At 43.2% G+C, this 144,179-nt stretch overlaps 3 protein-coding genes across 4 annotated transcripts in view; all 3 read left to right on the top strand.

Annotated features, from left to right (window-relative positions):
- The window catches only part of LOC137639919 (uncharacterized), a 2,594-nt gene extending 1,751 nt beyond the window's left edge, over positions 1-843 (top strand). Inside the window, exon 2 of the mRNA XM_068372210.1 lies at positions 1-843. This exon is cut by the window's left edge and continues 1,446 nt beyond it. Coding sequence (XP_068228311.1) covers positions 1-639 — 639 coding nt within the window. The 3' untranslated portion in view covers positions 640-843.
- LOC137639918 (U3 small nucleolar RNA-associated protein 25 homolog) overlaps positions 1-34,803 on the top strand; it is a 71,766-nt gene extending 36,963 nt beyond the window's left edge. Inside the window, exons 3-9 of the mRNA XM_068372208.1 lie at positions 22,171-22,862; positions 23,677-23,881; positions 24,073-24,207; positions 24,808-25,038; positions 30,017-30,277; positions 31,386-31,565; positions 34,592-34,803. Of these exons, the coding sequence (XP_068228309.1) occupies positions 22,171-22,862; positions 23,677-23,881; positions 24,073-24,207; positions 24,808-25,038; positions 30,017-30,277; positions 31,386-31,565; positions 34,592-34,762 (1,875 nt within the window). The 3' untranslated portion in view covers positions 34,763-34,803. The remainder of the gene's footprint in view (positions 1-22,170; positions 22,863-23,676; positions 23,882-24,072; positions 24,208-24,807; positions 25,039-30,016; positions 30,278-31,385; positions 31,566-34,591) is intronic.
- Positions 34,804-49,330: 14,527 nt separating this feature from the next.
- On the top strand, positions 49,331-123,159 carry LOC137639917 (mediator of RNA polymerase II transcription subunit 8-like). Of its 2 annotated transcripts, XM_068372206.1 has the most exons (7): positions 49,331-49,445; positions 87,156-87,248; positions 94,642-94,800; positions 95,214-95,459; positions 102,814-103,048; positions 115,562-115,631; positions 123,007-123,159. In XM_068372206.1, the coding sequence occupies exons 2-7, from the start codon at positions 87,243-87,245 to the stop codon at positions 123,017-123,019; spliced, it is 729 nt and encodes a 242-aa protein (XP_068228307.1). In that variant the 5' UTR covers positions 49,331-49,445; positions 87,156-87,242; the 3' UTR covers positions 123,020-123,159. The 2 variants fall into 2 exon arrangements, with proteins under 2 accessions (XP_068228307.1, XP_068228308.1); XM_068372207.1 differs by lacking the exon at positions 123,007-123,159 and having other exon boundaries at positions 115,562-115,635.
- Positions 123,160-144,179: the final 21,020 nt, after the last annotated feature.

Below are 144,179 nucleotides of genomic sequence, written 5' to 3'. Positions count from 1 at the left end.
TTTAAGTCTCTCAATAAGGCTACTTTGCAGTCTTTGTACTTTGACCTATATGACTTTGCTCTTGCTAAACGTAGGTGCCGCAAACACGTCCTGGCTGAGGCGACTATTAGGCACGAACCGAATAAACTTATCCGGTCCTCTTGTTGGTGTCCAAATCTTTTCCCTGAGGATCTTGTGAAGGAAGTCTTGACAGAAGCTACAAGAGTTAATCAGAGCCTTAAAGCCCGTTGGGGTTTGACTCCTAAGCGGAAATATGATCCCGCAAGTTACCAAGCCCGTGGTAGGAAGAAGCTCCGCCCGTATACCTCCACTCAGTTCCGGCAACAGCAAAGTAGCTCGTCCGTTTTCCGGCAGCCTCTCCCACCATCTCCTGCTGTTCCTGCACAGCCTTCCACCTCTCAGGCTCCTTCCTCGGACGACTACGTCACCGTTCTGTTCCCTAAGAGCCAGCTTCCCGGTGCCTCCACCACCTCTCCAGCCCTTAACCAATCTTATGAAGCTCAAGGCTCTTCCCAGGGTTATAACAGAGGTAGAGGCTACCACCGTGGTTCATACCAGAACAGAGGTAGGGGTAGATTCTTTCGCAAAGGAAAGAACTTCCGAGGCGGACGTGGAGGCAACTCCTCAAGCCAATACTGAGGTGCAGCGGGTAGGGGGGAGGCTTTATGCCTTCCGCAACAAATGGAGGTTCAGTCCCTGGGCTTTCAGTATCATCTCCAAGGGACTGGGGTGGAGTTGGATTCAAGGACCTCCTCCACCGAACAGATTTCATCAGCATTCCACTCCGGACCTAGTCGAGTTTGTCCAGGACCTGTTACAAAAGAACGCCACACAAGAAACGAAACACCCTGTTCCTAGAATCAGATAAACGGGATTCCACCATCCGCCAATATGATTCTGCAGTTAAAAAGTTGGCTAAATTTCTGATAGACTCAGACGTACACTGTATGAACTTGAACCTTACAGTCACTTTCTTTAGAACTTTATTAGAATCAGGTCTGGCAGCCAATACTATCACCACTATTAAATCTGCTTTGAAAAAGATCTTCCTAGTGGGTTTTAACATAGACTTAACCGACTCTTTGTTAGCTTCAATTCCGAAAGCCTGTGCCAGACTGAAACCGGTTACTCGTCCTACCCCGGTTACCTGGTTCCTTAATGATGTGCTCAAATTGGCTTCTGATACCATTAACAGTTCTTGTGATTATATTCCCCTTCTCAGGAAAACACTTTTCCTTGTGAGTTTGGCTTCCGGGGCAAGAATTTCTGAACTGGCAGCTTTGTCAAGAGACCCGGGTCATATTGAGTTCCTTCCTTCGGGAGAGGTCCTTCTTTCACCTAACAAATTCTTTTTAGCTAAGAACGAAGACCCTCAGAACAGATGGTCCTCCTGGAAAATTGTTCCCCTCACGCAAGATCCGTCTCTGTGCCCTGTTTCTGCTCTTAAGTCATATTTATCCCGGACCTCCTCTAACTCCTCCGGGCCTCTATTCGTTAGAGAACAAGGCGGTACCATTACCATTAAAGGGATCAGGCAAAAAATTTTGTATTTTATTAAACAAGCTAACCCTGACTCTTTTCCTCTTGCACATGATATTAGAGCAGTTGCTACTTCGGTGAACTTTTTTCACCACATGAATTTTACGGATCTTTCTAAGTACACAGGGTGGAAGTCACCGTCAGTGTTCAAGAAACACTATCTTAAACATTTGGAAGCCCTTAAATTTCCTACGGTAGCTGCAGGGAGCGTAGTTACCCCCAGGTAACTCACATGTTAATTCCTTGTCATTTTATCTCTCCCCCTTACCTGCCTCATTTATACCCTATTTGTATTCGTTGGTTTCGCACCTGGTTACTATTCCTATATTTGTTAATTTTATGACTCCTGAGTATCTGTATATATCATCACTCACGGCATTATTATACCTTACCTTTTTTGTCAATTGTTCTTCCAAGTGGATTTATGTTCTTTTTAAGGTACCTTTATAGTTGTTTTTGGCACTCAACTCTGATTAAAGTAACTTGTGTTTCCCTTGTGTTTATGTTTTTTCCTTTATTTTTCAAGTTTGGTGACATTTCTCTTGTATGTATTCACTGGCCGGCACAGGTTCAAGCCCAGAAAAGGGATTTTGACGTAGGAAAAATCTATTTCTGGGCGAGGGACCTGTGCCGCCCAGTGAACCCTCCCAGCTCCTCTCCCTTGGAGTCCCCAAACTTTGGGTGCTAAGGAGTTGGGTTCTGAGCGGATGCAGAGTTGGTGGTGCCGAGTGAGGTTGAACGGCTCTCCTCTATTGGGGGTCTTTGTCGTGGATGAATCTAAATGGTGCGGGACCTCTGGATTATACGCCCAATTCCATACCGACACCAATAGGTGAGCGAGCTAGTCAACCTAGCACTCCTTTACATTTTTTCTCTGGTATATTTAGCAGTAAATTACCTAAGAATAAGTGCTAATAGGAGCTTATTCACTGGGCGGCACAGGTCCCTCGCCCAGAAATAGATTTTTCCTACGTCAAAATCCCTTTTTTGAATATACTTACCCGGTGATTATAAATTAAAGGACCCTCCCTTCCTCCCCAATAGAGACGCAGTGGGACGAGGAGAAAATTGAGTCTTTGTTTACATTGAGTACTGGGTATCTGGACGACAGATGGCGCTGTTGGGCACACCCGCAACCTGTGTAGCGATCGCTGGCGAGTTTTTACCGTAGAGTTGTCTGTCGGGCAACAGAGTTGCAGCTATATAATCACCGGGTAAGTATATTCAAAAATTTATTTTATTATCAAAATAAAATTTTTTTGGGAAACATCATTTTATTCTTGAAAACTGCTACTCTTTAAATAGTTATTTTCAATATTAAACTTAGCCGGTGATTATATAAGCTGCAACTCTGTTGCTCGACAGAAAACTCTACGTAAAAAATCCGCCAGTGATCGCTATGCAGGTAGGGGGTGTACTTCAACAGCGCCATCTGTCGTGCAGGTACTCAGTACTCAATGTAAACACAGAACTCAATTTTCTCTCTGTCGGGCTACCGGCAAGACCTACTAATTCGCTGTTACTAACTGGATTTGTTTTCACAACTATTTGGTGAAGTACACTATTCTAGTTTTGAGCTTTCGCTATGCAGGTGTTTTATCTTCATCTCAAAACTTGAACTCGTTTTGGATAGATTTAATTATGGTGACAAAGAGAGTATGGACTTTCTTTCACTTTTAAATGGCCGACCCTTCCCTTAGACGGAAGTGTGTTTAGGTTTTTAGTAATTTTCTTATCACGTTATAGATCTATATATTTTATATCTCTCCGCCTTTATTAGGCCTCTTCGATTAACTTTCCATTTATTATAAACATATAAAAATAAATTTTAATGTTTTGTTTATATGCGACCTTTCCTGATAGTAGGCAGTCCTAACTTGGAACCGAAGTTAATCAACGTTGAGCCCGTTATATCGTATTTAGCTTTTAAAGAATTTAAAACTTTTTAAATGTAATGTTTTATGAAAGAATTTCTTTGATAGTCTTCGTACTGTTTTCAAAGATGAACTAACGTTTAGTTTTTTAGGCTACGCAGTTGTTGACGTTCAGGACGTTCAACATGCGCTCTATCGTTACGATAGAGAGAGAGTGTATCACGGTTTCACTTTGCAGTAAGAGTAAATCGATTCTGACGTTTTGTTCATTCTTTCTTAGCTTAAATGTTTTAAATTCTAATTTTCAATATTAAACTTACCCGATAATCATGTAGCTGTCAACTCCGTTGCCCGACAGAATTCTATGGAGGGATACGCCAGCTATCACAATACTAGAAGGGGGTGTATTTACCAGCGCCACCTGTGGCCAGGTACTCAAGTACTTCTTGTTGACACCTCCTCAATTATTCCTCTGTCGTGCTTCCGGCAAGACGTTCTGGGATACGCTTATGTTCTTGGAGTATTTTCACGACTTTGGTGAAGTATTTCTCTTTGATTTCGGCTGTCGCTTTACTGGAAACTTCTATATTAGCTTAGTTAGCTTTTGGAATTAATTTGATTAATTATGGTGACGAGAGAGTATGAACTCTCGTTCACCTTTCAATGGCCGACCCTTCCCTTAGACGGAAGTGTTGGTGTCTAAGAGAGTATAGACTCTCTTTCTTAATTTTGCTTAACAAAAGTTATAGATTTATTTTATATCTCTCCGCCTCTTATAGGCCTCTTCGATTAACTTCCTTTTATTATAAACTCATTAAAATTAATTTTTATATTTGTTTATATTCGACCTTCCTAATAGTAGGCGGTCTTTTACCGAAGTTAATAAACTTTGAGCCCGTCATTTCGGTTTTACCTGTTAACATATTATGCTATTTCCGCCACAGAGTTTGAAAGATTTTCTTTGACAGTCTCGTACTGTTTTCAAAGTTGAACTAACGTTTTGTTTTGTCTCTGCAGTTGTTGACGTTCAGAACGTTCAACTTGCACTCTATCGTTACGATAGAGAAAGAATGTTCACGGTTTCACGTTGCAGTAAGAGTAACCGTGTCTAGCGTTTTGTTCATTCTTTCTTAACTTAATGGTTTTGATCCTAATAAAGGAACTTTTCAGTTTTTTCCTTTAACAATAATATGTTTTAACGATATATATGATTGGGCTCTTCTCTCAGGTTCTAAGTCAAGAGAGAGAGAGAGAGAGAGAGATAGAGACGGAGGGAGAAAGAGGATAAACGTTTCATTCAAGCCTGCCAGGCGTACGAGTAACGTCGTTATCGTTTTTGCTCTTCTCCCTAGTCTCTTTAGGGGAAGAAACTAAACGTTTCTAGAGTGATCTAGTGTTTAGTCTCTTTCCAACCACTGAATTATCTTTCATTAGATTTTTCTGTTACATTGTAATTCTGTTTTCGCAATTACTAACTTTGAGAAAGGATAGAATTGCGTATTTCAGGTACAAACCACTTAAAGTTTCGAGTTCAGTGAAATAAGTGCAAACAGAAATCAAAGTGATAAGTGATTAGTGCGTGAGGGTACTTTTATGCGCGCCAGTCGTCCTCCCAGTCCGGGACCTCTTGCAAGCTCCCAAGCCCAGGGGAGAAGCAATGTCGAAGGGCATAAGGGTTCAGCAGGCCTTGATCGGCGCACAGAAGTATTCTCGGTGGTTGTGGGCGTGTCTTACCGAGACCGTCACTCCCACCCGCAGACGATTGAGCCCTTATTTTGCTCGTCTGCAGAAAAGATTAGGGGAGAAATAAAGGCAGAGTAACGCTGGTCTCAGGTCTTAAGACCTCTTAAACGTTAAGTCCAGACCTATGCCAGACGTACGAAGTTAAAGTTCACAACCCGAATGCAGTCATTGGGTTAGCTCTGACTCTCCTCAGTCATCAGTTGATTACACTCCGCCTAAGAGGAGTAAGGTTCTGCCACAACAGATCTCTGCTGTTAAGGCTTTACCTCAGCAGAACTTAGTGTCTGCCGACCCCAAGTTAACTCTACTGCAGTCCATACAGTCACAACTTTCGGTCTTGATGCGTGAGTGTCGGGCTGAGAGTGTTGCGCCTCCGCCTCCGCCTACACTCCCCCCCCCGCCTATGATCGCTCCGCCTGATCACAGTACCACCTGCCAGGCGTACGATGTTGTGAACTCTACTACAGTCCATTCAAGCACAGCTTTCGGACTTGATGCGTGAGTGTCGGGCTGAGAGTGTTGCTCCTCCGCCTCCGCCTACACTCCCTCCACCTACACTCGCTCCGCCTGATCGCAGTACCTTCTGCCAGGCGTACGATGTTGTGGACTCTACTACAGTCCATGCAAGCACAGCTTTCGGACTTGATGCGTGAGTGTCGGGCTGAGAGTGTTGCTCCTCCGCCTCCGCCTACACTCCCTCCACCTACACTCGCTCCGCCTGATCGCAGTACCACCTGCCAGCAGTTCCACCTGCCAGGCGTACGATGTTGAGCCACGTGCTGAGTTTGCTGTTCCCTGTGGTGTTCAGCCTCCGCCTTCCTTAAGGCTCCTTTACATTGGGATCAGGAGGATTATACCTCTCTTCCTCCGCCTCCACTTGCTGCTCCACCAGTGATGCAACACTCGGTTGAGGTACAACAACCTCTCCCGTCCATGAGTCAGTCTCCTCAGCTCTCGCTGCAGCGAGCTCAACCCTCCACAAGGCAAGCACCACAACACCTTAGCCTTGCGCCTCAGGAGCCTCAGCTTGCGAGACATTTACCTTGTTCTGCGCAGCCTCTTCCTCATCGCGCTCCGCTCACACCACAGGAACTGGAACTTGCTACTCCGCTTCCGCCAACCGCTCAGCAAGCGCAACCCTTGGGTTCAACCACTCATGCTAGGAGTCAGCCTCCTCCACCCATGCGCCTTCCTTCTGCTTGTCTTTTATTCAGCCTTTGCAGACTGAGCCTCAGGTGTTCCCTCATCGGAGTCTTGAAGAGGAAACCACAACTATTGTTGTTCCAGCTCGTTCTGACTCTGCTGTTCAGCATACCTTACCTCCATTTTCATACCATGGTTTAAACCCCATGCAAGCATGCATAAAGCACTCTAGCACTGGTCATGGAATTTCTGAGAAATGTTAAACGCCATGCACACGCTCTGCTTACAGCAGGCTCTGCTTACAGCAGGCTCTGCTTACAGCAGGCTCTGCTTACTACATGCTCAGCATACAGCATGCTCTGCATTCAGCATGCTCTGCATACAACATGCTCTGCATACAGCATGCTCTGCATTCAGCATGCTCTGCATACAACATGCTCTACATACAGCATGCTCTGCATACAGCATACTCTGCATACATCATGCTCTGCATACCTTACCGCATGCTTCTCAACACATCTTGGGTTGTTGCCAACTCACTAGACTGTCAAGCAGTTTCATAACGTTGCCTTCTAGTCTGCTGCTTTTGCACCAGTGAACCCTCACTCAGAGAACTTAGCTTTTCTAGGATAAGGTCCCTGTAGATGAGAAAGTTCTTTTCTCCCTCCTTCTGATATTCCCTTGAGGACTCTGTCATTTGGAGGGAGCCTTTAGCTGCATAACCTCTTATGGACTTTTATTTAAGCATAACATGCTTACAGGGAAGGTAATGGTTCCACTTCAGCCGCTAATCCCGTCTGTTACCACACCTGCTCCCATAGACCTTGAGCTGTGTTGCATGACATGCAGTCCAAGCTTAGTCCTTGTTAGAGGATTTTTTGTTTACGGAGTCAATGTGTCACGGGGAAGACGTTCAACAACCAACAGAAGGGACTTGTTGTGACGCAGTGCGGCAACCTCAGCAACCCGTTAAGGAGTTGTCTGTACGACCCAGACAGTCTAGACAGATTCGGGTTGTCACTGTACTTCCTCGCTTGCCCATGATTGACAGTTTACAGACTGTGCAGCAGTATCATGATCTTGTGTCCGGCTCCGTCAGACGACTGGCTTTTAAGAGCTCCCACAAGTCGTCGCTGTCTGGAGATTTTCAAATGGACTATGGATCTGACCAAGGAACTGGGCCTCCTGGTCAATTTTGAGGAGTCTCAGCTCGTTCCATCCCAGACCATTGTCTCCTTGGGTATGGATCTTCAGAGTCGAGCTTTTCGGACTTGTCCGTCGGCCCCAAGGATCTTCCAAGCCCTAGAATGCATCCAGAGCATGCTGAGAAGGAACCGATGCTTAGTCAGGCAGTGGATGAGTCTAACAGGGACACTTTCATCGCTGGCCCTGTTCATCGAGTTAGGGAGACTCCACCTCCGCCCCCTTCAGTATCATCTAGCTGCTCACTGGATAAAGGACATGACGCTAGAGACGGGCTCAGTTCCTGTTTCCGAAGAGATGAGGTCTACTCTAACGTGGTGGAAGAACAGCATTCTTCTCAAGGAAGGTCTACCATTGGCTGTTCAGACCCCCGACCACCGTCTCTTCTCGGACGCATCGGACACGGGCTGGGGTGCGACACTGGACGGACAGGAATGCTCGGGAACATGGAATCAGGAGCAAAGGACACTTCACATCTATTGCAAGGAGTTGTTGGCAGTTCATCTGGCCTTGATAAACTTCAAGTCCCTCCAGCTTAACAAGGTGGTGGAGGTGAACTCCGACTACACCACAGCCTTGGCTTACATCTCCAAGCAGGGAGGGACTCATTCGAGGAAGTTGTTCGAGATCGCAAGGGACCTCCTCATTTGGTCAAAAGATCGAAAGCTCACGCTGGTAACGAGGCTCATTCAGGGCGATATGAATGTCATGGCAGATCGCCTCAGCCGGAAGGGTCAGGTCTTCCCCACAGAGTGGACCCTTCACAAGAATGTTTGCAGCAGACTTTGGGCCCTGTGGGGTCAGCCAACCATAGATCTATTCGCTACCTCGATGACCAAGAGGCTCCTCTTGTATTGTTCTCCGATTCCAGACCCAGCAGCAGTTCGCGTGGATGCCTTTCTGCTGGATTGGTCCCATCTCGACCTGTATGCATTCCCGCCGTTCAAGATTGTCAACAGGGTACTTCAGAAGTTCGCCTCTCACAAAGGGACACGGCTGACGTTGGTTGCTCCCCTCTGGCCCGCGAGAGAATGGTTCACCGAGGTACTGCAATGGCTGGTCGACGTTCCCAGGACTCTTCCTCCTAGAGTGGACCTTCTGCGTCAACCTCACGTAAAGAAGGTACACCCAAACCTCCACGCTCTTCGTCTGACTGCCTTCAGACTATCGAAAGACTCTCAAGAGCTAGAGGCTTTTCGAAGGAGGCAGCCAGAGCGATTGCCAGAGCAAGGACGACATCCACTCTCAGAGTCTATCAGTCTTAATGGGAAGTCTTCCGAAGCTGGTGCAAGGCCAATGCAGTTTCCTCAACCAGTACCACTGTAACCCAGATTGCTGACTTCCTGTTACATCTATGGAACGTAAGATCCCTATCAGCTCCTACGATCAAGGGTTACAGAAGTATGTTGGCAGCGGTTTTCCGCCACAGAGGCTTGGATCTTTCCTCCAACAAAGATCTACAGGACCTCCTTAGGTCTTTTGAGACCTCAAAGGAACGTCGGTTGTCCACTCCAGGCTGGAATCTAGACGTGGTCCTAAGGTTCCTAATGTCATCAGGATTTGAACCGCTCCAATCAGCCTCTTTTAAGGACCTCACATTAAAAACTCTTTTCCTCGTGTGCTTAGCAACAGGTAAAAGAGTAAGTGAGATCCACGCCTTCAGCAGGAACATAGGTTTCACATCTGAAACGGCTACATGTTCCTTGCAGCTCGGTTTTTTGGCTAAAAACGAGCTTCCTCGTTCGAGATCCCAAGCCTGTCCAACATGGTGGGGAACGAACTGGAGAGAGTACTTTGCCCAGTTAGAGCTCTTAAGTACTATCTAAGAAGGTCAAAACCATTACGAGGACAATCTGAAGCCTTATGGTGTGCTATCAAGAAGCCTTCTCTACCAATGTCTAAGAACTCAGTTTCTTACTACATCAGGCTTCTGATTAGAGAAGCAAATTCTCATCTGAAGGAAGAAGACCTTGCTTTGCTGAAGGTAAGGACACATGAAGTGAGAGCTGTGGCTACTTCAGTGGCCTTCAAACAGAACCGTTCTCTGCAGAGTGTTATGGATGCAACCTATTGGAGAAGCAAGTCAGTGTTCGCATCATTCTATCTCAAAGATGTCCAGTCTCTTTACGAGTACTGCTACACCCTGGGTCCATTCGTAGCAACGAATGCAGTAGTAGGCGAGGGCTCAGCCACTACATTCCCATAATCCCATAACTTTTTAACCTTTCTCTTGAATACTTTTTATGGGTTGTACGGTCGGCTAAGAAGCCTTCCACATCCTTGTTGATTTGGCGGGTGGTCAATTCTTTCTTGAGAAGCGCCAAGGTTAAAGGTTGTGATGAGGTCCTTTAGTATGGGTTGCAGCCCTGTATACTTTAGCACCTTTGAGTTGATTCAGCCTCCCAAGAGGAACGCTGCGCTCAGTAAGGAAGACGATCTTATTAAAGGCAGAGTAACGGTTCAAGTCGACTTCCTTACCAGGTACTTATTATTTCATTGTTATTGTGGATAACTGATTATATGAAATACGGGATACTTAGCTATCCTTTAGTCTTGTACACTGGTTTTTCACCCACCCCCCTGGGTGTGAATCAGCTACATGATTATCGGGTAAGTTTAATATTGAAAAATGTTATTTTTATTAATAAAATAAATTTTTGAATATACTTACCCGATAATCATGATTTAATCGACCCTCCCTTCCTCCCCATAGAGAACCAGTGGACCGAGGAATAATTGAGGAGGTGTCAACAAGAAGTACTTGAGTACCTGGCCACAGGTGGCGCTGGTAAATACACCCCCTTCTAGTATTGTGATAGCTGGCGTATCCCTCCATAGAATTCTGTCGGGCAACGGAGTTGACAGCTACATGATTATCGGGTAAGTATATTCAAAAATTTATTTTATTAATAAAAATAACATTTTAAAGGAACTTTTTATTTGGAAAACCTTTCAGTTTTTTCCTTTAGTCAAATAACATGTTTTTTTGACGATATATATTGGGCTCTTCTCTTAGGTGCGAAATCAAGAGAGAAAGAGAGAGAGAGATAGAGACGGAGGGAGAGAGAGGAGAGAAAACGTTCCGTTCAAGCGGGTAACGTTGTTCTCGTGTTACTCTCGTCCCTAGTCTCTGTACGGGGAGGAAGGTAAAACGTTTTTAGGTTTTTATTCTCGTCCCCAGGCTATGTGCGGTGAGAGATTGAAAACGTAGTTTATATGAACTAGTGTTTAGTCTCTTTCCCAGCCACTGAATTTTTTATCTTAATATATGTTTTCTGTTTTTTGCTGGTATTAATGAGCTGCATTATACGACTGATTTCGCAATTACTACCTTTTAATGAAGGGTAGAATTGCGTGTTTCAGGTAGAAATCAGTAAAAGTTTCGATTTCAGTGAAATAAGTGCAAAACAGAAAATCGAAGTGATAAAGTGATATGCGCAAAGTGTTACAGTGTTGCGTCCGAGGGTTCGTCTGTTCGTGCCTGTCGTTCACCTAGTCCGGGACCTCTTGCAAGCTCCCAAGCCCAGGGGAGAAGTAATGTCGAACGACTTATGGGTTCGAGAGGCCTTGATCAACGAACAGACGTTTCCCTCCGTGGTTTCGGGCGTATCTACCCAAGATCGCCCCACCCACACAAAGACGAGAGAGCCCATTTATTCCTCGTCTGCGGAAGAGGTTTCTCGTAAGAAACCATGGACCAAGGTCTCGCGGCCTATTAAGCGCAAGTCGGTCCCTTCCGCGCAAGTCGGTCCCTTCCGCGCAAGTCCAACGGCCCAGTTGTAGCCACTGGGTCAGTTCGGACTCGCTGCAGTCTTCCGACGACTGCTCACCTCCTAAGAGAGGCAAAGCGGTACCGCATCAGGCAGTCACACCGTCTGTTGCCGCACCTGCTCCTGTAGACCCTTAGTGGTCTTTGCTGCAGACCATGCAGTCTCAGTTAACGTCATTGATGCAGGACTTTCGTGCGGAGAAGGTTGACACTGCACCAACCTCTAGCCTACAACCAACCACGGTTGTGCGTCCTGTGGACGCTGAGGCGACCTTCTGCCGCACTCCAGCTGAAAGAGTCCCGCCACCTATGCGTTCCAGTGTACCCTGCCAGCCGCATGTTGACGTTCAGCGACGCACGGAACCTTCCGTTGACGTTCGCGAGGTACAACAACAGTCTAAGTTGTTTTGTTTTGACGCGGTGCGTCAACCTCCGCATTCTAGAGTTGTTTTGACTGCTCAGTCTAGACAGTCAAAGCAGTCTAGAGTGGACGCTGTACGTCCTCACGCACCTGTTGTGGTTGACAGTTCAGTTGTTGACAGTTCACAGACTGTCAAGCAGTTACATGACGTTGCGTTCTGGTCCGCTACTAATGCACCAGTGAGAGACTCAGCTTTTATCGGACAAGGTTCCTGTAGATGAGGAAGTTGCTGTTCTCCCTCCTACTGATATTCCCTTGAGGACTCTGTCAGATGGAGAGGAGCCTTAAGCTGCTTAGCCTCCTATGGACTTTAATTAAATCATGATGATTTTTTTTTTAAGATCTTCGTCCGGATTTTGTAACTGCTGCTCCTCGTTCGCCTAAACGTCAGCACTTACACTAGGCCTAGCTACTTCGAAGCCGTTGTTTTTAAGCTAGTGCTCTCTCGCTCTCCTAGAGAGCGTTACGTTGGCTAGGCGACTGGTTTTTTCACCAGGAGGAGTTTGGGGGATACAGCCTTTGATTTCCCTTCTTTTAAACTGGTTTTTAGAGCGAGAGTCTGATATGACACGAGAGAAGTTCTCGGCTTGGGAGTTCATGCCTCTGCCCAGATAGACTTCTCAATTCTGGTAGACTCTCCCTGGCGCCTAGCCAGGAGATGCTCCAAGTTGTTTGCAGGTCTACTTCTCAGCTTTTGTCGAGCCTTTGTAGTTTTGCTGTACTATTATGTCACGCATAACAAGGCTTTCAGGGATGGTAAACGGTTCCGCCTCAGTCGCTAACCCCGTCTGTTGCCACACCTGCTCCCGTAGACCCTAAATGGGCTTTGCTGCAAGACATGCAGTCCAAGCTTGCGTCCTTGATAGAGGACTTAAATGCGGAAAAGAACCTTCTGGCCAACAACCTTCCAACTGGTCGGTTCATCAGGCAGTCACACCGTCTGTTGCCGCACCTGCTCCTGTAGATCCTAAGTGGTCTTTGCTGCAAGACATGCAGTCCAAGCTTGCGTCCTTGATAGAGGACTTAAATGCGGAGAAGAACCTTCTGGCCAACAACCTTCCAACCGGTCGGTTGTGCGCCCTGTTGACGCTGAGGTAACCTACTCGCGTCTGCCAGTTGAGGTGGTTCCTCCACCGATGCGACCCAGTGTGGGTTGCCAGCCGCACGTTGACGTTAAGCGACGCTCGGAGGTGGTTGTTGACGTTCAGGACGTTCAACAACCAGCAGAGGTGACTTGTTGTGACGCAGTGCGTCAACCTCAGCAACCCGGTAGGGTGTTGACTGCACAACCCAGACGGTCTAGACAGTTTCGGGTTGACGCTGTACTTCCTCGCGCACCCATGGTTGTTGACAGTTCACAGACTGTGCAGCAGTTCCATGATATTGCGTCCGGCTCCGTCACGCATCCACCAGTGCGACGGGATTCAGCGAGTTAGACGTTGCCCACTCCGTTGCCGTTTCCTCATCAGTTTCGGATGAGGAACCCTCTGATGAGGACGTTGCTGAACAAGACGATCAACCCCCAGCCCTGCTATCCATCCAGAAGATGCTGAAGAAGGAACGCTGCTCAGTCAGGCTGTGGATGAGTGGTAGGGACGCTGTCATCCGTGGATCAATTTGTGTCACTAGGAAGACTACACCTCCGTCCTCTTCTATACCATCTAGCTTTTCACTGGAAAAGGACAAGACGCTAGAAGCGGTCTCGATCCCGGTTTCCGAAAAGATAAAGTCTTGTCTGACTTGGTGAAAGGACTATATCAACCTAAGAGAGGGTCTTCCCCTGACTGTTCAGACTCCCAACCACGTTCTCTTCTCGGACGCATCGGACGTAGGCTGGGGTGCGACATTGGACGGTCGGGAATGCTCGGGATTATGGAACTCGAGTCAAAGGACAATGCATTTCAACTGCAAGGAGCTACTGGCAGTACGTCTGGCCTGGAAAAGCTTCAGGTCTCTCCTTCAAGGCAAAGTGGTGGAGGTGAACTCGGACAACACCACGGCTTTGGCGTACATCTCCAAGCAAGGAGGGACCTACTCTCTGACGTTGTACGAGATCGCAAGGGACCTCCTCACCTGGTCAAAAGGTCTAGACATATCACTAGTAACGAGGTTCATCCAAGGCAACTTGAATGTCATGGCAGATTGTCTCAGTCGGAAGGGACAAATAATTCCAACAGAATGGACCCTCCACAAGGATGTATGCAAGAGACTTTGGGCCACCTGAGGCCAGCCAACCATAGATCTCTTTGCAACCTCGATGACCAAGAGGCTCCCAATATTTTGCTCACCAATCCCAGACCCAGCAGCAGTTCATATAGAGGCCTTTCTCCTAGATTGGTCACATCTAGATCTATATGCATTCCCTCCGTTCAAGATTGTCAACAAGGTACTGCAGAAGTTCGCCTCTCACGAAGGGACAAGGTTGACGCTAGTTGCTTCCCTCTGGCCCGCGAGAGAATGGTTCACCGAGGTACTTCGAGGGCTAGTAGACGTTCCCAGAACACTTCCCCTAAGGGTGGACCTTCTACGTCAGCCACACGTAAAGACGGTACACCAAGGCCTCCACGCTCTTCGTCTGACTGCCTTCAGACTATCGAAAGACTCTCGAGAGCTAGAGGCTTTTCGAAGGAGGCAGCCAGAGCGATTGCTAGAGCAAGGAGAACATCCACCCTTAGAGTCTACCAATCGAAGTGGGAAATCTTCCGAAACTGGTGCAAGTCAGTATCCGTTTCCTCGACCAGTACCTCTGTAACTCAAATAGCTGACTTCCTCTTATATCTGAGGAAAGAACGATCTCTTTCAGCTCCCACTATCAAGGGTTACAGAAGCATGTTGGCATCAGTCTTCCGTCACAGAGGCTTAGATCTTTCCAACAATAAAGATCTACAGGACCTCCTTAAGTCTTTTGAGACCACGAAGGAGCGTCGTTTGGTTACACCTGGTTGGAATTTAGACGTGGTACTAAGATTCCTTATGTCAGACAGGTTCGAACCGCTACAATCAGCCTCCCTGAAAGATCTCACCTTAAAGACTCTTTTTCTGGTTTGCTTAGCCACAGCTAAAAGAGTCAGTGAGATTCATGCCTTCAGCAAGAACATCGGATTCTCATCCGAAACGGCTACATGTTCTACAACTTGGTTTTCTAGCCAAAAACGAGCTGCCTTCTCGGCCTTGGCCAATATCGTTCGATATTCCAAACTTATCGTATGGTTGGAAATGAACTAGAAAGAGTCTTATGCCCTGTAAGAGCTCTTAAGTTCTATTTAAAACGAACTAAACCTTTACGAGGCCCGTCTAAAGCTTTATGGTGTTCAGTTAAGAAACCATCTTTGCCTATGTCAAAGAATGCTTTATCCTATTTTATCAGACTGTTAATACGAGAAGCTCATTCCCATCTGAATGAGGAAGACCAAGCTTTGCTGAAGGTAAGGACACACGAAGTTAGAGCTGTCGCAACTTCCGTGGCCTTTAAACAAAATAGATCTCTGCAAAGTGTAATCGACGCAACCTATTGGAAAAGCAAGTCAGTGTTCGCGTCTTTTTATCTTAAGAATGTCCAGTCTCTTTACGAGAACTGCTACACTCTGGGACCATTCGTAGCAACGAGTGCAGTAGTGGGTGAGGGCTCAACCACTACAATTCCCTAATTCCATAACCTTTTTAATCTTTCTCTTGAAATGTTTTATTATTGTTTTTGGGTTGTCCGGAAGGCTAAGAAGCCTTTCGCATCCTGGTTGATTTGGCGGGTGGTCAAAGTCATTTCTTGAGAAGCGCCTAGATTAGAGGTTTTGATGAGGTCCTGTTGTATGGGTTGCAACCCTTGATACTTCAGCTCCTAGGGGTCGCTCAGCATCCTAAGAGGATCGCGAGGCTCCGTAAGGAAGACGTACTTAAAAAGGCAGAGTAATTGTTTAAGTCGACTTCCTTACCAGGTACTTATTTATTTTATGTTTGTTATTTTGAATAACTGCTAAAATGAAATAAAAAATCCTTAGCTCATAATAATGTAAACAATTATTGCTGGTCTCTACCCACCCCCCTGGGTGTGATTCAGCTTATATAATCACCGGCTAAGTTTAATATTGAAAAATGTTATTTTTATAATAAAATAAATTTTTGAATATACTTACCCGGTGATTATATATTAAAGGACCCTCCCTTCCTCCCCAATAGAGACCCAGTGGACCGAGGAGAAAATTGAGTTCTGTGTTTACATTGAGTACTGAGTACCTGCACGACAGATGGCGCTGTTGAAGTACACCCCCTACCTGCATAGCGATCGCTGGCGGATTTTTTACGTAGAGTTTTCTGTCGAGCAACAGAGTTGCAGCTTATATAATCACCGGGTAAGTATATTCAAAAATTTATTTTATTATAAAAATAACATATTGCACATTAAGAAAGCGTGTACTTTTGTTTTTAAATTTCGGGTGTGTTTTAAAAATCGAGTGTTGTTGACCTTTTTGTTTTACTTTTGGCTGTGATTAGATCAGCTGACGTCTAGCTGCCGCTCTTGAGAGCGTACGAATACACTAACAAAGTATCGTTTATACCATTTCTTAACTTATTCAAACCGTCTATACAGTTGATATTACATAAGCACCAATGTGTTATAACCTATCAAATTTTTTTGTTTATTACATTTAAAACAACACACACACACAATCTCTCTCTCTCTCTCTCTCTCTCTCTCTCTCTCTCTCTCTCTCTCTCTCTCTCTCTCTCTCTCTCTCTCTCTCTCTCTCATGTTATACAATACTTACATATAGATGAAGAAACTAAAATTAGTTTTCTTAGTGTCAATTAAATACGAAACGAAAAAATTATGCCGAGACTACATCCATTTCAATCGTAGCTAAAAATACGGCATCCGATTTCATCAGCAAACCACTATTTTTTGGGAAACATCATTTTATTCTAGAAAATTGCTACTCTTTAAATAGTTAATTTCACATTAAGAAAGCGTGTACTTTTGTTTTTAAGTTTCGGGTGTGTTTTAAAAATCGAGTATTGTTGACTTCTTTTTGTATTACTTTTGGCTGTGATCAGATCAGCTGACGTCTAGCTGCCGCTCTTGAGAGCGTACGAATACACTAACAAAGTATCGTTTATACCATTTCTTAACTTATTCAAACCGTCTATACAGTTGATATTACATAAGCACCAATGTGTTATAACCTATCAAATTTTTTTGTTTATTACATTTAAAACAACACACACACACACAATCTCTCTCTCTCTCTCTCTCTCTCTCTCTCTCTCTCTCTCTCTCTCTCTCTCTCTCTCATGTTATACAATACTTACATATAGATGAAGAAACTAAAATTAGTTTTCTTAGTGTCAATTAAATACGAAACGAAAAAATTATGCCGAGACTACATCCATTTCAATCGTAGCTAAAAATACGGCATCCGATTTCATCAGCAAACCACTATTTTTTGGGAAACATCATTTTATTCTAGAAAATTGCTACTCTTTAAATAGTTAATTTCACATTAAGAAAGCGTGTACTTTTGTTTTTAAGTTTCGGGTGTGTTTTAAAAATCGAGTATTGTTGACTTCTTTTTGTATTACTTTTAGCTATGATCAGATCAGCTGACGTCTAGCTGCCGCTCTTGAGAGCGTACGAATACACTAACAAAGTATCGTTTATACCATTTCTTAACTTATTCAAACCGTCTATACAGTTGATATTACATAAGCACCAGTGTGTTATAACCTATCAAATTTTTTTGTTTATTACATTTAAAACAACACACACACACACAATCTCTCTCTCTTTCTCTTTCTCTCTCTCTCTCTCTCTCTCTCTCTCTCTCTCTCTCTCTCTCTCTCTCATGTTATACAATACTTACATATAGATGAAGAAACTAAAATTAGTTTTCTTAGTGTCAATTAAATACGAAACGAAAAAATTATGCCGAGACTACATCCATTTCAATCGTAGCTAAAAATACGGCATCCGATTTCATCAGCAAACCACTATTTTTTGGGAAACATCATTTTATTCTTGAAAATTGCTACTCTTTAAATAGTTAATTTCACATTAAGAAAGCGTGTACTTTTGTTTTTAAGTTTCGGGTGTGTTTTAAAAATCGAGTATTGTTGACTTCTTTTTGTATTACTTTTGGCTGTGATCAGATCAGCTGACGTCTAGCTGCCGCTCTTGAGAGCGTACGAATACACTAACAAAGTATCGTTTATACCATTTCTTAACTTATTCAAACCGTCTATACAGTTGATATTACATAAGCACCAATGTGTTACTGTATAACCTATCAAATTTTTTTGTTTATTACATTTAAAACAACACACACACACACTCTCTCGCACCATCGGTCACATCGAGGTATTTTCGAAATTTCCGGAAAATCCGCGATATATGTATATTCATGTGTTATGAAAAAAACCGTGAAGTGGTGAATCCGCGATGGTCGAACCGCGAAGTAGCGAGGGATCACTGTAACCACCTACCTCCCAACCACCACATGGCGGTTGCCTCGTTTTGAAAAATTCTGCCGATTTAGAGATATCAGCTATATATATATATAACTGCCAGGTAAGTATTCATAAAACTTTGTTTTATCATAAAAACTCCATTTTGTTCTACCACTTAGTCACTGACATCACTAAAACCAAAATGGATACTGTATATTTCCGTGTATAAAACGACCTTCAGATCAGAGGAGGTAAGAATTGGGGCAAACTTCAATGAATTTAGGTCATATCTGTATATGCTAGATTTTGCTGTATAACAGGACAACCATTTTGTTTGTGTTTAGTCAACAAAAACAAATAACCGCTAATGACAGTTTGATAATGTTATGGTCTTATGATTATTCTAAAGTGTTACAAACAATAACTGTACATTCCATTTCCAAAATATTTTCCCTAATTTCAGTTTTAAGTCAGTTTAATATCTTAACAACTTATATCCACGTCAGTTATGGAATCACCAGAAAAAGAAGAAAGTTTGAGGTTAGTTTTAAATTAAAAGTTATACAGGCAGCCAAGAAATTGAGCAATAATTATTGTGCTGGCACTACAACGTTTGATGTGACAGAAAGATGATGCAAGATTGGCGAAAGAGTGAGGATAGTTTTAATAAGGATGGATTTTTAATGAAAAATAAATGTTATGCTTATCTAAATTTTATCACTGTACTGCCATCAATAATAGTACCAATAAAATTATCTAAAGGTTAGAGCTCCCTGTTTACATTTTGTCAGGTGGACTCACATAGATAAAAGTTGATTTCATTACTCATATGGAATATTTCCTCAAATAGGCTATTTATCATGAGCTTATGCCAATACTAAATATGGTATGATTACTTTTATTATTGGTTATTGTACGGAGGCCTAGGTTTGTCTACCAGTAAACATCACTTGGTATTGAATTCAAGGTATGATTTTCATATCGGTTGGATAAGACGACCCCTTATTGAGAGACCTTGTGTGCGATAGCTATACTGTACAGTACTATATGTACTTTGTGCGTATGCTATCTGGCAGAGGTTGCTCACATGCCTCAGCGTTTGCACTAGTAGGCTTACTCGCTTTCACAGGTAGGTTTGCTCCTCCGTGGTCTTGCGAGACTGTGCAAGTTACAGGTGTCTGTGTTAGAGCTCCAGGTGTGATTGATATTTCGCTTGCTTAGCTCGGTTAAGAATGCAGCGCAGCATTAACTTGCGCATGCAACTCGTCCACCTTTGCCTCGTGCTCGCTCTCACACACAACCTAAGATAATGTTAATTAATATGGAATTTTCATAAGGAAATTAAGGTTAGTAATACTTACATGGATAATTTAGCTAGTTCTACCTATCCTTCCCACCATCTGGTATTATACAACTGACTAGAGGCTCGTGAAAACTCAATTCAGCAGACAGTATTGCCAATGGCAGAACAAATTAGGAGGTAGCAGGGTTGCCAATGTGGCCAGAATTGGGTGAGTTTTTGGTATTCAGGGCTAGCTAAATTATCCAGGTTAGCATTATTAATATTAATTTTATCAGGAAAAAATCCTCTTTTCTGACAACTGTACATGAATGTATACTTTTGATAAATTAATGATTACCTTGTAATTTTATTTATATTTGTTTGTATCTTTACATGCTTATAAACCAGCTTTTTTCTCTTTTCACACGGTCATTTTACTCTTTGAAACATTGCTTAGCAGTTCAAAGCCTCGGTGTCTGTTTGTTCGGACACTAAATACAAATCCTCTTACTCTTAAGTAGACAATATAGTTTTGGTGAAGGCGGAAGACTAGCCATAAGACTTAAGGAGTTGTAACTACCCCACCGCTTGTTTAGGGGGGTTAGGGAGTTAGTACCGGCCACCCTACTCACACACGCACCTGTGTTCTATCATCACTTTTTCTTTTGGCTTGGTGGAGAGTGGACGTTTGTCTCTCTCTTCCGCCCAACCTTTTTTGACTAATTTGTTCTTTTAGTCTTTGTTTATTTTTCGCAGGCGAGTGTTGGTGTTTCAGAGACAGCATAGTACAGGGTTTTTCTCCAGGGCGGAGAAACCTTTTCTTACGTTCTCTTTCGTTTTGACACTGGACAACCCTTAGGCTAGAGGAATTCCTCACTTCCCTTAGTGCAGCAGCTCGGTCCTCCCCTGCAGGGGAGTCGTTCTCCATGTGGATGCTCTTTCACCCTATGAAGTAAATGTTGCTTGCACCCTGCGAGTTTGATGTAAGGAAGGCCAAAGCAGCTGACCCAGAGCTCGACTTCTATCTCTCTCCTTTACGCTGACGACGATGCACTCCCTCGTTCTGTGATGGTAGGCATCGGAGGGAGTGCAAAGTCGGAAGCTTGTACCCGCACCTCTCGGGGGACACCTTTCCTGTTCGCGCGTTAGGTTTTCTCCCTAGTGGCTTTCTTCAGAGCTGACGATGACGTACTCCCTTGTTCTGCGATGGCAGGTGGCTTAAGAAGGGCAAAGTCTGAAGCATGTTCTTGCGCATCCTGGGGAATACCTTTCCTATGCGTGGGTCAGGTTTTCTTCAGCGCTCAAGACGTCGCACTCCATCGATCTGCTAATGCAGCCGGCATAAGGAGTGCAAAGTCAGAAGCGTGTTCTTGTGCCTCTCGGGGGTCACCTTTCTTGTTCGCTGGTTAGGTTTTCTCCTGAGTGGTTTTCTTTAGCGCTGACGATGACACACTCCCTTTTGCGATGGCAACCAGTGGACAGAGTGCAAAGTCTGATGTTTGTTCCTATTCCTGTGGAAGTTGCTTCTCCTGCCACGTCAATGCTTTTATCGCCTACGCCTGCGGCAGTTCCATATCATCGTGCTGACGTCGGCTCTCCCTCGTTCTGAGCTTGCTCAGCGGGCGGAGGAAGGGCAAAGTCCGAAGCTTGTTTCTGCTGTACTCATGGTGGACACCTTTCTCGTACGCAGGTTTGGTCCTCCCTGAGTAGTTTTCGCCATGTGGGATTAAGAGAGGGTTATGGACTTGTCCATGCCTTTCTCTCATCCCTCGAAGTGCGGCTCATCAGAGCATGAAGATAATGTTGCTCACCCCCTGTGAGTTTGACATTTCCAGGATCTGTCCACCTTTACTCCAAGCTGTCCTGTCGTGCCCAGCAGACTCGTCTCTCCCCACTGACTTGTCTTGCCTTGCTGACTTGTCTCCCCTAGTAGACTCGCCTCACCCAGTCCTGCTGCAGCTCGTGATTGCCCGTCAACTTACGATCGTCCTTCATCTTGCAGTTTCCCGTCAGCTCACGACTGAGTTTCCGACATTTAACTGCAGGCATGATTGTGATTGCTCCTAAAATAGCGACCACTATTCAGTGTCACAGCGCTGCCCAGTGACTTTCCTTCCGAGGTAAAGTTCCCCTTTCTTACAACATTGACATTTCCCATTCCAGGGTTGGGGACAGGGAATAGCCGACTTCGTTCTTGAGTGTGTCTCCAGACCTTAAAATCTGGCAGCAACAGGTCCCAGGTTTGAGCCCTTCTGGGTTAGGAGCCTTCGTAGTGTAACCAATGATCCAAATTAGCTGCTACTTGGTCGAGTGAGGAGCTTGAGGTGCTACCTCAAGATAACTGCAGGAGCTTAATGTGCAAATCACCATCATCAGCTGTTATTTTCTTCAAGTCTAAAGCTTGAAACTAAAAGCAGCTAATATGGAAAAGAATATATTGAATGTAATTATGTTTGTAAAAGAAAGTAAATTCATATTTAAACAATGATTTATGACAATGAATTTTTTTTTCTAGATCATGATTATATCAAATAAATAATGTAAGCCCTCCTTTATCCATACATATAACTGTGTGAAATTGTGACTTAGAACGAAACATGAATTGGCGTGAGTGTCTAATATAAAGCTAAGTTGGCCCAGGTTTAGTTACCACAAATTGTGGTTAAACTTCATAATCATTGTATGGTGCATAAACTTACTGTAATTATATGGTCACTTTTGAAATAGATTGTAACTTTTAAAATTTTTTCTTTTTCAGAAAACATCTAAAAATGGTGTGAAAGAAGTAATTAAAGAAGTTGAGGAGGATATTGATGATGAAGATGATGCTTTGAAGGATGGAAATGATCCATTTAAGAAGCACTTTGAATTGAACATTGACAGTGACACTGCCGAGGAAGTTCAGAAGTCAGAAAATTGGACTTCCAGCTTTGAAGAGTGGCCTACATTGAAAAGAGTAAAGATAGATGTTCCAAAAGTAGAAGTAAAGAAGCCAAAGCTACTGTTACTGGCCAATGAAGATTCTGAGACTGAGTTACCTAATATCGCTGCTGTTCCCAAACCTCCCCGTAGAAAGAATTACAGCCTGGATGATTATCATATCTTAAAGCCTCTGAAAGATAACTGTGTTTTAGTTGGAAATGCATCAGCCAACTGTCCTTCTGGTCTTACTAACTTGCAAAAAGAATTATTAGCAATCATGTCCAATTATTCAGACCTTTATTACCCACAAGCAAATTATGAGAAGTATGAGGAAATTAGGACTGTATATGCTATTCATGCTTTGAATCATGTCCTAAAAACTAGGAAAAGAGTGCTGAGGCACAATTCTAAATTAAACAAAAGCATGACTAAAAAGAAAAAAAAGGACCCTCAGCAGTGCTTTCGTGACCAGGGCTATACAAGACCTAAGGTGTTGATTATTCTTCCTTTCAAACATTCTGCATACAGGTAGGTGATGGCCATCTATTTACTCTGGTCAGTACTGCATAAATGTCACTTCAGGCCGCAACTTTGACTATTCAATATGAGGCATAAAATTGTTATATAGAAGTCAAAAAATGTGGCTAGGAGAATCTAATCCCAAACTATAAAAGAATCTTTAAGAATTGATTGAAATGATTATTTTTATTTTGTTTTCCTCCTATGGTAGCATTCAAGTTTTTAATCTGGTTAAACATCTGACAACTAACTAAATTAGCTAAGTCTCTATTCAGCTAGTACTTTAGAGGAAACATATTAAAAGCCTAAAATGCTGCTATAATGAATATCACCTTCATAGCAATTTAATACCATGTAGAAGGCATATACTATATATAATAGTGTGGTGGAAATATTTTGAGATATTAATGTTCTATTAAAATAACACTATAGGGTTTATTGTCTGAATGATGTTTGGGATGTATAGTATAACAGGGAATCTGTCAATTTAGAGAAGTTAAGATTTTTTTTTTTTTTTTTTTTGTGAATGGATCAGTAAAATTATTACTTTTCTTTAATGTATGATTGATTTGTCATATTGTGTGAATTCACTTTTCAAATAGTGTTTAAAAAATAAAAAAAAATTCAACAATTTTGCCATTTATGAAGCTGTTGAATTACCTCACCAGTCCCAGTGCCTGGAATCCAATTCAATCACTAATATGAGGTGCTTCATTAATGTTAAAACAATAGTGTACATTGTATTACATTTATACAATGCTTTCTGCAAAATTTCATGTAAGTAAAGATTGTAAATTTGACCCTTATCACTTATCTATTGCAGATTGATTGAAGTAATAAGTTTGTTACTGCAAGATAAAAACTTTGATATTCTTAAGCAAAGTCGTTTTCGGGAGGATTTTGGTCCTGGCGAAAATCAGGATCCCCCAAAGAATCTTAATAGGGCAGAAGACTTCCATGAAATTTTCAAAGGAAATTCTAAAGAAGATTTTAAGATTGGATTAAAGCTTACTAAACGTACAATAAAGGTAAGCAATATTGATTTTTTATTTATTTATATGATAATTAGTTTTTACTTTTTACCAGCTGTACACAAATATAGTACAGGTGTATATATATTGTATTATTTCTTTTTTCATAACTATTAAAATATTCCATATAATGAGTCCTATTTGTGCTAAGGTTGCTGAATATCTTTATATTTATTCTATATTTTCAGTTGTACTCAGATTTCTATCAGTCTGATATCATAATTTCATCTCCACTTGGACTGCGATGTCTGATGGGCAACTTCCATCTCAGTACGGCTGAAACAGATTTTTTAACCTCCATAGAAATGTTGATAATAGATCAGGTAAAGATATGAGTATGAGTATATGGTTTTTATTGAAGGTCAATATTAATTTTAAGTGTAGGGATTATGTTATTTGATGCCAGCAACTACCTGGCTTTCATTGTGATACACTTCTTTAGGGACACTATTGGTATCATAACAGGGGTATTCTTTTTTGGAAAGTTAAAGTGATAGTTGAAGTTTGTTAACAAGGCAATTGTAGGGAGGAATAATCTTAAAACCAACCTGCCTGAAACCTCACGTCTTCTTTGGCTGTCAAGTTCATGTTGCTGCTCGACATTGCTCTACAGGACTTTATCACTTATGCTTTTCTTTACCTTTGGTGATATTTTTTTCTGTTTGTGTGATTATTTAAATGGATATCATATTGAGAGGATTTGGGGAGTGAGAGAAATGACCTAGTTTGAATGCTTTCCAAGAGCAGTTGTGTTGGCAATGGCCTGTGTTTAAAAAATAAAGTTTGAATACTATTATTAGTGTTGTGATAAAACAAACATATGACGGACAGAATAAAAAGCTTTTGTAATGAACATTGAACTTTTGTTTCCAATATGAATAAAACATTAAATGGGTGATTTTTATGTGAACCTTTTTTTTCAGGCAGATGTTTTGATGATGCAGAACTGGGAGCACTTGCTGGTATTGATGGAGGTTTTGAACAAACCTCCACATGATATACATAAACTTAACACAGATATCACAAGAATACGAATGTGGACACTAGATGGTCATTCTTCTTTATATAGACAGACACTTTTCTTCTCTGCAACAAACATTGATCATGGCAGAGCCTTAGTTAACAAGTGCAAAAATTTTACTGGAAGGGTGCAGGTATGTTGAGTTGCCTTTTTATCTTTCACATGATTTTACTAGAATTCAGATTGACTCTTTATCAGATTCACTGGCTGTCTTTAGAGTCACCAAAACCCCTTACTTATAATTTGTCCATTATGTTCTTATGCCCTAAACACAAGCTTGTTCCTACATAACATATAAACCCTCGTCCTTTAATTAGGGATATTGTGTCAGAGTGAGCTGGAATCGGTCGTTAAAAGTTGAATAACGAGCAGTTATCCAACTGGGTAGGGAGAGGGACAAGAAGTCCTGACCCCTTCCGTTATAACCATTGTCGTGGATGGATTTTCAGACAGCTGACTAGAATTTAAAGTGTCTAATGTCTGTCTCTTCTTTCCGGAAGTGAATGGAGTGAAAGCAAAAAGTTTGTGTTTGCTGGGAGAAGAGAGGACACTGCAATAATTTTATGGCGAAACCATCAGTTGATCCTCACTTTCTCTGTCTCTTGTAGTGGGTATGATTGTTTGCCATCATCACCATGTCCCGAGTGTAGGTCATGGCCTCCGGTGCCGTGGCAGGCTTATCCCCTGAAGGGAAGGAAACGTTTGAAGCATTTATTGGAGTTTGACAGGGTAACCCCCAAGACAACTCTGAGCAAGTCTTTTGCTGCATCTGTCTCCTCTGTGGTTGCTGCCGCTGCTGTCGTGCCTATGTATACGCCCCTGGATCAGTCCCCAGGAAATACGCTGCAGATGTCAGCTGAGTTTTTAGGTTGCGCTGGAGTGCAGGGATCCCTGGTGTTTGTCCCTCCCCTACTGGAGCTGGATACTCCTCAGTTCAACTGTGCAGGCTGCTGACGATGAGTTTGACCTTAGGTAGGAAGGCTTGGTCTTCCTTTGGTCTTTCAGGGAAGCCCTCCATGACTTTTTTGAGGGGGTTGGTAGCCAAGACTACCTCTCCCCTGGTACCCCCATGTGCATTTTGTTTCACGTGTCCTCAGTGATGCCAGTGGTGAAGGACATAGTGGTTCCCCTTGTGTCAGGGTGTCCAGTGGTTCCCCTAAAGGTGGAACGTAAGTCTGGCAAGAGAGTACCCAGAACTGGTAGAGAAGGTGCAGGGCCTGGGAGCTGTAAATCCCATGGCCTTCAAAGATATGGATAAAGGGAAAGGTAAGAGAGGTAAAGATATAAAGTGTACTGTTACCCCTATCCCTGGTGTTACCAAAATCCCTGAGCCAGTTCCTGTGTTCACCACCCCTCTCCCTAGTGCACGTTGGCCCAACCCTTGTGGCAAGGGGGTCTGGAGCCTGTTCTTTCTCCCTCAGTGTTTTTGGTTGTACCTCTTGCCCTGCTTGTTGCAGGATTGCGGGGCATTGTGAGTGTGCCTTCCCTTACCCCTGTGATAGTGTGCCTTAGTGTTGTGGCTCCTGTTGGAGCAACCCATGTGGTTTCTCCGTTTGAAGGAGAGTCGTCTTCGACATTCGCCCAGACATTGACCGCTCTGCTTGCAGAGCCAGGAGTGAGACCTAGAAGAGGAAGGAGCATGCGCGTTATTCTTCCTCCTCCTCCTTGTCTTTTTTTCGTTCTCTGTACATTATTCTTCCTCCTCCTCCTCCTCTGTGTTGTCCTTTTTCCAGTCTGACTGTTTCTCAGATGAAGAAGAGGAGGAGTAGGGCTAAGAAGTCGAGGAAGGACAGTCTTAGTTGCAGAGAAAGAGCTCCCTGTGGCACCACGACGTGGCGGACCGACCCCATGCCACAGCTACCCCAGCAGCCTGGCTTCATTGGTAGCTGACCAGAACAGAGGTGTACAGCCCTGTAAACTTTCTTTTCCAAGGTTGATGGAGGAGCTTTGGCAACAACCTCCATCTCCCTTTCTTCTACGACACTGGACAGTTGCTCTTCCCTCTATCCGTATGTGATCTCTCGATTGGATAGAGAGGATGGTACCATTCGAGACCGTTCTCTAACTCATATGTGATTTGGTTGGTCGAGAGAGTTCTGCAGAACATGGGGCCTATGGTATCCCCTCTGTCTCAAACCGCAGTGAGAGAAGTACCTGGTATTCCTCTTATTCCTGTCGGGTCTCATACTGGGAGATCTCCCCCTGTTGCCGTTGGCCTTGCCAGGCCTTCATCAGCCTCCGATTACATGCCTGTCCCTGTCCTTGGTATGGAACGGTTGCCTTCGTGAGGAGGGCTGAGTCTCTGGAGCATGCTGCCTCACCCTCAGCCTTGGTGAAGGGCATGGGAGATTGGAGGCTGGGTGTCTCGAGGACCCCAGACCGCAGTCTTGAGCCCTCTGAGGCAGACTACTCCGATTCCAAGAGTTTGTTTGTGGAGGTCCTTGCACTCATTTGTGAGTAAAATGGCCTGGAGGAGGCTACCTTGGCACCATTGGGGGAATGACTTTGGTCATAGATCGGCACTTTGAGGTCCCTCAAGGTATGAAGCCCTCATTGGAGTTGTCCTTGTTGGAGCTTGTGAACTTAGCCCTGGCCTGGTGGATGATCAGATCCATGGATCTAAAGATTTACTCATGCCAGCAGGTCAAGCAAGATCCTGCCACTCCAACTCCAGACACCGAAGGTTCCACACACTGGAGAACACAATGTCTGCACCTATGCAGGTTGACCCGTCAGTATGCTCTCTGACGGGGGAGGCTGCTCTTATTGGAGAGACTCAAGTTTGAAGGCACTTCCTTATCGGCCTCAGAGTCTGCGGGCAAGGAAGCTTTGGCCTAGGCTGCTCTCCACGCTGTTTCCTGCCTTGATCAGAGGTCAGGGGCACTTATGTACTTTGTAAAGTCAATGAAGTTATCAACTATGCAGCCTTTGGATAAGTACTGTACAAGAGTCTTGTGTCATTGGGTGGAAAGGCAGTCACCTTCCTTACCCACTTGTCAGCAAACCTGTGCGCTAACTGGGTCTTGAAGAGGCGACACGCTTTGGTTTCTCTCTTCTCAAGAGGTGGTGTTGACGTTGAGAAACTTGTTTGTGCGAGTAGTTACTTTTCTCCTTCCAGAGGGTTGTGTTGAGGTGGGGGTAGATTCATTGAGAACTGCTTTGCAGGACTCTGCGATCCACTGAGCGTCTCTTTCAAGGCCTCTGGTCCAAAAATGGGGCAGCAGTCAAACCTTTGGGTTCAACCTAACCTACAGGGATCAAGGAAGGGCCTTGCACATGTTCCAAGACTTAAGTCCGCAGCTCCAGTGACCTCTTCCTCGAAAGAGCCTGTGAGTGCACGACCTTTTCAAGCACCACAGCCTACTCCGTTTAGGAGGGGTGGCAGTGGGAAGAGAAGATGCAGAGGGAAACTCGGATGCCGGTGTTCCCACTCTTTTATTGACCGAGAGTAGAGGGTTGCTTGTCTTACCATTAGGCAACTTGGCAGAGTCTTTATGGGATCAGTGTCTTTGGGATGGTTATTTACTACCTTTTATGGACCACCGACCTCCCCTATCTATAGTTCCGATGGAGTTCCTAATGAAGCATCCAATATCCACAAAACCCCTGGCCCTGGCGCCAGAGGTTGAAGGGATGTATGAGAAAAAGCGCTGAAGGTTGTTTGAGACGAGTCTCCAGGCTTCTACAGTTGACTTTTCCTTGGGGAGCCCATAGGTCTACCTGATGTGTCATCATAAAACATTGCCTGGCCCTCTGGGGTCAAGCTTGATGGAGAGGGGCCTTGGGCACTGATCATTTGTATGAATGGTCAGCCTTTAGGGCATTTTCCTATCCCTTGCTTCTGCTATTCATTAGTAACCTTTAAACTTTAAATGGACCTATGTCATTTTTATGATGTTCAAATATCTGTGCAATTTGCCTCACTCAATTAACTTTACAAGCTTATGAGAACCTACCTGAGGAGAAGGCAGTCAGGTTTAGGTTTAGATTCTAGAGAGAGTTTACTGTTTTTCCTTCTTTTTAAAAGAAATCCTAACACTAACTGATCTCATCAGGTGTCAAGACTACCTTTTCAAATTTTTATTGGTGAGATATAGTACATAAATATTTATAATTTTTATGCTTAGATCTTATGACTGTATGATGCAAGTTTACTTTTTGTCTGTTGGAAGTTTTATTTAGGAATTTGCCATCCTCATTTTAATAATGCACTAACAACCCTTCACCCCAAAAGTTTCTTTTCTGTAGTTTTATGCATATAGAATTTTTGCAAAATATATAAGATTATATCAATGCATAGGAAATTTACTCAGCTATAAGTTATGTTTGAAAAGATTGTAAAGTCATATCTCTGATAGTCTTTGTGTTGGACTTGGCTTTGAGTGGCAAAATTTTTAGTGAGTAGTTGGATCTCAAGGGGTTAGAAAGTCTTGTTTCATTGTTTAAAAATTTACATTTGCCTGGGAAAAAAATATTAATTATGATAGGATAAATCACAATGTATGAGGGAGACTTCAATTCAATAAAAGCTCCAGGGTGACTGATAAAAAATAAGCTCTATACTCCTTTGCTCTAAGAACAAACATAGAGTTGTGTTTGCTAACAGAAATACAGACTAGTAAGAGGGACTGAAAGTTTTATAATTGCATGCACTAATTACAATGTCCTCCATCTACTTATGTCACAGGATGAGCTCCATATTGCCTTAGGGTACTCCTTGGATCAACAAAAGTAGCAAGAGATAACTCCCATCTATTTTTTATGATGGAGAGGGTAATAAGCCTCAAAAGTATACACATACGTGATTCTATTATGAGTGAATGAGATTTGAGATGATAATGAAAATAGAATGGCTTTTTTACCTGCATGCCATTAAAACTAAATTACTTTGAAAGTAATAAAATAGACTTAGGCTCTGTTCTTGTGAGCAATGACATTAACATTTACCATCTAACTCATTACTGTATGCCAGCATAATTGTGAATAGTAAATCTAGGAAAGGAAAGTCCTGTTATGGTTTATACTTTGTATGTAAGGGTAAAAATTACTGTTAGATATTTAGATAATTTATTTTTATTGCTAATACATTGGATATTTATTTTTGTACTCAGGTTCTAAATTATGTAAAGGATGGATCTGTCCAAGAAGTTGTTGTCCCAGCAGAACTGGTTATGATTCGAGTGACAGGAATGAGAGATCCAGACAGTCGATTTAACTATTTCGTGAAGGAAGTACTACCACAGTACCAGGCAAATCGTCGTATGGGGATACTAGTTTATATTCCTGATTACTGTGATTATGTGCGACTTGTAAAGTATTTAAAAGAAGATGGCGGTACCAGTTTTTCAAGCATAAATGAATATATGGCAGGGGTAAGTTAAATGGTGTTGAATACTTAACTGTTATAGATTAAGTGTTATTTAAGTTATACATTTACTGATAATAGAAGTCTTTTATTAATTAGCAACATTCCTGTGTCTGCATTTGTCATGGCAGGGTTATGAAAATACAGTATAATTTACATAGTATTTTTGATAAGGCAATTGATAAGTTAGTAATTTTTTACACTACATAGATCACTCATTTAATTTTTTTCTATTGTATTTCATCATCATCTTTACTGTATTTATCAACTATTATTTTGACATGAAACATCATGGCATCATAAAAGTTTTTGTGAATGATAATGTCATATATTGCCAATGAATGTGTTTTACTTTTGATACATTGCTTTGTTTAAGGAATTAAGAGGGATCCTATATACTGCATTGGATTCCTTGCTGGTTATAGCTAATTTTTCCTTTGCCTACCCATTCACCGAATAATCTGTTCAATTCTTTACACATTCTCCTCTCTTTACACATTCTCCTCTTTCTTTGTGTACCTGACAACACTAAGGTAACCAAACAATTACTCTTCACGCGAGGGTTTAACAACTTCACTGTAATTGTTTAGTAGCTACATTCCACTTGGTAAGGCTAGAAGAGACTTTAGTTGTAGAAAGCATCTCTGCTAGGAGAAGGACACTCCAAAATCAAACCATTGTTTTATAGTCTTGGGTAGCACCATAGCCTCTGTACCATGGTCTTCCACTGTCTTGGGTTAGAGTTATATTGCTTGAGGGTACACTCAGGCACAATTTTCTGTATTTTTCCTTATTTACTTTCCTCACTGGGCTATTTCCCTATTGGATCCCTTTCTTAAGTATCTAATGACATACCTGTATGTAAAAGATTTTTTAAATATGAATTTTATTTTCAAACAGTTATATGTTATGATTTTATTTATTTCAAGGAGACCCTAAGAAAAGAGCTTAGAGAAATTAACACTGGAAAACTTATTGGCCACCCCATTTCTTACCAAGATTCATTCCTTGGCCATTCAAATTTTTTTATTTCAGTAGAAGTGGATTACTTTAGAGCTTATATAAATTTGATAGATTGATGAAATATTATTTTTTAAATTCCTTTTTGCTTTTAGGAAATGCACAAACTTGCCAAGATACGCAGCTTATTCTTTGATGGAAAGCGACAATTTCTTTTGTATACCGAAAGATTCCACTTTTATAGACGATATCGCATCAAAGGAGTGAGGCATGTGATATTTTATGATCTACCAACCTACCCACACTTCTTTTCTGAAATCTGCAATTTGATGGTGGTAAGTATCAGAGACTGCTACATATTTCTTTAATTGAAGTAATTATGTCTATTATATATATTTATTATGTTACTGTCCTCTCCCATGGTGTTCTTAACACTTTTTGGGATTTTCATGTTTTCTTGGTAACTTATTATTCCCCTGGTATCTCATATTCATTACAACCATATTTATGAAATAAAAGTCTTTTCCTTTTTTTTTCATCTTGAGTCATCATCATTTTTAGGTGATAATTAACATTGTCTCTTTTGATACAGTTTATATTCTTTTGCAATTGTTGGAGTTTGTTTCCTTGTTTGATTTTTATGACGTGTACTGTCATAAGGAATAGAGAGTTAAGAACTTGGGAATGAATGTAAAGAGTTCCGTATGAGAAAGTGATTGTACCAACTGTGATGTATGGATCAGAGTACAGTAGTGGGGAATGAAAGTGACGGAGAGACATAAATTGAATGTTTGAGATGAAGTGTCTGAGAAGTATGGCTGGCGTATCTCGATTAGATGAGGTTAGGAACGAAGTAGTGAAGGTGAGAATGGGTGTAAGAAATGATTTAACAGCTGGAGTAGATATGAATGTGTTGAGGTGGTTTGTATAGAGAGAATGGAAAATGGCCGTCCACTAAAGAAGGTGATGAATGCAAGAGTTGATGGGAGAAGTATAAGAGAAAGGCCAAAGTTTGGGTGGATGGATGGAATGAAGAAAGTGGTATGTGATAGGAGGACAGATGTGAGAGAGGCAAAAGAGTGTGCTAGAAATAGGAATGAATGGCAAGCGATTGTGACGTAGTTCCAATAAGCCCTGTGGTTTCCTCCTTGGTGACCGCTGAGGTAGTAGCAGTAGGGGATTCAGCATATGAAGCTTTATTTATGGTGGGTAACGGGGGAGGGTGGGCTGTGGCACCCTAGCGGAATCAATCAAACTTGGCTAAATCCCTTGTCAGGCTGAGAGGAACGAAGAGAAGAAAAGTCCCCCACTTTTTTTTTATGTTGTCTACCCCAAAATATTGGGAGAAGAGCCTTGGTGGCTAGATAGACTGTCATGAATATGTCCATGAAACCCATTTTGTTCCCGGATAGACATTCTGTATTATTCTTATTCTGATGAGTATGCTACTTGTAACAAAAGCTTGGATCGCTGTTGAAGCTTGTGATAAAGGTGCTTAACTAGTGGGCTGGTGATATTTAGAAGATAACCCCTTTACTGGAAGGCCTGCTTAGCTCTACTATTTCAGCTACTTGTGTTTGAGGGCATTGTTCTGCACTGCTATTTTGACCTATATGAAAACTTTTCATAGTCCATGGCTAAGCATGCAGACTTCCTCCTAGTTGATGACTTTGGCATTATTGTTGGCTCTTTGATTTTGAGTCTTCTTCAATTGGTAAGTCTGGTCAAAGAAGATATACTGGGGTAAATCAGGAAGTGTGGTAAGTGTATCTATACTGATGATATTAAAACATGTAGATTGTGTGTTCTCTTGCAGAAAGCAAAAGTGATCATCTGATTTTGTATTGTGAGTATTGTCTACAGAGGTGTGGTAAAATTTGGTTTAAGCATAGGAAGGCCAGAAAGAAGTCAGTGCTTTCAGAGGGGCAACTCCTAATCTTGCTTCTTCCATTGTCTTTCCTGTATGCTACCATAATTCTTACACTTTCCCAATCTTCATCTTGATAGTTTGATGAGCAATCCATAAGCCCCTTGGGTGATCATGTGCCTGCCTCTCTGTCCAGGACTGTTGGTAGAGAGATGTATTTTTTTCTGTAATTTTTGTCTCTTCATCATCCCTCTATGCCTGTCCTACATCTGGACTTGCAAGGACTCTTACAGCATCTCCAGGAGGCAAAGAAAGGACTGAAGGCTTTGTAGCCTTATCTTGGCTTATCGGGAGAGGCTTCCCTATGCGCCTTCCTGGAGTCCTGACCTTTGGTTAAGTCTTCTCATTTGGTGTTAACAGAACCCACTACAGTACTGCCCATTCTGTCTGATCATCCTGTTCCTACTATTTTAGTTGCTCATGCTGCTGTTGTTGTTGCCTCTATGAAGTTTACAAAGCATTTAATCACTAGCCTAGACACAATGGAAGCTGTTAGATAGCCAAAGTGACCTACTTTAAGGCTACTGCCTCAGAGGATGAGAAGGGAAGGGCCTCCTTACAAAACCCCTCTTAAGGTGATGAATGCAAGAGTTGATGGGAGAAGTACAAGAGGAAGGCCAAGGTTTGGGTGGATGGATGGAGTGAAGGAAGCTCTGGGTGATAGGAGGATAGATGTGAGAGAGGCAAGAGAGCGTGCTAGAAATACGAATGAATGGCGAGTGATTGTGACGCAGTTCCGGTAGGCCCTGCTGCTTCCTCCGATGCCTTAGATAACCGCGGAGGTAGCAGCAGTAGGGGATTCAGCATTATGAAGCTTCATCTGTGGTGGATAATGGGGGAGGGTGGGCTGTGGCACCCTAGCAGTACCAGCTGAACTCAGTTGAGTCCCTTGTTAGGCTGGGAGGAATGTAGAGAGTAGAGGTCCCCTTTTTTGTTTTTGTTTCATTTGTTGATGTCGGCTACCCCCCAAAATTGGGGGAAGTGCCTTGGTATATGTATGTATGTATGATCTATACCTGAGCTGTGTAGCATTGGCATTAAGAGGACAAAAATAAATAATGCAAACTATTTTATAGTATTTAAATATTACACACTTCCTCTGAGTGATTATGCCTCCAGTCTGATTCTTAGTTATGGTTTGTATCTAATGAAATATTGGGATTGTTGAATATTTTTGTAGCATTGTTTCATTCTTGTATATAAGTTGAAAACAGAAGTGCTTTAACTGTTATAAATGGTATGCTTGGAGAATTTATTTGTTTGTGTACTGAAAAAATGCATCCCTGTAAAGGTATACTGCACTGTTGTCTAAATTTCATGGAATTGTTATTTTGGCACTTAGTGCATGTAATGAGGCTTATAATTTCTTTTATTCTAGTTATTGTAATTATTGAACAGCCCTTATTTTCACATTCCATTGTTTGTTGTCCTCAGGATGGTAATCAAAATCGTCGTACACAGAAGAAACATATTGGAAGTAACACAGTTTCGGTGCTTTATCAACAGTCTGATCTCACCAAAGTTGTTGGAGTTTTAGGTTCACAGAGAGCGGGAGAAATTGTCAAGGCTCAAAAATCCCTTCACATTTGTGTAATTGGAAGTTGACATTTTACATGATAGAATATGTAATAAATTTGATTTGTTTACCACAAGACTATTACTTGAAAACATCTTACTGTGTATCTCAGCCATGAGTCCCAGGCATGTCATTTCCCAGGCATGTCACTTCACTGAAGAAAAAAATTAGATGGTTCAGGTAAGTTGGTGTATGCATGTACAAGCCTTTAATTTTTGTTAGCTAAGTTAATCCTTCTTTTCATATCTTCAGAATGGTTTACAGCTTCCAGAGATTCACAGACATTAGAATTTATTTTGGGGTTACTTTATATTATTCCATTTTATTTTATCCTTTTTATTCTTTGCTTATTCTCTAAATCATCTTTTGACTGGCTGATATTGTTGAATTGTAGATGGGGCTAAGGACACAGGATTCCCTGTACAGTATACATGTGGATGTAATTATAAATGGGACACAAATGTCCTTGTCAGTAAAATATTGGGAAAAATAAACAACTTCAACATTTTATAGTCTACATTATTGTTTTATTAAATGTACTCATATGATTTTCTGTCAATCACAGATCTACAGGTATTTTGGTAGGAGTGACGAGAGAGGAAAATCTTCCTCATATTTTATTTTACAATTCCAAGGGTACTACGGGACCTCTGTTCTCATTAGTTTAATTTTTGTTGCAGTTTTTGTAAACCTATCCTTAGTTTCATGGCTTGATATGATTACTTTGCATTTATGAAAATTCTATTGAAGATTGTTGAAAAACATTTAAGAAACTTGCAGTATGTTATTCCTCATCATACACAAGCTGTTTGGTTGTGGTCTAAATCAGAGTTTCAAGAACATTACAGTACTGATACTTGAAAATGGTGATTGTTCCTCACTTTTATATGAAGCAATCTATTAAGTCTTATATTTTAAGAAAATGGCAAGAGATGGTTGTCTTCCTTTCTTTCCAGTTAGAAACATAAGGGCTAATATTAACCAATGTTATGAATATGTTTTTAGCAACTGAAAGGTTGAAGTTACTTTAACCAGACTGGGGTCATTTATACCCACCTCACACATACTGTAAATATATTGTAGACAGTAGCATTGCATCAGTTTGTGCTTATTGTGATGAATTAGTCAATTGAGCTCATTGTGGTGTGCTGCTCAATATTTCATTAGAGAGTTTGATTTCATGAGTCTTGGAAACCTAAAAGATGTCTTTTTTGATATCCATACAATAGGACTCCCAGGAATTAATTTTACTCATCTTAAAAGACTCTGTCTATCAGTTCAAATTGTTTTTGGGGTGTCTACATAAAGTTGGTCTTTTTTATTAGATTCAATATCTTAATTTTTTACTGAGATTATTACTGTATTTTTGAATGTGTGAATGGCAGGGAGGTATGAGGAAAAGGGGTTTTAAATTTTTTCTTTTTATCTTTACCAATTTAGATATTTATTATGGTGCTGAATGACCTCATTAGTCGCATTGCGTGACATGTGCCCTGAAAATTCTATTCCAATTCAATCCTAAATTTTTTTAATGCTTTTTGGTCACATTTCAGTATTTACTTGACAAAAAATAGCTGTTCCTACATATCATAAGAACCCTTGTCTTTGAATTGGGGAGATTGTTTTAGCACGAGCTGGACTCGTTCATTAAAGTTTAATTTCAAATCTCCAATCTTTAAGTTTGAAGAATTATCTCTCCCTATTCTTTTTCAACAAGCTGGGAATAGTGGATTGTATACCAACCCATTAATAATTTTCTTGGTATTTGTCTCCAACTGAGGTCCCCTCGAGGGAAAAGGAATCTCCAGTTTTGAACAGGTACTGTACATGTCTGCATGTACAGCCTGGGTCCTAATTCTTTCATTCATATGAAAGTCAGATAGGGGGTTGTGGGTGTCATCGCTTTGCTTCTCCATAGATCAAGTGTTGATCACTTCCGAGGAAGGAAATGAACCTTCCAGTTTGGGTTCCAAGGGACTTCCAGCCCACAAAGCAATGATTCTTCCTAATTAAAGGATGAGGGTTGGTATAACGTATAGGAATAAATCACAATTTTCTTAAAAAGTAATTTCTATTTTTCCTAGCCATACAAACTTGAGTCCTTTAATCCAACTTCCATCTTCAACCCCCCTTAGTCCTGGGCCGAAAGGTCAAAAGTGAAGGCTCTCCGTCTGGAAAGGGGCAGGACTCCTTGCCCCGCACCCTCTCCAGCTGGATAACCTAACGACTGATTCCAGCTCACGCTGAAACAATATCCCTAATTAAAGGACTCATATTTGTGTTGGTAGGAAAAATAAAGATTACTTTAAAAATTTGTGATTTTTACAATAGAAGAATTGAATTATTTTCATTGTCTAAGGGTAAATACAATAACTACAGTAGGAATCCTCATTGGCTTCTATGAAGATACAAGTTGTGTCGTCCTCCAGACCTGGTAATGTCTTAGCAATCCAATTCTCGGTTCAAAGGTAGTTACTCATTGATATTTTTGGAACAGGCCTCCATTCAGGCTCTTTCTTAGTCAATTTATCTCTCATTAAGACATGATGTAGATACCATCTCAGACTCAGCATTATATCCTTACAAGATTGAGATTCTTTGGGATTCTTTTGTTACATTTTTTTAATGTTAGCTCCGTCAGGTTATCATTGTTTCATACAGTTTCGTCTGTTGTGATAAGCTTACCGAGTTGGGTTTCATGGTCTGCAACTAAATTAATTTCACTATTTGTGAGACCTATGTTGTTACGGGTAGGAGGCTGCAGCTGGGTATTGCACGCAAACTTACGATCAGGTAACGACCCCTATCCCATCGAACCCACAGCTAACAAATTGGTCTAGAGGCAATAAAGGTAACTGAGCTCCACCCCTTGTTTTGGATCTGGGCAAGGGGACCCAATAAGCAAATGAACCTCAGGTCAATATTTTTCATCTAGTTTCAATGCTTTGAATTACAAAATGATTGAGATTTTGATGAGGAAAATAGTGTGATTATGAAAATATAATACAAATTTATTTGGTAAAGAAAAAAATCTTATACTATAATAGTAAGTGGATTATTAACAAAAAATTAGTAAGGTTGATAATAACTAATGAATATACACAACAGTTATTACTGTATAGCAAATTTCATTGAAAGAGACCAATACATTTTTCAATAAATACATCAATATATAATTGTGTTTTTAGTCTCACCTCTTCCAACTCCCTTCTGATAGAGTAGACACAAACTTATTTCAATGACAAGTCCTCATGACCTAATACTGCATCCTAAAAATCCTCTAAAGTAAAAATAAATTAAAATCATTAGGTCAGTCTTGAAATATTTACACCAACACATTAATCAACTGTGCATCCTTCACCTGACAACCACAGGCAAATTACTTCACAGCTTTCATAAGATCTCTACTGGAAGCTTTCCTTGCACTATCACAAATGTCTTATCAAACCAGGTAATATCAAATGTTGTCTTCAATTCTTTAGGTTGACAAGAATTAATGGTTTTTTTGTAATGCGGGTGTTTTCTTAATACACTTAATGGTAAAATTTTCATCTAAGTCTACTTGTAATTCAGTGGTATATTAATAAAGCTATTCTGGCCCTACTGGGCCTGGGTGTAGGGCATTGCACAAACCTGAAATACAAGATATGAGAAAATTATATTGCTTAGTGAGCAATTTACCTTAATTACAATTATAAAATATATCTAAAAAACATCAAATTTTTAAAAAAGTAATTTGTATTTTTCAATATTAATCTTACCCGATAATCATGTAGCTGTCAACTCTGTTGCCGACAGAAATCTACGGTCGGGATACGCCAGCGATCGCTATACAGGTGGGGGTGAACACCACAGCGCCATCTGTGGTCAGGTACTCCAGTACTTCTTGTCAACACCACCTCAATTTTTCCTCTGTCGTGCCTCCGGCTAGACCTACATGGATACGCTGTTGATTCTGGAGTTATTGCTCACGATTTGGTGATGTATTTGCTCTAGAGTTTAGCCTTCGCTATTCAGGAAGCTTTATCATTAGCTTAGCAAGTTTTTGGAATTATTTTGATTTAATTTTGGTGACGAAGAGAGTATGAACTCTCTTTCACTTTTAATGGCCGACCCTTCCCTTAGACGGAAGTGTTGGTGTCGAAGAGAGTATAGACTCTCTTTCTTAATTTTGCTTAACAAAAGTTATAGATTTATTTTATATCTCTCCGCCTTTTATAGGCCTCTTCGATTAACTTCCTTTTATTATAAACTTATTAAAATTAATTTTTATATTTGTTTATATTCGACCTTTCCTAATAGTAGGCGGTCTTTTCTTGGAACCGAAGTTAATTAACATTGAGCCCGTCATTTCGTTGTTACCTGTTAACATATTATGCTATTTTAATGTTTTTGAAAGAATTTCTTTGATAGTCTCGTACTGTTTTCAAAGTTGAACTAACGTTTTGTTTTGTCTCTGCAGTTGTTGACGTTCAGAACGTTCAACTTGCGCTCTATCGTTACGATAGAGAGAGAGTATTCACGGTGTCACGTTGCAGTAAGAGTAGAACGATTCTAGCGTTTTGTTCATTCTTTCTTAGCTTAAATGGTTTTAATTCTAATAAAGGAACTTTTTATTTGGGAAATCTTTCAGTTTTTTTCCTTTAACAATAATATGTTTTAACGATATATATAATTGGGCTCATCTCTCAGGTTCTAAGTCAAGAGAGAGAGAGAGAGATAGAGACGGAGGGAGAGAGAGGAGGATAAACGTTTCGTTCAAGCGGGTAACGTTGTTATCGTTTTTGCTCTTCTCCCTAGTCTCTTTAGGGGAAGAAGGTAAACGTTTCTAGAGTTTTATTCTTGTTCTCAGGCTTTATGCGGTGAGAGATTTTAAACGTAGTTTATTTGATCTAGTGTTTAGTCTCTTTTCCAGCCACTGAATTATTTATCTTTCATTATGTTTTTCTGTTACATTGTAATACTGTTTTCGCAATTACTAACTTTTAATGAAGGATAGAATTGCGTGTTTCAGGTACAAACCACTTAAAGTTTCGAGTTCAGTGAAATAAGTGCAAACAGAAAATCAAAAGTGATAAAGTGATAAGCGCAAAGTGTTACAGTGTTGCGTTCGAGGGTTCGTCTGTTCGTGCCAGTTGTTCGCCTAGTCTGGGACCTCTTACAAGCTCCCAAGCCCAGGGGAGAAGTAACGTCGAAGGACTTATGGGTTCATCAGGCCTTGATCGACGAACAGACGTTTCCCTCCGTGGTTTCGGGTGTAACCAACTCACGTAGCCGACGTGATCACCCCACCCACACAAAGACGAGAGAGCCCTTTTATTCCTCGTCTGCGGAAGAGGTTTCTCGCAGAAACCATGGACCAAATCTTGCAGCTTTTAAGTGCAAGTCGGTCCCTTCCGCGCAAGTCCAACTCCTAGGTGGTGCCATTAGCACTGGGTCAGTTCGGACTTGCTGCAGTACGACAACTGCACACCTCCCAGAGAGGCAAGGTGGTATCGCAACAGGCAGTAACTCCGTCTGTTGCCGCACCAGCTGTTTTAGACCCTCAGTCTCAACGGACAGTAGCTCCGTTTGTTGTTGTCTTTCTTAAACTCTAGTGGTCTATGCTGCAGACAATGCAGTCTCAGCTTGCGGTGTTGATGCAGGAGTTTCAGGCAGAGAAGGTTAGCACACCTCCTCCTGCGAGCGCTCCTCCACCTCTGCGCAGTCCACCCTGCCAGACGTATGATGTTGAGGCTCCTCCTGCCTCCATGCGTGAGCTGCCGCATTGGGAGTTGCCAGGTACCAGCGCTATGCAGCAACCTCCACTTTCCTTGAGGCAGGAGCCTCATGCTATGCGGCAACCGCCTCAACTCTTGAGGCAAGAGCCTCAACTCTTGAGGCAAGAACCTCAACTCTTGAGGCAAGAGCCTCAACTCTTGAGGCAAGAACCTCAACTCTTGAGGCAAGAACCTCAACTCTTGAGGCAAGAGCCTCAACTCTTGAGGCAAGAACCTCAACTCTTGAGGCAAGAACCTCAACTCTTGAGGCAAGAACCTCAACTCTTGAGGCAAGAGCCTCAACTCTTGAGGCAAGAACCTCAACTCTTGAGGCAAGAGCCTCAACTCTTGAGGCAAGAACCTCAACTCTTGAGGCAAGAACCTCAACTCTTGAGGCAAGAGCCTCAACTCTTGAGGCAAGAACCTCAACTCTTGAGGCAAGAACCTCAACTCTTGAGGCAAGAGCCTCAACTCTTGAGGCAAGAGCCTCTCTCTGCGCAGCCACCTCCTCAACCCTTGAGGCAGACGCAACTCTTGAGGCAGGAACCTCATGCTATGAGGCAGCCGCCTCAACGCATGCAGCAACCGCATTCTTCACAGCATGAGCCTCTCTCTGCGCAGCTACCTCCTCAACCCTTGAGGCAGACGCAACTCTTGAGGCAGGAACCTCACAGGAGCCTCATGCTATGCGGCATCCTCCTCAAACCATGAGGCAGGAGCCTCATGCTATGCGGTATCCTCCTCAACCCATGAGGCAGGAGCCTCATGCTATGCGGCAACCTCCTCTACCCATGAGGCAGCCTCATGCTATGCGGCATCCTCCTCAACCCATGAGGCAGGAGCCTCATGCTATGCGGCATCCTCCTCAACCCATGAGGCAGGAGTCTCATGCTATGAGGAGCCTCATGCTATGCGGCATCCTCCTCAAACCATGAGGCAGGAGCCTCATGCTATGCGGCAACCGCCTCAACCCATGAGGCAGGAGCCTCATACTATGCGGCATCCTCCTCAACGCATGCGGCATGAGCCTCATCCCTTGCAGCATGAGCCTCATCCCATGCAGCATGAGCCTCATACCATGCAGCATGAGCCTCATCCCATGCAGCATGAGCCTCATCCCATGCAGCATAAGCCGCACGCCATGCAACATGCTCTGCTTACCTTACAGCATGCTCTACATACAGCATGCTCTGCATACAGCATGCTCTGCATACCTTACCGCATGCTCCTCAGTCACACATCTTTGGTTGTTGCCAACTCACTAGACTGTCAAGCAGTTTCATAACGTTGCCTTCTAGTCTGCTGCTTTTGCACCAGTGAAACCCTCACTGAGAGAACTTAGCTTTTCTCGGATATGGTTCCTGTAGATGAGAAAGTGCTATTCTCCCTCCTTCTGATATTCCCTTGAGGACTCTGTCATTTGGAGAGGAGCCTTTAGCTGCTTAGCCTCCTATGGACTTTTATTTAAGCATAACATGCTTCCAGGGAGGGTAATGGTTCCACTTCAGTCGCTAACCCCGTCTGTTACCACACCTGCTCCCATAGACCTTGAGCTTTGTTGCAAGACATGCAGTCCAAGCTTAGTCCTTGTTAGAGGATTTTTTGTTTACGGAGTCAGTGTGTCACTGGGAAGACGTTCAACAACCAGCAGAAGTGACTTGTTGTGACGCAGTGCGGCAACCTCAGCAACCCGATAAGGAGTTGTCTGTACGACCCAGACAGTCTAGACAGCTTCGGGTTGTCGCTGTACTTCCTCGCTTCCCCATGGTTGACAGTTCACAGACTGTGCAGCAGTACCATGATCTTGTGTCCGGCTCCGTCAGACGACTAGCTTTTAAGAGCTCCCACAAGTCGTCGCTGTCTGGAGATTCTCAGATGGACTATGGATCTGACCAAGGAACTGGGCCTCCTGGTCAATTTTGAGGAGTCCCAGCTCGTCCCATCCCAGACCATTGTCTACCTGGGTATGGATCTTCAGAGTCGAGCTTTTCGGGCTTTTCCGTCGGCCCCAAGGATCTACTAAGCCCTAGATTGCATCCAGAGCATGCTGAGAAGGAACCGATGCTCAGTCAGGTAGTGGATGAGTCTAACAGGGACACTTTCATCGCTGGCCCTGTTCATCGAGTTAGGGAGACGCCACCTCCGCCCCCTTCAGTACCATCTAGCGGCTCACTGGATAAAGGACATGACGCTAGAGACGATCTCAGTTCCTGTTTCCGAAGAGAGGAGGTCTACTCTCACGTGGTGAAAGAACAGCTTTCTTCTCAAGGAAGTCTACCTTTGGCTGTTCAGAAACCCGACTGCCGTCTCTTCTCTGACGCATCAGACACGGGCTGGGGTGCGACTTTGGACGGACAGGAATGCTCGGGAACATGGAATCAGGAGCTAAGGACACTTCACATCTATTGCAAGGAGCTGTTGGCGGTTCATCTGGCCTTGATAAACTTCAAGTCCCTCCAGCTTAACAAGGTGGTGGAGTTGGACTCTGACAACACCACAGCCTTGGCTTACATCTCCAAGCAGGGAGGGACTCATTCGTGGAAGTTGTTCTAGATCGCAAGGGACCTCCTCATCTGGTTAAAAGATCGAAAGCTCACGCTGGTAACGAGGTTCATTCAGGGCGATATGAATGTCATGGCAGATCGCCTTAGCCGGAAGGGTCAGGTCATCCCCACAGAGTGGACCCTTCACAAGAATGTTTGCAGCAGACTATGGGCCCTGTGGGGTCAGCCAACCATAGATCTGTTCGCTACCTCGATAACCTAGAGGCTCCCGTTGTATTGTTCTCCGATTCCAGACCCAGCAGCAGTTCACATGGATGCTTTTCTGCTGGATTGGTCCCATCTCGACCTGTATGCATTCCCGCCGTTCAAGATTGTCAACAGGGTACTTCAGAAGTTCGCCTCTCGCAAAGGGACACGGCTGACGTTGGTTGGCTCCGCTCTGGTCCGCGAGAGAATGGTTCATAGAGGTACTGCAATGGCTGGTCGACATTCCCAGGACTCTTCCTCTAGGAGTGGACCTTCTACGTCTACCTCACGTAAAGAAGGTACATCCAAACCTCCACGCTCTTCGTCTGACTGCCTTCAGACTTTCGAAAGACTCTCAAGAGCTAGGGGCTTTTCGAAGGAGGCAGCCAGAGCGATTGCCAGAGCAAGGAGGACATCCACTCTCAGAGTCTATCAGTCTAAAGGGGAAGTCTTCCGAAGCTGGTACAAGGCCAATGCAGTTTCCTCATCCAGTACCACTGTAACCCAGATTGCTGACTTCCTGTTACATCTAAGGAACGTAAGATCCCTTTCAGCTCCTACGATTAAGGGTTACAGAAGTATGTTGGCAGCGGTTTTCCGCCACAGAGGCTTGGATCTTTCCACCAACAAAGATCTACAGGACCTCCTTAGGTCTTTTGAGACCTCAAAGGAACGTCGGTTGTCCACTCCAGGCTGGAATCTAGACGTGGTCCTAAGGTTCCTTATGTCATCAAGATTTGAACCTCTCCAATCAGCCTCTTTTAAGGACCTCACATTAAAAACTCTTTTCCTCGTGTGCTTGACAACAGCTAAAAGAGTAAGTGAGATCCACGCCTTCAGCAGGAACATAGTTTTCACATCTGAAACGGCTACATGTTCCTTGCAGCTCGGTTTTTTGCTAAAACGAGCTTCCTTCACGTCCTTGGCCTAAGTCGTTCGAGATCCCAAGCCTGTCCAACTTGGTGGGGGACGAACTGGAGAGAGTACTTTGCCCAGTTAGAGCTCTTAGGTACTATCTAAAAAGGTCATAACCTTTACGAGGACAATCAGAAGCCTTATGGTGTGCTATCAAGAAGCCTTCTCTTCCAAGGTCTAAGAACTCAGTTTCTTACCTATTCAGGCTCCTGATTAGGGAAGCACATTCTCATCTGAAGGAAGAAGACCTTGCTTTGCTGAAGGTAAGGACACATGAAGTGAGAGCTGTGGCTACTTCAGTGGCCCTCAAACAGAACCGTTCTCTGCAGTGTGTTATGGATGCAACCTATTGGAGAAGCAAGTCAGTGTTCGCATCATTCTATCTCAAAGATGTCCAGTCTCTTTACGAGAACTGCTACACCCTGGGACCATTCGTAGCAACGAATGCAGTAGTAGGCGGGGGCTCAGCCACTACATTCCCATAATCCCATAACCTTTTTAACCTTTCTCTTGAATACTTTTTATGGGTTGTACGGTCGGCTAAGAAGCCTTCCACATCCTTGTTGATTTGGCGGGTGGTCAATTCTTTCTTGAGAAGCGCCGAGGTTAAAGGTTGTGATGAGGTCCTTTAGTATGGGTTGCAGCCCTTTATACTTCAGCACCTAAGAGTCGTTCAGCATCCTAAGAGGACCGCTACGCTCAGTAAGGAAGACGTACTTAATAAAGGCAGAGTAATGGTTTAAGTCGTCTTCCTTACCAGGTACTTATTTATTTTATGTTATTTTTGAATAACTAATAAAATAAAATACGGGATACTTAGCTTCTTTGTTAACATGTATGCTGGTCTCCACCCACCACCCTGGGTGTGAATCAGCTACATGATTATCGGGTAAGATTAATATTGAAAAATGTTATTTTCATTAGTAAAATAAATTTTTGAATATACTTACCCGATAATCATGATTTAATTGACCCACCCTTCCTCCCCATAGAGAACCAGTGGACCGAGGAAAAATTTGAGGTGGTGTTGACAAGAAGTACTGGAGTACCTGACCACAGATGGCGCTGTGGTGTTCACCCCCACCTGTATAGCGATCGCTGGCGTATCCCGACCGTAGATTTCTGTCGGCAACAGAGTTGACAGCTACATAATTATCGGGTAAGTATATTCAAAAATTTATTTTACTAATGAAAATAACATTTTTCTTAGCTATACCTCTCATCAATGGTTTATAACGTCGGCAGACTTTCAGCTTCTGGTGGCGTGTGGGGTTCCTTCTGTATTCTCCGCACCCCATTTGAAGTTGGAGGCTCTTCTCCATTTGTGCTGCTGCTAATGACAAGTATGACCTAAGGAAGATTTTAGCCATTTTAGGTCTTTCAAGTAAGCACGCCAATGTCTTCTTAGTGATGCCAGTGTTGAAAGGTGTGGTCAGTGTTCCTTGTGATGTATACAGTGGTTTCACCTCCTTAACGCCCCCGGGCAGAAAGGACATGTGTCCCCGTGGCAGGCGGTTGGGGCTTGTTGGTCAGTGCATACATCTCCCTGTCCCGGTCACCCCTGTGATTCACCCTGACTCTTGGTTGAGACGTCGTCGAGTGAAGATGCATTATCGCGGCGCTCTGTCCAATTCTCCCCCTGAGATGTGTTTCAGCTTATATTTTTGTTTGTGAAAGCTTTGAAAATATTAGGTAGTCTTATGGAGAGACTAAAGGGAAAATTAAAAGTACACCATGGCTGGTTACCCCCTCTGTGGATTTTCGAGGGGAGATAGAGAAAAAAAAAGTGGATAAGATGTGGCGGCAAGAGGCACTATTACAAGAATTGTGTTTATAGAGGATTTGTCTACTCTGTATAGATGAAGCCATTATGGCCAAGACAGCTATAGTAAATATGGAGGAGGAATTGAAAATGAAAGACCTTTATATAAACGGACATAAAATGTAAATCGCTGAATTGCCGAACTCATTGCTGGCACAGCAAATTCCACCCAGACCACTGATCTTGCTGAGAAAGTTGATACTTTATCGATGAATATGGAATCAATTAAGTTAACACTTCAAACATTGTTGGACCCAAAACAAGAGAAAATGGCATATGCTGACAAAGTTAAGGAAAAAAATCTACAGTATTAGTAATTAAATCGACTAAAGCATCAACTAAAATTACTGACAGAAAAAATAAGGTTAAACATGCACTTCAAGACATGACCATTCTTAATAGGAGATTAACTTCAAATGGAAATGTTGTCGTAAACTTTGCTGATGAAAAGATCAAAGAGGAAGCAGCAAACAAGATTCAAACCATGGTTGCTGACACTGAGACGAGGAAAATTGGAAAACTAAAACCTAAAATAATGATTTGCAATGCATACAATAATGAAGATGAAGTAGTAAAGGCTTTGATTCAAAGAAACCGTTGCCTAGACTGTATCCAAAACATAGAAGATAAGATAAGTCGGGTATTTAAGAAAAATGCTGCTGGTGGGACGACCCGCTACTTGTTAAAATGTGATCCTGAAGTTTGGAAGGCTATGCATGATAATGGTGACAAACTTGTTGCGATGGGATACTTATAATATATGTGATAGGTACTATGTAATCACCTGCTACCACTGTCAGAGGTATGGACATTTTGGAAAAGATTCAAGTTTAAGGCTGATGTTAAAGTCTGCAGGAAATGTTCAGAAAAACATTCCACCAAAGAATCTAATTCACAATGGGAAATTGCACTAAATTAAACAAACCAAAGGACCGCACAGGGAATTCAAGAAATTGCAAAGCTTATAATTTGGAATTGAAAAGACTATCAAAAAATACGGACCATGGATATTAAGGATGTCATAAACTGTGGCTATGTAAATATACAATCTGTTGGTAATAAAACTATTCAATTTTGAGAATTGATAAATGAGAAATATTTGGACATACTAGCATTATCTGATACATGGTTAAATAACTTTGACAAGGCTAAGATCGCTGAAATGACCCCTTACACACGCTTTCTTTCGTATTCTGAGGGAGGGCAGGTCTGGTGGGGGGTCGGGTACTTTGTAAATAAGGGTTACTCAAGTCTCAAGATGTTAAAAAGAACCAGTGTACCAAGCTTTGAATATATAGAAATAAACTTTATGCACAAACACATAAAAATATCCATTGTAACAGTTTACAAACCTCCAAGAACAAATACTAGTATGTTGAAGAATTCAGTGTACTCATTGAGATGATTATCATTGAGAAAAAATAAATCAGTTATTTGTGGAGATTTCAATCTTTGGATGGATGATGCATCAAATCTTGATATTTCAGCATTTAGTAAGTTATTGAAATCATATCAATTGGTGAATAATGTTGACTGTGCAACTACTTTGACTGGGCATATGTTGGACCTAGTTTTAAGTGATGGAGTGAATAACATTGTATCTGATATAAATGTTGGCAGAATCAGAAGCTTTCTCATAGTCTATACATGCCATTCATAGTGGTTTGTTATACTCTGTTTATTTTTCCATTAGCTAGTTAATTACATGTATGTGGTGAGTTGTTGAATACCCTTTTCTAAAGCCTGCTTCCTCTCTTGGTTGATTAAAGTCTAGCCGCCATTCTAATCCTCTCCTCATCTCCTCCTGCGCCTTTGACACAAAGGGCCTCTGTTAGATTTTGCTAGCCGTCTCTATCTTGAGCTTTTAAATCAATGCTTCTCCATTCATCACCTACTTCACGCTACATAGTAATCAGCCATGTAGGCCTGGGTCTTCCAACTTTTCTAGTGCCTTATGAAGCCCATTTGAAAGTTTGGTGAACTAATCTCTTGGGGAGTGTAAAGAGTATACCTAAACCATCTCCATCCACCCCTCACCATGATCTCATCCACATATGGCTCTTAAGTAATATCTCTTATAGTTTCATTTCTAACCCTTTGATGCCATTTAACTCCCAATATTCTTCCGAGGGCTTTGTTCTCAAATCTTTCTATTAGATACCACTAAAAGTACAGCTCATCATCATTATCTCTTAACGCACCAACATTGTATCCACTTGCATAGCAGCATGTAAAGATAATACTATATTAAAGGGATAGATAGAGGCATCTTCTATGAAAACAAGAGTATGTGTATGGGAACTTGCAGTACATAAGCCTTCACGGGAGGGAAAAAAGGCTCTATATATATATATATATATATATATATATATATATATATATATATATATATATATACATATATATATATATATATATATATATATATATATATATATATATATATATATATATATATATATGTATGTATGTATGTATGTATGTATGTATATATATATATATATATATATATATATATATATATATATATATATATATATATATATATATATATATATATATATATATATATAAAATAAAATCCTGGACATGCAAAAAAAAGGAGTAAGATGGTAGAAGCAATCAGCAAAGAATTAGAAAGTAGTGACCATAGAAGTATACAAAAAGTGGAAGAAATTAAAGAAGAAATAAATAACAAAACATTTGCATCAGTAATATGCTTTAGTGCAAAAACAAATACGTTAAAGGTAAACATTGTAAATAGACGCACGGGGTGCAAATGAGGGAGAATATTTTACCAATTTTTAGCATTTTGCCAGGAATACAGAAATGAAATAAAGTAGTTCATTTAACTTGAACAACCTTATAAGAAAGACTTAAACAATATTAGACTAGTGAAAAAAAAATTAGAAAAGAAGAAAAGTTATATACTTAATATAGAGAAACAGACGAAATAATTTTAAAGATATGCGAGGAGCCGTTACAAGGCCTCGGCCTAAATTGCCTAGGAAAAATAGTATTGAAGAAGTTTGGCAATATTTTTTAGAGCTAGAACTAATACGATAAAATTAAATATTGTAAATAGACACAAGGGGGGAATGTAAACTGTAATTTTTGTGAAAATGAGGAGGAAGATTTGATACATATTTTGTTTTGCCAGGAATATAGAAAAGAAAGGAATGAAGTAATTGAGCTACAATAACCATACGAGGAAAACCTAAAGAAAATAGTAGGATTATTTTTATTTAGTAAAACAAATATAGAAAAGAAAAAAAAAGTATTAAACCTGATGTGGAGGAAAAGACAAAACCGTATAAGAAGATGAACTTTGGAGGCGCCGTTGCAAAGGCTATGCCTCAGTCACCCCTGACCCAGAACCAGAATAGGTATCAATGTATTAATTGATAGAGTGGCCGCTAACTTAGTTTGCGACTTTGCGGCGTTAGCAGTTAGTAACCAGATATTTGTAAGTACACATTTGACTTAAAGTTTTATATCTTACTATTTTACATGGAACTCTGAAGGTTTTCGATGTAAATTTGAACTTGAATGTAGTTTGTTGGGACAGGTGTAAACATTCTTATTACATGTCAAATCGGTTTACTTTATAGCGAAATTTGTTGTTTATTTTGGTCTGAAGTACAATATTATGAAGCTAGTTTTACGATTTACAAAATATTGTTTAGTGTTACCGTGCCAAGAGTGAAGCCGGTTGACAAGCTAATACAGGGTTAAGGATTGACCTAGTCTTAGGGTTAGCTAAGAAAATAGCTGTCAAAGGGGGTTTGGCATCGCAGGGGTTCGTAGGTTAGGTTAGGTGGGAACCTCTTATCGGTAACCTTAGTTTATGAGGTATTTTCAGTGTATCACTGTACTTATCATTTGAGTAACCTTTCTTAGTGAAAACCAACTTTTCTTTATAGAAAAATGTCCGTTTCCTCCGAAAATGAGAATTTGGTAAATATATGATTTAATTTCTAGCCAAATACATGGACAATATATTTTTCCTACTCACTGTCTTGTGTTTTTATGCATTTCTGACCATGATTATGGGGGCAAAGCAAACCACCTGTTCATGAGTTTTTGGACTCCGTTATATAAAGACTATTATGCGGGACCACAGTGGGAAACCGGAGTTCTTTGGATGGTGAAATGCAAATTAAGCACAAGATAACCCGTCAGAAAAATATATGGTTCATGTAAGTGGCTGAAAACAGGCCAAAACGTCGTTATTTATAACTTTTGAGATTCATAAAAAGGTACAGAACCTATATTATTACATCTCAATGTATCCTAGTATTCCAACTACTTTTTCTTATAGGAAAAATTACGCTCCCTTCGAAAATAACACTCGTTCCCGTCGCAAATGAATAGTTACAGAAATATATATACATCTATATCCGACGATAATGGGGGACCCCCTTTGGGAACCCGGGGTTTTGGGTGGGGTAAACATACTGGGGAACCGATATATAACCGTAATTCAGTCCTTTTCTTCTCTATACATTTCTTTCTGGTATTTATTATAACCGTAGGAAAAGACAAATCAGTATACCTGTATATATTTGGGAGGAGCCGTTTCAAAGGTTATTTCTTGTAGTAATACAGTAACCAGTGCTGCCAACGCCTGATGTAGATTAAATGTTAGCATTCCATACCTGATGTAGATCAAATGTTAGCGTTTCATGCTAACATTAGCACCCATTTGTTCGTTTGTTCGTTCGCCCTATCTTCTGTCCTTCGCTTATATAACCCCCCTTCTTTGGAGTTTCTCTCCATTATTACTCTTTTTATTACCGTATTATTTTCTCATTTTATATTCCCATTCAATATAATTTATCATACATTCCATTTTACCTTCCTATATTGGGTTTATTTGTTTTGTTATTTCCTTTCCCATTTGTACGTACGTTCGTTTCATCAGTTTCCGATCTGCGCATATATCCCCCCCACCCTGTGCAGGAGTTTCCACTCCCCCATTACTCTTTTTATTAGTGTTATTTTCTCATTTTTTATTCCCATCCAATATTATTTATCATTCATTCCATTTTACCTTCCTATATTGGTTTTATTTGTTGGGTTATTTCTTTATCCCTTCCCGGTTTCACATAAATACTTACCCTGGACTAGTTTTTTTATCCAGTTAATTCTCGGTATGATCTCCTCATTTTATATTCCCATTCACTATTATTTACCGTTCATTCCATTTTATCTTCCTATATTGTTTGTATTTATTTTTGTTGGTTAGTTCCTTTTCTCTCCTCTGTGTCATAAAACTTTTCTTTGGTCTAGTTTCCGTATTTAGTTCATTCATGTTTTCCCTCTTTTGTTCGTTGTTTTTCCCTTAACCAATCACCACTCTAGGCCTATTCAGATATCTCCCTACCCCCCCTTCTTTTATCTCTTTATGCGCTCTTTTCCGACCCATTGTTCCAATGCCTTTCCCGTTTTAACCTTTGACCTAGTTACTCGTTCTCCGTTACTAGTGCGTTTTTTTTTTTCCCGTATTTTGAGATGGATCATATTATAGAAACTTGTACCGGTTGCAGCATTCCGTATCTAAAAGCAGTGGCTCAATTCCATGGTGATTTTGTTGATAATTCAGGTTATGTTGATCATTTTCTTAAATCTCACAATGTTATTCCTCAACGTTTAAACTGCCCCAAGTGTCGTGCGCTTTTATCTTATAGGGCAGATATTCACGGGTTTTATTGCTCTACTGTAACCACCATCTGTAAAACTAAGAAGAACCGTCGTTGTGGGTATACTGTTACGGCCTATAAAGGTACTTTTTTGGACCAAAGTCGCCTACCACCATGGAAGATAATATTATGTGCGAACCACTTTTTGCATAAACATTCGGACCATGAGACCATCATGGATGGTATAGACATATCTTCAAAGACTAGTGTGGATTGGAGAAGTTTCTGTTCGGAGGTTACTGAATTCTTCTTCGATAATCAAGAGGCGATTGGTGGTGATGGAGTTACTGTTGAAATAGACGAAACTCATTTTGGTAAAGCTAAATACAACCGTGGTAGACCGTTAAGTGCCATATGGGTCTTTGGGGGTATTGAACGTGTGACCAAGAAATTTTTCATTATCCCTTTAGTTCCCCCCCTTTCTACTAAACGAGATTCTGCTACTCTAATTCCCCTCATCCAGAAGTATATTAAACGTGGTAGTATTATTATGAGTGATAAGTGGGCTGCATACAACTCTCTATCGGAAATTGGTTGCGTTCATAAGTCGATTAATCATTCGGAGCATTTCGTTGACCCCCTAGACCCAACCATCCATACTCAAAATATAGAACGCCTCTGGAGAGAAGTGAAGGAGTGGGTTCAGAGGCCTGGAATCAAGACTGAACATTTCAAGCAATATTTTTCCAGGTTCTTTTTCACCCACTACTACCCTCGTCATACGTTGCTGCCCCACTTTTTCATTACTGCCAGTCGCCTCTACCCTCCTTTACAACAACAGACAATCGACCCCCCCTACCCACAAGACCCCGATGACCCCCAACCATCCACATCCCAGTCATAGAAGTTAATCCGTCAGTCTCTTCCTTCCGAGTCCAGCAAGTTTCGACGTTTCCTTCATAAAAGTAAGTCATTCCTCAATAGTCATTATTCGTGTTTTGTGACCGGGGTACTTCTAGGCAAGGTTAGGTGGGTTTGTTAGGTTCTGTGGCCTTTCTGTACTTTTTATATATTTCGTACCAGTTATATGGAGAAATTATTGAATATATCTGAGGAGATATTTAGCAGTTCTAGCACTAGTAATGTCATCGTGTCGTTGGTAGTTCTGTGTACCATTCGTCTCCGTTGGTAGTACTGTGTATCAAGGTAAGTCATTCCCCCATTCTTATTATATGTGTTTTGTGACCGGGGTACTTCTAGGCAAGGTTAGGTGGGTTTGTTAGGTTCTGTGGCCTTTTGGTACTCTTTATTTATTGTGTAATAGTTTTATGGAAGTATTATTTAGTTTACGTATGGAAAAATTTATTTCTATCTCTAGTAATGACATCGTGCCGTTGGTAACACTGTACCATCCGTCATCGTTGGTAGTTCTGTCAACCATTGGTAACGTTGCTAATGTTATCGTCCCCTACATCTGTTGTTTATATATTTTAACTCAGTATATATGTCCACAGTGTTAATATTTATATAGTTCATTTGTATTGTATTTCATTGTGTGATTTCGTACAGGAAATATATGATTTCCTATAGTAGATATCGTGATTTAACTGGTTTTCTCATTCATTTCATCCGTAATAACATCAACCAATTCGTCAACTTATAACTAACCGAATTGGTTGATCTGTTTGTTTGCGATTGAAATGGTCATCAAAATCGGTTAAATCTCGTTATTTGCTATAGGAAATCATATATTTCTTGTGCGAAGTCACACGATGGAATAATATACAAAATTACCGTCTTTTCAGGGTATCACTGTACTTGTCGTCAGAGTAACCTTGCCTAGTGAAAACCAACTATTCTTTATAGAAAAACATCCGTTTCCTCCGAAAATGACAATTTGGTAAATATATGATACTTTAATTTCTAGCCAAATACATGGACAATATATTTTTTCTACTCACTGTCTTGTTTTTATGCATTTCTGACCATGATTATGGGGGCAAAGCAAACCACCTGTTCATGAGTTTTTGGACTCCGTTATATAAAGACTATTATGCGGGACCACAGTGGGAAACTGGAGTTCTTTGGATGGTGAAATGCAAATTAAGCACAAGATAACCCGTCAGAAAAATATATGGTTCATGTAAGTGGCTGAAAACAGGCCAAAACGTCGTTTTTTCAATATTAAACTTACCCGATAATCATGTAGCTGTCAACTCCGTTGCCCGACAGAATTCTATGGAGGGATACGCCAGCTATCACAATACTAGAAGGGGGTGTACTTACCAGCGCCACCTGTGGCCAGGTACTCAATCATTTGTTGTTGACACCTCCTCAATTATTCCTCTGTCGTGCTTCCGGCTAGACGTTCTGGGATACGCTTATGGTCTTCGAGTTTATTCACGGATATTTGGTGAAGTATTCTCTCAGATTAACGGCTGTCGCTTTACTGGAATCCTTCTTATATTAGCTAGATAGCTTTTATATAATACTGATATAACGGTTAACGAATTTTGCTTGTTTTTGGATCACCCTTTGGCTAACTCTTTGAAACAAGATGTCTGACGTTTCGCAAGCCCCCTCCCATAGACGATGTAGGTCTTGCAATAGGCGTATTCCGAAGGCCTCGGTAGATCCTCACACCGCTTGTTCTGACTGTAGGGACAGGCCCTGTCTATTAGAAAATCGATGTGAGGAATGCGCCGGACTTTCGGAATTGGAATTTGTCCGTCTTTTAAAATATTCATCTAAGTTAGAGAGAGGTAGAGTTAGGAGAAGTTCTTCTCACTCTTCTATGTTTTCCTCACCTCATGATCCCCTACCTTTTCCTACCCCTGTAGTGGCTACCCCCGAACCTACTGTGTGCCCTCCGCCTGATATGTCAGTTGTTTTGCGTGCTATTCAGGCTTTAGGCGATAAAGTAGAATCAGTGGTAAGTGACCATAAGTCTCTGATGGCCGAAGTTAAAGAACTGAAGGTCAAGAGTGCAGTGGGTGGAATTAGTGCCAGTGCTGTGACGAGTGCTAGTGTCGGTGCAGTGCCAAGTGCTAGTGGTGCCAGTGTGGTGCGTGAGGATTTTTCTGTGCGAGCCAGTCGTCCTCCCAGTCCGGGACCTCTTGCAAGCTCCCATGCCCAGGGGAGAAGCAATGTCGAAGGGCTTAAGGGTTCGACAGGCCTTGTTAGGCGCACAGAACTATCCTCGGTGGTTGCGGGCGTGTCTTCCTTAGACCGTCACTCCCACCTGCAGACGATTGAGCCCGTCTTATTCTCGTCCGCTGATCAACTAGCAGGGAAGAAACGTTGGTCTCAGGTCTCGAGACCGCTTAAACGTAGAGTCCAGTCCGCGAGTGCTCAGCCAGGTTGCAGTCATTGGCTCAGCTCTGACTCGCCTCAGTCATCTGTCGACTGTACTCCGCCCAAGAGGAGTAAGGTTCTGCCAAAACAGAGCCCGACTGTTAAGACTTTACCTCAGTCTGTTATCGTTTCTGCCGATCCCAAGTGGACCCTGCTTCAGTCCATGCAAGCTCAGCTTTCGGACTTGATGCGTGAGTGTCGGGCTGAGAGTGTTGCACCTCCTCCTCCGCCTACACTCCCTCCGCCTGTTCTCGCTCCGCCTGTGCTCGCCCCGCCTGCACTTGCTCCGCCTGGTCGCAGCACCATCTGCCAGGCGTACGATGTTGAGCCACTTTCGGAGTTCGCTGTTCCCAGTGGTGTTCAGCCTCAGCCTTCTTTAAGGCAACCCTTGCTTTGGGATCAGGAGAGTTATTCCACTCTTCCTCCGCCTCCCCTTGCTGCTCCACCAGTGGTGCAACTCTCGGTTGGGGTACAACAACCTCTCCCCTCCGTGAGTCTGTCTGCTCAGCCATCGCTGCAGCGAGCTCAACCCTCCTCAAGGCAAGCTCCTCTACACCCTGGACTTGCGCCTCAGGAGCCTCAGCTTGCGAGAACTTTACCTTGTTCTGCGCAGCCTCAACCTCATCATGCTCCGCTCATCTCACAGGAACAGGAACGGACTACTCCGCCTCCGTCCTCCGCTCAGCTTGTGCAATCCTTGGGTTCAACCTCTCTTGCTAGGAGTCAACCTCCTTCACCCATGCGCCTGCCTTCTGTTTCGTCTGTTGTTCAGCCTTTGCAGTCTGAGCCTCAGGTTTTCCCTCAACAGTTACTGGAAGAGGAAACCACTGTTATTGTTCCTACCCGTTCTGACTCTGCGGTTCAGCATTCTGGTCCGATCGCTTCGCTACCCTCTGCTGATGAGGTGTCGGATGATGAGGAGGCACACCTTGATCCCTCATCAGACGTGGACGAATCTAAGCTTTCTCCACTGTCGATTGATTTTCGTAAGGTCTTGGCTCTACTCAGGGAGATTTACCCAGACCACTTCGTCTCTGCTATTCCCCGCTCTCCACCATCTGAGTTTTCGCTGGGCGTACAACAAGCTAAGTCCAACTATACTAAGCTTGTCCTAGCTAGATCCTCCAAGAGGGCTTTAAGGATCTTAGGGGAGTGGCTGCAGTCTAAACAACACCTTGGCAAGACTTCCTTCATGTTCCCTCCAACGAAGCTCGCTTCGAAAGGTAGCGTTTGGTATGCCACAGGGGAAGCACCAGGCTTAGGAGTACCTGCCTCTGCCCAGGCTGACTTCTCAAGTCTGGTGGACTCGCCTCGGAGAACTGCTATGAGACGCTCGAAGGTTTGTTGGACCTTCTCAGACCTGGATCATTTACTGAAAGGGTTGTTCAGAGCATTTGAAATGTTCAACTTTCTCGACTGGTGCCTGGGGGCCCTCAGCAAGAAAACCTCTCCTGCGGACAAAGATTCTGCCATGCTAATAATGTCCTGCATGGATAAGGCCATCAGAGATGGATCGGGTGAGCTAGCGTCGTTATTTGTATCAGGGGTGTTGAAGAAAAGGGAACAACTGTGTACCTTCCTTTCCGCCAGCATTACACCTTGCCAACGGTCACAACTCCTTTTTGCTCCTCTCTCAAAGTTCCTCTTTCCCGAGGAGCTAGTTAAGGACTTGTCTGCTGCCCTGATACAAAAGGACACGCACGATCTTGTAGCCTCATCGGCTCGTAAGTCTAAGGTTGCCACCTCAGTCCCCAAGACTTATCGCTCCCCAGTGGCTGATACCCCGGCTACGAGGTTCATACCGCCCTTTCGTGGTAGAGCCCCCAGCCGAGGAAGCTCCCGCCCAGACTCTCACAGGAGCAAGTCTAGGAAAGGATCCAGGACATCTAAGGGAAAGAACTGACTCTCAGTTTCTCCAGACAACAGTAGGAGCCAGACTCAAGATCTTCTGGCGAGCCTGGGAGAAGAGAGGTGCAGACGCACAGTCTGTCAGTTGGCTGAGGTACGGTTACAGGATTCCATTCTGCCTCAAACCACCTCTGACCACATCGCCCATCAACCTCTCTCCCAACTACAAAGAAGAGGACAAGAGGCTAGCATTGCAACAGGAGGTGTCGCTACTTGTGCAGAAGAAGGCAGTGGTTATAGTCCGGGACCATCAATCCCCGGGCTTCTACAACCGTCTCTTTCTTGTGGCCAAGAAGACAGGAGGTTGGAGACCGGTGCTGGACGTCAGCTCTCTCAACGAGTATGTCACCAAGCAGACGTTCACGATGGAGACGACCAAGTCGGTCTTAGCAGCGGTCAGACAGGAGGACTGGATGGTCTCGTTGGACTTGAAAGATGCATACTTTCACGTTCCCATTCATCCAGACTCCCAACCTTTCCTGAGATTCGTTTTCGGAAAGGTTGTCTATCAGTTCCAAGCCCTGTGTTTTGGCCTAAGCACAGCTCCTATGGTCTTTACTCATCTGATGAGGAATGTAGCGAAATTCCTACACTTATCGAACATCAGAGCCTCCCTCTACCTAGACGACTGGCTGTTGAGAGCCTCCACGAGTCGTCGTTGTCTGGAGAACCTCAATTGGACTTTAGACTTAATCAGAGACCTAGGTCTATTAGTCAATATAGAGAAATCTCAACTCATTCCCTCCCAATCCATTGTGTACCTGGGAATGGAGATTCAGAGTCAGGATTTTCGGGCTTTTCCATCGGCCCCCAGGATAAACCAAGCCCTAGAGTGCATCATGAGCATGCTGAAGAGGAGCAATTGCTCAGTGAGACAGTGGATGAGTCTCACAGGGACCCTCTCATCACTGGCCCTGTTTGTCGAGCTAGGAAGACTCCACCTCCGCCCTCTTCAATTCCATCTTGCTGCTCATTGGGACAAGGGGTCGACTCTAGAAGCAGTCTCTATCCCTATCAACCAAGAGATGAAGACCACTCTCCTGTGGTGGAAGCACAATCTCCTTCTCAAGGAGGGTCTATCATTGGCCATCCAGACCCCCAATCTTCATCTCTTCTCAGATGCATCGGACTCGGGCTGGGGTGCGACCTTGGACGGACGGGAATGCTCAGGAGTATGGAACAAGGAACAAGGATTACTCCACATCAACTGCAAGGAACTGTTAGCAGTTCATTTAGCCCTGTTGAACTTCAAGTCCCTCCTGCTAGGCAAAGTGGTGGAGGTGAATTCAGACAACACCACAGCCTTGGCTTACATCTCCAAGCAAGGAGGGACCCATTCGAGGAGCCTTTACGAGATCGCAAGGGACCTCCTCATTTGGTCAAGAGGTCTAAACCTCACTCTGGTCACGAGGTTCATCCAGGGCGATATGAATGTTTCAGCGGATCGCCTCAGCAGAAGGAATCAGGTCATTCCCACGGAATGGACCCTCCACAAGAGTGTGTGCAACAGACTTTGGATCTTGTGGGGTCAACCTACCATAGATCTGTTTGCCACCTCCATAACCAAGAGACTTCCGCTTTATTGTTCCCCTGTTCCAGACCCTGCAGCGGTTCATGTGGATGCTTTTCTTCTGAACTGGTCCCATCTCGACCTGTACGCATTCCCTCCGTTCAAGATAATAAACAAAGTTCTGCAGAAATTCGTCTCGCACGAAGGGACACGGCTGACGCTGGTTGCTCCCCTTTGGCCTGCAAGAGAATGGTACACAGAGGTACTGCAATGGCTAGTCGACTTCCCCAGGACTCTACCTCTAAGAGTGGACCTTCTACGTCAACCACACGTAGACAGGTTGCACCCAAACCTCCACGCTCTTCGGCTGACTGCCTTCAGACTGTCGAAAGATTCGCTAGAGCTAGAGGCTTTTCGAAGGAGGCAGCCAGTGCGATTGCCAGAGCTAGAAGAGTTTCCACTCGTAGAGTCTACCAGTCTAAATGGGAGGTCTTCCGAAGCTGGTGTAGAGCCAATTCAATATCCTCTACCAATACCTCTGTGATCCAAATAGCTGACTTCCTTCTACATCTTAGGAATGAGAGATCCCTTTCTACACCTACGATTAAAGGATATAGGAGCATGTTGGCCTCAGTTCTCCGTCACAGAGGTTTGGACCTGTCTTCCAACAAGGACCTTCAAGACATTCTCAAGTCTTTTGAGACGTCTAAAGAACGTCGTCTTTCCACTCCAGGCTGGAATCTAGACGTAGTCTTAAGGTTCCTTATGACATCTAGGTTCGAACCTCTCCAGTCAGCTTCCTTCAAGGATCTTACCCTCAAGACTGCTTTTCTCGTTTGCCTTGCAACAGCTAAGAGAGTCAGTGAGGTTCATGCCTTCAGCAAGAACATTGGTTTTACAACCGAATCTGCAACATGTTCTTTTCAGCTTGGATTTCTAGCAAAGAACGAACTTCCTTCACGTCCTTGGCCTAGATCGTTCGAAATACCTAGCCTCTCCAACATGGTAGGTAACGAACTAGAGAGAGTTCTTTGCCCTGTCAGAGCTCTCAAATATTATCTGAAGAGGTCTAAACCTATTCGAGGACAGTCAGAAGCTTTATGGTGTGCCATCAAGAAACCCTCGAGACCCATGTCCAAGAATGGGCTTTCGTACTATATAAGGCTTCTGATCAGAGAAGCACATTCTCACCTAAAGGAGGAAGACCTTGCATTGCTGAAGGTAAGGACCCACGAAGTAAGAGCTGTAGCTACTTCGTTGGCCTTTAATAAAAACCGTTCTCTGCAGAGCATAATGGATGCAACCTATTGGAGGAGCAAGTCAGTGTTTGCATCATTTTATCTGAAAGATGTCCAGTCTCTTTACGAGAACTGCTACACCCTGGGACCATTCGTAGCAGCGAGTGCAGTAGTAGGTGAGGGCTCAGCCACTACATTCCCTTAATCCCATAACCTTTTTTAACCTTTCTCTTGAATACTTTTATTGTTGTTTTTTTTTTGGTTGTTACGGTAGGCTAAGAAGCCTTCCGCATCCTTGGATTTGGCGGGTGGTCTATTCATTCTTGAGAAGCGCCTGGGTTAAAGGTTTGGTAGAGGTCCTTTAGTAGGGGTTGCAACCCCGTGTACTTTGGCACCTTTGGGTTGATTCAGCCTCCAAGAGGAACGCTGCGCTCAGTAAGGAAGACGAACTTTAAATAAAGAGGCAGAGTAACGGTTCTATTCGACTTCCTTACCAGGTACTTATTATTTCATTGTTATTTGAGATAACTGTTATATGAAATATGGGATACTTAGCTATCCTTTAATCTTGTACACTGGTTTTCACCCACCTCCCTGGGTGTGAATCAGCTACATGATTATCGGGTAAGTTTAATATTGAAAAATGTTATTTTTATTAATAAAATAAATTTTTGAATATACTTACCCGATAATCATGATTTAATCGACCCTCCCTTTCCTCCCCAGAGAGAACCAGTGGACCGAGGAATAATTGAGGAGGTGTCAACAACAAATGATTGAGTACCTGGCCACAGGTGGCGCTGGTAAGTACACCCCCTTCTAGTATTGTGATAGCTGGCGTATCCCTCCATAGAATTCTGTCGGGCAACGGAGTTGACAGCTACATGATTATCGGGTAAGTATATTCAAAAATTTATTTTATTAATAAAAATAACATATTTATAACTTTTGAGATTCATAAAAAGGTACAGAACCTAACAAACCAACCTAACCTAATCTAGTAGTTCCCAGGTCACAACCCCTAGCCGGAGGCAAGCCCCCCGAACCCTCTTCCCAGGTCACAACCCCTTGCTCAGAGGGGCAAGCACCCCCCAGACCCCCCTTCCCAGGTCACAAACTAAAAGTAAATCACAAATAAATCCTTACACTATGGAAAAGTAAATCGCAAATAATTCCTTACCTTATGATTGACAGATAAGTTTTTTTCTTTTTTTTTATTGTCTTGGCAATGTTTACAGAAGCTTTGCAGTAAAAATGTGCTGGTCTTCTCAAAAAATTAAGTCAGAATTGGACCTTTGAGGCATTATTTCACGGTTATTTTTTAATTACACATGAGTAACAATAGCTTTACTCTGAACAGAGAGCATTTCCATCATAATCAATGCCGACATAAATGAAATTACACTATATTTCGAATTAGATTGAAGTACTTCCCTTAAGTTTCCTCTTGGAGATGTCTTTATGTGATGGTGGTTAAGTTAAAACTGAAGGGGAAGGTGGAAAGAAAATTGCTGTTGTAGAACATCTGGGAAGTTATGAAGCACTTGTAAGATGTTAATTGGTTAAAAAAAAACACCTGACTAATACGTTATTGTAAACCTTGGGATAAAACGCATGCGCAATAAGTCCCCTTCTGACCCTTCAGTCTCTCAGATGTAAACAATGGACTTAGAGTGAAAAACATTTCTCAAATTTTAATCAACCGATACGTAAGTTGTTATGCCCAAGCCCCCATTGAATATATAGAGAAAAATAACAAACTAGCTAGCACTCGTCCATTTCTTATAGCGAATCCCAGTTTCGTTAGATGCATTCAACAATGGCGGGTTAACATCAGCGTTTTAGCTTATTTTCCCCGCACTGCTTGATGGCAAGGGTGCTTAACAAGGCATGATCATCAGCGATGACCCTCTTTAGCTCTGGTAATTGCTTGGACCTCGTATACACTGACTCCCCTGGCGTTATAACTGGTAAGGTTGGTTCTCCAGTCGGGACATCTGATCATGCCTTGATTTCATTATTAGTGAAGACTGAGCAGCCTGTCCCTGATATATCATATTCTTGTAAAATTTACATGAAATCCCAAGCAGACTGGAATGGGATTTTACATGATCTTTTGTGCTTGAATTGGTCACAATTATATAATAGTGTAGATCCTGTTGTCCCTTTGAATGAGAACCTAGTCAACATAATTGATAGGCGTATCCCTTCTCGTGTGCTAAGGTACCGAGTGAAGGACAAACCGTGGTTCAATGATGATTGTAGACGTGCTTTTTTGGAGAAGCAGGAGGCCTATCAACTTTGGAAGGGTAACAGATCAGATTTGACCTGGAACAACTATACTCAGCTTCGAGCTTTTGCTCAGAGAGTTTATGCCTCAACTGAAAAGGAGTACAATTTAACCATAAAAGAAACACTTTCTGGTACAACTCAGGAACATAAATGGTGGTCTACCCTTAAATCTGCACTCTTTGGTGTAGATGCAACAGTTCCTCCTTTACTTAAACCAGATGGCTCAGTCACTCACTGTCCAAAGGAAAAAGCAACCCTTTTGGCTGATGTTTTTGACAGTAAACAGAGTAATGAAAAACTTGAACTTCCTCATTCCTGTTTTCCTGAGGCTAAACTAACTAGTTTAGCTTTTCGATCTCGTGAGATTAAAGCTCTGTTGATGGACCTTGATGCTTATGGAGGTGTAGACCCAAATGGTATTTTTCCTTTGTTTTTTATAAAGACAGCAGATTTCTTAGCTCCAAAGTTATCTGTTATTTTGCGCAAGTTAGCAAGAAGAGGAGCTTTTAGCACTAGTTGGAGAATTGGTAATGTTACTCCTCTATGTAAATGTGTTTGTGGTAGCTCAAGTCCCACTGATTACCGCCCAATTTCCATAACTCCCATATTATCTAAAGTTTTTGAACGTCTTCTGGCAAAACGTCTTAATAGGTTTGCTGAAGGTAATCATCTACTCCCTAGTTTGCAATTTGGTTTTCGTAAAGGCCTTGGAGCATGTGATGCCCTTCTTACAATCTCCAATGCTGTACAGAAATCCCTTGATTGTGGTCGGGAAGTTCGTATGATTGGCCTTGATTTTAGTGCTGCCTTTGACCGTGTTAATCATGAGGCCCTTGTTTTCAAACTGAAACAGTTGGGAGTGGGTGGGTCGTTTCTTAGCATTATTATTGATTTTTTAAGTAATAGATCTCAAAGAGTTGTTGTTGATGGGCACCATAGTGATTATAGGAATGTGATATCCGGTGTTCCACAGGGTAGTGTTCTTGGCCCATTACTTTTTATACTATATACACATGACATGTGGTTTGGCCTAGAAAACAAGCTTGTTGCATATGCAGATGATGCTACTCTGTTTGCATCAATTCCATCCCCTGAATGTAGATCTAGGGTTGGTGAATCCCTTAATAGAGATTTAGCTAGAATTAGTGCATGGTGCAAATTATGGGGTATGAAGTTGAATCCTAACAAAACTCAAAGTATGATTGTAAGTAGGTCAAGGACGGTGGTTCCTCAACATCCGGATCTCAGTATTGATAATGTTTCTTTAAATATGTATGACTCTTTCAAAATTTTAGGTGTGATTCTCGACAGTAAATTTACTTTTGAGAAACATATAAGGTCTGTGTCTTCTTCATTTTAAATATTAAACTTAGCCGGTGAATATATAATAGCTGACGTCTCCGACGGCTCGACAGAATTCAAAAACTCGCGAGCGATCGCCATGAAGGTAGCGGGTGTGCCCACCAGCGCCGACTATCGGCCAGATACCGCATATACATGTAAACAGCTCCAGTTCTTCTCTGTCGGTTTCATCGACAAGTCGATTCCACTCGCTATTATGACCTCGAGTTTTCTACCGAATTGGTGAAGTACTTGGTTTTGGTTTTATTGCTTTCGCCGTGTTGGATTATTCAATACTATCCTCAAAAGAAATGCTTTTGAAAGGAAAAGTGTTTTGCCCTTGCTCTTTTATCTCTGGTTTTTTCCATAGAGTAAAGATGGCCGACCCTTCCCTTAGTGTACGGAAGTGTGTTTTAGGCTTTTAGCAATTATCTTATCACGTTATAAATTGTTGTTGTTAATTATAGATTTTCCTCTATATATTTTATATCTCACCCGCCTTTATTAGGCCTCTTCGATTAGCTTTCCATTTATACTAAACATCAAGATAAATTTTATGTTTTGTTTATATGCGGCCTTACCTATTCCTCCCCTAGTCCGAGAGTAGGCGGTCCTAACTTGGAAACCGAAGTTAAACAACGTTGAGCCCATTCAACTTTTATTTTCGTTAAGTTTAAATCATTTGCTCTGTAAGAGTTATGAAATGAATATTTTTTAGTAGATATTTTATGAAAGATTTTCTTTGAATAGTCTTCGTGCTGTTTCAAAGATGAACTAACGTTTGGTTTATTTATGCTACGCAGTTTGCGCTCTATCGTTACGATAGAGAAAGAGAGAATCACGGTTTCACTTTGCAGAAAGAGTAAATCGATTTTGATGTTTTGTTCATTCTTCTTTCAAACTGAAGTGTTTTAAATACTAATTTAAAGGAACTTGTTAATTTTCAATTTCTTAGTCCTTTCAGTTTTTTCCTTTGGTCAAATAACCTGTTTATTGACGAAGGGTGAGTGGGCATTTCTCTTCTGTGTGAAATCAAGAGAGAGAGACGGAGAGAGAGAGAGGAAGAGAGAACGTTCCGATCTTTATTCTCGTCCCAAGCGAGTAACGTTGTTCTCGATTCAGTTTTTTTACTCTCGTCCCAAGTCTCTGTACGGGGAGAAAGGATAAAACGTTTTTAGTTTTTATTCTCGTCCCAAGGCACTGTACGGTGAGAGATTGAAAACGTAGTCTTTAATGAACTAGTGTTTAGTCTCATCCCCAGTCACTGATCCTTTTAACTTTATATATTTCCGTTTTATTCGATATATATGTTTACTGATTTTTGCTTGTACTAATGTGCTTACATTATACGACTCATTTCGCAATTATACCTTTTGATGTAAGGGAGAATTGCGTGCTTCAGGTAGAAATTAGTTTTCAATATTAAACTTACCCGATAATCATGTAGCTGTCAACTCCGTTGCCCGACAGAATTCTACGGGAGGGATACGCCAGCTATCACTATACTAGAAGGGGGTGTACTCACCAGCGCCACCTGTGGCCAGGTACTACAGTACTTCTTGTTGACACCTCCTCAATTTTTCCTCTGTCGTGCTTCCGGCAAGACATTCTGGGATACGCTTATAATCTTGGAGTATTGTTCACGGCTTTTGGTGAAGTATTTCTCTCAGATTTCGGCTGTCGCTATACTGGAAAACTTCTCTATTAGCTTAGATAGCTTTTATTTAGTTCTGTTTAATGGTTAACGATCTTTTTGCTTGATTTGGAATCCCCCTTGACTAACTCTTTGATTCAAGATGTCTGACCTTTCACAAGCCCCACCCCATAGACGATGTAGGTCTTGTAATAGGCGTATTCCGAAGGCCTCGGTAGATCCTCACACCGCTTGTTCTGACTGTAGGGAAAGACCCTGTCAGTTGGAAGATCGATGTGAGGAATGCGCCGGTCTTTCGGAACTTGAATTTGTTCGATTCCTGAAATATTCAACCAAGTTAGAGAGAGAGAGAGTTAGGAGGAGTTCTTCTCGCTCTTCACTTTTTTCCTCACCTCATGATCCTCAACCTTTTCCTCCCCCTGTAGTGGCTACCCCCGAACCTACTATTAGTACTCAACCTGATATGTCCGTTGTTTTGCGTGCCATTCAGGCTTTAGGTGACAAAGTGGAATCGGTGGTTAGTGATCATAAGTCTCTTATGGCAGAAGTCAAAGAACTTAAGGTCAAAAGTGCAGTGGGAGGTGATAGTGCCAGTGCTGTGACGAGTGCTAGTGTCAGTGCGGTGCCAAGTGCTAGTGTCAGTGTCAGTGTGGTGCGTGAGGGTACTTCTGTGCGTGCCAGTCGTCCTCCCAGTCCGGGACCTCTTGCAAGCTCCCAAGCCCAGGGGAGAAGCAATGTCGAAGGGCAAAAGGGTTCGGCAGGCCTTGATCGGCGCACAGAAGTATCCTCGGTGGTTGCGGGCGTGTCTTACAGAGACCGTCACTCCCACCCGCAGACGATTGAGCCCGTCTTTTACTCGTCTGCTGAAGCTATGTCAGGGAGAAAACGCTGGACTCAGGTCTCAAGACCTCTCAAACGCAAAGTCCAGACCTCAAGAGCTCAACCTGGTTGCAGTCATTGGATTAGCTCTGACTCTCCGCAGTCATCAGGTGACTGCACTCCTCCTAAGAGGGGTAAGGTGATGCCGCAACAGACCTCATCTTCTGTTAAGGCTTTGCCTCAGCAGACCTTAGCGTCTGTCGACCCCAAGTTGACTTTGCTGCAGTCCATGCAGTCACAGCTTGCGGTCTTAATGCGTGAGTGTCAGGCTGAGAAGGTTACGCCTCCTCCTGCGATCGCTCCGCCTAACCGCAGTCCAGTCTGCCAGGCGTACGAAGTTGAGGCTCCTCAGGATACCTTACCGCGTACTGAGTTGCCAGTTTCCAGCGGTGTGCAGCTACCTCCGCCTTCCTTAAGGCAACCTCAGCAATGGGAGCAGGAAGCTTATGCCTTACTTCCTCCGCTTCCGCTTGCGGTTCCACCAGCGAGGCAACAATCTCTTGAGGTACGACAACCTCTTCCATCCATGAGGCAGCCACCTCAGCACTCGCTGCAGCGACCTCAACCCTCCTCAAGGCGAGAGCCTCAACACCTTAGCCTAGCACCTCAGGAACCTCAACTCGCGAGACAAGAACTGCGTTCTGCGCAGCCGCTACCTCAACTCTCGCAGCTCACACCTCAGGAACCTCAACTCGTTCCTCAGGAACCTGCTACTGCGCATCCGCAACCTTTACAGCAAGCGCAACTCTTGAGACAAGACACTCATGCCAGGAGTCAGCCACCTCAACCCATGCGCCTACCTTCCTCTACTCTTCCTGACCAGTCTTTGCAGCCTGAACCTCAGGTTTTAACTCAGCAACAGAGACTTGAGGATGAAACCACAAGCGTTTATGCACCCGCTTGTTCTGATTCTGCTGTTCAGCATACCACTGTTACCTTACCTCTCACTTCGCTACACTCTGGTGATGAGGTTTCTGAGGAGGAAGCTGCGCACTTGGATCCCTCATCAGACGTGGAAGAATCCAAGTCTTCTCCTCTACCCATTGACTTTCGTAAGGTCCTGGCTCTTTTCAGAGAGGTATACCCGGACCATTTTGTTTCTGCTACCCCACGCTCTCCTCCATCTGAGTTTTCGCTGGGCATGCAGCCTATTAAGTCAACGTATACTAAGCTCGTCTTTGCTAGGTCCTCTAAGAGAGCTTTAAGAATTTTAGGAGAGTGGTTGCAGTCTAAACAGCAACTAGGGAAGACTTCCTTTATGTTCCCACCTACTAAGCTCACTTCTAAAGCGGGCGTATGGTATGCCACAGGAGAGGAACCAGGCTTGGGAGTACCTGCCTCTGCCCAGGCTGACTTCTCAAGTTTGGTCGACTCTCCTCGTAGAACAGCAATGAGGCGCTCTAAGGTTTGCTGGACCTTCTCCGATCTAGACCACTTCCTAAAGGGTGTATTTCGTGCCTTTGAGATGTTCAATTTTCTAGACTGGTGCCTGGGGGCCCTTAGCAAGAAGACCTCCCCTGCGGACAAGGACTCGGCCATGCTTTTAATGTCCTGCATGGATAAAGCAATTAGGGATGGATCTGGCGAGCTTGCTTCAATGTTTGTGTCAGGAGTTCTTAAGAAAAGGGAGCAACTTTGCACCTTTCTTTCTTCCAGCATCACACCTTGTCAAAGGTCTCAACTCCTTTTCGCTCCGCTCTCTAAGTTCTTGTTTCCCGAAGAGCTTGTCAAGGACTTGTCTGCGGCCCTGATTCAAAAGGACACTCATGATCTTGTGGCCTCTTCAGCTCGTAAGACTAAGGTTGCTCCCTCAGTCCCCAGGACTTATCGCACCCCAATGGCTGATACTCCTGCTACAAGGTTTATTCCGCCCTTTCGTGGTAGAGCCCCCAGCCGAGGAAGCTCCCGTCCAGACTCTTCCAGGAGCAAGTCTAGGAAAGGTTCCAAGACTTCAAAAGGCAAACACTGACTCTCCTCCTCTCCAGACAGCAGTAGGAGCCAGACTCAAGATCTTCTGGCAGGCCTGGGAAAAGAGAGGTGCAGACGCCCAGTCTGTCAGGTGGCTGAGGGAGGGTTACAGGATACCATTCTGCCGCAAACCCCCTCTGACCACTTCTCCCATCAACCTCTCTCCCAACTACAAGGAAAAGGACAAGAGGCTAGCGTTGCACCAGGAGGTGTCGCTCCTGTTACAGAAGAAGGCAGTGGTTATAGTCCGGGACCATCAATCCCCGGGCTTCTACAACCGTCTCTTTCTGGTGGCCAAGAAGACAGGAGGTTGGAGACCGGTGCTGGACGTCAGCGCGCTCAATGCTTATGTCACCAAGCAGACGTTCACTATGGAGACGACGAAGTCGGTCCTAGCAGCGGTCAGGCAGGAGGACTGGATGGTCTCGTTGGATCTGAAAGATGCTTACTTTCACGTTCCTATTCATCCAGACTCCCAACCTTTCCTGAGATTCGTTTTTGGAAAGGTTGTGTACCAATTCCAAGCCCTGTGTTTTGGCCTAAGCACAGCTCCTATGGTGTTTACGCATCTGATGAGGAATATTGCAAAATTCCTCCACTTATCGGACATCAGAGCCTCCCTTTATTTAGACGACTGGCTGTTGAGAGCCTCCACGAGTCGTCGCTGTCTGGAGAGTCTCAACTGGACTTTGGACTTGATCAAGGAACTGGGTCTGTTAGTCAACTTAGAAAAGTCCCAGCTCATTCCCTCCCAATCCATTGTTTACCTGGGAATGGAGATTCGGAGTCAGGATTTTCGGGCTTTTCCATCGGCCCCAAGGATAAGCCAAGCCCTAGATTGCATCCGGAGCATGCTGAAGAGGAGCAGTTGCTCGGTGAGACAGTGGATGAGTCTCACAGGGACCCTTTCATCGTTAGCCCTGTTCGTCGAGCTAGGGAGACTCCACCTTCGCCCTCTCCAATTCCATCTAGCAGCTCATTGGGACAAGGATTTAACGCTCGAAGCAGTCTCTATCCCGGTCACCAAAGAGATGAAGACCACTCTCTTGTGGTGGCAGACCAACCTCCTTCTCAGGGAGGGCCTATCGTTAGCGATTCAGACCCCCAATCTTCATCTCTTCTCGGATGCATCAGACTCGGGCTGGGGCGCGACCTTGAACGGACAGGAATGCTCGGGAACGTGGAACAAGGAACAGGAAACGCTCCACATCAACTGCAAGGAGCTACTGGCAGTTCATTTGGCCCTATTGAACTTCAAGTCCCTCCTGCTAGGCAAGGTGGTGGAGGTGAACTCCGACAATACCACAGCCTTGGCTTACATCTCCAAGCAGGGAGGGACCCATTCGAGGAGCCTGTACGAGATAGCAAGGGACCTCCTCATTTGGTCAAGAAGTCTAAACCTCACCCTAGTTACGAGGTTCATTCAGGGCAACATGAACGTCTCAGCAGATCGCCTAAGCAGAAAAGATCAGGTCATCCCCACGGAATGGACCCTTCACAAGAGCGTGTGCAACAGACTTTGGACCTTGTGGGGTCAGCCGACAATAGATCTGTTTGCCACCTCCATGACCAAGAGGCTTCCTTTGTACTGTTCCCCAGTTCCAGACCCAGCAGCAGTTCATGTGGATGCTTTTCTGCTGAATTGGTCCCATCTCGACCTTTACGCATTCCCACCGTTCAAGATCATAAACAAAGTCATTCAGAAGTTCATCTCGCACGAAGGGACACGGCTGACGCTGGTTGCTCCCCTTTGGCCTGCAAGAGAATGGTTCACAGAGGTACTACAATGGCTGGTCGACGTCCCCAGGACTCTCCCTCTAAGAGTGGACCTTCTACGTCAACCTCACGTAGACAAGTTGCACCCAAACCTCCACGCTCTTCGGCTGACTGCCTTCAGACTGTCGAAAGATTCGCTAGAGCTAGAGGCTTTTCGAAGGAGGCAGCCAGTGCGATTGCCAGAGCAAGGAGGGTATCCACTCGTAGAGTCTACCAATCCAAGTGGGAAGTCTTCCGGAGCTGGTGTAGAGCCAATGCAGTTTCCTCTACCAATACCTCTGTAACCCAAATAGCTGACTTCCTATTACATCTAAGGAATGAGAGATCCCTTTCAGCTCCTACGATTAAAGGGTACAGGAGTATGTTGGCTTCAGTTCTCCGCCACAGAGGTTTGGACCTTTCTTCCAACAAGGACCTTCAAGACATCCTTAAGTCTTTTGAGACTTCTAAAGAACGTCGTTTACCCACTCCAGGCTGGAATCTAGACGTAGTCTTAAGGTTCCTTATGTCGCCTAGGTTCGAACCTCTCCAGTCAGCTTCCTTCAAGGATCTTACCCTCAAGACTCTTTTCCTCGTCTGCCTTGCAACAGCTAAAAGAGTCAGTGAGGTTCATGCCTTCAGCAAGAACATTGGGTTCACATCCGAATCTGCGACATGTTCTTTACAGCTCGGATTTTTAGCTAAGAATGAACTTCCTTCACGTCCTTGGCCTAGATCGTTTGAAATTCCTAGCCTTTCCAACATGGTAGGTAACGAGCTAGAAAGAGTTCTTTGCCCTGTCAGAGCTCTGAAATATTATCTTAATAGGTCAAAACCTATTCGAGGACAGTCAGAAGCCTTATGGTGTGCAATCAAGAAACCTTCGATGCCCATGTCCAAAAACGGGGTTTCGTATTATATAAGGCTTCTGATTAGAGAAGCCCATTCTCACTTGAAGGAGGAAGACCTTGCTTTGCTGAAGGTAAGGACCCACGAAGTGAGAGCCGTAGCCACTTCGATGGCCTTTAATAAGAACCGTTCTCTGCAGAGCATAATGGATGCAACTTATTGGAGGAGCAAGTCAGTGTTTGCATCATTTTATCTTAAAGATGTCCAGTCTCTTTACGAGAACTGCTACACCCTGGGACCATTCGTAGCAGCGAGTGCAGTAGTAGGTGAGGGCTCAGCCACTACATTCCCTTAATCCCATAACCTTTTTTAACCTTTCTCTTGAATGCTTTTATTGTTGTTTTTATGGTTGTTACGGTAGGCTAAGAAGCCTTCCGCATCCTTTTGATTTGGCGGGTGGTCAATTCATTCTTGAGAAGCGCCTGGGTTAGAGGTTGTGTAGAGGTCCTTTAGTAGGGGTTGCAGCCCTATATACTTTAGCACCTTAGAGTTGATTCAGCCTCCTAAGAGGAACGCTGCGCTCAGTAAGGAAGACGAACTTAATAAAGGCAGAGTAACGGTTCAAGTCGACTTCCTTACCAGGTACTTATTATTTCATTGTTATTTTGAGATAACTGATTATATGAAATACGGGATACTTAGCTATCCTTTAGTCATGTACACTGGTTTTCACCCACCCCCCTGGGTGTGAATCAGCTACATGATTATCGGGTAAGTTTAATATTGAAAAATGTTATTTTTATTAGTAAAATAAATTTTTGAATATACTTACCCGATAATCATGATTTAATTGACCCTCCCTTCCTCCCCATAGAGAACCAGTGGACCGAGGAAAAATTGAGGAGGTGTCAACAAGAAGTACTGTAGTACCTGGCCACAGGTGGCGCTGGTGAGTACACCCCCTTCTAGTATAGTGATAGCTGGCGTATCCCTCCCGTAGAATTCTGTCGGGCAACGGAGTTGACAGCTACATGATTATCGGGTAAGTATATTCAAAAATTTATTTTACTAATAAAAATAACATTTTTATTCATGCCTAATGTGAAATTATTGAAAAATACGATATCAGTGAAGTAAGTGCAAAAACAGAAAATCGTAGTGATAAAGTGATAATTGCGCAAAGTGTTTTTTAGTGTTGCGACCGAGGGTTCGTCTGTTCGTGCTTGTCGTTCACCTAGTCCGAGACCTCTTTCAGGCTCCCATGCTACCAGGGAGAAGTAATGTCGTAGGACTTATGGGGACGAGAGGCTTTAACCAACGAACAAACGTTCCCTCTATGGTATCGGGCGTGTCTCGCAAGATCGCCCCTACCATAAGACGAGCGAGGCTGTTTTTCTCCTCGTCATCCGAAGGCTTCTCGCAAAAGAAACCTTGGAGCAAAGTTTCTAGACCCTTAAAGCGGAAGTCAGTCCCTTCAGGACAGGTCCAGCGTCCTGGCTGTAGCCATGGGGACAGCTCTGAGCCTTTGCAGTCGTCGGAAGACGGTTTGCCTATTAAACGCAAGCGTAACACGGGTCCGAGGGTCGCGGTAAAGGCAATGTTTTGCCAACACAGACGTTACCGTCGTCTCGGCCCGTTCCGACTCCCGTTGATCCTAAATGGGTTGTCCTGCAGGACATGCAGACTAAGCTTGCCTCCCTTATGGAGAAGTATGACGTTGAGCAGGTTCACGATGAACCTTCGCTTTCGAGTCGCCGTTACGCTAAACGAGACTCTGGCCGTCAGCCGCCCAAATGAGCATTTACTCGTCCTTTTGACGTTATGAAACGTGATGTCGGTAGTTTGTCACGTCAGTCACGTGACTTGGATCCTCACTCGCTGCAGTCCCGTGTTGACTTTCAGCCGCTGCCGCAGCCTCGTGTTGACGTTCAGCCGCTGCCGCAGTCTCGTGTTGACGTTCAGGACGTTCGCCAACCAGCTCAGTTGCCTTGTTTTGACGTTGAACGTCAAGCACCGCAGTCAAGAGTTGTTTTAACTGCTCAATCTAGGCAGTCAAGGCAGTCTCGACTTGACGTCGAGCGTCCTCCCGCACCTGTTGTTGTTGCTGGTCAGTCCTTTAAGCAGTTACATGACGTAGCGTCCTTGACTGCTACTGATGCTCCTTTGCGTGTGGGCTCTGCTTGTCAAGCATTGCCTCCACGGCAGGTCTCTCCCTTGCTTGAGACTCGGCAATTGTCGGACGAGGTTCCTTCAGATGAGGAAGTTGCTGATCCCCCTCCTACTGATATTCCCTTGGGGACTTTGTCAGACGGAGAGGAGCCTAAAGCTGCTCAGCCCTCTATGGACTTTAAATAAATCATGCTGATTTTTAAGGATCTTTGTCCGGACCATTTTGTAACTGCTGCTCCTCGTTCGCCTAAACGTCAGAGTTTACACTAGGCCTAGCTACTTCGAAGCCGTTGTTTTCTAAGCTAGTGCTCTCTCGCTCTTCTAAGAGAGCTTTACGTTTGCTAGGCAACTGGTTGATCACCAGGAGGAGTTTGGGGGAGACAGCCTTTGCTTTCCCTCCTTTTAAACTGGCTTATAGAGCGAGCGTCTGGTATGACACGGGAGAAGTTCTCGGCTTGGGAGTTCCTGCCTCGGCCCAGAGAGACTTCTCAAGCCTCATAGACTCTCCCCGGCGCCTGGCCATGAGACGCTCCAAGATTTTATGGTCGGCTTCAGAGCTAGACCATCTCCTGTTAGGAGTTTTTCGAGCGTTTGAAGTTTTGCTGTACAATTATGTCATGCATGAACGAGGCTATCAGGGATGGCTCCAATGATCTGACAGCCACGTTCTCTGCAGGAACAAGACTATCAGGGATGGCTCCAATGATCTGGCAGCCACGTTCAATGCAGGAGTACTTAAGATGTAAGTGCGCTCAATGTGTTCATTGTCAAGACAAACTTCACGATGAAGACTACCAAGCTGTCTTGACAGCATTAATGGAAGGCAACTGGATGGTCTCTCTCGACCTTCAGGATGCATACTTCCACATCCCGATTCATCCAAACTTTCAACTACATCTGAGGTTTGTGGACGGGAAAGTAATGTACCACTGTCGAGCACTGTACTCCGACCTCATTCCTGCTCCTCTTGTTTTTACAAGGCCCTTGCAAAATGTAGCAAGCTTTCTACATTTTTTGAGGATTCAGAGCCTCCCTTTATTTTGACGACTGGCTAATCAGGGCGTCGTCATTATATCGCTGTCTGGAGAGCCTCTAATGGACATTAGACCTAACCAAGGAGCTAGGTCTCATAGTGAACGTAGAGAAGTCGTGACTTACAGTACCCCATCCCAGACTATTCTTTTTTTGGGAATGGAGATACTGTGTCTGATTTTTCAGCCCTTTTCGTCTCCCGCAAGAATGTAACAAGCTCTGTTAAAAGTCCTTCACTTGCAAGAGAAAAACAGTTGCTCTGTAAGAGTTTGAACTAGCCTCGTGGGAACTCTTTCATCGCTGGAGTAGTTTATCTCTCTGGGGAGACTCAACCTATGCCCTTTCCGATTTCACCTAAAACATTGGAACAAGGAGAAGGGCTTAGTGAGTATCTCTTTCCCAATCTCCAACTCAGTCTAGACATGCCTGACTTGGTGGGACAGCAACATCAGACTTCGAGAACGTCTTTCTCTTGCGATCAAGAACCCAAACCATGTGTTGTTTTCAGATGCAGCGGATTTGGGTTAGGGAGCTCCACTGGACAGTCTGGAAGGCTCGGGTCTTTGATCCACGGATCAGAAGGAACTCCATTTAAGGCAGTAACATCTCTCCTTTGGCGAGATTTGTGCTGAAATGAATGTCTTGGCGGACGGCCTCAGCAGAAGAGGACAAGTCATCTCCATGGAGTGGACGTTGCATAAGACTGTGTGCGAGAAGCTATGGATGACATGGGGTCAACCCACCATAGATCTTTTTGCTACTCTCTCTGACAAAGAGGCTCTCGACTTACTGCTTTCCAGTTCCAGATCCAGAGGCAGCCCACATAGACGCTTTCCTGCTGGACTGGTCTCACCTGGACGTTTATGCCTTTCCACCTTTCAAGATCCTAGACAAGGTGCTGCAGAAGTTCACCTCTCACGAAGGGACCAGGTTGACATTGGTTGCTCCACTCTGGCCCGCGAGAGAGTGGTTCACAGAGGTACTTCAATGGCTGATAGACGTTCCAAGGAGTCTACCTTTAAGGATGGATCTCTTACGGCAGCCCCACGTAAGGAGTCTTCATCAAAGCCTCCCCGCGCTTCGTCTGACTGCCTTCAGACTATCGAAAGACTCTCAAGAGCTCGAGGATTTTCGAAGGAGGCAGCCAGAGCGATTGCGAGAGCTAGGAAAGCATCTACCATCAAGGTCTATCAGTCGAAGTGGGAAGTCTTTAGAGACTGGTGCAAGTCATCATCCATTTCCTCTTCCAGTACCTCTGTAGCCCAAATTGCAGACTTTCTCCTACATCTGAGAAATGTTCGCTCCCTCTCAGCGCCCACTATTAAGGGCTACAGGAGCATGTTGGCGTCTGTGTTCAGACATAGAGGCTTAGATCTGTCCAATAATAAAGATCTCCAAGATCTCCTTAAGTCCTTCGAGACCTCTAAGGAGCGTCGTATGGCAACTCCTGGATGGAACTTAGACGTGGTCCTAAGGTTCCTAATGTCCGACAGGTTTGAGCCATTACATTCAGCCTCCCTGAAGGATCTCACCCTCAAGACGCTTTTCTTAGTGTGTTTGGCTTCGGCTAAAAGGGTCAGTGAGATCCATGCCTTCAGTAGGAACATCGGCTTTTCTACAGATAAAGCCACATGTTCACTTCAGCTTGGTTTTCTTGGCCAAAAATGAACTGCCTTCTCGTCCTTGGCCTAAGTCATTTGATATACCTTGCCTGTCAGAGATCGTAGGCAACGAGCTTGAAAGAGTGCTGTGTCCAGTTAGAGCTCTGAAGTTTTATTTAGCTCAGACTAAATCCTTACGAGGTGGATCTGAGGCTTTGTGGTGCTCAGTTAAGAAGCCTTCATTGCCTATGTCAAAGAATGCTTTGTCATATTTTATTAGATTTTTAATCCGAGAGGCTCATTCTCACTTGAGTGAAAAACATCGTTGCTTGCTTAAGGTTAAGACGCACGAAGTAAGAGCTATAGCAACTTCCGTGGCCTTTAAGCAAAACAGATCTCTGCGAAGTATTATGGACGCGACCGTTTGGAGAAGCAAGTCGGTATTCGCGTCATTTTACTTAAAAGATGTCCAGACTCTTTATGAGGACTGCTACACACTGGGTCCATTCGTTGCAGCGAGTGCAGTAGTGGGTAAGGGTTCTACCACTACATTCCCTTAATTCCAATATCCTTTTAATCTTCTCTTGAAATGTTTTTAATTGGGTTGTACGGAAGGATAAGAAGCCTTTCGCATCCTGGTTGATTTGGCGGGTGGTCAAATGTCATTTCTTGAGAGCGCCCAGATTAAGGGTTTTGATGAGGTCCTGTTGTATGGGTTGTCGCCCTGGATACTTCAGCTCCTGGGAGTCTTTCAGCATCCTAAGAGGATGGCTGGGCTTCGTGAGGAAAGCGGACTAACAAGGCAGAGTAATCGTTAGAGTCAGCTTCCTTACCAGGTACCTATATTTATTTGGGTTTTGTTATGATATAACTGTCAAAAACTCTAAGCATATACGCCGTAAACTGTATTAATACTGGTCTCTACCCACCACCATGGGTGTGAATCAGCTATTATATATTCACCGGCTAAGTTTAATATTTAAAAATGATATTTTGATTATAAAATAAATTTTTGAATATACTTACCCGGTGAATATATAAATTAAAGGCCCCCCCTTTCCTCCCCGATAGAGACCCAGCGGGATGAGAAGAACTGGAGCTGTTTACATGTATATGCGGTATCTGGCCGATAGTCGGCGCTGGTGGGCACACCCACTACCTTCATGGCGATCGCTCGCGAGTTTTTGAATTCTGTCGAGCCGTCGGAGACGTCAGCTATTATATATTCACCGGGTAAGTATATTAAAAAATTTATTTTATAATCAAAATATCATATTTCACAAAAAATAGGCTTATTGAGAAAGTCTTTCAAGATTTTCGGTGATCAATCTATTCTGAAGAAGTGTTTTAATTCTTTCATTCTACCTTGTTTTGAGTATTGTTCTCCTGTCTGGTCTTCAGCTGCTGATTCTCATCTTAATTTGTTGGACAGAAACTTACGGTCTATTAAATTTCTTATTCCTGATCTAGATATTAATCTCTGGCACCGTCGTTCAATTAGTTCATTATGGATGTTGCATAAGATTTTTCACAACTCTGACCATCCTTTACATTCAGATCTCCCTAGACAATTCTATCCTTTTCGTAATACTAGGCAGGCAGTTAATTCTAATAGCCAGGCCTTCTCCATCACGAGGCTCAATACTACGCAGTACTCTAGAAGTTTTATTCCAGCTGTGACCAAGTTGTGGAATGATCTTCCTAATCGGGTGGTTGAATCAGTAGAACTTGAAAAGTTCAAAGTTGGAGCAAATGCTTTTTTGTTGACCAGGCGGACATAGTCTTTTTGTAGTTTATTTATGACATATTTGTTTTTGATGATGTTGATAGTTTATTATATGACATGTCTGTTTTGACGTTGTTTCTTATTTTAGAATGATTTATTGTTAATTTGTTCTCTTCATTTATTTATTTCCTTATTTCCTTTCCTCACTGGGCTATTTTTCCCTGTGGGCTTATAGCATCTTGCTTTTCCAACTAGGGTTGTAGCTTGGATAGTAATAATAATAATAATAATCTGTGGGATGATTCCCATATACCTTCTAAAGCTGCTTACGGAAGTCCCGAGAAAACTCCCTCGATGGCACTATCTACTCAAACAGGCACGTGTGATCATCTTCTACAGAGCTGTAGGTCCCCCACATTTTTCACGCCTGGACACTTCCAACTGCTCCTTACTCGTAGAAGCTTTCACAGCAAGTTGCAAAAGGATGTTCTGGAATTCTCCAGTTAAAAGGTTTTAAGGCTGCTCATGAATTATATAGGCAAGGGACAGTGACATTGCCCCAGCAAGTATTATAATGCTCTAGAGACTAACCAAATATTATATGATCAGCACCCAATCCCCTCTCCACCCAGGCTAGGACAAGGGAAAGGCTGCTGACTTAGCACATAGACCTATACACTAGGCTCCCCCGTAAACCCCCCAACCTTAGCTCACAAGAATGGTAAGGTTGCAGACACTAAAGGAAATAGTGAGTCTGAGCGGGACTCGAAGCCCCGTCTGGCAAACACCAGGCAGAGACGTTAACATTCAGGCTAGGGGACTACCTCGGTGGTTGATATTGTGGACGGGGTATCTCCAGCACCTGACAAAGATTCAATACCGTCTCCATTGCCTGAAGACACTCCTCCAGAGATGACACCTGGACCAGCCAGTTTCCAGAGTGGCAGAGTTTACTTGGATACCTTTAAAGGAAAACTCCTCTCGGTCTCCGCGATAAAAGGCTACAGCTCGTCCGTGAGACTCAACTTTAGGCCGAAAGTAATTAATCTTTTCTCTGCTTTGGTATTGTCTCTCCTCATCGGAGTTTCTAACCAACCAGCCCTCATTTGGAAGTTAGACCTCTTCCATGGAGCATGGTTCGCGTCCTTTGGTCCCTAAAGGTTGCCCCCTTCGACCCAGGACGCGAAATAGCAGATCTTCACCTGACCTTGAAGACAGGTCTACCGCTCGTGATGGCTTCGGCCAAGAGAGTCGGTGAAACCCATGGCCCACATTTGACGTGTCTCATTAACAGAGATGGGCAAGATATCACAGTACTAGACTTTGTTTCCGGCAACTTGGATCCCAGGCTTGAACCTTTAGGATTGGGAGTTCTTTGTAGTGCAACCAATGATCCAGATCAACAGCTACTATGCCAGGAAAGAACTTGAGGTGCTACCTCAAGAGAACTACAGGAGTTTGCCCCCGAGTGTCAGCACTCTTCGTCAGTTTGGGGAAGGTAAAGAGAAGGATCACCAAGAACACGTTCTCGGATTGGATTCACATGGTCATAGATTGGGTTTTGAATCCTGATCCTTCTCCTCAATAGAGGAGACCTAGAGATCATAATGTTAGGGACAGGAGTATGTCCCTAGTGTTTAAAAAGAACTACCCTGACGTAGGCCTCGCGAGAGGGCATGTACAGAAAGTATCAAAGGACCTTCACTGCCCACTTCCTGTAATACATGACCCACAGGAACATGGAGACGTTCTCCATTGGCCCTGTGGTTACTTCACAATAAATGCATTAAACACCTCAGACTCTTTGATGGACAAGCTGCAGACGTTGGTGGGCAGAGTTTAACCATGGTTAAGTCTGAAATTAATGACAAAGAATGACTGGCTCTTTCTTTCATCTTCCTCCCTGTGGAAGACCAGCACCTATGCTACTCAGCAAAGCTGGCCTCCACTGTCTGCAGGTAAAACCATTTCCCTTGTGTAACCTGGGTTGTAGTGGCTGATGCGGTAACGTCCCTGACTGTTGAATGCCAGACTGGGGTTATTCCACACAAACTCGTTAGTTCCTTTGGTGCTGCAACCTTACCATCCTTATGAGCTAAGGATGGGGGTTTGGGGGAGCCTATAGGTCCTTCTGCTGAGTCATCAGCAGATAGAAGTCTAGTGGCTGCTCCAGTTGCGCTGAAGTCACTCTCCTATTAAAGGTCTAGGGTTTATATAGCAGGAAGTCTTCGGGTTATGATGGTATTAAGTTACAAATAGGCTCCCAAACAGTACTTAAAAGATCACCATAACCCAGTTTTGAGTATTGATGTTGGGTTCGTCAATGCAGTAAAGTACTTGCTGATGCGAAGAGCATTTCACGGTGTCCTCTGGCCATATAGTAGTGCGTTATGTGTCACTAGGATTTGTTTGATATTTTAGCTTATGATATGCATTCAGAATTTCAGCGTTGCTCTATTTGGGATATTTTAGTGTCCCCCTTATTTTTGCTTCACATCATGTTTGGAAAGTGTAAGGGAGACACCAGGGTATGTCACTAGCCAGTTAGTTTTTGGTCTTCCACCCACCATAGAGTGAGTTTCTACTGTACAGAGTAATGCTTTGTATATAGTGTTGGAACAAATTTGAAATAATTTATATTTTTCTTAAATGTCTAAAGCTGGAGAACTTTATATTTACTGGTCCCTCTATCGCCTTCCCCCGTGAGTCCTGCCGCAATTGTAAAGTGATGGTTTGTTACTAGTGCAGGTGTGAGCGGGTTGGCTGGTCTACCCCCCCTTCCTTTTCTGCTAACTAGCGGGGGGTAATTACACCTTGTTAAAAACTTAACGGCTAGTTTTATAAATATATATCCATTGTAAAGAGCTCCTGGTTTGTACTGTTAGGAAAATACAAATTATTTCCGAATTCGTCACTTTTCCTAACTATATAAACCTAAGTCCTGTAAGTTACAATTCCTTCCCTAACCCCTCCACAAGTCCTAGGTTAAGGTCAAAGTGGCTACTCTGTGCTGTTGGGGGGCTGTTGCTGCCACACCACCCACCAGTAATCATTGACACCTTGTCATAAATCTTCAAGGCTGAGTTCAAGCTTTGCTGAAATTGTACTCCTATTGAAGCTCTCAGGTTTGTATAGTTAGGATAAATACAAATTACTTTAAAAATTTGATTTTTAAATATTTAACTTAGCCGGTGAATATATAATAGCTGAGCCTCCGGCGGCTCGACAGAAAAACACAAAAACTCGCGAGCGATCGCTATGAAGGTTGCGGGTGTGCCCACTAGCGCCAACTATCGGCCAGATACCGCATATACATGTAAACAGACCCAATTTTTCTCTGTCGGTCTGATCGACAAGACGTACCATTACTCGCTGTTAACCTGGAGTTTTTCAACAGTCTTGGTGAAGTACTTCCTTTTGGTTTGAGCTTTCGCAGTGCAGGTGTTTTATCTTCAACTTGAATCTTGAACTCGTTTTTGGATAGATTTAATTGTTGATGACTTTGGATTGTTTTTTTGGACTTTCTTTGACTTTTAAATGGCCGACCCTTCCCTTAGTACGGAAGTGTGTTTTAGGCTTTTAGCAATTATCTCATCACGTTATAAATTGTTAATTATAGATTTTCCTCTATATATTTTATATCTCAACTGCCTTTATTAGGCCTCTTCGATTAGCTTTCCATTTATAATAAACATCAAGATAAATTTTAATGATTTGTTTATATGCGACCTTACCTATTCCTCCCCTAATCCGAGAGTAGGCGGTCCTAACTTGGAAACCGAAGTTAAACAACGTTGAGCCCTTTCAATCGTAAATAACTTTTACAGAGCAAATGATTTAAAACTTATTAAATGAATATTTTTTAGTAGATATTTTATGAAAGATTTTCTTTGAATAGTCTTCGTACTGTTTCAAAGATGAACTAACGTTTAGTTTATTTATGCCACGCAGTTTGCGCTCTATCGTTACGATAGAGAGAGAGAGAGAATCACGGTTTCACTTTGCAGAAAGAGTAAATCGATTCTGACGTTTTGTTCATTCTTCTTTCAAACTTAAATGTTTTAAATACTATTTTAAAGGAACTTGTTAATTGAAAAACCTTTGTTTTTTCCTTTGGTCAAATAACCTGTTTATTGACGAAAGGTAAGTGGGCTCTTCTCTTCGGTGCGAAATCAAGAGAGAGAGAGAGAGAGAGAGAGAGAGAGAGAGAGAGAGAGAGAGAGAGAGAGAGAGAGAGACGGAGGGGGAGAGAGGAAAAGAGAACGTTCCGATCTTTATTCTCGTCCCAAGCGAGTAACGTTGTTCTCGAGTCAGTTTTTTACTCTCGTCCCTAGTCTCTGTACGGGGAGAAAGGATAAAACGTTTTTAGTTTTTATTCTCGTCCCAAGGCACTGTACGGTGAGAGATTGAAAACGTAGTTTTGAATGAACTAGTGTTTAGTCTCCTTCCCAGCCACTGATCTTTTTATCTTAATATATGTTTACTGTTTTTTGCTTGTATTAATGTGCTTACATTATACGACTGATTTCGCAATTATAACCTTTTGATGAGGGTAGAATTGCGTGCTTCAGGTAGAAATCAGTTTTATTCATACCTAATGTGAATTGTTGAAAAATTCGATTTCAGTGAAGTAAGTGCAAAACAGAAAATCGTAGTGATAAAGTGATAATTGCGCAAAGTGTTATCAGTGTTGCGACCGAGGGTTCGTCTGTTCGTGCCTGTCGTTCGCCTAGTCTGAGACCTCTTGCAAGCTCCCAAGCCCAGGGGAGAAGTAATGTCGTACGACTTATGGGTTCGAGAGGACTTGATCAGCGAACAGACGTTCCCTCTATGGTTTCAGGCGTGTCTCATCAACACCGCCCCTACCATAAGACGAGCGAGACGATTTTCTCCTCGTCATCCGAAGGCTTTTCGCATAAGAAACCGTGGAACAAGGTTTCGAGGCCCTTTAAGCGAAAGTCAGTCCTTTCAGGACAGGTCCAGCGTCCTGGTTGTAGCCATTAGGACAGCTCTGACCCTATGCAGTCATCGGAAGACTGCTCGCCGCCTAAACAAAAGCGTAACACAGGCTCCGAGAGTCTTTTTGTAGGCAAGGTTTTGCAGTCACAGACGTTACCCTTGTCTCTTACCGCAACCATTCCCGTTGATCCTAAATGGGTTGTACGGCAAGACATGCAGAATAAGCTTGCCTCTCTTATGGAGGACTATTCTGTTGAGCAGGTTCACGATGATCCTCGCCGCTTAGCTGATCGAGATCTTGGCCGTCAGCCGCCCAAACGAGCCTTTGCTCGTCCTGTTGACATTGACGTTACAAAGTCACGTCAATCGTGTTTTGTAGAACCTCACTCGATGCAGTCCCGTGTTGACTCTCAGCCGCTTGTGGACGTTCAGCCGCTGCCGCTTGCTCTTGTTGACGTTCAGGACGTTCACCAACCAGCATAGTTGACTTGTTTTGACGTTGAGCGTCAAGCACCGCAGTCAAGAGTTGTTTTGACTGCTCAGTCTAAGCAGTCAAGGCAGTCTCGAGTTGACGTCGAACGTCCTCCCGCACCTGTTGTTGTTACTGGTCAGTCCTTTAAGCAGTTACATGACATAACGTCCTTGACTGCTACTGTTGCTTCTTTGCGTGTGGACTCTGCTTGTCAAGCATTGCCACCACGGCAGGTCTCTCCCTTGCTTGAGACTCGGCAATTGTCGGACAAGGTTCCTTCAGATGAGGAAGTTGCTGATCCCCCTCCTACTGATATTCCCTTGAGGACTCTGTCAGACGGAGAGGAACCTAAAGCTGCTCAGCCCTCTATGGACTTTAAATAAATCATGCTGATTTTTAAGGATCTTTGTCCGGATCTTTTTGTAACTGCTGCTCCTCGTTCGCCTAAACGTCAGAGTTTACACTAGGCCTAGCTACTTCGAAGCCGTTGTTTTATAAGCTAGTGCTCTCTCGCTCTTCTAAGAGAGCTTTACGTTTGCTAGGCGACTGGTTAATCACCAGGAGGAGTTTGGGGGAGACAGCCTTTGCTTTCCCTACTTTTAAGCTGGCTTATAGAGCGAGAGTCTGATATGACACGGGAGAAGTTCTCGGCTTGGGAGTTCCTGCCTCTGCCCAGATAGACTTCTCAAACCTCATAGACTCTCCCTGGCGCCTGGCCATGAGACGCTCCAAGATTTTATGGTCGACTTCAGAGCTAGACCATCTCCTGTTAGGAGTTTTTTTTCGAGCGTTTGAAGTTTTGCTGTACAATTATGTCATGCATAAACAAGGCTTTCAGGGATGGCTCCAATGATCTGACAGCCACATTCTCTGCAGGAACAAGTCCCTCAGGGATGGCTCCAATGATCTGGCAGCCATGTTCACTGTAGGAGTACGTAAGAGGCAAGTGCGCTCAATGTGTTCATTGTCAAGACAAACTTCACGATGAAGTCTACCAGGCTGTCTTGACAGCATTAATGGAAGGCGACTGGATGGTCTCTCTCGACCTTCAGGAGGCATACTTCCACATTCCTATACACCCGGATTCCCAACTGTTTCTGAGGTTTGTTTACAGGAATGTGGGGTACCAGTTTCGAGCCCTGTGCTTTGGCCTCAGTCCTGCTCCTCTCGTGTTTACGAGGCTCATGAGGAATGTGGCAAAATCCCTCCATCTATCGGGGATCCGAGCCTCCCTGTACTTGGACGACTGGCTTCTCAGAGCATCGTCCAGTCTTCGCTGTCTGCAGGATCTACATTGGACGTTGAGTCTGGCCAGGGAGTTGGGACTTTTGGTCAACCTAAAAGTCCCAACTGATCCCATCCCAGATTATTCTATATTTGGGGATGGAGATTCGCAGTCCAGTTTTTTTCGGGCTTTTCCGTCTGCCACCCGAATAGAACAAGCCCTGCTCGAAGTCCAACTAATGCTGAAAAGAGAACGTTTGTTCAGTCAGGAGTTGGAACAGTCTCGTAGGGACTCTCTCATCCCTGGAGCAGTTTGTCTCACTAGGGAGACTACACCTTCTGCCTCTCCGGTTGCATCTAGCCTCTCACTGGAACTAGGACAAGACGTTAGAGACGGTATCATTCCCAGTCTCCGAACCAGTAAAGGCATGCCTGAAATGGTGGGACAGCAATATCAGTCTGAGAGAGGGACTATCCCTAGCAGTCAAGAACCCAAACCACGTGTTGTTCTCAGACGCGTCGGATTTGGGTTGGGGTGCGACCCTGGACGGTCGGGAATGCTCGGGTCTGTGGACCTCAAGTCAGAAGAGCATGCACATCAACGGCAAGGAGCTATTAGCAGTCCACCTGGCCTTGATGATATTCGAAAGCTTCTTCGAAACTAAGTGGTAGAGGTCAACTCAGACAACACCACAGCTTTGGCATACATCTCCAAGCAAGGAGGCACACACTCCTTCACGCTGCTCGAGATCGCAAGGGACCTTCTCTTATGGTCAAGAAATCGAGGCATCTCCCTGTTGACGAGATTCATCCAGGGGGACTTGAACGTCTTGGCAGACTGTCTCAGTCGGAGGGGTCAGGTGATACCCACGGAATGGACCCTCCACAAGGACGTGGGCAAGAGTCTTTGGGCTACTTGGGGTCAACCCACCATAGACCTCTTTGCCTCCTCGTTGACCAAAAGGTTACCAATCTATTGCTCTCTAGTCCTAGATACAGAAGCAATCCACATAGACGCGTTTCTACTGGATTGGTCTCTTCTGGACTTATATGCATTCCCACCATTCAAGATAGTCAACAAGGTACTGCAGAAGTTCGCCTCTCACGAAGGGACAAGGTTGACGTTGGTTGCTACCCTCTGGCCCGCGAGAGAGTGGTTCACCGAGGTACTTCAATGGCTGGTAGACTTTCCAAGAAGTCTTCCTCTAAGGGTAGATCTGTTACGTCAGCCCCACGTAAAGAATGTCCATCAAAGCCTCCCCGCTCTTTGTCTGACTTCCTTCAGACTATCGAAAGACTCTCAAGAGCTCGAGGCTTTTCGAAGGAGGCAGCCAGTGCGATTGCAAGAGCGAGGAGAGCTTCTACCATTAGAGTATACCAGTCGAAGTGGGAAGTCTTTCGAGACTGGTGCAAGTCAGCATCTGTGTCCTCGTCCAGTACCTCTGTAGCCCGAATCGCAGATTTTCTTTTACATCTGAGAAAGGTTCGCTCCCTTTCAGCTCCCACGATTAAGGGCTACAGGAGCATGTTGGCTTCGGTCTTTCGACATAGAGGCTTAGATCTTTCCAACAATAAAGATCTCCAAGATCTCCTTAAGTCTTTCGAGACCTCTAAGGAACGTCGTTTGGCAACTCCTGGATGGAACTTAGACGTGGTCCTAAGGTTCCTCATGTCAGACAGGTTTGAGCCATTACATTCAGCCTCCCTGAAGGATCTCACCCTCAAGACACTTTTCCTAGTGTGCTTGGCTTCGGCTAAAAGGGTCAGTGAACTTCATGCCTTCAGTAAGAACATCGGCTTTTCTACAGAAAAAGCCACTTGTTCACTTCAACTTGGTTTCCTGGCCAAAAATGAACTGCCTTCTCGTCCTTGGCCTAAATCTTTTGATATTCCTTGCTTATCAGAGATCGTAGGCAACGAACTGGAAAGAGTATTATGTCCTGTTAGAGCTCTTAAGTTCTATTTAGCTCGTACTAAGTCATTACGAGGTAAATCTGAGGCATTATGGTGCTCAGTTAAGAAACCATCATTGCCTATGTCAAAGAATGCTTTGTCATATTTTATCAGATTTTTAATACGAGAAGCTCATTCTCACTTGAATGAGAAAGACCGATGTTTGCTTAAGGTTAAGACGCACGAAGTTAGAGCTATAGCAACCTCCGTGGCCTTCAAGCAAAATAAATCTCTGCAAAGTATTATGGACGCGACTTTTTGGAGAAGCAAGTCAGTGTTCGCGTCATTTTACTTCAAAGATGTCCAGACTCTTTACGAGGACTGCTACACACTGGGTCCATTCGTTGCAGCGAGTGCAGTAGTGGGTGAGGGTTCTACCACTACATTACCCTAATTCCAATATCCTTTTTAATCTGTCTCTTGAAATGTTTTTAATATTGTTTTTTGGGTTGTACGGAAGGCTAAGAAGCCTTTCGCATCCTGGTTGATTTGGCGGGTGGTCAAAGTCATTTCTTGAGAGCGCCCAGATTAGGGGTTTGATGAGGTCCTGTTGTATGGGTTGCAGCCCTTAATACTTCAGCTCCTGGGAGTCTTTCAGCATCCTAAGAAGATCGCTGGGCTTCGTGAGGAAGACAGACTAATAAGGCAGAGTAATCGTCTAAGTCAACTTCCTTACCAGGTACCTTTATATATTTGGGTTTTGTTATGATATAACTGTCAAAAACTCGAAGCATATACGCTGTAAACTTAATTAACTCTGGTCTCTACCCACCACCATGGGTGTGAATCAGCTATTATATATTCACCGGCTAAGTTAAATATTTAAAAATGATATTTTAATTATAAAATAAATTTTTGAATATACTTACCCGGTGAATATATAAATTAAAGGCCCCCCCTTCCTCCCCGATAGAGACCCAGCGGGATGAGAAAATTTGGGTCTGTTTACATGTATATGCGGTATCTGGCCGATAGTTGGCGCTAGTGGGCACACCCGCAACCTTCATAGCGATCGCTCGCGAGTTTTTGTGTGTTTTTCTGTCGAGCCGCCGGAGGCTCAGCTATTATATATTCACCGGGTAAGTATATTCAAAAATTTATTTTATAATTAAAATATAATTTTTCTAATTTTAACCCTATTAGTTTACACAGAGAGCCCTTATCTCGGTACAGTATTTTCTTTATCTTGTGACATCAAAAGTAGTTTTCTTATTTAATCTATGGTGTATCTCATGAAATGCTGTCTGCACACATATAATCTTGTGGTTGGGTTTGTATCGAAAAAATATGGTTTCACAAAGAAAGCCATTACAGATAGTGCAGTACAGTACATATACTGTCACTGATTCCCATCTCTTGATACTTGTGATTGGCATACTGTACAGTATATCTCAAGGTTGCAAATAAAGGCGTTTGTTACAATAGATGAGAAAGTGGGGTTTACAGTTTTGGAATACCTTACCCATTTTAAGTATCTACTTTGCTCATTGAAATTAATGATTAATTTTGTCTTCTGCTACAAATGTAATAGTATCAGTTGAAGTGAATTTTTGTTTGTGAAGTATAGACATTTTTTTTTAGTTTAGAATAAGATTTACCTGTCATTTATTTATTTCAAAATTAATCATTAATACAGTACTTATTTTTCAGATTTACCCGAGAGAAGTGTCAATGGAGGCTTGATCATTGTTAACAGATAATTCTTGAAAGCTATTCTACCATATATTGATCTTAAAAATGCAGGTAATGTAATTTTTTAGAACAATTTACAGACGGTAATTTATCATGATTTAAGCTCTAGAATAATTTTCATTTGTTCCTACATTAATACAAACCATAGTCCATTAATAGGATTATGACTTCAGTGAAGTTGGAACGGCTTTATAATCTTTTAACTAGATAAAAATAGTTGCTGGAGGGTAGAAGGTAGGCCCCGATCACTTGCTAGGCAGAGCAACCTTCATTGCTCCCTCTTAATTGGGATTTTTTAGGTTTTTGCTTTTCCTTTCAGATTGAATAAAAGTGTTGATAGATCATTGTGTGCAAGGGATATTAATGGAATAAGGCAAGGATACAATGTTTCCAGTAGAATAAAATCATTGTAAATAAGTAAGCTTGCGAGAATCTGTTAATTGACAAGTGTCAATAAAATTATTGCATTAAATCATGGAATTTCAAATAATTGCATAGAAATTTTGCAGATACAGTACTAGTAAATTTTACAAGCATGTAGGATTTTATACAGTATATATGCCTTTCATAAAGTAATTCAATATGCAGGTAATAATAAAAAGCCATATATTATTAATGAAGAAAGATTATATTTTGTAGCTTGGAAGTTTAGTAAATTCTTCAGTGAACAGAATCTATTACGGGAAGATTTTTATGATTTATATAAAGATATGGCATTTTCTTTGCTACCTACCCAACATACTTTTTCCTGTTGGGCAGATTGTCTGTTGCTGTTCCATACCTCGCCAGTGTGGCCTTACAACGATGGAAGGAAAGAAAGAAGGAAGTTTTTGTTGAACATTGCTGGTGCTCTGTCAATGAAAATAGTTCTGGTGAATGCCATGGGTGCTGCCTTTTTGTATTCCTTAAGTGTCATCTTGAACCTGGAAAGGTGGCAAGGACATATCACTTAGTTGTGTTGCCTCCTAAAAGAGTCACTGTGGTCTCTTCCCCCTTGAAAGCATTATCATCATCCTGCACAACTGTGTAGAAGTCAGACTTGTTCCGTAACTGGAATACAAACCACGCTATTTATTAGGGGTTATACTTCGGCGGAGCTGAAATGATGAGCCATTAAAATTTAGCGAGGGTTAACTACCCACACCGCTAGTTAGCGGGGGGTAGGGTGGGGTAGCTTGCTATCACTCCTCCCGTTCACACACCTGTGATTTACCTCACTTTGCTTTTGTCTTGGATGGAGAGCGGTTGTTTCCGCTCTTCCTCCTCACCTTTTCTGGACTGCCATTAATTTTTGTCTTTTAACTTACTTTTTCTTATACATATACAGTATATATGAAAACATTCTTAATGTTTATGTATATATATGTGTATAGAAATGTGACAAGTTTCCTTTTCAGTGTTTGTGCTGTGCGTGTGATACATATACGACAACGACACTTGCATGCATCAGCACCGGAACAAGGCCAGCACAGTTCCACTTCGTGGGGAACGACCTCTCCCTCTTTGGTCCATCGGTCTTCCCGTCAGCATATAACCGTTGACTCGGCCGCCGCAGAGGAATCGTCATCACCTAGACCCTCTTCATTCAACTATTATCTTCGCTTTTTCCCTTTTCCTACGGGAAACATGGATTACTGAGCGAAGGCAATGTGGGCTCTCAGATATTGACTACGGTCTTTTTCTTCTCAAGGTCGTTCACCTTTCAACAACAGTGTACTATTGGGAAGAGCACCTTTCCCATTCATGGGCTTCCGATTGTTTGTCTCAATTATTTTTAGTGAAATTATAATTGTAACTTTAACTGTTCAGCTTTTCTCCGTGGGGAACACTTCCCTTCGGAGGATCAGTGGTTCTCACTCTTAGTGAATATTCTTAGCTGATTTAAATAATTGTAATTCTGTTTTTTCATTACAGTTACTCCGCTCCCCCCTTCTCCTGTGGATGTCGACTGGGGAAGGGAGGGCGCAATACTTATTTCACGTTGTTCCTTCGGGGTTCCTCTTCGGAGATCCTCCTAAGGGAATTTTCTGTTAAATAATTAATTTAATTTTTTTTCCCAGTTAACTAAGCAGTTTTTTTTCTTCATTCGACTAAGAGTACCAATGAAGCAGAGCTGTTCTGTTCATGCCTGGGAAATCTGCTGTCACTGCCGTCCCTCAGAGGACGTCGTCATGAGCGTCATCACTTCTCTTAGAAGTACGGCCGTGAAAACATGACCAGCACTTCAGATTATCTTAGAACGCTAACCAGGAGGTTCGCCTCCAGGGGTTGGACAATTTTCCCTTCAGAGGGAAAGTTTCCTCCCCAGATGTGAGATTGTTTCTCCCTTTCGAGGGAGAACTTCCCACATCTTAATAAATTCATTGTCTCCGACTACTGTTGTTGCCTTCGCCCAGACTACTCTCCCCCCTTGCTGAGTCTCTCTTCCTTCAGGGGCAGAGCACAGTCTTAGGCAAATCTCTTCTACGAAGTGTTCACCTCTCTCTTTCGCGAGAGAGGCCACTCATAGAGACTCCTCTTCGGAGGATCGCTACTGTTGAAGGGCAGCTTACTGATCCACCGGCCCTCATGGGCGTTGTCAAGTCTCTTCTACGAAGTGTTCACCTCTCTAGTTCGCGAGAGAGGCCACTCATAGAGACACCTCTTCGGAGGATCACTCTGCTCATCAGTTCCTGATCATCCTACCAGCAGACCTACCAGCGCAACCTTGCGCTGCAACTTAGTCCGTGGACTTCAGTCCTGGACTCTTCCATGGACCTTTCACGGTTGCGATCAGTGGATGTTCGCCCTTCCAAAGGGCACACCCCAGTTCCTGATCCTCCTGCCAGCTGACCTGCTGATCTACTGACGCAACCTTACGCCGCTGGTAGTCCTTGGACTTTGGTCCTGGACTCTTCCGTGGACCTTTTACGGTCCCCATCAGTGGATGTTCGCCCTTCCAAAGGGCACATCCCAGTTCCTGATCGTCCTGCCAGCTGACCTACCGATCTACCAACGCAACCTTACGCCGCTGTTAGTCCTTGGACTCATCCGTGGACCTTTTACGGTCTCCATCATGGATGTTTGCCCTTCCAAAGGGCTCATCCCAGTTTCTGGTCATTCTGCCAGCTGACCTGCCGACCTACCAGCGCTACCTTACGCTACAGTTAGTCCTTGGACTTCAGTGCTGGACTCTTCTGAGGATCACCAGCTCCCTCCTGCAAGCATTATCGTGCGCACCATTGCTTCCACGCGCGCACAAGACTTGTCTTCCGCGCGCTCCAATAGTACTCTTACGCACGCTCCAATGCAGCCCTGCACAACCAGTCACATGCTTCTGCGCATTCTAGGGAGACTGCACAAAACTACACAGTGTCTTACTGCGTGCCTGCTCACTTGTGCTCGCCAATGCGCCAACTCTTCACTAAGAACCAGCGCTTGCCTGTTAGCGCTCTTCTGCGCATTCACCGGAAACTGCGCTTCAGCAGAAACTGAGCGCCAGCATCATCCTGTGTGCCATCGCACCAGTACTCTCCTGCACACTGGCGCAATAGGCAGAAAAAAGGAATAAAACTTTTTTCCTCACCCCGCAAATGCATAACATGGCCTCCGGGAAAAGAGGAGAGAGGCTTCGCAGAAGGATTCTAGATCCCAAAGATTCCATCTTCTAAGGGGAATCAAAACGGGGAATCCTTGGTCCCTGTCTCTTCTGAAGTTTCTTTTTTCCTTGACAAACCACTGTCAGCAAACAAGAAAGCATCAACAGACTGATATTTAGATCACTGTTTGCTAATGGTTAGTTCACGGTTTGCTGATCGCTAGCTCGCCGATCACCAGATCACCAATTGCTAGCTCAGCTTGATCATTGACCTCTAGTCCCTCCAATGACTAATGATCTCCGATTGCTAGCGTTCCAATCACCGATTGCTAGTCAGTAACCAGTCATCAGCTGCTGATCAGGCAGCTCATCTTTCTTTGATCATTGACCTCTAGTCCCTCCAATGACTAATGATCTCCTATTGCTAGCGTTCCAATCACCGATTGCTAGTCAGTAACCAGTCATCAGCTGCTTATCAGGCAGCTCATCTTTCTTTGATCATTGACCTCTAGTCCCTCCAATGACTAATGATCTCCGATTGCTAGCGTTCCAATCACCGATTGCTAGTCAGTAACCAGTCATCAGCATGCTGATCAGGCAGCTCATCTTTCTTCGATCATTGAACTCAGCTTGCTGATCTTTGACCAGCCCATCATCAGCTTGCTGATCTCTGACCAACCAGGAGGGACCATAGTCAGCTTGCTGATCTCTAGCTCATCGGTCCGCGATCGATCGCTGATCATCAATGGCTTACCATCACCAACTGACTATCATTAAACCATTCTGCTGTCTCTCAGGGCTCTCAAAGCAGATTACCTACTCATTGGCTGACTGACCAGACAGCCTTCATCTGCCTGTCAGTTACCATCCTCGACTCAGACCGCCGATTCACCGATCATCGGCAATTCGCCAGCAGTTCGTGACTCGGTCTTACTAGTCAACCTCTGCCCGTAGTTCCCTAGATCAGAAGGTATACAACATACTTCTCGCTACTGGCTGTTCGCCATCACACTAAAGTGATTGGCAAACGATCGACAACCCTCATCAATGGCTTGTCGACAGGGGACTACTTGTGAGCACTCTCCAACTGCACAGTAACCACGACACCCAACCGTTAACCATTGATTAACATTCGCCAGATTGATTCTATTCTAAGGATTAGTATCAATCCCATCAGGGCGCATAGTAGGGCTAAACGTTGCCTTCCTTTGTTAGTTAAAGGAATTCTTTCTCAGGGAAGAATTCTTTACACCACGAGTCAAGACCCCAGCGTCAACAATCTCCCATGCAAAAGGATCTGCAAGGAGCTGTCCCTTTGGGTCGATGTCCACACCATTTTGGGGTTCGAACAAGGGCTAAGATCTCAGGTCTTCATTTGCACACTGGACCTAAAGGACACATACTTCCAGGCTCAAACCCTCCATCTAGGAAGGTTGGAAGATTCAGTCTAGACAAACAAGAAACACCAGTTCAGGGCACTGTTCTTCGGTCTTTCCACTACACCCATCCTGGTCTCACAGGATTGGCTTCTGTCTCCTCCGTTTTGGGACGACTGACTGACCTTAGCAGACTCAGTGACAACCCTGCATTAGCACCGGAACTTCTGAAGTCTTTTTACCAAGATCCAGTGATCAAGGTAAACCTGCGGAAGTCTTCTGTACTTCCCTCCTAGAAGACTGGTGTATCTGAGAATGATTCTAGACACCAATCTCTGCAAACTTTCTCAAAACGAGAAGAACTCCCATCCCAGAGTGACTTGAGTCTGACTGGAATCAAGCCCTCAATCCCCCAGACATTCTGACCCCCATGGGACCAGAAGTTTGGACGAACCTCAAGGGATGGGTGTCAGTCGAGAATCTACAGAGCGGTATAACCTTCTCATCCTTGCACACCCCTTGGACATGATGCTGTGCATAGAACACATCAAAAGAAGAGAGGAGGGACCATAATGCTGCACCACATCAGACTTATCATGTTGGTTGATAAAGCTCTGTGGAATCTATACATGCAATATGCCAGACATGATGTAGCACAAAAAGTACCAAACAAGCACTGCATCAACGTGTACAGGATCACTTACTTGTGCATATGCAATTGCAGGGTGTGACTGTGTCCGCTTTCTACGACACGGGAAAAAGAAGGCAGATCCTTGACTTGTCTTCAAAAGTCCAGATGTAACATATGAAGACATTGTCAGAGCTGGTGAGCCGTTTCTTCGTAAGATATATTGTGCAAATGATCGCTTCAGCAATCTAGACAAGCTTAGGTATACTATATCTTGTATTTGAAGAAGATGCAGAGGTCATTTTTAACATTGGGTCTCACCATCCTTCCTCTGACATAATCAGCAGCCAAATTCCATGCATATCATGCTTACTTTGCAGTTCAGTAGTGGCCAAGGAACCCAAGACAATTGGAGCCAATTAAGGGGGGGGGGGGCTGACAGCTGTGTGATGGCATGCTAAGTTCAGTATTTAATGACAAAGACCCAGCTCCTCCTCATATCTTATGCATGATTTCATGTGGATGTAAGGCAGGATGTAGTAAAAGATGCATGTGCAGGAAATCTGGACTAGATTACACGGAAATGTGTTCGAACTGTATTCCCCCCCTCCCCTAACGATATGAAAGATGAATAATTTGGAATGACAGAACAACCATGTGCACAGGATTTAACTGTTTGCACAATATCAGCAGCATTCATGAAATTGAAATTCAACAAGATTGTTGTATGGCATTTGCTGCACCTTGTTTGTATAAATTTATCAGACACCAAACATAAAATACCTCAAGATATTCATTCTTTCTATAGTAAAATGGCGTATTCTCTATACTGTTTAGGTTGATACTTTTTTTTTTCTCTTTTTTTAGGTTAGATTGTTGTTATGTCTTACAAACACAATTGGATTTTTCAACATCACATAGTTTGAAAAGAGGTATCACATAGATTTGTGATCTGACATTAAAAAGGTGTAGCCTCGGCAGAGGTGGCTACCATTGATTTTAAGCTCTCGAACATTTATATTACTTAGGACTATCTGGGAACCTTATGGATTATGAATCTGAAGACCATAGAGTAACATCCCATAGAAAATTAGTTTTTTTTTTTTCGTGTTGCATCATTAACTTTGCTAATTCTCCTGGTCCAAGGACTTTCTCCTTTCATAGGGATGAATCTCCAATTAAAGGGTAAGTTTGTATTCATGTAGAAAAAAATCACAAGTTTTAAAAGTAATTTATATTTTTCTTAACCCTTTTACCCCAAGGCTATTTGGAAATTTCCAACCCTTAACCCCCAGGGGGTTATTTTTTCCCCAGCACATTTTGCAGTATATTTTTTTTTAAATTGCTCTAACAGCCTTAATTTTTGTCATAGAGAGGTCAGGTTGGTCTTATTCTCTTGGAAAATGCCCGAATTTTCTCAAAAAATTATCAAAAATATGAAAAAAAAATTTTTATAGCATTTTTTTGCAAGGATGTACCGGTACGTCCATGGGGGTAAAGGGATGGCTTTTGTGAAACGTACCAGTACGTCCTTTGGCGGAAAAAGGGTTAACAATACAAACCTGAGTCGTTCAAGATGCACTGCCTGCCTCAACCACCCTGCCAGTTCCAGGTTAAGGTCAAAATGTAGATTACTCTGCCTGATGAGTAGACAGGGACTACATCCATCTGCCAGCAACTATGTCTACCTAGTTGAAAGTTCAAACTTTCATTCCAGCTTTGCTAAAGTCATACAGACTTGGTTTTGTATAATTAGGAAAAATACAAACAACTGAAAATTTGGGATATTGTGGCATGTATATTTGTCAAAAAGATTTTTTTTTATTACATTGGTTACTTTTACAGAATTTTTCTTTTATACAGAGAGAAGAGAGAACTCTTGATGTTGCCCTGGATGCAATTGTCCAGCGTGTTGTCGATATCAAAGGTTCACTGCAAGAGTTGGTGGCAAGAATTGAGCATGAAGGGGAAGGTGGTGATTGGCCATCATATCTCAATAACTTCTCTGTTATATCTGCACAGGTATGTTTTTATTTCCATCAAAATCAAATGTTTGGTCTACTTGTGTGTGAAACCAATTAATATTTTTTGTATCTTTTCACATAAAAGTTAAATAGACTTTCGTTTGTTATATATTTTCAATTTTTCATTTATTCTGTAGTCTTGGTCCGATTTTTATATAACTAGATTTCAGTCATATAATTTATTGAGCTTTTTTTTTTCTACTGTATAACAATATTTTTCTGTAGGAGATCACCAAGTTTGTCACAGCAGTGGTGTTAATGTAATAAAACCTTAAAGTATAAAATATGACTTTCACAATCAGGCATTGCTGTGTTATGTAGATATAGATGATAATTTTATACTGTATTTTAAACCATTTACATATGCAATTAGTTTGAATAACAAATAAATTTAAATTTATTTTTTTGCAGATATATACACTATTGAAATTATTGAAGAATGATAAGACACCGGCTCTACGAAATTTTTTAACACTACCCTTGCAACTTAATGCTGAAACTGATGAAAAGTTACTTATGACCACAGAAGGCAGAGTGCCATCCTTCAGTCACGATTTTGTTCCCAATTTGTTGAGGACAAAACCTGAACCAGAAGTTGAACAAAAGCAGTTGACTTTAGAGACCAAAATGCAGCAGATAAACTCTGATACTGCTACTGTAAGTAGTTTTAATATTTTGACACCCCAGTAACCATTTTTACAGATGCTAAAAAAAAACCTAAGACACATATGTAAAAATGTTATGGTGAATACTATAATTAGAATTCTTATTTCTTGCATCATCAATATTTAGTCAAAAGTGAATAGGGATTTTTTTTTTTTCAATATTAATCTTACCCGATGATCATGTAGCTGTCAACTCCGTTGCCCGACAGAAATCTACGGTCGGGATACGCCAGCGATCGCTATCCAGGTGGGGGTGTACACAACAGCGCCATCTGTGAGTAGGTACTCAAGTACTTCTTGTCAACAAGAACTCAATTTTTCCTCTGTCGTGCCGCCGGCAAGACCTACTTGGATACGCTGTTGATTTTGGAGTCTTTGTTCACGATTTGGTGATGTATTTGCTCTAAAGTTATAGCCTTCGCTATTCAGGAAGCTTTCTCATTAGCTTAGCAAGCTTTTGGAATTAATTTAGATTAATTGGTAACGAACTTTGCTAGATTTTGGAATTCCCCCTTGACTACTTCTAAATTCAAGATGTCTGACCAGTCTCAAGTACCTAAGTACAGGCAGTGTAGTGTTAGGACTTGTACTAGGCATCTTCCGAAGGCCTCTATAGATCCTCACACCGTATGTTCCAATTGTAGGGGTAAATCCTGTCAATTGGAAGATCGATGTGGGGAATGTGCTGGGCTATCGGAATTCGATTTTAACGAATTCCTTAGATATGCACATAGGTTAGAGAAGGAGAGAAATAGGAGGAGTTCTTCTCGCTCTGTGGATTTTTCCTCTCCCCATGCCCCTCAACCTTTTCCTTCCCCTGTGGTGGTGACTCCCGAACCTGCTACGAGTGCTCAGCCTGGTATGGCGGATATGTTGCGTGCCATTCAGGCTCTCGGTGACAAAGTGGAGTCATTGGCTAATGACCGTAATCAGCTCTTGGCAGATGTCAGAGAGCTGAAAGCGAAAAGTGCAGTGGGAAGTGTTAGTGCTAGTGATGTGCAAAGTGTCAGTGTCAGTGTTGCGCATGAGGGTACATCTGTGCGTGCCAGTCGTCCTCCCAGTCCGGGACCTCTTGCAAGCTCCCAAGCCCAGGGGAGAAGCAATGTCGAAGGACCAAAGGGTTCGGCAGGCCTTGATCGGCGCACGGATGTATCCTCAGTGGTTGCGGACGTATCTGCTAAGGATCGTCCCATCCACATACAGACGAATGAGCCCTTACATTCCTCGTCTGTGGAAGAGGTTTCCAGGAGGAAACGGTGGACCAAGGTCTCACGACCGCTCAAGCGTAAGGTCCCTTCCGAGCTAGTCCAACGGCCCAGGTGTAACCACTGGGTCAGTTCGGACTCGCCGCAGTCATCTGATGACTGCACACCTCCCAAGAGAGGTAGAGTGGTCCCTCAACAGGCTTCTGCTCCGTCTGTTGTTGCTCCAACCACAGTAGACCCTAAGTGGTCCATGCTGCAGACTATGCAGTCTCAGCTTGCTGCATTCATGCAGGAGTATCATGCTGAGAAGGCTCCTGTTAACCTACAACCCGCCGAGGTTGTGCGCTCAGCAGATACTGCGGCTGCCTGCTCCCACACTCCACCTGTGAGAGCTCCACCACCGATGCGCAGTCCACCCTGCCAGACGCATGTTCTTGCTGCACCATCTGCTAACATGCGTGAGCTGCCGCATCAGGAGTTGCCGGGTTCCAGCACTATGCGGCATTCTCCTCAGCCCATGCAGCATGCTCTGCAGACCTTACAGCATGCTCCGCATACCATGCAGCATGAGCCGCATACCTTACAGCATGCTCTGCATACCATACCGCATGCTCCTCATCCCACCGCAGACCCTCCCACACACCAGCCCTCTGCTTTTGTTGTTGCCAGCTCGCAGACCGACCAGCAGCGGCATGATGTTGGATCCGCAGGTACGCATGCACCCGTTCTGCCGGATTCAGCCGTTCAGCTTTCTGCTCTGCCTTTACCTCTTACAACTCAGCTTTCGGATGATGATGTATCGGATGATGAAGCTGCACATCTGGATGAGCCTCACTCTGATTTTGAAGGGCCCAAGTCTACTGCTCCCTCCTTAGACTTTCGTAAAGTCCTTGCCTTGTTCAGGGACTTGTATCCTGAGCAGTTTGTGTCTGCAACCCCTCGTTCTCCTCCCTCCGAGTTTGCTCTGGGCATGCAGTCTGCTGCGCCTGCCTTCACCAAGCTTGTTCTCGCCAGATCATCTAAGAGAGCTTTGAGGGTTATGGGGGACTGGTTGCAGTCCAAGAAGCAACTGGGAAGGACTTCTTTCGTCTTTCCGCCTCCCAAGCTTGCTTCTAAGTCGAGCGTCTGGTATGCCACGGGAGAGGAACCCGGCTTGGGGGTTCCTGCCTCTGCCCAGGCCGACTTCTCAAGTCTGGTTGACTCTCCCCGCAGGTTGGCTATGAGACGTTCGAAGATCTGCTGGCCCTTTTCCGATTTAGATCATCTGTTGAAGGGAGTCTTTCGTGCCTTCGAGATATTCAACTTCCTCGATTGGTGTTTGGGAGCCTTAAGCAGGAAGACTTCCCCTTCAGATAAGGACTCGGCCATGCTGATCATGTCTAGCATGGACAAAGCAATTCGGGATGGGTCTGGTGAACTTGCGGCTTCGTATGTATCAGGAGTCCTTAAGAAGAGAGAACATCTTTGCTCCTTCTTATCAGCTGGTATCACTCCTTGCCAGAAGTCAGAGTTGTTGTTTGCTCCTCTCTCCAAGTGTCTGTTTCCGGAGGAGCTGATTAAGGGGATGGCTGCCTCACTTATCCAGAAGGATACTCATGATCTTATGGCATCTTCTGCACGTAAGGCTAAAACCTTTCCTTCCGTGCCTAGACCCTTCCGCCCTGCAGCAGTTGACACACCTGCTTCTAGGTTCATCCCGCCCTTTCGTGGCAGAGCCTCCAGCAGAGGAGGTACCCGTGCAGACAGTCACCGTGGCAAGTCCAAGAAGGGTTCCAAGTCCGCAAAAGGCAAGTTTTGACTGCCTTCCTCTCCAGACAGCAGTAGGAGCCAGACTCAAGACCTTCTGGCAAGCTTGGGAGAGCAGAGGTGCAGACGCTCAGTCTGTGAAGTGGCTAAGGGAGGGTTACAGAATTCCGTTCTGCCGCAGTCCCCCTCTAGCTACGTCTCCCATCAACCTCTCTCCCAACTACAAGGAGAAGGACAAGAGGCTAGCGTTGCAACAAGAGGTGTCGCTCTTGCTACAAAAGGAAGCGGTGGTCATAGTCCGGGATCATCAATCCCCGGACTTTTACAACCGTCTCTTCCTGGTAGCCAAGAAGACAGGAGGTTGGAGACCGGTGCTGGACGTCAGTGCTCTCAATGCTTTTGTCACCAAGCAGACGTTCACGATGGAGACGACGAAGTCGGTCCTAGCAGCGGTCAGGCAGGAGGACTGGATGGTCTCGTTAGACCTGAAAGACGTGTACTTTCACGTCCCCATCCATCCAGACTCCCAACCTTTCCTAAGATTCGTCTTTGGAAAGGTTGTGTACCAGTTCCAAGCCCTGTGCTTTGGCCTAAGCACGGCACCTCTTGTGTTTACCAGACTGATGAGGAATTTTGCGAAATTCCTTCACTTGGCAGACATCAGAGCCTCCCTCTATTTAGACGACTGGCTTTTAAGAGCTCCCACAAGTCGTCGCTGTCTGGAGAATCTCAGATGGACTATGGATCTGACCAAGGAACTGGGCCTCCTGGTCAATTTAGAGAAGTCCCAGCTCGTCCCATCCCAGACCATTGTCTACCTGGGTATGGAGATTCAGAGTCGAGCTTTTCGGGTTTTTCCGTCGGCCCCAAGGATCAATCAAGCCCTAGAATGCATCCAGAGCATGCTGAGAAGGAACCGATGCTCAGTCAGGCAGTGGATGAGTCTAACAGGGACACTTTCATCGCTGGCCCTGTTCATCGAGTTAGGGAGACTCCACCTCCGCCCCCTTCAGTATCATCTAGCTGCTCACTGGATAAAGGACATGACGCTAGAGGCGGTCTCAGTTCCTGTTTCCGAAGAGATGAGGTCTACTCTAACGTGGTGGAAGAACAGCATTCTTCTCAAGGAAGGTCTACCATTAGCTGTTCAGACCCCCGACCACCGTCTCTTCTCGGACGCATCGGACACGGGCTGGGGTGCGACACTGGACGGACAGGAATGCTCGGGCACATGGAATCAGGAGCAAAGGACACTTCACATCAATTGCAAGGAGTTGTTGGCGGTTCATCTGGCCTTGATAAACTTCAAGTCCCTCCAGCTAAACAAGGTGGTGGAGGTGAACTCCGACAACACCACAGCCTTGGCTTACATCTCCAAGCAGGGAGGGACTCATTCGAGGAAGTTGTTCGAGATCGCAAGGGACCTCCTCATTTGGTCAAAAGATCGAAAGCTCACGCTGGTAACGAGGTTCATTCAGGGCGATATGAATGTCATGGCAGATCGCCTCAGCCGGAAGGGTCAGGTCATCCCCACAGAGTGGACCCTTCACAAGAATGTTTGCAGCAGACTATGGGCCCTGTGGGGTCAGCCAACCATAGATCTATTCGCTACCTCGATGACCAAGAGGCTCCCGTTGTATTGTTCTCCGATTCCAGACCCAGCAGCAGTTCACGTGGATGCCTTTCTGCTGGATTGGTCCCATCTCGACCTGTATGCGTTCCCGCCGTTCAAGATTGTCAACAGGGTACTTCAGAAGTTCGCCTCTCACAAAGGGACACGGCTGACGTTGGTTGCTCCCCTCTGGCCCACGAGAGAATGGTTCACCGAGGTACTGCAATGGCTAGTCGACGTTCCCAGGACTCTTCCTCTAAGAGTGGACCTTCTGCGTCAACCTCACGTAAAGAAGGTACACCCAAACCTCCACGCTCTTCGTCTGACTGCCTTCAGACTATCGAAAGACTCTCTAGAGCTAGAGGCTTTTCGAAGGAGGCAGCCAGAGCGATTGCCAGAGCAAGGAGGACATCCACTCTCAGAGTCTATCAGTCTAAATGGGAAGTCTTCCGAAGCTGGTGCAAGGCCAATGCAGTTTCCTCAACCAGTACCACTGTAACCCAGATTGCTGACTTCCTGTTACATCTAAGGAACGTAAGATCCCTATCAGCTCCTACGATCAAGGGTTACAGAAGTATGTTGGCAGCGGTTTTCCGCCACAGAGGCTTGGATCTTTCCACCAACAAAGATCTACAGGACCTCCTTAGGTCTTTTGAGACCTCAAAGGAACGTCGGTTGTCCACTCCAGGCTGGAATCTAGACGTGGTCTTAAGGTTCCTAATGTCACCAAGATTTGAACCGCTCCAATCAGCCTCTTTTAAGGACCTCACATTAAAAACTCTTTTCCTTGTGTGCTTAGCAACAGCTAAAAGAGTAAGTGAGATCCACGCCTTCAGCAGGAACATAGGTTTCACATCTGAAACGGCTACATGTTCCTTGCAGCTCGGTTTTTTGGCTAAAAACGAGCTTCCTTCCCGTCCTTGGCCTAAGTCGTTCGAGATCCCAAGCCTGTCCAACTTGGTGGGGAACGAACTAGAGAGAGTACTTTGCCCAGTTAGAGCTCTAAGGTACTATTTAAGAAGGTCAAAGCCATTACGAGGACAATCAGAAGCTTTATGGTGTGCTATCAAGAAGCCTTCTCTACCGATGTCTAAGAACGCAGTTTCTTACTACATCAGGCTTCTGATTAGAGAAGCACATTCTCATCTGAAGGAAGAAGACCTTGCTTTGCTGAAGGTAAGGACACATGAAGTGAGAGCTGTGGCTACTTCAGTGGCCTTCAAACAGAACCGTTCTCTGCAGAGTGTTATGGATGCAACCTATTGGAGGAGCAAGTCAGTGTTCGCATCATTCTATCTCAAAGATGTCCAGTCTCTTTACGAGAACTGCTACACCCTGGGACCATTCGTAGCAGCGAGTGCAGTAGTAGGTGAGGGCTCAGCCACTACATTCCCATAATCCCATAACCTTTTTAACCTTTCTCTTGAATACTTTTTATTGTTGTTCTTTGGGTTGTACAGTCGGCTAAGAAGCCTTCCGCATCCTGGTTGATTTGGCGGGTGGTCAAATTCTTTCTTGAGAAGCGCCTAGGTTAGAGGTTGTGATGAGGTCCTTTAGTATGGGTTGCAGCCCTTTATACTTCAGCACCTAGGAGTCGTTCAGCATCCTAAGAGGACCGCTAGGCTCAGTAAGGAAGACGTACTTAAAAAAGGCAGAGTAATGGTTCAAGTCGACTTCCTTACCAGGTACTTATTTATTTTATGTTTGTTATTTTGAATAACTGATAAAATGAAATACGGGATACTTAGCTTCTTTGTTAACATGTATGCTGGTCTCCACCCACCACCCTGGGTGTGAATCAGCTACATGATCATCGGGTAAGATTAATATTGAAAAATGTTATTTTCATTAGTAAAATAAATTTTTGAATATACTTACCCGATGATCATGAATTAAAGAACCCGCCCTTCCTCCCCATAGAGAACCAGTGGACCGAGGAGAAAATTGAGTTCTTGTTGACAAGAAGTACTTGAGTACCTACTCACAGATGGCGCTGTTGTGTACACCCCCACCTGGATAGCGATCGCTGGCGTATCCCGACCGTAGATTTCTGTCGGGCAACGGAGTTGACAGCTACATGATCATCGGGTAAGTATATTCAAAAATTTATTTTACTAATGAAAATAACATTTTATATAAATTAATCACTTATAGGGGCTTTTAGAAGATACGCAGAATGATTGAATGCAGCAGTAACACCTTTCAATTTGCTTTTCTTATATTTGAGATGATTCTGTTTTAGTATATAAATATCTTGGTAACCTGGATCATGAGGTTCTAAGGTGAAATGTTTGTCATAATCTGTGGTACATGAAGGGTTATGTAGTCCTGCTAACATACATAGAGACAGACAAACAAACGACCAAAAACAAAATATCGTGGGTGAGGTAATAAGATAACACCATACATATTAGTGTCATGTTTAATGTCCGAAATTTCATATTTTAAATTAAGCCATTGATTTTGCTTAATATATTTTTTACAAATTATATTATTGATGCAGTGCATACAAGTACATCATGTTTTGTTCAAGTACTGTACATAACTTGCACATGAAAGTATATGATAATCTTTGAATAATTAAATGGGAATTGGAAAATATAGCATCAAGTAGCATAACAACAATACTTCTCTTGTAACATTTTTATTAATTTATTTGGGTTGTAACATTATTTTTATTAATTTATTTGGGTTATTCCATTTACAGTAGTATGAATAGACTTAGATAGAAGAAAGAATTCAGTCTTATTGCTTTCCATTCAAATATTTGTATTACTTTTCAGAAACAAATCAACATTCACAACAAAGTTGTCAAGCATGTTCTTGATTTGTTGAACACTGCACGAGAAGAGTGGGAAACGGAAACAGCTTCTCGCACAAACCAACCCCAGACTTGTTCGTTCAATGACACACAGATGCTGATTGCTGCCATGGGCACGGGGAAAGGCATCAAGAATATCCCGGGTAGAGCGCCTATGCCAAGACCATCTCCAACCATGACTCAGCAAGCACCTCAAAGTAAGATAACAATATTTAAGATTTTATGGATATTTGATGATGTGATTTGAAAATTTAAAAAACTAAGAAAACCAAAGTACTATACTTGATGTGATCAATAATATAGGTATCAAAATTGTAGGTAGTATATTGCAGTTTTTGTATAATATGTAAACCTAGTCTTTTTATTTTTATCTTCAATGTGTGCTGTTTCATTCATTGAATCTTGTTTATAAGATTGTGTGAGTCACAGGTAGTGTTTATTCATGTGACTAAATACAAATTTTCCTTAAGTTAAAGGACAATTTTGGGGTTACTTAGGTTAAAGGGGAGGTTGGCATGAGAGACTGTAGGTGGTATAAGGATTAAAGACCTCAAATTTATACAAATATATCTAGGAAAAATATAAAAAAAATTTCAGCATTCAAACCTTTGTCTTGACTGTGCATAGGAAATCATTCCTTAGGTTGCATTGATTTTATTTATTTAACTGTCCTTAAGGTTGGTTTTGTCAGAAGTTTGGGGACTTCAATTGGCAGTTATGTGATGGGAGGAGGAATGGCTTAAAACTTCAGTACAGACTTGGCAAAAACAGATGCGAGCGACTCAATTGGGCCGTGTCATGAATTGTGGTCCAAATAGCAGAATCAAGAATCGGTTAGGTGATGACTTGGGAGAAGTGATAGTGGAAACAGGTTTTTATTTTCTACATCAAATATGAATTTAGATATCGAATGGTTCTGTAATGTCACTTTTGTGCTGTACTCCATCGTGGAATTTTAAGCCATTATCATTTTTACACTACTTTTTTCTTCAGAAGTACTGTACCACTTTCCAATCGCCCACTTTGCTGTTCCATGTTCAGTGACTTACAAATCTTCCTCCTCTGTGGATGACTTAAGGTCTGTTAATTCTTTCACCAAACTTTCACAATATTTGTGGTATGATCTTCCACAATTTCCCCTTATGTCTGTGAATCTCTTATTGCCATCTTATCTTGCTGTTAGGGCAACAAAATTTTATGGTTATCTTCAGAACTGGGAACACAAGAAACAGAAGAGCTGATTATTCTTCCTTTCAATCTAAGGTTATTTTGCAAACTCATCTTAGATATGATCCTTTGGTTGAGCTGGCTAAGGAGTCTATACATAGGACCCAAGGAAATTATCTAACAACTTGTAGATATATCCCACACATAGCGTATGTGCAGGTTGTTTGGTGTTTTCCAGACTTCTGCCTTAATACCTTATCTGCTGACAGGTATTTTCTTAGGCTAAGAATGGGTCAATATCCCTTACATGAAGAGCTCTCTGCTGAAATGGTATTTTTACCCATCGTCAGTTGGGGAATACACTATAAACCCAATAACAGTGTTCATGGGTACAGTAGGTCCTCGGGTTACGACGGTCCCGACTTACGCGGTTTCGCCGTTACGAACGCGCCCCATAAAAATATAAAAATAATATTAAGCGTCGTTCCGTCTTACACCGTTAGCGTCGTAAGCGACGTAAACAATTGCGAACTAGTTTCTAGCGCGCGGTGGATGAATACGCTTTGCGGTGGTTGTGGGCGAGGAAGACGGCGTCGCTCAGTTCCACTCATACGCCATTTTTGGTTGTGATTGCCTGTTCTTTCTCTCACGTGTTTGATCGTTTTTTTGAACTTTTTGCCCTTCATTATGGCTCCAAAGCGCAAGGCAGATTCTTCTGATGGTAGTGCATCGAAGAAAAGGAAGGCCATCACCATGGAAGTGAAATTAGACATTATTAAGCGGTCTAAAAACGGTGAAACGCCAACGAACATTGGCCGATCGCTTGGCCTTAGCCGTTCGACCGTGGCTACTATCCTTAAAGATAAGGAGCGCATTGTTGAACACGTAAAAGGATCTGCTCCAATGAAAGCAACAGTGATAACGAAACAGCGTAGTGGTTTAATTATCGAAATGGAAAGGTTATTAGTGCTTTGGTTGGAAGATCAAAATCAACGGCGTATTCCAGTGAGCTTAATGGTTATTCAAGAGAAGGCTAAAAGGTTGTTTGAAGCGTTGAAAAAAGAAAGGGGGGGAGAAAGTGAAAGTGAAGAGTTTTCGGCTAGTAGGGGTTGGTTTATGCGATTTAAGGCTCGGGCCAATTACCATAATCTTAAAGTGCAAGGTGAAGCTGCTAGTGGGGATGAGAAAGCAGCAAGTGAATTTCCTAAAGCGTTGGCTGAGATAATTAGGGAGGGGGGTTATTCTGCTTATCAGGTGTTCAATGCACCTTCCTCTCCACAATAAACCAGTCTCTCCGTCCCTTGCAACATCCCTTCCAGTGTGCAAGCCAACCATAGGAATAAGGTAAGGAATTGTTCTCTTTTTTTTTTTATTGATATTTACTTTAATTCATGTGGTAAGGAATTGTTTTCTTTTTTTTTATTGATATTTACTTTAATTCATGTGGTAAGGAATTGTTTTCTTTTTTTATTGATATTTACTTTAATTCATGTGGTAAGGAATTGTTTTCTTTTTTTTATTGATATTTACTTTAATTCATGTGGTAAGGAATTGTTTTCTTTTTTTATTGATATTTACTTTAATTCATGTGGTAAGGAATTGTTTTCTTTTTTTTTATTGATATTTACTTTAATTCATGTGGTAAGGAATTGTTTTCTTTTTTTATTGATATTTACTTTAATTCATGTGGTAAGGAATTGTTTTCTTTTTTTTATTGATATTTACTTTAATTCATGTGGTAAAGAATTGTTTTCTTTTTCTTTATTGATATTTACTTTAATTCATGTGGTAAGGAATTGTTTTCTTTTTTTATTGATATTTACTTTAATTCATGTGGTAAGGAATTGTTTTCTTTTTTTTTTATTGATATTTACTTTAATTCATGTGGTAAGGAATTGTTTTCTTTTTTTATTGATATTTACTTTAATTCATGTGGTAAGGAATTGTTTTCTTTTTTTTTTATTGATATTTACTTTAATTCATGTGGTAAGGAATTGTTTTCTTTTTTTTTCTAATATTGTTTTTATGTCATTTGATACATTTTATTATAGTACAGTATACAGTAATACTTTACAGTACAGTACAGTACGTATATTTATGGTGTTCCGACTTACACGGAAATTCGGGTTACACCGCGTCTTAAGAACGGATCAGCGTCGTAACCCGAGGACCCCCTGTACTTTCTTCTTGATCCTGTCAGCGCTAACAAAAATATCTCCAGCTCTCTGGCATGAGTTGCAGAATTTTCTAAAGATAGTACTGTGAAGTAATGATCAGTGTTCATGCAGGACATAAAAATATCTTTATCCCTTTGGATACATCTTTAAAGGAAAGGGGAAAGGTCTTGAAGTGACTTCCTTCCAATCTTCATTGTGTCTGGTTACGTAACTAGTTGCTGTGTAGCTTGCTTAGTTGTTTTCTTGATAGCCTTAGCATAGGTGAAGTTTATCTTATCAAGGACTCTTTAGAATCCTGAGAACACAGGTCACATAATTCAGCAGCCCAAGATCCTTGGTGTGGGCAAAACTGCTCAAAACTCCTCATGAGCATAGACAATTTCCATGATGAGGAGAGCTTATAAGTTTTTTAGTCTTAAGATTTGGACTTAAGCCAGAGTGGTAGTCTTTTATTGCAAATACTGAGAAGAGTTTGTTTCAGTGAAGGGAGATGGGACAGTCGAATGCAGAAGAGATGATATGAGCATAGAAGTGCAGCTTCTATGACATCAATCACAGAAATGGATCACCTTTTGTAGACAGCTGCAGATATCTGGATATCTGTGGAGTGCTTTGCTAAAAGCCTTTTGCTTAGAAGAATTACTGGATAATCTCCACCGTTGAAGTTTAAGTGACTTTAAAGAGCAGTGGGAACTACAAAGGTGCCGTGGACAAAAACATTCGGACCATGGGGATGGCTCTTGCAATTTCAATTAGAAGAGCCAGCAGATTTGGATATCAATTGGCTTGCGGCCATCTGGTAGCTACCAGGGACATTCTAACAGCTGATGTGATCAACACCTGGTTGATTACTGGCAAAGAAAGCTAAAGTAAGGAAAGGTTTAATCATCTAGGTTGCCTTATGGGTCTCAAAATACATCCACAAAAGCTGCTAATGGGTTTGAGATTGGGAAGCAGAACACCTGAAGCCTCTTATGTAGCTATACGGCAATTGGTTGAATGCTGGTGAGCCACACAAGGCAAGAAGCCTTTCCACCACACAAGGATGTAAAAAATAATCTCTTCCTACCACCTGCCCTTGAGGATTGAGCATTTCCGCAAGAACATCTTACTGAAATGTAACTTGCTGACAGATGCACGGTATTGCTTGCTGTCCTAATGTACATAGGATTTATTAACTTACAAATGTGATGCAAAGCTGTATCTCCTTGCTTGTTGATGTTAGCCACTAAAGTGTTGTTGCTTGCAGTGTAAGAAATGGTGCCTGGATTTCCAAGATACTGATTTTCTACTGACCACACAGATGAGGGTACTAGCTCCTCCGAGTGTGCACCTCGCCACCCCTTGGATGCATCCAAGAACTGAAGCATCTCTCTGGAGGTGGGTAGTCAAGTGTAACTCCTCTAGTAAGGTTCTTGTCGTCTAGTGGAATTATACGAGTTATGAGATCACTGGCTGCTGAAAGGAGAGTTCCACACACTATTGAAGAGATCTCTGGTGTTTCCTATAAGGCGCAAGCTTTTCTAATAAGGAGAGTTGTCTGGGAAGTCAGGCAGTGCGATTAGTTCCATCATTAGGAAGAATGGTTGAGGTATCTCTCTGAATCTGCTGTAATTTGATCATCTGACAGAAAGACTTTGCTGCGGCTATGTCGATCAGTAGGCCTAGATGCTTGATCCTCTGCTTGTGTGAGAATAGACCTTTTCTAGGTTATCTGGATCCCTAGATTGTAACAAAAAGACAGGAAATGGTCTCCATCTAGTATAAACTGTCTATTTGATCTGGTTAGGATGCACCAAGTGTCGAGATATGTTGAAGAAACATCCTAAAGACAGGAAATGGTCTCCATCAACAATATTGGATCTGGCTAGGATGCACCAATCGTCGAGATATGTTGGAAGACAGATCCGGTTTGGAAGGTCCAAGCTGAGTGAACACATGAGTAACACCTGAGCAGCAGTGGGCAGTCGCTTCAGTGTCTTGGACTTTCTTGGACTTGTAGACTGCTCCCTCAAGGACGAAGTGGATGCACATCTAAGAGGATTGATTTGTGGGCATTTGTTAGTACATGCACTAAAGATCTATCGAAAGCTTGAAATCACCCTCTTTGTTGGAAAAAGAGGGAAGGTAGTACAGAACTCCACTTTTTTTATCTTGACAATCACAAACTGGTTCAGGAAAGAGTTGTCGATGACAGGTTTTTACCACTAAATTGATTCCTCCACCAGGAATAGTTAAATGTAGAAAATTAAAGACCTGTTTGTTCCAACACGGAGTACTTACCTGTCGAAGTACTTTCTTAGGAGTATCTGGGATCTCCTCCCAACCGACCAGAATTTTGTGTAGTTTACCCTACCTTCGTTTTCTATGCGGGGGAACCTCTGGCGGAGTGATAAGCGCCATGAGGCGACCCGGGGTCAGAGAGCGTGCTCGCTCAGGTCTCGACCTCCATTAAGTTTTCTGGTCACGTCGTGATAACATCTCACTGCGCTCTCCTTACCCAGTGCGACCCTTTGTGTCCATAACCCGAAAGTAGTTCGAGGTAAGTACTATTAGGAAAAATACAAATTACTCAAAATTTGTGATTTGTTCCAACACGGAGTACTTACCTCGAACTACTTTCTTAGGAGACATACTTTAGAAGGTGGGAGTAGCCTTCCGGACCTAGAGACCGTCGATGAAGAGAAAAGAGGAACCTAGATAGGAGGCTAGGTTCTGCTGACCCGAAAAAAGAAACGAGAAATAGGGAAACCTACGCAAAAAACTATCTTAGTGTCTAAGTAACTCACCTCTAAAAATCCTTGGAGACGTACTCTTTCACTGACAGTGTATCCCATGGAAGGTGAAGGAATCAAGGGTCATGTAGGGGGAGGTAAGGAAGGAACCTGTCTCTCTTGGGCTTACCGCCCATGGCTTCCCCGGGGCTACATCTTAAATCTTCTGGAGCGCAGAAATGACAGGACCCAGAGAGAACCTGTCCAAGGATTTTCTCGAACATTCCTTTTGGTAGTGAGCCGTAAAGGTGGATTGTCTTGACCACGTACCTGCTCTCAGGATTTGGCCCACTGCCATGTTCCTCTCGAAGGCCAACGAAGTACTCGGGCCTCTAATGTCATGGGGGTCTAAGCTTTCCCTGATGGGAGACCCCCGAACTGTCGTAGGCTCTCATAATTACCTGTTACAGCCAGAAGGAGACCGTATTCTTGGATACCAGCTTCTTCACCAGTCCTGAGGAGACGAACAGACTCTTGGTCTCGGGGGGAAGTTTGGCCGTCCTCTCTAGGTACTTCCGTACTGCCCTGACTGGGCACAGTAGCAAGTCCCTCGGGTTGTCCGACTGTGGGATTGCTGGCACTGAGAACCCCTCAAACCTAGGCTCCCAAACAGCTGGGTTCTGAGTTTTGGCCACAAAGGTGGGTAAGAACCTGAAAGTAGCTTCTCGCCACCCCTTCGAGTGTGAGACCTCGTAAGACAGCCCATGAATCTCGCTTACTCTTTTCGCCGAAGCAAGGGCTAACAGGAAGACTGTCTTGAGGGTGAGCTCCTTGTCTCGCATATCCTTGAGAGGCTCGTAGGGAGGCTCCGAAAGCATCTTCAGCACTCTAGCCACATCCCACTGTGGCACTCTAGTGGCCTGGGGGGAACATGACTGTTCGAAGCTCTTGATGAGCATCGAGATATGTCTGGAAGCACCTAGGTCTATGCCCTTTAGGAGGAAGACTTGGCCCAACGCCGCTCGGACTCCTTTGATGTCTGGAATGGACGTTCCCACTTTGTCCCTTAGATAGACCAGGAAGTCTGTTGTCTCGTGAATGGAGGCCCCTAACGGCCTGATGTTCTTCGAGGAGCACCATTTTGTAAAGGTAGCCCACTTCGCTTGGTATACCGCGACCGACGACCATCTTAGGTAACCTGACATCCTTGCTGCGGTCTTCGACGAATGTCCTTCCTTCCTCAGGAGACGCTCGATAACCTCCATGCGTAAAGGGGGAGGGACCGAGGGTTTTCGTGAAACCTTTGGAAGTGAGGCTGCCGGAGAAGGTCTGGCCTGTCCGGAAGTGGCCAAGGCGGAAGGGGCGCCAGTTCCTTTAGGTCTGCGAAGCATTCCCTCTCCGGCCACCAGGGCGCTACCAAAGTCATCCACAAGTTGTCCGCCCGCCTCACCCTGTTGAGGACCTGCCTGAGCATTCCGAAGGGGGGGAAGGCGTATACGTCGAGATTGTCCCAAGGATGTTGAAAGGCGTCCTCGAACGCTGCTGTTGTATCTGGCACAGGAGAACAAAACACGGGGAGCTGTGCATTTAGTCTCGTGGCGAAGAGGTCTATTACCGGAGAACCCCACTTCAGGATGATGGTTTTGGCCACTCCTGGGTGTAGGGACCATTCCTACCCTACAACTTGACCCATCCTGCTGAGGCCGTCGGTTAAGACTTTCCTCTTTCCCGGAATGAATCTGGCTGTGATCTTGATCTGCTCCTCCTCTGCCCATTCCAGGAATTCCGTTGTGAGACTGCACAGTTTCCCCGAATTCAGTCCTCCCTGCTTTTTCACGTAGGCCACCACCGTGGCGTTGTTGCACATCAGAGCCAAGGTGTTTCCCCGGAGTAGATGGACGAACTCTTGGCATGCCCTTTGCACGGCCATCAGCTCTAGCACGTTTATGTGCCGGCTCCTCTCCTCGGAGTCCAATTGTCCTTTTGCTGCCTTATCAAGAAGATGGGCTCCCCAACCCTCCTTGGATGCGTCCGTGAACAGCAGCATCTCCGGAGGGTCGACTGCGAAGGGCATTCCCTTGAGGGTGTTTGCTCTGATGTGCCACCACTTTAGGACCTCCTTCGTCTCCGGGGACACCGGGACTATCTTGTGCGGGGAGTCCCCCTGGTTCCAGAGCTCCTTCAGGTTCCACTGCACGCCCCTGAGTTTGAGCCTCCCCTGGGGGGACTAACTTTTCCAACGACATGAGATGGCCTATCAATCTTTGCCAGTCCTTGGCTCTCCTGGGCTGGCCCGACAGAAAGGGCCGGAGTATCTGCTCTAGGTTGTCCAGTCTCTCTGCGGAGGGGAATGCTCTCGCCAACCGGGAGTCTAGAACCATCCCTAGGTAGGTCATCCTGGTGGAGGGTATCAGCTTAGACTTCTCCAGGTTGATGGTGATACCCAAGACGCTGCAGAAGCGCAGAAGTTTCGCGCCATGCTCCTTCAGTGCTCCCTCTGAGGCTGAAAGCAACAACCAGTCATCTAGGTACCGAATCAGGTGGATGCCCTGTTCGTGTGCCCAGGCTGAAACTGTTGCGAAGACCCTCGTGAAGACCTGAGGAGCTGTCGACAGTCCAAAGCAGAGGGTTCTGAACTGCAACGTCTGGGTACCCCATTTTACTTTTAGGAACTTCCTTCTGGAGGGGTGGATAGGGATGTGGAAGTAGGCATCCTTAAGGTCTATGGACATCATGAAGTCCTCTTCCCTCAAGGCCGCTAAGACCGACTTCGGGGTGTCCATCTTGAAGTCGGTCTTGCACACGAACTTGTTGAGGGCTGATAGGTCTATGACCGGTCTCCAACCCCCTGTCGCTTTCTCCACAAGGAAGAGCCTGCTGTAGAACCCCGGTCCTGGATTCTTGACTGGCTCTACCGCCCCTTTCGCGAGCATAGCCAAAATGGCCAAAACTTCCTCCTGCAACGTTGTCTTTTTCAAGGGGTCCTTGGGCGCCAACCACTCTGCCTGCTGGTCCGGGATCAGAGGGGGCGGTTCCGCTAGGAAGGGCAACCTGTATCCTTCCGTCAGTACTGCTACGGTCCACAGATCCGCTTCGTGGTCCTTCCATGCTTGCCAAGAGTGTTTGAGGCATCCCCCTACCTGAGGCTTCGGCAGGAGTAGGGGGCCTCCCATCCTATCTCCTTCGAGAGGCGCGGCTGGAGTGTCCTCTCCTGGAGTTAGAGTAGGATGGTGTGAAGCTCGCTTGAGGGGCCGAAGTACCCCTACGGGAGGGCTGCGAGGGCTGGTGCCAAGACACCGACGGGGTGTCCCTTCTGGACTGGATCGGCGAGGCGCGGGGAGGGTGAGAGACATCCGAAGAGGGTCTCCTATGGGCAGGCCATCTTGCTAGAGGGGGTCTGGGCTCTCCCGCATCCTTAAGTTTCCTGACCCTCTCCATAGTCTCTTCCACTGCCTTCAGGGGGAACACCGACTCGCCCCGCAGGGGTAAGTTCCTTAAGGCTCTCGCTTCTCTGTCTGGTAGTCTCCTGACCAGCTTACTCAGGACTGTATCCCTCTTCCGCAGGACCCAGTTGGCTGCCTGAGAGAGGGACTGGTACGATAGGAACTTGAGAGCCTTCCCCCCCGAGCTAATTAGTTCCCGGGGATGGAGAGATCGTGAGAGGCCTGAAAACCTACCAACGTGCAGGCCCACCAGTCCAACCATGATGATACATATACCAAATCCAGGGCCATATCTTTCATCATGCAGGTTTCTGTCGGAGAAAAACATACTGGAGCGGAGGATGCCATATCTTCAGCGGCTCCCTGGTTCAGGATAGTAATTGCTGGCTCAACCGTACAGGGACCTCCGCGGTGCCCTTCCGGGAGATAAAATCGCTTCTGTGTCTTAAGTCCCTGGAGGAGTTTGGAGGTGCTCTGATTCCTGGGGGCATCGGCCTGGCTGGCTATGAACCTATCTATGTGGTCCATACCCAGCCTAATGTCCCTCGCCAGGGAAAGAGCCAGCGAAGGCCTCTGTTGCACAGGGTTATCCACCAGCCTGCTAAGCCCGGAGAGCCAGGCTTCGTCCGTCGAGGGCTTCGGCTCATCCAGCCTATGATGGCGCCTGATGAGGGCCAGGACCTTCCTATAAGTGGAGACCTCGTCTGTCGAACATTCTCCGCTATCCACGAGGCCTTCGGCTGACTGGTCCTCCGCCTGATGAGGGCCAGGACCTTCCTATAAGTGGAGACCTCATCTGTCGAACATTCTCCGCTATCCACGAGGCCTTCGGCTGACTGGTCCTCCGCCTGAGTAGGAACGTCTTAAGGTGGAGGGCTCCGCTTGAGGTGGAGTCATCTTTCTCTCGTGGTGAGCCCTTGGCGGCTCGACTCGCTGAGCGGGCAGCCCCGCTGGGACGAGGGTATCCGTCATGGGCCTACCCCCTCCTGCGGGGATCCATGTGGCTGCGGGCTTCCCCGTGCTAACTGGTTGACTCTTGCGTTCAGGGCGGTCCATTGAAAGGCCGGAGGCCGGGACAAGGCTGCCAGTCCAAAGGGGCGACTCTCTCCGGTGGGCAAATGAAGCCGTAACCTTCGCGGGCTTATGCCTGTTGACCGAGACCTGATGCGAGGACTTCCGTCGATGTTCGGGCCTGCTGGAGGGGCCATACCTCGAGGATGGAGAAAGAGCTCTCGGGAGCCAGCCAGAGGTACTTGGGGCTGCTGAAACTCCTAGGAGGTGGCTGCGTGGGATGGTGACACGCACCCATTCTTCTTTTGACGAGCGGCTCCTGTGTTTCCTCCCGGGGGTTCTGGAAAGCCTCCTGGCATGGCGAGATCGGAATCAGGAACGGGAACGGGACCTCCTCCTGCGGGACCTCTCTCGTCTCCTCTTCAAGTCCCTCGGACCTTCGTCCTCCGAGGAGAAAGAGTACGACCCAAAAGAGGAGACCGATGACTGGTAAGAACGTGCTGAATGGTCCGAATCGTCCCGAGTTGCTGATGGCTCTACGTGCCGGTCCGCTGATGAAGAAGGCTGGAGAAAGATGGGCGGGAGCATTGCTGAGGGCGGCGGGGGAGAGCGAGGCACTTTCCTACGGGTAAACCAGGTGTCGAACTCCTCCTCCGGTCTCATGGGCGACCTGAAGGGCGTCCTTGGCGGCGCCCATGCGATGGGGTCCGAACTCAAAGAATCCTCCATCTCGGCATCTCCCCTGGTCGCTGACGTACCTGAAACGCTGATCCAAGAAGCAGGCTGTAGTGGCCTTCCCCCACATAGGATTGTCGGTAGAGACGGGACCTGCTGGCACCGGGCCCTCGTCTCCCGAACACACTCCCGTCCCTCCCTCAGGCCCCCCACTTGCCTGAACCGACACCACATCCCCACCAACAGACATCACAGACTCCTGGGGAAGAGCAATGGGCCGCTTCCCCGCAACAGACTTACCTCGGCCCCAACTCTGGGTAGGGAAAGGCGGCAGAGCAGCTCTCTCCGAAGAGGCATCAGGTGAAGCAAGAGGCGAGGCAATGCTTGGCTTCTTCGGCAACCTCTTGGTAGCCTTCTTCTTTTTGGTGCCGTAGCGCACCCACTGAACTTCATTCCAGGATTCACACTCCGGACACGTGGCTGCAGGGGAACACACACTGCCCCTACACGACGAACACAAGGAGTGGGGGTTGACTTCCAGCTTGGAAAGAAAAGCCCCATAGGCCCGGGGCAACGACGGGACGAACCAGTAAAGCACCGCAAGACACAGGAACACAGAGGGAAAAGGTAGGATAAGGTAAGGTATGAACACAAGAGGACAACTTTGGCTGGCCTTTTTTTATAAACAGTGCAAAATTTAGGGCTTTTCCTGAAAGAAAAGGCAACTGGAGGGTCTAGATGGGCTTTAGAGAAAGCCCGTGTCTTCTTCACCCACAATCCTTATGGTATGGCCGTCTTCACCCACAATCCTTATGGTATGGCCGTGATTGACTTCAGGTCAAATCCATCTTCTGCATTTTGCAATCTCTCCATGGCAAAGGCCTGCAGTCACAACAAATACTGTACACAGATCTATAAAGAAAAAGTAAAGAATCAAAACAGTAATGGTTTTAGAAGCAACAGTACATTCGTTCTTGTTGTGGCCTTAGACAAAACTGAATTGTCAGACAGGCAGGTGGGTAGTATTTCTCATTTGCACCACCTATTGCTAATTACCGTACCTCTTTACATCTTTAACAAATTAGCAGCTGTTGCAGCTTACATTGGAAGTATCTCCTTTTTTAGAAGACACTGATTTTGTATGCGCATAGGGACAATTGGCATTTTTATATTACAAATAAATTTTAACTTGCTGTGTTCAAGAATACCAATTGTTAATTATTGTGCTACAAGATCTAAGTATTGTACAATAATGCAGTTTTACCTGTTCATAACATATCTTTACGTCGGGCATTGTGATCCCATTTTACATAATTCAAAAACTGCAGTATGATATAATGTTTTGACCATTTATTGTTACATCATGATGTGCTGATAGCTACTTTATTTCTATATACTTAACCTACTGGTATTTATTTAAATTATATTCTTTGGGTTACTCTGGTGTTTTTTTTTTTTGTTTTTGTTAAACATCATGAAATCTTGAAGGTGTCTAATAATTTATATTTTTTTTTCCGTTTCAGTAACCAGTAAAGCCGTCAGTGCAGTCAAGACAAACATTAAAGCAGCAACAACTATGCACCCATACGGACGGTAATTTGTTGACTACAGTACAATTTAATTTTACATATAAATCTTTATATCATATAATGTATATCTAAGACAATATATCAATTCACAAGTTATATTTCTCACTCATTTTACCAAAATGGGATTAGATTAACATGAAGAATGTATTGCCTTATTTCAATTACTGTAGCATGCTCATCGGTTTTTTATTAGTTATATTTAAATTAAGCATACTCTTGTCAAGGAAGGACATACATTACTACTGTACTGGGAACAGAAACATTGTTGTAATATTGTATTCTACATTTCAAATTGCAGTATATTAGGAAAAAAATAGTAAACTAACTTGTAAGAAAAAGAAAATGGAAAAATTTACTGGGCCTTAAAATCATATAAAATGAAGCCTGTGTGTGATCTGTAACACAAAAACCACGAGTGAACAGCAGCTTAAATTCTAAAGACAAAGGATCTAAGGCCAAGTATATCTTATGTAGCTAGTCACGGCCAAAGATATTGTATGGAGTTGAGTCATAAACTCAAGAGAACATAATACAATACAACAAAAGTATTAGAAAGAACAGTTAAACAGAAGTCAGTGCTTAAATATATCTAAACAATGTTTTTGGGTTTAAATTGAAATAAGTAAACTAGATTTAAATTGTAGCTCTTGATAGAAGGTAAGAAGCACTTTGTAATATTTTAAAACATGAGTGTACTAAAGATTGCCAGTACTTACAAATATCAAAACAAAAAGTAAAAAAATCACTACATCTACTTCAACTAGAGATGTACAAATTAAGAGAAGCAACAAACTTATTAAGTCAATACTTACTTGCATAACGATATGATAGCCATTTTCAGATTTTCTCCGTTAATGAACAGATGACGTAAATCATAACAAGGCATTTTCTGATAATCACTCAAAGGAAATTGGCCGAGACTGATCTGATGAAGGCAATTGATAAACTGTAATGAAATAATACGGTAAGGGAAAACTCTCCAAGTGGAATTTTAAGTACTTTCCTGTGAAAACAAACTAGCAGTAGCACTAAACCATGCTTTCATAGGTGTTCAGTATAATTAAAATATGATGTTAGCAAGATTTACAGACACACTGAACTATAGAAAACAAAGAAAACTTTTATAAAGTTCCTGAATGACAAATTTATGACAGACAACTAAATTAGTACATTGGAGACTTGCTGAAGAAGACTAATATGTATCTACACTTTAGGGCTACTCATCCCAAGCACTGCCTAAGCATGCAGTTACTATAAGATCAGAAAATTTTATTCTTCCAAATTAATATGGATTCTCCCCAGATTTACAAACCTTTGTCATTTAAGACATATACGGTATATCACTGGTAACAGCTGGTTTTGATTGTTGAAGCCTATTATCTTTGTTGTTGATCTGTAAATGGTAATTCTAAAATAAGACATCATAAAATTTAATACTTGGAGAAATAATGATATTACAGAAAAGTTAGAAATTTCATGTGATATCCCTATGGGGAAAAGAAATTGGGAAATCACATGTGAAATTAATATTTTCACTTTCCATAGCATAATAATACATAATACTACAGATTAGACAGGAAAGAGAATTAATGTATCGCTTGAAACTAGGAGATACATCTATTGTGCTAAACTGTATATTTAAAAGCAACCGAACTACTGTCAATTGGAACTGTATGGTTAGGTTAGTTTCCTCAAACATAGATCTTAAGGCAGTTGATCGGATAATGACCATATAACAAGTTGCTTAGAGCTGTTTCTAGCCATTCAAAAATACATACATAATACCAAGGCATTTACCCCGATTTGGGGGGTAGTCGACATTAAACAAATGAAACAGAAAAGGCGACCTCTCCTCTCTACGTTCCTCCCAGCCTGACAAGGGACTCAACTGAGTTCAGTTGGTACTGCTAGGGGTTGAACTCAGTTGAGACCAGTCGAACTCAGAGTCCCTTGTCAGGCTAGGAGGAACTTAGAGAGGAGAGGTCCCCTTTTCTGTTTTATTTGTTTGATGTCAGCTACCCCTCAAATTGGGGGAAATGCCTTGGTATATGTATGTATTTTTGAATGGCCAGAAACAGCTCTAAGCTGTTTCTAGCCATTCAAAAATAATAAAGAATTAATCATAAAATGTTTCAAATAAACTGTAGAGAGAAGTAATTATTTTCAATAACTAATCATGCAAATAATTAGGTTTTATTCTAAAAACTACTGTACAACAAAGTAAAAAAATAAAATAGAAAAAAAATGCTGTACAAACCAAATCAGAACAATCACCAAGGCATCCCACCAATTTTAGAACATTCAAGTGTTACTGGCAATAAGTAATGAGTCGACTATTTAACAGAAATACTTAGTGTAGAGTAATGTCAAAGTGACATGTTGAGATTTTGAAATTAAAATGGAACAGATCAGAAATTAAAATGTTTACACACTTGCCAAGAGATCATTTATAAAGGGGTACGGGATTAAATAATGGTCCACACGTGTACATATTAAAGAACAAGAATATAACTTCAACAAAAGGAAAGTAACAAAAAAGAGAAGTATATGACGTTCGTGCGTACAGGAAGAGCAATAGTCCAGCTACCCGAGTTCCTACTACACTGACTTGAAAGTCAACATAAAAATTTGGTATTTCTACCATTTAATACTGTACTAATTACAAATAAAAACAACACTGAGGTCCAGAATTTGAAAAAGTTTTTTACGGTTTGTAGTTTGTTCAAGTTTTTTACCAAGCAAAGGATTTTAGCTAGGAAATAGAATTTATTTGAAATATTTAATTCATTTTTTTATGCAAAATCAGAAATTTTATATTAAAAGGAAGCACTTTAAACAGGATGAAATATCTCATATACTCAATTCTACCCACCAATAACTTTTTGTTTGCATAAAGGATTGACAGAAATATTAAAGCTTTTCAACCCTTAATATGAACATTTTTTAAAAGTAATTTGTATTTCTCCCAGCCATACAAACCTGATTCTTTTAATTGGGGGGGGGGATTACTTTGGCATGAGGTGGACTCGCTTTAAACATGAACAACAAGTAGTTATCTAACTGGTGAGGGTGCGAGACAAGGAAACCCGCCCTTTCTAAAGGAGGGAAGTTGCATTAAAGGTTTGTATGGCTAGGAAAAATACAAATTACTTTAAAAATTTGTCATTTGTTCCTATGCAACATACAAACTCTCGTCCTTTAATTAGAGAGACTCACTGCTCTGTGGGCTGGAAGTCCCCTGTAACCCAACTTGAAGGGTTCAATTTCTTCCCTGGAAGTGATTAATGCTTGATCTATGTTCAAGCTAAGAAAAGACCATTGCCACCTCGTATCTGCTTTATATATTGATCCAAGATTTATATGTATACATATATTTAATCAAAACTGGAGATAACTTTCTTACAAGGGCGACGTCAGTTAGAATATACCAAGTAAGGATTAATTGGTTAGTATAAGACCCAGCAGGATGCCCGACACCCAAGGGAGAGAAGTTCCAGCCTCAGAAAGAGCGGCGAACATTAGGGATTCCCCACGCAACCTAAAATAAAACTTCCTGATAGATCAGGACTCCTAAAGTGTACAGTAATACCTTGATATACGAGCTTAATGCGTTTCGGGACCCAAGCTTATATGTCAATTCCCTCGTATCTTGGATCAATTTTTCCCATATAAAAGATAGAAAAAAATTAATCCGTTCCCACCCTCTGAAAAACCACTTAAAAACTGTATATTACAGTGAAAAAACATGTTTTTAATTTTTCTAATTCACAACCTACGCTCACAAAATAACAAATACCTATGTACTGGTTATGATCTGCAATAAAATGTGACATTATTATGGAGTTCTTACCTTCGAGACAGACGGTAGTGGCTAACGGCGGTGTGTGCAGAGGAGGGGGGAGACTTGACGGCAACACGTTCGGTACGCTACCCTTTTGTAACATTAGGTAACATAACTTAAAATTTGAATTTAACTTAAATGAAAATAGTTTACTGTACACACACTTAAAAATAAATGTTAATCTTGCGTTACACTGAACTTAATTCTAATTTTGTTTTCATTTTAATTTTTTTTACTTTTCTTCTTCCGGGTTGGCTCTTTTTACTCGCTTTCACCTTCACTTTAACCGGCCTTTTTAAAAGGAACCTATCTAGGGATGTTTGCTTTTGTCTCCCCTTCAAAATGTTACAAAAATGACGTACACAAGTGACGTCACAAAAGGATAACGCACAACACATCAACTTGTCCGAGTGCCTCATTTCCATAAAATCAGAACTCCTGTCACTTCGCTAACATGTCTCTGATTTCCTTCTTTATAGCATCCTTCTGCTTGAGGATGGTACATATTGTTGTTGTACTCCTCTCATATTGGCGAGCCAGCTCAGTCACTCGTACACCACTCATGTTTTTCGATTATTTCATGCTTTATCTCGATTTTCATCATACGCTTTTTCTTTTCACAACCCTTATTTGCACTCGCTTGCTTTGGACCCATTGCTTATTCACTTAATTCTGTACTGATTAACGCAAAAAACACATCAAAAATTAAAACACTACGGCCAATGCTTGGAGATAACTTTACGAGATGGCAGTCCGACGGGAAAGAGCAGGCGATGCTGTCCTTGTGAGCAGCCTCTCGCACACTCGGCCATCTAGCGGCCGCATAAGGAAGAATCTCGTATCCTCGTATCTCAAATTTGTCTCGAATCTTGGGGCAAAAATTTGCTCGTAACTTTCCTCGTATCAAATTTCTCGTATGTTGGGACACTCGTATGTCGAGGTATTACTGTACTCCCCTGGGATCGATCCAGGGACATATACATAGGGGATTATATATCAACTGAGGAGACAAGCAGCGAAAGAACCCACAAGAATTTTTCAGGCATTACCCAGTCCAACTCTCACGAACGCCTCACTCACTTTCTCCCATCAAGGCGAAGACCCAGAATTGTACCCGAGACCACGAACTACACAGCACACGAGGATGACTGCGAACAGTCATGCTCCGAAGCACAAAGTGTGTGTGTATCTGTAGCTGGCTAAACCAACCAGCTCCCGATTTCACCCTTCCCCGGCAACAAGCTTCTTGCTCCAATTCCACTATTAACAACCAATATCCACTTCCTTAAAAAATGAAGAAAATGAAAAAGTTTGACAGGAGCTGTCTGTACATCCATACACAACAGTGGCCGAAGTGAAAATGAAGTCTCTCCGAATGGAGAGGGGCGGGGGTACTCGACCTGCACTCTCACCAATTGGATAACCGCTTGTTATCCAAGTTTAAGGACCGATTCCAGATTGTGCTGAAGTAACCTCCCACCTAATTAATGGATGAGGGTTTGTATGTCGCATAGGAACAATTATCTCTCTAGGTATGTATGAGAGGAGTGAATCCTTCACTAAAGTACACTACTCAAAGATATTTGTTTTAGCCAATTAAATTATGTAAAATATTTTATATACAGTACTTTTTATGCACGTGCATTGCATTCATTAAGTGTGAATAAATAAAGAAAATTAAAACTAAATTTTACAATTAAAATCCAAGAAAGCTGTCATTGAATCACAAAATCCTTATAGTTTTTCCCCATTGAAGATATGTTTAGTAAAAAAGTATATATAGACAGAATAGATAAGCATTAAAATGAGTCTTTCTGAAGGAGATATTTACTGTACTAAATTCTCGATAACCTGGATTATTTGGGGAGTCACGTACAGATATTGAAATACTGTCATATGTATTTGCCAAAAATAAGTTAGGTAGGTATCAACAATTATGGCCTAGTATATTTTTAAATTGATTTATAAATACAAATTTACTAAGAGCTTAAGGCTGATACCAAAGAGGCAAGTTTCTCAAGAAGAGGGTACAGTATACAAAGAAATCCACGACTTGTTAATGACATGCTGCTATAAGAAATTATTCTACCCCTATACCATCCAAACAGGTGGGGCCAAAGAAGAAACATGATCCTCCAGGATCTCTTTTTCAGAACACTGACCAAAGAAGCCAGCAAGGGAGCCACCAGGTTTCTTATATTAAGTGTGATCAACACTTGATCTATCAAGTTGAATGTCAGAAAGGGACAAACGTTGAAGTTGTTCTGAGGGTGCTTGAGAGGATCCTTCAAAGGAACTGAAGATTTTGGAATAGGTGAACAAAATAGTAGCAGCTTTTTTCTAAGTAGCAAACAGATTGATTAACGTTAATCCACACAAGTTGAGGTGCCTCTATGAGTTAGTCTTCCGACATGTTTTACCAGGTTAGAAGCTAAACCGTGTTGCGAACCACCTACTTCACCGACAGAGGGAAAGGAAGAAAGAAAGAACTTTAGTGTCCCTATTCGTTGACATATTCCATTATAGTCGTGTTATTGCTCTTACACACTTCCAAGAGGTCAATCACTTGTTCCTATAATACTTACAGAGATAGCAATGCTGCATTTTATTTTCAATACATTCAAGAGCAGATAAGAGAAGACTATTGTCCACACATATTTGAGGTGACTAGTTCCTCCAGTGTGCTCTACATCCCACCCTTAGTCTGTTGCAAAACTGTACCGTCTTCAGAGGAGAGTTCGGTGGAACTCGCAAATTGAGGTTCCCAACGACAAGACCCCAAGCAGGATAGTTGGTGGACACAGGACCGAACTCTAGGTAATGTAGTATCCATCATCACGCTCAGGTACTTTGTCTTCTACTTGGATGCAAGATCCTATTTCTCCAAAATTTATCACAATTCCCAAACTATGATATAAGGCAAGGAAATAGTCTTTAAAAATAATAGTATCAACCAATTGTTGATATACCTCCAAAGACATAACCTTGGGAATGGGACCAAACTGAAATAATGGTGAACAAGTTTCCTGATTTTACTGCAGAGACATTTATTAGCTTTTCAATAATGTGTTATGAGAATAAGCTAGTGTTTAATCTTATATTATTTAACCTATCTTTTTCATCATCACCGTGGTACAGCCACCTTTGCTCTGGACGGAAGAATGAGAAATCAAAGTGGCAACAGTTGGGAGGTGGCAGGTTGTTTACATAAGCACTATTCTGCAGTGATCTTTTCAGTAGGAACAAGGGGTTTTATATACAGTACATCATAGCGCAAACTGAAATTTTGTCTTAAAAATTTTCATTTGAAGGATGAATAGCACATGAATTACAGGAAGTTTAAATGAAATAATTAATTTATTCAAGGAACTTGTTGGATTAATCTACTGTTTAAGTATCAAAACATTATTTACAAGGTATGAGAAGGGAGTACAGTAATGCAGTTCTATCTGCTCACAATATCTTATATTTACCTCAGTGTTGATTACTATGGTCACTGTTCTAATTACCTACATTAAATATTTTGTTTTTGTTGCAGTAACAACAAGTAAAGCTGTCAGCGCAGTCAAGATAAACATTAAAGCTACAACTACTATGCACCCATGTGGACGGTAATGTCTATACAAAATATAAATTGAAATTGAACGTATGCATTTTCTTATGCTGTATGCTAGTGCATTTTCCTATGCTGTATATCTAAGACAATATATAAATTCACAAAGTTAAGTTTTTCAATCTATTTACCAAGACAGGATTTTAGCATGAATAGAGTACATATTCCTGCATTACCTTGTTTCAAATAATATGGCATGGTTTAGTTCAATTACAGAACATTAAAATCAAATTATGATAGGTAAGTATATGGAGTAAAAGAAATTTGGCAGTGATACTGAACTACTGTCTTTTGTCAAGTCAATTGAATTATATCAGGAGAAAACATGTAAACTTATGAGAAAAAAAAAACAGAATTAGCAGGTAGGGAAAAATCATATGAATATAAAGAAACTCTGAGAGTCATTTAAAGAAAAAAAACCCAAAAGTGACCAATATTTCAGATTTCACATATAAAAGACCTAAGGCTGTGCAACTATTGACTACAGAGATTCTACATTCCATAGAATATCTTTGGATGTCGTTTGCTGCATAAGTGAAGGAAATGAAGCAGCATAAATATATACAGTACAGATAAATTATGAGAAAGAAAAATAAAGCTTCTCACCTTGTCACCAGATGCCAAGTAAACTAATAGCTTGTCAGTTGTCTGCTCTGGAATTGCAGAATTTTCTCTGGTCAACTCTATTTAAATAAATTTCCTACTGCTCGACCTCACGAATGGTGGAACCCGTTAGCAATAGCCATTGTGATGTTGTCTTTCTTCCCACAGGTCTTCTACCAGGTGGCATCCACTCCAGGAACTGCTATGGGAATCTACGATTCTCCATCCTCTTGACATGCCCATACCATCATAGTTGACCATTTTCTCTCAGATGCAGAATACTTTCAATGCTAAGCTCTTCCTTGATATCATCATTTCTTATTTTGTCAAGTCTCGTGACACCACGTATTAGGCAAAGGACTTCAATTTCAGCTGTTGGATTTTGGTCTTGGTAGTTAGGGCCCACATCTTCTGTCCATAAATTGAAATTGGTCTTAATAGGGATGTATAGGTAAGGAAACTGACTCTTCTAGGGATGTTGCAATCTTTTAAAAGTGGGTATAGCCTCTCCTCCTTCACTATAAAAAGTTGATACTGTATAAACAATGCTGTTGATTTGTTGAAATATTACTAATAACAGTTCAACATTTAGATACGAAAGTTTCTGTATATGAAAACCTCATTTTACAAAACGACAAAAGAAGATTTTTTTGCCTCATATTACGAAAAAATACTCAGGATACAAAACAAAATTCGCACGGTTGGGTTAGATATATTGAATGGTTCAAAAGTATTTGACAGTATTTCATTATACAAAAAAATCATGTTATGCAAGCCACTCCAGAATGAATTGATTCCGTATCCTGAGGTATTACTATAATTACCTAACAGAAATATAGGTATGGTGTATGGCCCACCATTGTCTCAAGAGTATGAGTGTAAACAAAGTGAGATAATGCTTCTTCTTGATGAGACAACACTCATACCAAAGTTGGGTAACAAAACAGAGAAGGAAAAGGCAAACGCAAAACATATACAGTACTTAAGTAATAAATATGCCGCAACCACTGTAATCAACTCATGGCTCTTTATATTATGTGAGTAAGGTCGAGTCGCTTTAGAATGACGATGCCCGTGCTATGAAATTGCCTGTTTTTCTGTTGTTATATTTTAATACTGTACTGGGTACTAAAAAGTCAATATTTGTACATCTGACATGTAAAGTTATATGCATATCATTAATATCAAATCACAAAAACTCATTATTAGTGGGAGGCAATATGCTTCTCTTCTCTCAAAAAACATCTAGCCTAGTTTTTTGGGGATTTTTCCTAACTAAACTTTGAGTTCTTTTACGTTCGGAATGTTAACATGGTCCGCTACCATCTGAACATAAACTCTTCATAAGAGGAAGGGTATGCTATCACACACTATAAAACGATTACCGTATCTATTTCACAAAATTCAGTCACAAGCCCCTAAGATAATAAGGATCATGATCGGCTACTAATAACATTAACAACTTCTCAGAGTAGTTGATATTAAATAATCTAAATCACAAAATTTATCATATATCTACACTTCCATAACAAAGGTGACAAGAAGTTTGAAAATACAAAAATGCTGCATCTACCTAAGCCAAGGTTGTCATTAACTGCCAGAATATTTTTAAACTAGGCTTCGAGAGAAAAGCAACATAAATATTAGGGGTTTCATAAAAGTAAAGTACAAAAGCACTGCATTTTCTTCAGCTAAAACTACCGGTAATTTCAAATTAATACAAGCATTGTAAAGAATAGGAGAATTAGCACATACCCAGACAACCCCTTACTCTACAAATTGTAGATAGTTGAATGTGATACAATCAAGTACAGTACACTGCTGTATTATAATGAAATGTAGATGTGTTAGAAGCTATTCTAATAACTGGAAATTCTCATCTGTGAGCATCCTGCATATTGTTATCAATGAAAGCATTCAAACCATATTATCATTATTATTATTACTATTGTTACTATTAGCTAAGGTAAAACCTTAGTTGGAAATGCAGGACCTAGAAACATTCTCAACAACTAAACATTGGTACTGTAATTCATTTAATACAACTGAGTCTTTCCTGAAGAAAATATATAATCTGAATCTTCGACTAAAAGCTACTCATCCCAAGCACTCCCAAAGGATGCAGTCAGTTTAAAATCCAACACATTGGAATTCTTTCCTGAAAGTAAGCTGCAGTTTTTTTCAAGATATAGGCATTCCATCCTTGTAAGCAGATATATCTTTGATAAGAGCTGGTTGTGGACATTTTTAACAAAAGGTTGTTAATCTGTGAATGGCAATTATAAAACAAAATGCAAGGGAAGAAAGTTCTAATTTCAAAAAGAATTTAGTGAAGAAAGCTCTGGCTGACAAGAGGATAGATGTGAGAGGCAAATGAGTGTGCTAGAAATACGAATGTGATCGGCCAAGATGCTAACTGGAGTCGTTGACGTAGTGGCAGTAAGGGAGTCAGCTTATGAAACTTCATTTGTAGTACAAAATGGGGGAGGGTGGCCTGTGACTCCTTAGCAGTATAACCAAACTAATCTGAGTCTGTCATCAGGCAAAGAGGAGCGATGAACAGAAAAATACTCTTTTGTTGCTTTTTTTATGTCTCCTCCCTCCCAAAATCGGGGGTAGTGCCAAGGTAAATAGATAACTACAAAACAGGTAGTTCATGATACCTAAATTGAATAAATTGTCAACAAATGCAATAAGAAAATTTTCATGTAAATATCTTAATTACTGTACTTGTTTGTTTTTACACTAATAAAAATCGTCATCGTATAATATAGGAGTATCTGAAGCAGTCCTCAGTTATTTAATCATGGTAACAAGATGGTACACTATTAATACCTCAGAGATAAAATGTCCCAGAATTAACAATTTGGTGATCAATTAAATTTAACATATTTTGTCCCAGGGTAAAAAAAAAATTCAGACAACTTGAAAGAATCTATATAGAAACCGAACCAGTTTATAACCAGCTCTTGCCCAGTTTGGTCTCACTAAACATTGTTCTGTTAACTTTTCATGAATATAATTTATTTTCAAGTTTTTTTTTTTCTTGTGTTTATCCCACAATAGCAAAATAGGATGTCTTTAGAGGAGGCAGCATGGGATCCTGGCTCTATTATCATCATCATTAGGTAAGCTACAACCCTAGTTGGAAAAGCAGGATGGTATAAGCACAAGGGCTTCAACATGGAAAAATGTTATTTTGATAATAAAATAAATTTTTGAATATACTTACCCGGTGATTATATAGCTGCAACTCTGTTGCCCGACAGACAACTCTACGGTAAAAACTCGCCAGCGATCGCTACACAGGTTGCGGGTGTGCCCAACAGCGCCATCTGTCGTCCAGATACCCAGTACTCAATGTAAACAAAGACTCAATTTTCTCCTCGTCCCACTGCGTCTCTATTGGGGAGGAAGGGAGGGTCCTTTAATTTATAATCACCGGGTAAGTATATTCAAAAATTTATTTTATTATCAAAATAACATTTTTCAATATTTAACTTAGCCGGTGATTATATAGCTGATTCACACCCAGGGGGGTGGGTAGAGACCAGCAATATATGTTTACACTTTTATGAGCTAAGAGTTTTTATTTCATTTTAGAAGTTATCAAAATAACAAAAACAAAATAAATAGGTACCTGGTAAGGAAGTCGACTTGAACAATTACTCTGCATTTTAAGTACGTCTTCCTTACGGAGCCTCGCGATCCTCTTAGGATGCTGATCGACCCCTAGGATCTGAAGTATCAAGGGTTGCAACCCATACAACAGGACCTCATCAAAACCCCTAATCTAGGCGCTCTCAAGAAATGACTTTGACCACCCGCCAAATCAACCAGGATGCGAAAGGCTTCTTAGCCTTCCGGACAACCCAAAAAACAACAATAAAAACATTTCAAGAGAAAGATTAAAAGGGTATGGAATTAGGGAATTGTAGTGGTTGAGCCCTCACCCACTACTGCACTCGCTGCTACGAATGGTCCCAGTGTGTAGCAGTTCTTGTAAAGAGACTGGACATCTTTCAAGTAAAATGACGCGAACACTGACTTGCTTCTCCAATAGGTTGCGTCCATTATACTTTGCAGAGATATATTTTGCTTAAAGGCCACGGAAGTTGTTACAGCTCTAACTTCGTGCGTCTTCCTAAGCAAAGTTCGGTCTTCCTCACTCAGATGTGAATGAGCTTCTCGTATTAACAATCTGATAAAGTCTGACCAAGCATTCTTTGACAAAGGCAAGGATGGTTTCTTAACTGAACACCATAAAGCTTCAGATTGGCCTTGTAAAGGTTTAGTACGCTTTAAATAGAACTTAAGAGCTCTAACAGGGCATAAGACCCTTTCTAGTTCATTGCCTACGATCTCCGATAAGCTGGGGATATCGAAAGATTTAGGCCAAGGCCGAGAAGGCAGCTCATTTTTGGCTAGAAAACCAAGTAGTAGCGAACAAGTGGCTTTTTCTGACGAAAATCCTATGTTCTTGCTGAAGGCATGAATCTCACTGACTCTTTTAGCCGAGGCTAAGCATACCAGGAAAAGAGTCTTAAGAGTGAGATCTTTCAGGGAGGCTGATTGTAATGGCTCCAACCTGTCTGACATGAAGAATCTTAGTACCACGTCTAAATTCCATCCAGGGGTAGCCAAACGACGCTCCTTGGTGGTCTCAAAAGACTTAAGGAGGTCTTGCAGATCTTTATGTTTGGAAAGATCTAAGCCTCTATGCCGGAAGACCGATGCCAACATGCTTCTGTAGCCCTTGATAGTGGGAGCTGAAAGGGATCGTCCTTTTCTCAGGTATAAGAGAAAAACAGCTATTTGAGCTACATAGGTACTGGTCGAGGATACAGAAACTGACTTGCACCAGTCTCGGAAGACTTCCCACTTCGATGGTAGACTATTGGAAGAAGCTCTCCTTGCTCTAGCAATCGCACTGGCTGCTTCCTTCGAAAAGCCTCTAGCTCTCGAGAGGCCTTCGATAGTCTGAAGGCAGTCAGACGAAGAGCGTGGAGGCTTTGGAGTACCTTCTTTACGTGTGGCTGACGTAGAAGGTCTACCCTAAGAGGAAGACTACTGGGAACGTCTACTAACCATCGAAGTATCTCGGTGAACCATTCTCTCGCGGGCCAGAGGGAAGCAACTAACGTCAACCTTGTCCCTTCGTGAGAGGCGAACTTCTGCAGTACCTTGTTGACAATTTTGAACGGTGGGAATGCGTAGAGATCCAGATGTGACCAATCTAGGAGGAAAGCATCTACATGTATTGCTGCTGGGTCCGGGACTGGAGAGCAATAGATTGGAAGCCTCTTGGTCAGCGAGGTTGCAAAGAGATCTATGGATGGTTTTACCCCAAGTGGCCCAAAGTCTCTTGCACACATCCTTGTGGAGGGTCCATTCGGTTGGAATTACTTGCCCTTTCCGACTGAGACAATCTGCTATGACGTTCAAGTCGCCTTGGATGAACCTCGTTACTAGGGAGATGTCTTGACCTTTTGACCAGATGAGCAGGTCCCTTGCGATCTCGTACAACGTCAGTGAGTGGGTACCTCCTTGTTTGGAGATGTACGCCAAGGCCGTGGTGATGTCCGAGTTAACTTCCACCACTTTGCCTCGAAGGAGAGACTTGAAGCTTTTCAAGGCCAGATGTACTGCCAACAGCTCCTTGCAGTTGATATGCATGCTCCTCTGACTCGAGTTCCACAGTCCTGAGCATTCCCGACCGTCTAGTGTCGCGCCCCAGCCCACGTCCGATGCGTCCGAGAAGAGAACGTGGTTGGGAGTCTGAACAGCCAGGGGAAGACCCTCTCTTAGGTTGATATTGTCCTTCCACCAAGTCAGACAAGACTTTATCTTTTCGGAAACCGGGATTGAGACCGCTTCTAGCGTCTTGTCCTTTTTCCAGTGAAAAGCTAGATGGTATTGAAGAGGACGGAGGTGTAGTCTTCCTAGTGACACAAATTGTTCCACGGATGACAGCGTCCCTACCAGACTCATCCACAGCCTGACTGAGCAGCGTTCCTTCTTCAGCATCTTCTGGATGGATAGCAGGGCTTGATCTATTCTGGGGGCTGATCGTCTTGTTGTTCAGCAACGTCCTCATCAGAGGGTTCCTCATCCGAAAACTGATGAGGAAACGGCAACGGAGTGGGCAACGTCTGGCTCGCTGAGTCCGGTCGCACTGGTGGATGCGTGACAGAGCCGGACGCAACATCATGGAACTGCTGCACAGTCTGTGAACTGTCAACAACCATGGGTGCGCGAGGAAGCACAGCGTCAACCCGAGACTGTCTAGACCGTCTGGGTTGTGCAGTCAACACCCTACCGGGTTGCTGAGGTTGACGCACTGCGTCAAAACAAGTCACCTCTGCTGGTTGTTGAACGTCCTGAACGTCAACAACCACCTCCGAGCGTCGCTTAACGTCAACGTGCGGCTGGCAACCCACACTGGGTCGCATCGGTGGAGGAACCACCTCAACTGGCAGACGCGAGTAGGTTACCTCAGCGTCAACAGGGCGCACAACCGACCGGTTGGAAGGTTGTTGGCCAGAAAGTTCGGTAGCAACCTTCTCCGCATTAAAGTCCTCTATCAAGGACGCAAGCTTGGACTGCATGTCTTGCAGCAAAGCCCATTTAGGGTCTACGGGAGCAGGTGTGGCAACAGACAGGGTTAGCGACTGAGGCGGTACCGCTTACCATCCCTGAAAGCCTTGTTATGCATGACATAATTGTACAGCAAAACTTCAAAGGCTCGAAAACAGCTGTGAAGTTGACCTGTAAACAACTTGGAGCGTCTCCTGGCCAGGCGCCAGGGAGAGTCTACGAGAATTGAGAAGTCTATCTGGGCAGAGGCATGAACTCCCAAGCCGAGAACTTCTCTCGTGTCATATCAGACTCTCGCTCTATAAACCAGTTTAAAAGAAGGGAAAGCAAAGGCTGTATCCCCCAAACTCCTCCTGGTGAAAAACCAGTCGCCTAGCCAACGTAAAGCTCTCTAGGAGAGCAAGAGAGCACTAGCTTAAAAACAACGGCTTCGACGTAGCTAGGCCTAGTGTAAGCTCTGACGTTTAGACGAACGAGGAGCAGCAGTTACAAAAAGATCCGGACAAAGATCCTTAAAAAAAATCATCATGATTTAATTAAAGTCCATAGGAGGCTAAGCAGCTTTAGGCTCCTCTCCATCTGACAGAGTCCTCAAGGGAATATCAGTAGGAGGGGGAACAGCAACTTCCTCATCTACAGGAACCTTGTCCGATAAAAGCCGAGTCTCAAGCAAGGGAGAGACCTACCGTGGTGGCAATGCTTTACAAGCAGAGTCCACACTCACTGGTGCATTAGTAGCGGACCAGAACACAACGTCATGTAACTGCTTGACAGTCTGTGAACTGTCAACAACTGAACTGTCAACAACTGAACTGTCAACCACAACAGGTGCGTGAGGACGCACAGCGTCCACTCGAGACTGCTTTGACTGCCTAGACTGAGCAGTCAAAACAACTCTAGAATGCGGAGGTTGACGCACAGCATCAAAACAAGTCAACTCCGATTGTTAGTGAACGTCTTGAACGTCAACAGGAGCATCAGCAAGTGGCCTAACGTCCAAATGCGGCTGAAAAACCACACGAGACCGCATCGAGTGTGGTTCTAAACAACCTGACTGACGTGACTAAGCTACGCCAACGTCAACAGTAAGCACAAAGGAACGTTAGGTTGGCTGAAAGCCAGGATATCGATGAGATAAACGGCTAGACTCAACGGACTAATCGGCAGAATAGTCTTCCATAAGGGAGGCAAGCATATACTGCATGTCTTGCCATACAACCCATTAAGGATCAACAGAAATGGTTGTGGTAAGAGACGAGGGTAACGTCTGTGACCGCAACACTTTGCCAACAAAAAAAGACTCTCGGAGTCTGTGTTACGCTTTTGTTAGGCGGCGAGCAGTTATCCGATGACTGCATAGGGTCAGAGCTGTCCTAATGGTTGTAACCAGGACGCTGGACCTGTCCTGAAAGGACTGACTTTCGCTTAAGGGCTTCGAAACCTTGTGACAGGTTTCTTATGCGAAAAGCCTTCGGATGACGAGGAGAAACAACGTCTCTCTCGTCTTATGGTAGGGGAGATCTTGGTAAGATACACCCGATACCATAGAGGGAAAACGTCTCTTCGTTGATCAAGGCCTCTCGAACCCATAAGTCGTTTGACATTACTTCTCCCCTGGGCTTGGGAGCATGCAAGAGGTCCCGGACTAGGTGAACGACAGGCACGAACAGACGAACCCTCGGACGCAACACTGTAACACTTTGCGCATATCACTTTATCACTTCGATTTTCTGTTTTGCACTTATTTCACTGAAATCGAAACTTTTACTGATTTCTACCTGAAACACGCAATTCTACCCTTCATTAAAAGGTAGTAATTGCGAAATCAGTCGTATAATGCAAGCTCATTAATACCAGCAAAAAACAGAAAACATATTTTAAGATAAAAAAATCAGTGGCTGGGAAAGAGACTAAACACTAGTTCATATAACTACGTTTTCAATCTCTCACCGCACATAGCCTGGGGACGAGAATAAAAAACTAAAAACGTTTTATCCTTCCTCCCCGTACAGCGACTAGGGACGAGAGTAACTCGAGAACAACGTTACCCGCTTGAACGGAACGTTTTCTCTCCTCTCTCTCCCTCCGTCTCTATCTCTCTCTCTCTTTCTCTCTTGATTTCGCACCTAAGAGAAGAGCCCAATTATATTTCGTCAAAAAAAAACATGTTATTTGACTAAAGGAAAAAACTGAAAGGTTTTTCAAATAAAAAGTTCCTTTAAAATAGAATTTAAAACATTTAAGCTAAGAAAGAATGAACAAAACGTCAGAATCGATTTACTCTTACTGCAAAGTGAAACCGTGATACACTCTCTCTCTATCGTAACGATAGAGCGCATGTTGAACGTCCTGAACGTCAACAACTGCGTAGCATAAATAAACTAAACGTTAGTTCATCTTTGAAAACAGTACGAAGACTATCAAAGAAATTCTTTCATAAAATATTACATTTAAAAAGTTTTAAATCCTTAGCTCTTTAAAAGCTAATTACGATATAAAGGGCTCAACGTTGATTAACTTCGGTTTCCAAGTTAGGACCGCCTACTCTCAGGAAAGGTCTATATAAACAAAACATTAAAATTATTTTTATATGTTTATAATAAATGGAAAGTTAATCGAAGAGGCCTAATAAAGGCGGAGAGATATAAAATATATAGAGGAAAATCTATAACGTGATAAGATAATTACTAAAAGCCTAAACACACTTCCGTCTAAGGGAAGGGTCGGCCATTTAAAAGTGAAAGAAAGTCCATACTCTCTTTGTCACCATAATTAAATCTATCCAAAACGAGTTCAAGATTTAAGATGAAGATAAAACACCTGCATAGCGAAAGCTCAAAACTAGAATAAAGTACTTCACCAATTAGTTGTGAAAAAACTCCAGTTTAGCAACAGCGAGTAAGTACGTCTTGTCGATAGCTCGACAGAGAGAAAATTGAGTCTTTGTTTACATTGAGTACTGGGTATCTGGACGACAGATGGCGCTGTTGGGCACACCCGCAACCTGTGTAGCGATCGCTGGCGAGTTTTTACCGTAGAGTTGTCTGTCGGGCAACAGAGTTGCAGCTATATAATCACCGGCTAAGTTAAATATTGAAAAATAGCCCAGCGAAGAAACGAAATAAGGATATATATAAATTACAAAAGAAGTAATGAACAGTTAAAATAAAATATTTTAAGAACTGTAACAATATTAAAACAGATCTTGCATATATAAACTAGAAGGGACTTTGTCAGCCTGTTCAACATAATAAAGGGCTTTTGACGAAGGAAAAATCTATTTCTGGGCTCAACCTGTGTCGCTCCGTGAAATGTTCCTTAAAGCACCATTTCTAAGGTATAAATACTGCTAAATATACCAGAGAAAAAAGTTGCATGGAATGGCAGGAATATACCCAGCTCGCTCACCCTTATAGGGTGTCTGTATAAAAACTGAGGAGTGTGAAACCACTACCAGAGGTCCCTTACCAATTAGACTTCTCCCCCCTCAACATCCCCCGTTACTACGAGGTGTTGTTCTCTACAGCTACTGCCAAACCCCCCCCACCACCACCACCACCACTACCACTACCCATCATTCTCCCATCATTCCTTCTAAGCACCCGTGAACGTTCGGACATGTTTTTCGTAGCTCAGTGTTATTTTGTGTTTTGGAAGATGTCAGGCATTTTGGGAGATCCCTGCTCCCAAGTTGAGTATTATATTTGTCTGTTTAGGATTTCTAGGTAGCGACACACGTTCATTTAATAACCTTGTTGGTTTTTCTCTCAGCCGCTTGTTGACGCTCCCTTACGGGTGTGTATGCGGCCATTTGGTGTCGCTTCCTTGGGATCTCTTTGTTTTGTAAGACTTTCTATTAGTTCCTTATACTAATTGAACTTTTGAGGTTCCACCAATTCAACTACCTGATTAGGAAGATCATTCCACAAGTTGGTCACAGCTGGAATAAAATTTCTAGAATACTGTGAAGTATTAAGCCTCATGATGAAGGAATGATTATTAGAATTAACTACATATCTAGTATTACGAACAAGATGGTACTGTATGAAAAGATCTGAATACAAAGGGTGGTCAGAATTATGAAAAATCTCATGCAACAAGCATAACGACTGTGCCAGATATCAATATCTAGATCAGGAATAAGAAATTTAATAGACCTTAATTATCTGTCCAACAAATTAAGATGAGATTTGGGAGCTGAAAACCAGACAGGAGAGCATTACTTAAAACAAGGAAGAATGAAGGAATTAACACACTTCTTCAGAACAGATTGATTACCAAAAATTAAAAAAAAAAAACTTTCTCAATAACCCAATTTTTTGTGCCATTGAAGAGGAGACAGACCTATTGTGTTTCTCAACAGTAAATTTGTTGTCGAGAATCCCGGCTAAAATTTTAAGACTATTATATAGAGTTTCAGACACATTATCAATGCTGAGATATGGATGTTGAGGAACCACTGTCATCAACCTACTTACAATCATACTTTGAGTTTTGTTAGGATTCAACTTAATGCACCATAACTTGCACCATGCATTAATTTTAGCTAGAACCCTATTAAGGGATTCAGCAATCCCAGATCTACATTCAGAAGATGGAATTGATGGAAAAAGAAGCATAATCTGCAGATGCAACAAAATTGTTTTCTAGGCTAAACAACATGCCATGTGTATATATTATGGAAAGTATTGGACCAAAAACACTACCCTGAGGAACACCAGATATCACATTCCTATACTTACTATGGTGCCCATCAACTCTTAGCAATTTATTACTTAAAAATTCAATAATGATGGTAAGACAAGACCCACTCATTCCCAACTGTGAGTTTTGAAAACAGCGCCTCATGATTAATACGGTCAAAGGCAGTAATAAAATCAAAGACAATCATATGAACTTCCTGACAACAATCAGGGGATTTCTGTGCAGTGATGAACATTGTTAGAGGGGTGGTTTTAGGAGGGAAGTTAAATTAAATGACTCGGGTTTTTTTACAGTACTGTACTTTTAAAATTTGCTATTTGTTCCCATGCTTCATACAAACCTTAGCCCTTAATTAGGGAGAATCAATGCTTGGAGAGTTGGAAGACTCCTTGGAACCAAAACTGGAAGGTTCAACTTCCCTTTAAGTGTTCCAGACTTGATCCTTGGAGAAACAAAGCAAGGATACTTTCATCTCTATCTGTTTATCATAATACAATGAACTGTGTACAGTACCATATCACGCAAAGATGACAAATACTTGTATATAATAATGGGTTGGTATCAGATTCACTATTCCCAACTCTCAAGGGGATGGGGAGATATACCTTTTTGGTTACAAAGAATGGTGGTCTGAAGTGTACTATTATTATTAAAAGGAGGAGATTAACCCCCCCCAATGAATCAAACTCGACTCTTACAGAGCTGGCCCAATTAACATTGGGAAGAAAAATATTCATATTAATGATAAATAAATGAAAATAAAATACATATCAAATATAAAAGACAAAAATAAATAAATTAAGAGGTAAAAATCTGTGATAAATAGAAATTTCAATCTTATCTATAAAACCTATGCTTCTTAAAAAAGTTAAAATCCTAAAAACTGAAAAAATTCTGTCTGCTAAAAGGTTTATAAAACTTCACACCAAAACATAGATCTCTCTCTCTCTCTCTCTCTCTCAAAAACTTTACAGTAGATAAAAATATTTTTTAGTTAAAATACAGGCACACTAACTGGACCTAAGAACTACTTCCCGAAGAGAGCACATGAAATATCCATGTGTCAGTTTTGTTTGACCTATATGCAATCTTGTTAGAAATACTTTATTCCTTCTTTCTTTTTGTACTGAAGATTCCCACAGAGAAACAATTAGTATATTTTCAGCAAATTCATTATTCCCCAGAATTGCCTTTTTGTAGCTATGAAATGTTTTAGGTGAGTTATATAACACATTTTTTTTATTGCTAAGTCAATTAATGATTTAGCTGCAGCATCTGCTTTTTCATTACCCCAAAACCCCAACATGGGCAGGAGTCCTAAAGCATCTGGTCTGACCAGCTTGTAATGCCTGAACAGCTGGCCACAAGAGTGGGTAGAGAATGAAAAATAGCAAGTTGTACTACCTTTTATTACCAACTTAGGTCAACTTATGCATCCTTTCCCCATGTGGGAGCTGGATTGGTTACACAACTGCTTGAGCAGTCACCATAAGTCCAAGCATAAAAGTGTCAAGGGACTTGTGGGCACTTTCTCACAGATAAGAGGCTGTGAAAGTTGTCTGCCTCTTCCAGACACCTGCTTTCAACACTTGGCCCACCAACAGATTTCTCTGAAACAGGTGTGGGGGCAGTAATCCTGACTTCGTGAGACCTGGTCCTGGTTGGCACCTTGACTCTCCCATCACCTCACAAGCCAAAAAGAGGCTGTGTTCCTTGACACTTCTTTCTTGGACCTGTCAATGCTAACGAAAGTCTTCTACTGCCAGGCCTGTGGTGTAAGTTCCTTTTCGGATAGCATTGCAGAGCCCTCATGGGACACAAGAGCATCTCTGCTTCATTATCACCTAATGCCTCCCAGAGGTAGGGGATGGAGAAGGACATGCACCTGGGGTCATGCGCTGCCAGATTCTGAATCTTGGCCACGAAGTCTGGCATAAAACTGAAAAGAGATTTCCTTCCATCCAAAAGTGTGGATGACTACATACGAGACTGGAAAACTCGTTCACTCTCTACTTCAGAATCTATTTGTTCTACCTCTGGTCTGCATCACAGAGCATCGTTAATCCATAAATATCAGCTTTGCAGGGTTATCAACAGATTGAAAGCCCCGGGTCTGTATCTGGAGAGTCACTGGCTCAGCCTACCTACAGTACTGAGAGAAATTAGCATTGCTCAGCAGCAAATTACTGAATTCTGGAGTATCTCCACAGAAATCATTTTGGGAATCAAAAGATCTTTAAATCTCCCAATTGATTAGCTATCAAAGTTTTTTGTGCAAAAAAAGTTTTTGTTAGTATATTAATGTTCGCTTTCAGTTTAAACCTCAGGTTGAGATAGAAGAATGCTTGAGGAATTGGGTTAGGGTATGTGAGGAAAAACTGTAAGGTGTCTATATGATATACTGTACTGTACAAATAATGTCTAAGTGTAAAGAATTAAGTCTTTACAGTAGGCCCATTGAAAGTTAAATATTGTTTGTTTTATTTCCTGAATTGGACTGTATAGGTGTAGGCTATTTTTAAACTCTATGAGGGCAAGGATGAAAAATCAATATTCAGTTTTCTATGTACATATTCTTTTCCCTCTTAATTCATGACCCTATAAGCTCACTTCATCTTTCGTAACAGTACTGTGTGCAATAATGGAATGATGGCTAAATTTCCAGTGTACTGTCAAGATGAATTGATTGTAAAAATGTACACAATTGAAGTGTATAGTTTAGTGTGCAGGGCATTTCTGCTAGTTATGAGAATTTGCAGATGTGCTGATGACTTCCTGGGTGGGGGCAGGGGGTTGAATGTAATACGCAAGAGGTAAAGCTAGGAAAAATACAAAATGCTTCCTTCCAATCATCTCATACTGTATCTTGTATTTCAGGTGTGTGCAACACCTTACACACAGTAAGACTTTTGTTTTTTATGGGCAGGCTTGGCCAATAGAGTTAAACAGTGTAAGCCCAGTTTAGATATACTGAAGCCTTCCTTGAGAACTGATTGGCAAGCCTGTGGACCAATTGCCCTGGAACATTGTCCTTACATTGTTGTACTACTGTATTAGTGAAGTTATACCCTGGTACTGTATCTGGTTACAGTGTTTGTCTCCTGTGAAATGTAGATGTTGCAAATAAGGGCTATTGTCAGGTCATAGTTGTTGAGGTGACAGCTCATGAAATGCTGTTATTGGTATTTAAAACATATGCGTTGAGGAAATGTGAGGTGATAATGCTCCTTTCATAACTGCTAATGAGATATGAAAAGACTGATTACTTAGATGTTACTTGTTTTCCGAATGAGGCACCAAAGTCAATACAGTAACTTGAAGAGCCAACAATGACAATTTAAATTGAACCAAGATATATATAATGCGCTTTTCAAGATTTTGGGAGACAAAAAATTAATTTTTCAATATTAAACTTACCCGATAATCATGTAGCTGTCAACTCCGTTGCCCGACAGAATTCTATGGAGGGATACGCCAGCTATCACAATACTAGAAGGGGGTGTACTTACCAGCGCCACCTGTGGCCAGGTACTATAGTACTTCTTGTTGACACCTCCTCAATTTTTCCTCTGTCGTGCTTCCGGCAAGACGTTCTGGGATACGCTTATGATCTTCGAGTATTTTCACGGCTTTTGGTGAAGTATTCTCTCAGATTTCGGCTGTCGCTTTACTGGAAAACTTCTATATTAGCTTAGATAGCTATTATTTAGTCCTGATTTAACGGTTAACGATCTTTTGCTTGATTTTGAAACCCCACTTGGCTAACTCTTTTGATTCAAGATGTCTGACATTTCACAAGCCCCCACCCATAGACGATGTAGGTCTTGTAATAGGCGTATTCCGAAGGCCTCGGTAGATCCTCACACCGCTTGTTCTGACTGTAGGGAAAGGCCCTGTCAGTTAGAAGATCGATGTGAGGAATGCGCCGGACTTTCGGAACTTGATTTTGTCCGTCTTCTTAAGTACTCAACCAAGTTAGAGAGAGAGAGAGTTAGGAGGAGTTCTTCTCACTCTTCACTTTTTTCCTCACCTCATGATCCCCTACCTTTTCCTACCCCTGTAGTGGCTACCCCCGAACCTACTATTTGCCCTCAGCCTGATATGTCTGTTGTTTTGCGTGCCATTCAGGCCTTAGGCGATAAAGTAGAGTCAGTGGTAAGTGATCATAAGTCTCTTATGGCCGAAGTCAAGGAACTTAAGGTCAAGAGTGCAGTGGGGGGAATTAGTGCCAGTGCTGTGACGAGTGCTAGTGTCAGTGCAGTGCCAAGTGCTAGTGTCAGTGTCAGTGTGGTGCGTGAGGATACTTCTGTGCGTGCCAGTCGTCCTCCCAGTCCGGGACCTCTTGCAAGCTCCCAAGCCCAGGGGAGAAGCAATGTCGAAGGGCAAAAGGGTTCGGCAGGCCTTGATCGGCGCACAGAAGTATCCTCGGTGGTTGCGGGCGTGTCTTCCAGAGACCGTCACTCCCACCTGCAGACGATTGAGCCCGTCTTTTACTCGTCTGCTGAGCAATTGTCAGGGAAGAAACGCTGGACTCAGGTCTCGAGACCACTCAAACGCAGAGTCCAGACCTCAAGAACTCAACCGGGCTGCAGTCATTGGATCAGCTCTGACTCGCCGCAGTCATCAGTTGAATGCACTCCGCCCAAGAGGAGTAAGGTTCTGCCACAACAGATCTCTGCTGTTAAGGCTTTACCTCAGCAGACCTTAGTGTCTGCCGACCCCAAGTTGACTCTACTGCAGTCCATGCAGTCACAACTTGCGGTCTTGATGCGTGAGTGTCAGGCTGAGCAGGTTACACCTCCTCCTGCGATCGCTCCGCCTGACCGCAGTACTGCCTGCCAGGCGTACGATGTTGAGGCTCCTCAGAATACCTTAGCACGTTCTGAGTTTACTGTTTCCAGTGGTGTGCAGCTCCCTCCGCCTTCCTTAAGGCAACCTCAGCAATGGGAACAGGAAGATTATTCCTTACTTCCTCCGCTTCCACTTGCAGTTCCACCAGTGAGGCAACACTCTCTTGAGGTACAACAACCTCTCCCATCCATGAGTCAGTCTCCTCAGCTCTCGCTGCAGCGAGCTCAACCCTCCTCAAGGCAACCACAACACCTTAGCCTTGCGCCTCAGGAGCCTCAACTCGCGAGACAATTACTGTGTTCTGCGCAGCCACTACCTCATCGCTCACAGCTCACACCTCAGGAACCTCAACTCGTTCCTCAGGAACTTGCTACTGCGCATCCGCCATCCGCTCAGCAAGCGCAACCCTTGAGTTCAGTCACTCATGCTAGGAGTCAGCCTCCTCCACCCATGCGCCTACCTTCTGCTACTTCTTTTGATCAGCCTTTGCAGTCTGAGCCTCAGGTGTTCCCTCAACAGAGTCTTGAAGAGGAAACCACTAATATTGTTGTTCCAGCTCGTGCTGACTCTGCTGTTCAGCATTCCTTACCGATCTCTTCGCTACACTCTGGTGATGAGGCGTCTGATGATGAGGCGGCACACCTGGATCCCTCATCAGACGCGGATGAATCCAAGTCTTCTCCACCTTCTATTGACTTTCGTAAGGTCTTGGCTCTGTTTAGGGAGGTATACCCAGACCACTTTGTCTCTGCTATTCCCCGCTCTCCGCCATCTGAGTTTTCGCTGGGCATGCAGCCAGCTAAGTCTACTTATACTAAGCTAGTCCTAGCAAGGTCCTCTAAGAGAGCGTTAAGGATCTTAGGGGAGTGGTTGCAGACTAAGCAACACCTTGGAAAGACTTCGTTCATGTTTCCTCCGACTAAGCTCACTTCTAAAGCGGGCGTTTGGTATGCCACAGGAGAGGAACCAGGCTTGGGAGTACCTGCCTCTGCCCAGGCTGACTTCTCAAGTCTGGTAGACTCGCCTCGTAGAACAGCAATGAGGCGCTCTAAGGTTTGCTGGACCTTCTCAGACCTTGATCACTTCCTGAAGGGTGTTTTTAGAGCATTTGAGATGTTCAACTTCCTAGACTGGTGCCTGGGGGCCCTCAGCAAGAAGACCTCCCCTGCGGACAAGGATTCTGCCATGCTATTAATGTCCTGCATGGATAAGGCCATTAGAGATGGATCTGGCGAGCTTGCGTCGATGTTTGTGTCAGGGGTTCTTAAGAAAAGGGAACAGCTATGTACCTTCCTTTCCTCCAGCATTACACCTTGTCAAAGGTCTCAACTCCTTTTCGCTCCGCTCTCGAAGTTCCTCTTCCCCGAAGAGCTGGTTAAGGACTTGTCTGCTGCCCTGATACAAAAGGACACACATGATCTTGTAGCCTCATCGGCTCGTAAGACTAAGGTTGCTACCTCAGTCCCCAGGACTTATCGCACCCCAGTGGCTGATACTCCTGCTACGAGGTTCATACCGCCCTTTCGTGGTAGAGCCCCCAGCCGAGGAAGCTCCCGTCCAGACTCTTCCAGGAGCAAGTCTAGGAAAGGTTCCAAGGCTTCTAAAGGAAAAAACTGACTCTCCGCATCTCCAGACAGCAGTAGGAGCCAGACTCAAGATCTTCTGGCAAGCCTGGGAAAAGAGAGGTGCAGACGCCCAGTCTGTCAGTTGGCTGAGGGAGGGTTACAGGATTCCATTCTGCCTCAAACCCCCTCTGACCACATCTCCCATCAACCTCTCTCCCAACTACAAAGAAGAGGACAAGAGGCTAGCGTTGCACCAGGAGGTGTCGCTACTTGTGCAGAAGAAGGCAGTGGTTATAGTCCGGGACCATCAATCCCCGGGCTTCTACAACCGTCTCTTTCTGGTGGCCAAGAAGACAGGAGGTTGGAGACCGGTGCTGGACGTCAGCGCGCTCAATGCGTATGTCACCAAGCAGACGTTCACGATGGAGACGACGAAGTCGGTCCTAGCAGCGGTCAGGCAGGAGGACTGGATGGTCTCGTTGGACCTGAAAGATGCCTACTTTCACGTTCCTATTCATCCAGACTCCCAACCTTTCCTGAGATTCGTTTTTGGAAAGGTTGTCTACCAATTCCAAGCCCTGTGTTTTGGCCTAAGCACAGCTCCTATGGTGTTTACGCATCTGATGAGGAATATAGCAAAATTCCTCCACTTATCGGACATCAGAGCCTCCCTTTACTTAGACGACTGGCTGTTGAGAGCCTCCACGAGTCGTCGCTGTCTGGAGAGTCTCAACTGGACTTTGGACTTAATCAGAGAACTGGGTCTGTTAGTCAACATAGAAAAGTCTCAGCTCATTCCCTCCCAATCCATTGTGTACCTGGGAATGGAGATTCGGAGTCAGGATTTTCGGGCTTTTCCATCGGCCCCAAGGATAAGCCAAGCCCTAGATTGCATCATGAGCATGCTGAAGAGGAGCAGTTGCTCGGTGAGACAGTGGATGAGTCTCACAGGGACCCTTTCATCACTGGCCCTGTTCGTCGAGCTAGGGAGACTCCACCTCCGCCCTCTTCAATTCCATCTTGCAGCTCATTGGGACAAGGGTTTGACTCTCGAAGCAATCTCTATCCCAGTCTCCAAAGAGATGAAGACCACTCTCTTGTGGTGGAAGACCAATCTCCTTCTCAGGGAGGGCCTATCGTTGGCTATTCAGACCCCCAATCTTCATCTCTTCTCAGATGCATCGGACTCGGGCTGGGGTGCGACCTTGAACGGACGGGAATGCTCGGGAACGTGGAACGAGGAACAGGGAACGCTCCACATCAACTGCAAGGAGCTACTAGCAGTTCATTTAGCCCTGCTGAACTTCAAGTCCCTCCTGCTAGGCAAGGTGGTGGAGGTGAACTCAGACAACACCACAGCCTTGGCTTACATCTCCAAGCAAGGAGGGACCCATTCGAGGAGCCTATACGAGATCGCAAGGGACCTCCTCATTTGGTCAAGAAGTCAAAACCTCACTTTAGTCACGAGGTTCATTCAGGGCAACATGAACGTCTCAGCAGATCGCCTAAGCAGAAGGAATCAGGTCATTCCCACGGAATGGACCCTCCACAAGAGTGTGTGCAACAGACTTTGGACCTTGTGGGGTCAACCTACCATAGATCTGTTTGCCACCTCCATGACCAAGAGACTTCCGCTGTACTGTTCCCCAGTTCCAGACCCTGCAGCAGTTCATGTGGATGCTTTTCTGCTGAACTGGTCCCATCTCGACCTTTACGCATTCCCACCGTTCAAGATAATAAACAAAGTCCTGCAGAAGTTCATCTCGCACGAAGGGACACGGCTGACGCTGGTTGCTCCCCTTTGGCCTGCAAGAGAATGGTTCACAGAGGTACTTCAATGGCTAGTCGACATCCCCAGGACTCTACCTCTAAGAGTGGACCTTCTACGTCAACCTCACGTAGACAGGTTGCACCCAAACCTCCACGCTCTTCGGCTGACTGCCTTCAGACTGTCGAAAGATTCGCTAGAGCTAGAGGCTTTTCGAAGGAGGCAGCCAGTGCGATTGCCAGAGCAAGAAGGGTTTCCACTCGTAGAGTCTACCAATCTAAGTGGGAAGTCTTCCGGAGCTGGTGTAGAGCCAATGCAGTATCCTCTACCAATACCTCTGTGACCCAAATAGCTGACTTCCTATTACATCTTAGGAATGAGAGATCCCTTTCAGCCCCTACGATTAAAGGGTACAGGAGTATGTTGGCTTCAGTTCTCCGCCACAGAGGTTTGGACCTTTCTTCCAACAAGGACCTTCAAGACATCCTTAAGTCTTTTGAGACTTCTAAAGAGCGTCGTCTATCCACTCCAGGCTGGAACCTAGACGTAGTCTTAAGGTTCCTTATGTCACCTAGGTTCGAACCTCTCCAGTCAGCTTCCTTCAAGGACCTTACCCTCAAGACTCTTTTTCTCGTCTGCCTTGCAACAGCTAAGAGAGTCAGTGAGGTTCATGCCTTCAGCAAGAACATTGGTTTCACGACCGAATCTGCAACATGTTCTTTTCAGCTCGGATTCTTAGCAAAGAACGAACTTCCTTCACGTCCTTGGCCTAGATCGTTTGAAATACCTAGCCTCTCCAACATGGTAGGTAGCGAACTAGAGAGAGTTCTTTGCCCTGTCAGAGCTCTCAAGTATTATCTTAATAGGTCTAAACCTATTCGAGGACAGTCAGAAGCCTTATGGTGTGCCATCAAGAAACCTTCGAGGCCCATGTCCAAGAACGGGGTTTCGTATTATATAAGGCTTCTGATTAGAGAAGCCCATTCTCACTTAAAGGAGGAAGACCTTGC

The sequence above is a fragment of the Palaemon carinicauda genome, chromosome 4, assembly GCF_036898095.1.
Source record: "Palaemon carinicauda isolate YSFRI2023 chromosome 4, ASM3689809v2, whole genome shotgun sequence".
NCBI lineage: Eukaryota > Metazoa > Arthropoda > Malacostraca > Decapoda > Palaemonidae > Palaemon > Palaemon carinicauda.
The sequence above is the reverse complement of the archived record's forward strand: the minus strand, read 5'-3'. Positions and strand labels throughout refer to the sequence as shown.

Excerpts from the sequence above, each read along its gene's own strand:
- LOC137639917 (XM_068372206.1), top strand. Across the intron at positions 94,801-95,213 it reads TCTCTGTTATATCTGCACAG|ATATATACACTATTGAAATT; the intron begins GTATGTTTTTAT and ends ATTTTTTTGCAG. Across the intron at positions 95,460-102,813 it reads TAAACTCTGATACTGCTACT|AAACAAATCAACATTCACAA; the intron begins GTAAGTAGTTTT and ends ATTACTTTTCAG.